Here is a 143,260-nt window from a genome sequence, read left to right as displayed (position 1 = left end):
GCGTCAGTTGTATGACGGCCCAGGATCGTCATGTAACTGACGTTTAAGGGGACCCTAAAAAGGCGGATGTTGACGTATGTTCAAAAGACGTCCCAAGATGTCAGTTATATGACTTCTTGGGATGAGACTGTGTTACCAGGAGCATTCACAGCCAATGAGACCGACATTCTTGTCAGGGCAGTAAAAGACAGAGAAGTGACGTTGTATGGGGATGGGAGAAACTAACACAGTCTCATCCCAAAAAGTCATATAACTGACGTTTTGGGACGTCTTTTGACCATACGTCAATATCCGCCTTTTTAGGGCCCCCTTAAACGTCGGTAGATGGCGATCCCGGGCCGTCATACAACTGACGCTTTACCTTTAACGTCAGTTAGGTTTAGGGTTAGGTTTAGGGTTAGGTTTAGGGTTAGGTTTAGGTATGGGGTAGAGTTAGGATCCCATAACCTCATCTACCGACGTTTAAGGGGGCCCGTAAAAGGTGAATATTGACGTATGGTCAAAAGACGTCCCAAAATGTCAGTTATATGACGTCTTGGGATGAGACCGGGTTGGAGAAACCCTCGCACATCAGCGTCGGTTAAACATTATATACGTATGTTTCTTGCCACTATTGGGCAAACAGGTCTGATCCTTTAGTACTACAATTAGCCTTAAAAAATGGGTAATAAGGTTTTTTCATCTTCATGTAAAGCACAATGATTCCCTCATGTTTTAATATTTTTCCTTGTTGATTTGCAAAAATAAAAACTGCTGCATCTGTGTTGATGAGAGAATCAAAGTGTATACGCGCTGTGCACCCGCTACATTATGGCCAAGCATGCACGCTTAAAATAGCATTATGAACAACGCGCAACGCGCCACTGACTTTAGACCAGGTTTTTTCTGGTCAGTGGCGCAATTGTTTTCTGGAAGTGTAAAATAGCACCAGGGAATGTTTGCGCCGAAACACGCCTCCTTTTTGCGGCGATCCGCCCAGGGAGCGCAAGTTCATTTCCTAGTTTACTGACGTGCGTCTGTGGAGGGAAAAATCCCGCTTTGCTCGCGTGCAAAATAGGAATGATAGATGCGTTTGTGTATAAAGTCATTTGCGCCGGGTGCAAGATAGAGCCCGGAGAGTTTTACATAAATTTGTATTCAGGTTTTTTTGTTTTTAAAGTTAGCTGTTGACACTGAAAGTCATTTTGCTGATAAGTTTACAATTTATAATATTTTTTAAAACCATATGGCTCCGCTGAATATCGCTGTGCCTGACATATGTCAGGGGAATTAATAGGGGGTTTGAGAACAACAAAAATACCAAAGATAGACACACCAATCACTGCATCCATTCCCTTTTAACCACAGTCTCAGGAGAAAGTTGTATCGGTACACGAGTCCCACTGTTCTGTTATACAATCACATATCAAAGACAGCATTTGTTCCACTCAGGTATCCAGTAATCTCTTCATTCTTCCTGCATATTGCCACATTTGATCAGCTCCTCATGGAGTGCTTTACCTCACAAATGAAGCTATCTGCCATGCTGCCAAAGTCGTCTCCCCTAAAAATGACCTACATCTACCCATCCTTCCACAAATAACACCCCATGCACTAGTTTCTTGTTGTTGTTGTTGTTTTTTTGGACAACCCTTCATTTCTGAGCACATTTGGCAATTTTCTTTGCTAAATTGGCAGGTCTGAATGGCTCAAGGAGCAGCGTGAGGTGGACAGGTCTACAGGAGGGGGTTGTCTTCCTCACAAACATTATTGTCATCCTTTTCATTTTTCTTTCAGCACACCATTGTCAGAAAGCAAAATAGATATCTTTCTTCACCGACCTCCTGACGTGTGACCGCAGAAATAAAGCAAGAAACAATGATTTGACAGGCATGCGAGGACCTAATCTTAACGTATGGCATTGTTTCTTGTTTCTTTGAGTCATATAACTCCCGGCCCACCTGCTCCATGCGTTCGGACCACCTCTGTTGCTCATGGCAGTGAACGCTGACTGACAAAGCATGTTGTCAGAAGATAACTACATTACCCAAACTTTCATTTCCCTCACGCCAGGAGTTCCATCATACACAGATGTTTTTCCACCTTACACACTGCGCAGTGGTCATTTGGTATTCCATATCCATACCACCTCCGACACTGCCAACAGAAATAAGCAAAAAAGACAACAACAAAACCTGACATCTTTAGCAGGGAATCTAGATTACCACCCTCTGAAGATCTCATTCACCTTAACGTAGTTCTCATGAGGTAACTTCGGTCCACGAGGCCATCTGTTCTCCATTATGGGCATATTTTTATACCGGACATAAACTTCCAGCATCAATGGGTCAATGCGAGATGAGACTGTCACCCTGTCACAACATAAAAGCAATTCAAAGGCGTCTGAAACAACAGGAGTCGTAAACTTGTGGCAAGTTTAAATAAGCCAATCGATTGTAAATTGAACAACAGCTCCAGAATGGTGCTTAAATCCATGCGTTTTCCTCAGCTGCGGCAATTATAAAGAAAGCGATCCAATTTAGTTTCCTGGTGGTAATAAATAGATCGTAAAGAACGTGATTTAGGCTGACTGGGTGCTGTGGTGTGGTTTAAATGCTTCAATAGCAGGGTCGCTTCTAGATTGAGTACAGGGACTGACACAGAGAATCTCCTTCATTCTCCTTCTCTTTTGGTCTGACATGAATACACCCACTACATAATAGGGTCACGATGCCTGAAGGTTCATGTTGACGACCTGTCAGAATCAGTAAGAATGCATCATCTAGACGGACAAGGCTGGCATGCCAAGTTGTTCAGTTGAACAATTTGAGTCATTAAATTTACAGCAATAAAGCACCTTTGATGAAACTCTAGAAGGACTGAGAGAAAAATTATTTTCGCTTCCAATAATGACAAGGAAGTGTGATTGAAATCAGATTGAACCTTTATGCTCATCTTTTCATTAAATAAATCTGTACAGCGAAGCTGAATAGCGAGCGAGAGGCACGTCATAATAAATCTCAGCTGTGGAACGTCAACTCTTGCATGCCTTTCTTTCGGATCCGTCTGCGTTCTGCGAATTAGGAGCATCAAGGATCATTCAGTCTGAGGCTGTGTCATATTACGGGCCTCTTTCATGGACTATTGCCATTCTGATATAATCTAGGCACTGGCCCAATGTATTCAGGTCAGCTTGTGGGAAAACAAAGCCTAGTACATAAATGGAGAGCAGCTCCAGAGCCCCTATTTAACCAGTGCTCTGTTGGACGGGTGAATAGGTAATTTCCAATTTCCCCAATATGAGAGCTGCTGAGGAGCCGTTCTGTAGGACCCATCTGTTCTGTACATGTTCAGCCACCATGAGCCCAAATGAGCTGGGTGACAATTAATATCAAGGAGGTTAAAGTGTGTGTGTGTGAAGTATCCAATCAGGCTTCGTGTTTGATGATGGCACTGAGGAATCATTGGAAGTTTAGCAGGAAGTTCCAAAATGGGGTGAAGATACTCTCTACAGTCCCATTAATAGCTAAAATCTAAAGTGGTTTAATGGCCCTAAACATATTGAGAAAATACCGACCATTAAAAGCAGTCCAGGCACGAGCTGGTTTTATACCAGAAATCCAAAAAAATGGATTTACCATTTTTGTAAAGAGGCTAAACAGACACCATTTTATATTCCTTAAAGGCTCTTAAAAGGTAGATCTAATCCAGCTGGAACAAATGACTAACTTGTGCGCAGCAAATGCTCTTCAGACAGATAATTCCGATTCCCGGCACCATGTGCAAAGGAGCCCCACTTATCTGTCAGATGACCCATTCTCTTTATCTGTCAGCGTGCGTCCCGCAAGGCAGACACATACACACTTGCAGATGGACACGAACGCACCATTCACACACCCATCCAGAAGTCATCTCTCTAACTCAACCGCATGTGTTACGTCAGAACTGACCCTGCTCATTACTTCAGAACAAGCATCGTTAGCGAAAGCGCGCACACGCATTAATCAGAAAGCCTCACCTCAGCTTGTTAAGCATATTAAATGTCCAGCAGCAAGGGCTCAATTAGTCCTCTCTGGGGTGCAGCGGCAATCAGAGAGATTTCTCCGTAAAACCCGCGCACAGATCTATGGTCCATTTAACCGGGCCGGGCACAAGGTGGGTGAAAACGATGGATTGCTGAGGTCACGGATTGGAAGTTCTCTGCACTGTGCTCCTTCATGTTGATGAGCTGCCCTGTAGAAAGCACATCTGTCTCTCCAGCAGTAGTGCACTGACTCTGGGCCAAAGAGGAAAGCGACATCATCCTTCTGTCCAGCCAAGGAGCTCATTTGCCATGGCCTTTCTAATTCATGTTCAGTAAGAGTGGGCGAAGTTGCTATTATGTATCACAAATTTTCAGGCAGGATCACCTTCTTATAATGATTCTTTTTCATGTTTGTTTTTACCAAGGCTGCGGGATATTGAACTGACATTGTGATATTTTGTTCCGATATATATTGTGACAATAACATTTCATCCGGTGACAAATAGCTCTATTTGGAAGGAATTTTGAGGATATTCTCCAAGATGGCATTTGGTACTCAGTGTGCACAGAAAACTAATCTGAGTTCTCTTTCACATCTTCTTGGTCTTGAATGCTTTAAAGGGTTAGTTCACCCAAAAATGAAAATTCTGTCAGTATTTACTCACCCTCATGTTGTTCCAACCCCGTAAGACCTTTGTTCATCTTCGGAACACAAATTAAGATATTTAAGATATTAAGATCGCTCCTGCATACAGTCCATAGGCTTCTTGAGGGACTGGCTCTTGCTGTCCCCGAAAAGTCATTAAAGACATCGTTAAAATAGTCCAAGTGACTACAGGGGCTCAATCTTAAGTTTATCAAACGACGAGAACACTTTTGTGCGCAAAAAAACAACAAAAATAACGACTTTATTTCAACTATTCACTTCCTTCTCCATGAGCCTGTAAGTCAGTTAACGTAGTGTGATTGCGTAGAGCTACGTCACACGTAGGCTCACTATTGGCCGACGCTGGTCATGTGTGTGTGATGCGTGTGACGTACAATAACAGAAGCTTACGCTATTAAACTAGTTACCTGACTCGAGGCAGAGGGAGAAATAAACGAATAGTTGAAATAAAGTCGTTATTTTTGTTGTTTTTTTGCGCACAAAAGTGTTCTCGTCGTTTAATAAACTTAAGATTGAGCCCCTGTAGTCACTTGGACTATTTTAACGATGTCTTTAATGACTTTTCGAGGACAGCAAGAGCCAGTCCCTCAAGAAGCCTATGGACTGTATGCAGGAGCGATCTTAATATCTTAAATATCTTAATTTGAGTTCCGAAGATGAACGAAGGTCTTAAGGGGTTGGAACAACATGAGGGTGAGTAAATACTGACAGAATTTTCATTTTTGGGTGAACTAACCCTTTAAACTCACTTAAATGTTTAAACTGACAGGACTTGAACATGTAAAAATGATACACTTTTACTCTATGATGGTTAAACTTTGCATTGAATTTGTGACTTGTATGCGCTCTGAACCATGGAGCCTGGTCTGTCTCTGTACGGATTATGGATAAATTATGATCCCTACTTGACATCGCACATCCTGTGACTATCATGGATATGCACATCACAATGTCAATGCTGAAACAATATTTCATGCAGCACTAGTCAATAATCAAATGCATCCTTGACATCCATCCACAAAACAACATCCATGCCAATTATATTTTAGTTAAGATTATGGAGTTAGGGTAAGGGTTATGGTTATCCAAGTTTAACATAAAAACTGCAAGATGCTTTGGATAAAACTGCCTGGCAATGTGGAAAAGTTGGGTTCGTAAATCAAGTTAGTTTGACAGAATAGTTGTTCTGGGATTAAACAAAAGACAACCTAGGAATGTCCAACCAACCTACAGACACCCAGTTGGAAAAGCCACAGAACACAGCTACAGGGCTTTTTTCTTGCATCAAGGAACCTTAAAATGCACCTACTACAGCAGCTAATTGAGACTTGCTGTAAAAATTTAGATGGTTCATTAAAACAAAGCACAGGCAAGAAACCGGTCCACCACTGATTCATCAAACAGGACCAACCAATCATGGAGGGGGAAGATTAATTCAATAAAATTTTCTTATCCTGTGTTTTTCCAGAGCTTGCTTGGAGCCTGAGCTGAACGGTGGCCTTGCCAAGCATATGCTGGCTGAAGGGAAGGGAAATAAAGTTGCAACAGAGCGATGGACATCAGCTGCTAATTACGGAGCATGGAATTCTGGCAAAGGTAAACACACCCCAGGCACAGTTTGATTTAAATCCAAGCACTTGAACCCACAATCCAATTATTTAAGTACCAGTTCTGTCAAGGATGAATAATTTTGTTGTTTTTGTTTGTTTGTTAAGACAGCAGACGCTGAAAACCCTATGAACATTCCGTATACTTAAGTATGTAGTAGATGAAATGGTGCAGCTCATTAATACAGTAACGAGCAGAACAAGCCGATTATATATTTATAATCTTATACTACACTCACCTAAAGGATAAGGAACAACGGTCTAATCAACCAATCACATGGCAGTTGCTTCAATGCATTCAGGGGTGTGGTCCTGGTCAAGACAATCTCCTGAACTCCAAACTGAATGTCAGAATGGGAAAGAAATGTGATTTAAGCAATTTTGAGAGTGGCATGGTTGATGGTGCCAGATGGGCCGGTCTGAGTATTTCACAATCTGCTCAGTTACTGGGGTTTTCATGCACAACCAATTCTAGGGTTTATAAAGAATGGGGTGAAAAGGGAAAAACATCCAGTATGTGGCAGTCCTGTGGGCGAAAATGCCTTGTTGATGCTAGAGGTCAGAGGAAAATTGGCCGACTGATTCAAGCTGATAGAAGAGCCACTTTGACTGAAATAACCACTCGTTACAACCGAGGTATGCAGAAAAGGATTTGTGAAGCCTCATTATGCACAACGTTGAGGCGGATGGGCTACAACAGCAGAAGACCCCACCGGGTACCACTCATCTCCACTACAAATAGGAAAAAGAGGCTACAGTTTGTAAGCGCTCACCAAAACTGGACAGTTAAAGACTGGATAAATGTTGCCTGGTCTGATGAGTCTCGTTTTCTGTTGAGATGTCAACAGAAATCGAGACTCATCCCTTTACCACCATGTACCCATCCTCTGATGGCTTCTTCCAGCAGGATAATGCATCATGTCACAAAGCTCAAATCATTTCAAATTGGTTTCTTGAACATGACAATGATTTCACTGTACTAAAATGGCCCCCAGAGTCACCAGATCTCAACCCAATAGGGCATCTTTGGGATGTGGTGGAACTTACAACCAGAGTTAGGTGCTTCTACATCAGTGTGATTCACCCATCATTTCCCTGATTTTTAGAGATAAGTTATGGGTAGGGTTAGATTTAAAGGTAGGGATAGGACTACATTTTCACACAGGAATTTTGTTTCAGGATAAACAAAATGTGTTGATTCCCAGGAACATCTTACTTGGCAAAAAATATGGTGACCTAAATGGATCATCTCTTCTGCTTTACTACAGTTATAGCATGAAATAAACATGAATGAACATCAGAAGGTATGTTAAAAGATTCAGTAAAACTTACCAAAAATCCATATCATGTCTCATTGAAACACTTTGTTCCATTCAATGCACAAACTCATTTGTCAGCTAGTAAAATTAACTTTAGAGAGGAGCATTATGCTAAATATATGCACTGTATATTCATTTTTTCTTTTACTGTTCTTCAATATTGAATGTATGTTTGAATACATTAATATATCAAAGCTTGTGAAAGGAAATTTAATTGAATTATGTCATTTATGTTAACGCCCAGGCCAATTTACATTAAAACAATTTTATTTATCAGGAAAATATTGTACTTGTGTTAAATGATAAAATATAGTAAACTAGATTTAAAAAAAAATATATATATGAATACGTAAAAAGGGGTATTGTCATATGACTGATCACATTTGTTTGCATTTCATGCCATGTCAATGTAACCAATATATCATTTAATGATTTATCCAGATAAAATTGTCACACATGGGAAAAAAGTGGCCTGATTCAACACCAACAATCCCAAAACATCCTGTTTGATATGGCTATGCACCATTTCAATCAAGATAGGCCTTGAGGCATGTTGAGGTCACAGGAATTTGCGTATCAATATATATATAAACAATGAGCCAACAGTGGCCCTCCACTTTAACGGTAATTGTGTCGAATGCCCTGCATAGCTTCATCATTACCTAACAGACGGCACATCATTTACAGCCCATTTAGTCTTGCGCTACCCGCCACTGTGTTTGCCACAGAGAGAGAAAAGCTCTATGTCAGACAAGGATGCTGAAGCTCCAAGATAGAAAAAGGCACAGTTTACAGATGTCATTTACACAAATAACCCTGCATGGTGTGAATGCCTGATTAGCCAGTCTGTATACACATTAAACATATCACAAGACAGTTCAGAACGCTGAAGCCCAATTTGCTGTCAGTGGTTCATCTCTGGATCAATAACACATATTTACTCATCAATATCAGTACAAAGGCCTTGTTTGAGTCAGCACAGACGGCAAGTGGGGATTTGGGAGAGTTTGTGAAATGATCACAAGGTCAATTTTACTTTTTATTGAAGAGGCATTGAGAGAACTGAATCAAAGTAGATGCTCTATTTCAATATTAATATGTGAGAGCAAACAGCTTTCATATACAGAAATAGACCCGCACAGAGCCACTGAATGTTCTTTCCTTTTATACAGACCAAATAGGGCTGAAAAAAAAAAACAGAGAGTTAACATTTGATGGATCCTTTAATTATTGAAGATGGTTATTGAATCAACATCAAGTTTTTATTAGTTTCAGTGATGGATTTAATAAATTACAATATTTTAATAAACTAAATTGACAGTGTTGGCTGAGAGACAATTTCATATGCAAGAAAAATTGACAACTGAAATGGGAACAAATGAATCTAATTGAAGGCTTGTAAATAGTATTCACTAGCAAAAGCTTGTGAATTTAGAAATCTGTATCAATCTTTAGCCCTTTTATAAATGGATTTTGCCAAGTTCAGTATACCTGACAGGGAATGTGCTGCTTTGTGTCTGATTAAATTACATATTTTTTATTAGGTCTACAAAAGCAAAGGAGAAAGTTATTTTATGTAACCAATGTGCAGATTAACAGTCATCCAAGCGAATGTTAGGCTTTTTGTTTGTTTCCCAGACATCAATTCTGTAAACTGATGCTGACGTACCAGGGGGCTTGTATCATACCGAAAAGAAAATTTTGATTTCGATCCAACCCCATCAGAGAGTCATTTTAACAAGGAATCGAAAACATTTGCTTGGACTCAATCACCAGCATCCCAGACTTGCTCATTTGACTCATCTTGGGAAAGTTATTGCAAAACAAATCCTTTGTAATGGTGGGAGTTTGTTCAATAAAGCTGATTTACGCCTGGCCTGTTAATTTATCTCCTCTCATTAACCCAAGCCGGTGCTGGCTGCACTTCCTGCACTAATCAGCTGCTGCTCCCACAGGCGGTTTCCACACAATCCCCAACATCCAGCTCTTAGGAGCCCAGCTCAGACGTGCCCTTACAATGCAACATCCACAGACTGCTTGTGTTCCTCACACTCCAATTAACCAGACAGAATATTCCACAATTACAGCTGCACAGCAAACAAAACAATGAAGATTAGATCATAAAACCTCAGTAAATTGCTCCATTGTTCTATTACAGAGAAGCAGAAGTCTACATTTTTATGTGCAGGTACAATTCAACACATTGCCCTGTGTTATATATAAATGTAACTGAATGAACATACGCAGATAAGGGTGTGTGTGTTTATGAAGGTCACTGTGCCCCACTCTGGTCTCTTGTCTGGTAGATTATGAGGGTAATTAGGCAGGTAATGTGCTTAATTATTGGTCTGTTTCATCGTGACCCCTCTCATGTGAACCTTCCATTTTATCCAAACAGATTAATACATTTTGCTTCATTAGTCTCACATAGCCAGGGTCCACATTTTAGCTCAGGAACCTCCCATTTAACCAAGTACCAACCAAAGATCACTGTAGTTGTACGTGTTAAGGGCATGTCTATCAAAAAGTATACGAGAATAGACCAGAAATGGTAAAAAGTGGAATTTTCTGCAAAACATTTTCTGCAATCATTGGACATCAGTGGGAACAAATATCATGAGATAACACTAACCTGCAAAACGTGAAGACATCCAGTGATCTGTTAATTCTCAAAAGCACCGGTCCCTTGTAAACACATGAAACAATACAAATCTGCTTTGACTCTAAAAATTGTGTAAAGTCAGTCAAACTGATTAGTTTGTCAGCTTAAGAAAGCGTTTCCCAGCGTGAAAAAAAAATGAATCATGTCAGATGGTCAATGAACAGATTGTAACGTAAAACTATAGTCACATAAGATCAAATGTAGCAGCTGTGTATAAAAGGCTCAATGTCTGACAAAGTGTGAGAAACAAAAGTAGTAACGAATGAAAGAAAGACTTGTGAAGAGGAAAGTCACGTCTCGATTGAGCTCAAAGTAAGGGCATGTCCCTGATGCCACAGTGCCAGGCCATGAAGGATTACTTCTGCTGGCGGGCCATAGAAATTGAGTCTTTTGATCCTATGTTTTAAATTAAAATTCTAATTTGGACAATAAAAATTTAATCACCATTTTCAGACTCTCAAAGTGAATAGCTATAAGTATTTCCATGCAGGAAGTGCATTAATGTTAAGCGGATATAGCTGGTCTACCATGACACCCTTTTTTTCTGCTGCTTGAGTGAGTGGCTGTCGTTGATTCAGCTCTGACCTTCTCCTCAAAGTCAAATTCTTTTGTGCCACATGCACAAAGTGTCTCCATTCCCTATGTGAATCAGCAAACAAGCTCTGTTTTAACCACGACTCTGAGGATGGAACATTTACAGCTCCAAAATAAAGATACAAGAAAACAACTCGCATAGTCTTGTATACAAATTTAGCATTGGCATGTTCATAAAAGGGTTGACATTTCGTAAGATCTAAGAGAAACTCAAGTAACGCCTGACTTTAAACGATAACTTGAACACAGATTCGAGCTGCTCGATTAATCGTCAAAATATTGTGATATCGATACCTTTTACAGAATCCCAACTGAACATTCAAATATGCGTTTGCATGGCCATTGAGCCGGATATAGCAGTTACTATTTAGGTATAGTTATGAAACAGCTTCACAAACGCACAGTATCATCACACCTGTGTTACGAATAATAAAATTATCACAGAAGTACTGGGATAAAGGTTGATAGTTAGAATACAAAAACTATTTACGGTACCGATTAAAGTAAATCAAATCACTTTTACAAATGAACTTGGCACCAGTGCTGTATACTCGAGACTCGGACTCGGACTCTGTCTCGAGAACATATTTCAATGGTCTCGGTCTTGTCATGGACTCGTGCATTTTGACTCGGAATTGACTCATACTTGAACATATTAGGACTCGGAATTATTCCAAGTCATAATTATAATAAAATTACCTTTACACCACTATGTGGCCTTTTTACCATTACAGTGTACAGGATTCCATGGTATATTTGATTTACTGTTTGATTATGGTGGCAATTTTATTGTTACCACCAAATATTTCTAATTCTTTGGTCTCGGTCTCGAGCCTCTATGGTCTCGGCCTCGACGGTCTTTGGTCTCGGTCTCGACTGTCTTTGGTCTCGGTTTCGACTCGGACTCGACTGTCTTTGGTCTCGGTCTTGACTCGGACTCGACTGTCTTTGGTCTCGGTTTCGACTCGGACTCGACTGTCTTTGGTCTCGGTCTCGACTCGGATTCGACTGTCTTTGGTCTTGGTCTCGACTCGGACTCGACTGTCTTTGGTCTCGGTCTCGACTCGGACTCGACTGTCTTTGGTCTCGGTCTCGACTCGGACTCGACCCTCTATTGTCTCGGCCTCGACTCGGACTCGACTCTCTATTGTCTCGGCCTCGACTCGGACTCGACTGTCTTTGGTCTCGGTCTCGACTCGGACTTGACCCTCTATTGTTTCGGTCTTGACTCAGACTCGACTGTCTTTGGTCTCGGTCTCGACTCGGACTCGACCCTCTATGGTCTTGGTCTCGACTCGGACTCGAGTGAGCTGGTCTCGACTATTGGCACATCAAATAACGATTGTATTGATTACATCATTATGCCACAAAGTGACTTTTGAATCATATGACTCACTGAATCATAAATTCAAGGGATTCGTTCAAAAATGCTGATGAACCAGCATTGAAACAGCATTATTTAAGATCATTGCCCTGGTGTAGGGCAATTTTTTAATGCATTTTATGAATTGTGAAGTTAGGGATGTGATGGTGGGCAAGTGATGAAACCAGTGTTGTGGCTAAACACCGGAAACACAGTCAACACTGACTACCACAGCAAGAATAATCTGAATGCAAGTTTGCAATAAATAACCGATGACAATTTTGTCCCAGTAATTAGGACAAGTTTTGAGCCTCTCCCTGCTGAGAAATCAAGACGGTCCTGAGATATGAAGGCTGAACACCAAGTACAGAATCTCAATGTTCTTTACAACATTTTACTGTAAAACATTATTTTGCATTATTTATGCAACCTTTATTAGATTACATGTCTGCATTAACTACTGGTTTATTACATTTATAACTTAATGATAGTTACTAAAAGTTGACTTAAAAATAGACTACATTAGAAAACATCCCCTCTTTGTCTTCTGCGGAAGATTCAGTGAACAGGAGGTCATAGCACAAATGCACAGCACATTTGACTTCCTCAGAGACCTTCAGGATTGGATGAGAGCTGCCTAATGATTTGGAATGATTTGGAATGTCAACCAGAGTGTAAACAGCTGGCAGGGGTCCTGGGGTGATGACATAGAGAAACTGAGTGCCCTTGGACACCAGGGACAGCTGTAAGATGGTACACTCCCTCCACATAAAATTGTACCATACACACCACCCATTTCTCCCCCCTCCTCTCTCCATTTCACCTAAAATGCATGTTTAGTGAGGAAGAGACTAGCTGACAAAAGTGTATCATGCAACCATTCAAATCATAGCAGCTGACAAACTTGTTGCACTACAGCTTTGTTTGTTATGCATCCATACCTTCCACAGCTGACTTTAAAGGAATAGTTCAACCCAAAATGAAAGTAATAAATTACTTACTTACCCTTGAGTCATTCCTAACCCGTAAGAATTTCATTCATCTTCGGAACACAAATGAAGATATTTTTAATAAAATCCCTCCCCTCCCTCCATTGACAGCTATGGAACTATCACTTTGACTCTTCAAAAAGTTCATAAAACTAACCCATTTGAATTGAGCGGTTTAAGGCTAATTCACACTGCACTGACAGTCACCAACTCACATCGGTTATGACAAAAATGAACCAATGTATGCAGCACATTTGAGCTTCAGCAAGAACCAATGAGACGTGCAGCAGGTTGAGTCAAGCAGGTTCGGTTGAGCTTCTCTTTATGTTCGCTGTTTCTGATCAATGTTTATATGTGAATAAAAGCCTCAATTTAATCTGTTTATCTCTTTGGAAAATTTGGACTAAACCACTTAATTCATGTGGATTCGTTTTACAATCTCTTTGTGAACTTTTTGAAGCGTCAAAGTGGTAGTTGCATGGCGGTCAATGGAGAGTACAGAACTGGCTCAGATTTTATTCAAAATATCTTAATTTGTCTTCCGAAGATAAGCGAAAGTCTTGCGTGTTTAAAACACAAGGCTTTGAGTGAGTGAATGACAGAATTTTCATTTTTGACAGAACTAACCCTGTAAGGAACTGCTCCAGACACATGCGGATATGTTCATGAGGACAGCTTCTGAGGACGAGACTGCTCCCCTCTTCATTCTGGAACTAAGACCGTCCTCTTCTCTCCGTAATGAGTTTGGTTCAGTTCCAGGGCCCAGCACGAGCTTTACTGTATAATGTGTCTTCAATGGTCTGCTGGTGACAAGCTCACTAATTCACTCCACATGATTGCTGAACTATTCCCATTAAATGCTCAGGAAGAACTGCTGATGAGACAGTTGGATGGAATGGCAGATGAAAAACAGAGAAGAATCCCCCAATGTCTGCATAGCTCAGCATGCCTTTTCTCTTCTTTATTCACTTCTCTCTTTTGTCATGAGTGCAATAATAAAATAATGCATTACTTTCTTCATAAAGAAAAAAATCACTTTACAGACTTTTTTGCCACTTTTTTTGCCTTGGTAATCTGCAGTCATTGTTTCTGGGAACTTCATAAAGCCTCCTTAATCTTTTGATGTCTTCATGTTGTTCGGCTGGATTTTTCATGAGAAATTCATGTGTGATCTTTCATTGCCACATTTTATATGACTTTTATAACATAGTTTTGACACATTGATCATGTCCATTTGCATTCTGTATTCAATTGTGCGGCGTAAAAACAATCACACAAGCTTATGTAATTCACACGGTTCTGTAATATAAGCATGTTTTGGCATATTGTTTTTGTCCTTACTTATATTATATACTCATATTCATACAACATCCAAACATAACATGATTAAATATCTTCAGAGATGATATTTAAAACCATGCCACATTTTGATAGTGCACTAATAAACAGAAATGCAGTTCCCTTTCAGTCGAGAACGTCAGACATAGTCGATATCGACTAAATGGGGATCACGCAAGGGAACCAATTGTCTTCGACTTCTATTGAACGGATCAATGGAATTGGCTTGCATGATTTGCATCATACACTCCGCCCCATGGCGTGGGTATAAATATGGAGGTGGATGCATGCACTAGTTGCCTTTCGCTTTGGAGCCGATCGTTTGATGTTTGATGCGAGTGTGTCGTGGAAGACTCTCCCAGTGCTGGTGATTTCTACAGCGCGAGTGCAGCAGTGATCGTGAGCTTTGAGCTCTCAACTGCTGTTTTAACAACAAATTTCGAAATATGTGTGTGTGTTGACGGCTGGTCAGAGGGCGGAAAAGTGAATGCTTCACTGTTTCAGTTGAGTTCCCTTTTAACTGAACCCGGTTGAGTTCCTCTGCACCCCTCCGACAACGGACGTGGCGGAACATTCGTTGTGAGGCTAACACAGTCTCATCCCAAGAAGTCATATAACTTAAGTCTTGGGACGTCTTTTGACCATACGTCAACATCCACCTTTTTGGGGTACCCTTAAACATCGGTTACATGACGATCCCGGGCCGTCATACAACTGACGCTTTACCTTTAACGTCGGTTAGGTGACGGGGTAGGTTTAGGTCTGGGGTAGGATCCAATGACATCATCTAACCGACGTTTAAGGGTACCCTAAAAAGGCGGATGTTGACGTATGGTCAAAAGACATCCCAAGATGTCAGTTATATGACGTCTTGGGATGAGACTGCGCTGGTGAGGCCTACTACTTGTAGGTAGTGTGGAAACGGTGTTGGTCTGGACCCATATGTTGCGATCCCTACAGTGATCCCATATGTATATTCTTCCACGGTACAGCTCCCTACGGCGAGCCTGTGTCTTCCATTGGCAGAGCTTCCATCTACCATCACTGTCCGGTTGATTCTCCGCCATGTGGGGGAATCAGGAGGCTTTTGTCTAGGCACTGTAAGGTGACAGCTTTAGTGGCGTCTTCAATGGTTGATCGTTCAGTCGACAAACTACGTCTGACATTCTCTACTGAAAGAAAATTCCTGGTTGCACATACAACCCACAGTTCCCTGAAGGAGGGAACAGAGGATGTAGTCACCTTGCTACTACTGCTGGATCACCCGAGTTACGTTCGGCTACTCAACGAAAAAGGAAGTAGTGCATGCATCCACTTCCATAGTTATACCTTCTCCGAAGGGACGGAGTGCGTGATGCAAAAAAACGCACGCCAATTCTATTGGCTTGTTCAATAGTTCTCGAAGACAATTTGCTACTTGACGTGCATCCCCATTCAGACGACATCGACTACATCCTCAGTTCGCATCCAAATTAAAAGCGTGTTTACATAATATATTTGGCATTGATTCAACAAGGTGCTGAAAGCATTCTTTAGAAATATTGGCCCATATTGATAAGATAGCATCTTGCAGTTGACGGAGATTTGTGGGATGGACATCCAGGGCACGAAGCTCCCGTTCCACCACATCCCAAAGATGCTCTATTGGGTTGAGATCAGGTGACTTTGGGGGTCATTTTTAGTACAGAGTGAATTCATTGTCATGTTCAAGAAACCAAATTGAAATGATTCAAGCTTTGTGACGTGGTGCATTATCCTGCTGAAAGTAGCCATCAGAGGATGGGTGGTGGCCATAAAGGGATGGACAAGTATTTAAGTATTTACTTTAATAAATTAATTTATTTCAAAATGATTTATTAATCTTTGTTAATCTAAGTTAATAAAAATCCTGCTGTTCATGTTTGTTCATGTTAGTTCACAGTGCATTAACTAATGTGAACAAATACAACCTTTGATTTTAATAGCATGTTAGTAAATGTTGAAATAAATATTAACTAAGATTAAAACATGCTGTAAAAGTATTGTTTATTCTTAGTTCATGTTAACTAGGTAGTAAAATAAACTAATTAACCTAATTGTAAAGTGTTCCCAATGTAAGTTCTAATGATCGGAGGATGCTAACAAACGGCTGTCAGACATCAAACATCTTTCCTTAACTCAACTTTGACACTTATAAGTTGATAATTAATTTGAATTTAGCCAATTAACGTGTCACATCACCTAAATAATGCAGTTTTCCTTAGAAAATCTACTTATTGTCTCCTCCTGACTAGGCCGCTTAATATTTCTGGCAGTTGCAATATTTAGGAGAATAATTAATTTCTTTCTCCAACACAATTGGTTCATTAAAATGGGACATTGCCTCTTGTCATTTCCCCAAAGGTGTTCAATAATTTCCTATTCTACTGCTGGCCTATAAACAGGGTCCTTTTAAAAGAGACAATCAAGAGCTATTCAATTATCAAACTGGACGAGCTCCCTAATGCTGAGAGTTCACTAACCTTACAACATTTAATAGAGTGAAGAATAATTTCTCTTTCAAAAACTAATCTATTTAACAAAGCCAACAATAATTATAGCTGGCTTCAGTGGTTGAAAAAGGCTGAGAATGGCAAGAGATTTGTAATATTTGAAAAATCTGTCTGTCTAATCTAAAGTCCCGTTCACACTAACAATAACTATAAAGGTAAGGATAACTGTATAGTTAAAAAAAAACAAAAAAAAAAAACCTTCTCAATGTTCACAAATAGCAGAGTTCACACCACATCTATTGTGATACCGGCACAGAGAAACTCAATGGAATCACTTTCAGACGATTTTATCCAGCTGATGAACGGTAAAAACATTGACAGCCAATCAGAATCCATCCTGCGGTAACGAGCTAGAGCACTTTAAGCGTCAGACAAGTCCGCACTTAGCATAAACGGAACGATATCGTCCGCAGCTGTGGACACTAATATAGTAGTATAATATTATTCTTGGTGTGAATGGTCTTCAATTCAGCATTCATATCATCATGTACATAAGCAGCAAAGGCGCAATTTGCAGGACGGGTGCAACATGTCCCCACCACTTTTTGCCAGGGTCCGTATTGTCCCCACCACTTTTGAAACATCTCACGGCACAGATGTAACTAATACAAATACATAAAACACCTCTAGTTAACAAGCAGAGCATTCATTTCGTTCATTAGTTAAATAAGAGGCGATCAGCGCTGAAATGTGGTGTTTTTGAAATCAAGCAATCAAAGTGCTCATTTTCGCTGCGATCAGAGTGTATACAGTGTTCTCTTCACTCGGATGCGCGCTTCAATCCATTGCAGAGACTCTATTCATTCTGGTGAAATCACAAAGTAAAATGCACACAAACGTGTCCCTGTTTTATATCCAACCACTGATAAACATAATCGATTTTGATGAGAAAAAAAATATATATATGAGTGCGGATTAGAACCCAGAACCTCTGACACGCTCGTCAAAAAGTTCTGCCAGTGGACCATCAAAGTACATGCATGCAATTGTCGGATCTATGTATTTCACGTGAAAATTCTCAGCACCAACACATATTAGGTCTCATTAAATGACAAATTAAACACATGGTATTATTTAAATTGATTGCTGGACATTAAGGTGTACATCTGATTTATGATTTAGCATTGTATTAGCCACCTCCCACCTCCTCCCAACCTGTCCCACCCACTTTGTAAAGCAAAGTTACGCCACTAAGCATTACCACAAAATGTAATCAGCCAGTTGGTACCCCCAAAAAAGATAGCACTGTTTGAGATGGCTCTCTAAAGCCATCCTACATGGGTGCCGCACCACAGATTGTAAGAGAAACCCCAATCTCAATACAGAGACCATGCAGCAACATAAATATCGATCTTCTTGCTATATCTCATTGGAGAAGTCATTGCAGGTCCATATAGCCTATGCCTATCTATTTGTGTGGGACTGTTTGCAAGGCTGGGCAGACTGCAGTCAATACACTAAAGTCCTTTCAACATACAAATACATCAGGGTACTGTTTAAGCAAGCCAAATGGGCACTGAGTGCTGCTGCAGTGTCATACTGCCACCCACTGCTGAAAACTGTGCATCATTACCACTCAAGATCAAAGCTTAGTTGCTTTGCCTCCCAAGTGATGATAGTGTTTAGATATTAAATGAAAAGGAGGGTGTGCCAAATGAGGTCAAACTATTCAATTAGATATAATTGTTTAATGATTCTTTGGGGTGATCATTGTTGGGCTTCATTCGACAGGCTTTTTAAAAGATCATTATGGATATCCTCATGTTTCTTTTTTTTTTAGCACACATAAACAGTTTATATAATATGTGCTTGTTGACATCTTAAGGGATAATAAAGCTAATCTTAAAGTATTTAATATTTAAAACCTCTCATTAGGTACAACACCAGGCCTTAGGTAATGAGATTCCTGAAAATTGAACCAATATCCAGCGTGATACAATTACTGATATCTGCCATTTCTTCATTCACTCTTGGTGATATTCTATTCTTTTACTTTAACATTTACAGGGAATAATAGGAAGAAGGTGGACTATTACGGACTTAAAACAGCACATTTATATGACATTCTAAGTCAATCTCCTGTCGGGGGAACGCTGTCTCTGTGCAAGTGGTGATTGGGCCTTTTCTCGACGGGTCAGGTGGAAGCAGTGTTTTAGAGCGGAGATTGGCTCTGGGAGCAGTGAGACGGTTGGTCCTGCTCTTTTCTCAGAGATAATGAATCAGACTAGGTTGTGTTTATGGTCGTTCAGAGGTGCAAAGCGGGACGTGGGGAATTCATATTCACATAACAGCCTGTGACACACAAAAATGCCAGGGAGGAGCCTGAAAGCAGTGCGTCTGGTGACTCGCACCTAAACTCGGGGGTAGAGGAGGATCAGGGATAGCAAATCGATTCAGCTCTCGCCATCCCCTGACCACCAAAGTCATTTTGGCTGCAGTAAAGGGAAATTCTATTACCAGTGACAAGTTTGTTTCATTTGCTCCATTGCTTTCATAGCTCAGACATTGACAATGTTGATGGTTTTTCAAATAAAATCATTTTATGTCAAGGCCATGGTGCTATATTATGTCCAGACCTGTCTAAATTGCTGTCTTCTTCTTATAGAGGTTTTGACACTAAAAATGCCACGGTCTGATTGATATCTCCCAGGATCTCTCCCAGTGGAGTTATAACCTCCAGACTAATAAATATCTGACCCCACGTGACCAGAAGCAGAGAACAGATTAGAAGTCGATGTACACCTGCAGTCCAAAATTTAGACATATCAAAATCATTCGTCGTTAAATCTCTAAATGATAGTAAAATATTACATTATTTAAAGGGATGGTTCACTTTGAAATTAATTTTTGATATGTTTTAGCTTACCTCAAGGGCATCCAAAATGTTGGTGTCTTTGTTTCCGCAGTATTTTCAATTTTGAGTCAAACCGTTGTTGTCTATTAGTCATTCACTGGAAGCTAAGGGGATCCACCAAAAAGCATGCACAAAGAAGTCAAAATTAAACATGATTTAATGACTCGTAAATGTAAGTACACATTGATGGTCTAGGACACGAAACGAGCGGTTTTTGTGAGAAAACTAACAGTATTTATATAGTTTTTACCTCGTGTAATCACAGTGACGTCCAAGTGATCTGAATCAGTTGTGCAATGTCCAACTGAACCGAACTGAATCAGTTCAATGTTACGCCAGAAGTGATCGCTTGCATGTGAAGTCACTCAATATTTACACGGAGATTTCGGAAGTTTTACCTTTTACTAAACATATTTGGATATACCGAAATCGTCTTCCATTGCGGTTTCCCGTATATCTTAGTGAAAGGTAAAACTTCCGAAATCTCTGTATAAACAAAGAGTGACGTAGGCGCGCAAGCGATCACTTCCAGCGCATGCGCTGACCGAAAGCGCCCGTGCCGTAAGATCATTTTGTCATGGCTATGATTACAAGAGGTAAAAACGATATAAATACCGTTCGTTTTCTCACACAAACCGCTCGTTTCGTGTCTTAGGCCATCAATGTGTACTTACATTTACAAGTCATTAAATCATGTTTAATTTTGACTTCTCTGTGCATGCTTTTTGGTGGACCCCCTTAGCCTCCAGTGTATGACTGATAGACAACAACGGTTTGACTGAAAAATGAAAATACTGCGGAAACAAAGAAACCTACATCTTGGATGCCCTTGAGGTAAGCTATAAACATATCAAAAATTAATTTCAAAGTGAACTATCCCATTAAAACCATTACATGTTCTCAACTTCATGAAATGGGAACCTCATGTATAATAATAATTAATAAAAGTCCAAACTTTTAACTCATAGTGCATGAGAAAAGGGAAAAGTCATATAATTCAACTTATAAGTATATTAAAAATAAGGTTTAAATATCTAAACATATAATCTTGTTTGAAGAGTTAGTGAAATTCACTTTTCATAGCATTTACGGCTTGGTTAAAAAAAATATCCGTTTGTCACGTTTTGGTTTGTTAATGTGATTCCCTGTTTGTCATGTGATCCTGCCATGTGTCTTGTCATTAATCCGTGTATTTAAGCCTTCATGTTTCCCTTGTGTCTTTGTCAAGTTTTGTTCCACCACGGTTTGGTAAGCTTTATGTCCATGTTTATGTTTTGCTTTAAGTTCATGCCACGCCACATATGATTTTGTTTTGAGTTCATGCCGCACGATTTTTTGTTTTTGTTTTGTTTGTAAATTAATAAACTGTGCTTGAGTTCTATACAACTTGCCTCCAGTGATCACCTCTCGTCCGCTATCATCGGGGATAAAAGCTGCACTTGAACACACCGAGAGAACTACAGGCGACTATCAGCTAGAATGTGTTCTGCGCCTGCGTCTAATGAGCCAACTGTCTATTTCTGCAGATATATTAGTCTATATTCGTCATTCAAAAAGGAAAACCGGCACCACCGGCTGCAGATACAAATACGCTTTCTTTATTCCACTCCGCTCATGTTAATATTGAAATATTCGCCAAGGAACACTCGGGTAAGATGACGTAACATGAGAACAGCCTTCTATCTTTACCGTTTAGAATTCTTTGCTCGCTGTTTTGCTTTTATTCTTGTGCACTGACTCTTTCACTAAGCTGAACAGCCAATCAGAGTTCTCTCTTTCCCCGACGGCCCGACGCCGATTCAACATGTCGAAACAAAGCCGACGAGGACTATTTTCAGCCGACGGCACAGAACCGTGTGGAACACACAGAGGAAACTTAGTTGGCCGATGCACAAAAACTTGCCCGATGGCCGACCGTCGCCTTGGTGTGTTCCGGCCTTAACACACCAAGTCGACGATCGGTCGTCTGGTGCATCGGCTGACTAAGTTTCCTCTGCGTCATCTTTCCTGAGTGTTCCTTGGCTAAAATTTCAATATTAACATAAGCGGAGTGGAATAAAGAAAGCGTTTAGCAGGACTGATATTCAAAACAGAAAGCACGCGCTGCTTTGTTTATGGTGTGTATCTGCAACCGGCAGTGTCGGTTTTCCTTTCTGAATGACGAATATAGACTAATATATCTGCAGAAATAGACAGTTGGGTCATTACACGCAGGAACAGAACGCACATTCTAGCTTTATACCCTGACGAGAGGCGACAACACAGTCAGCTTTCATCAGTGCTAGTTCGTCGGCGTCGGCTTGGTGTGTTCCGGGCTTTACGGGCTTTTACTTTTTTTTTTTAACTATGCTACCAGGTAGATTTTAATGACGTGGCTTTAAAGGATATTTTTAGGTTTGGACTTGACGAACGCATGCATGATGAACGACCTGGGAGGGAATTTTTTTCACTAGAGGAATATATTGAATATGCCCTTTTATTAAGTGGCTCAACTTTTACTGTGGGTTTTGCGGATGAGGAACACCGCAAACCCACAGTATCCTCTCAGCCTGGGTCTGTCCACATCATGCGTGCCGAGCCTAAGCCACCTCACGTCATGCCTGCCCAGCCTGAGTCTCTTCAAGTCATGCCCGCGGTGCCTGTGCTTCGGTCATTCCAGAGTCAGGTCTGGAATATGCAGTGCTGATCATGGCTATTTTGTGTGTGTGTGCAGCATACAAATCAGCTACAACCTGTGAACCCACTGTTAAGATGGTCTCCACCATGCCAGTCACGTCCCAAGATGGGCACCTCTGTTCCGGCCCATGACCCCATAGCTGCTCCCAAGACAATTTTGAAGGTTTGGGGTAGGTCCCTTCATAGGACCATGCCACGCCGCCCTGGCTTTCTAGACTGACGGCACTGCCCTGGCTTCCTGCATGGCCCTGGTCCACCCACGCCATGCCACTGCCCATATCCTGTCCCCCTGCATGGCCCTGGCCCACCATCCCTCCTCTACTCTAGCTTTTAGAATATTTATGTTGTAATACATTAATGACAATTGTTATGTATGTGTGTATATATATATATATATATATATATATATATAAGCACGGTATATATACATAACAATTGTCATTATTACAACATAACTGTTATAAAAGCTTCCTTTTCTAAATGTAAGAAGCCTACAAATCAGTTAATTAACTGAATTGTTATCTCACTCTCTCTCTCTATCTATCTATAATAAAAAAAAATTAATATACATAACAATTGTCATTAATGTATTACAACATAACTATTTATAAAAGCTTCCTTGTCTAAATTTAAGAAGCCTAGAAATTAAAATTAATATAAATGAACAAGATCCCTATACATTTTATTATTATTGTGATGTACCATTTGGGGTTCCTTGTATAGTTTGGAGCATTAGTTTAATATTTTTTGGAGTAAATTTGCCATACCTAAGAAGCCACAATTAAATCGATACTGCAATCAAAATGCAAGCTTCAAATAATGAAATTTGTGTCAATGCCCAGCCCTACACTGTCTCTTTGGCTCCAAGCCCTAGAAACTCATTATGAAGACCAAGATGCCTTCTGTATACGGTGTAAAACGTATTTGTCTGCTGTTAAAGCCAAAGAAGAACACACAAAGAGAGGACAGACAAAATAAGCCTGGGCAAACAGACATCCAGAATTGAGAATGCTGGGTACAGAGGCATGATCCGGCTCTGATCCATCACCTCAGACCGACATGATCCCCAGTAATGACAAATCACTCATTGAGGGGCTGCAGCTTTCACACACGCACATGTCTTTAAACAAAACCATGTTTCAGCACCCCAAGCTGCATAGACAAATAAACACTGCGTGACAGTCAACCTTGCAGGAGCACACCGAGATCTCTTACACCTGAATGTGCAACACAGCATAATACAGCCATGCGAGAGATGTAGGAGAATATTGCTACAGACCTTTATGTCTATGGTTTAGTGCTTTTATATTGCAGTTATAATGCATAATTGAAGCAGTATTACACAAATGAGTGTGGGACAATCCACAGATCTGCAGAATAAACACTATATATAGGAAGGTAATTTTAATATTGTGCATGGACCAGGTATTATCATTAAAAGAAATGCAATTGTAACAGGTCGGGTAGCTTTTGAAAATAAGACTTTGACACGTCTCACTCATTAGCAGTGTGTAAAGTACTTTAAACAATCTCATAAAAAGGCTGTATTTTGTCTCAGGAGACAATTTTCACAAAGATACAAGTTTTTGCATGATATTTACGCCGTGTGGTAAAAAGCAAAATTTGGTGAGACATATTAATTGCACCAATGACCATCAGGCAAGATCTACTCCTGCTTCATATTTATAGTTGTGTCCACTTTTCATTATGGTGTTCATTACTGGGCATAAATAATGTGCGTAAATGTGCCTGCACCCTTCGACACACTCCATAATATTGCCAAGCGATATCCATCTTGTCTGTGGTTAACAGACATTACCTTACTGAATTATGTCTATTAGTTGCTTCCCAGCTTGCTTTGCCATCAGCCTCTTTCCGCAGCCATGACAGCATTAACTTTTAGCTTTATTGCATCTTCTTTACCCAACATACAGCATTAATCTGCTTAATGACTGTCATGACCCCTTTCATCCAATTTCATAAAATAAAACATTAATAAAATGCATTAAAGCTCCCATTGTACAGGATCTTCTAATAAATCAAAGAGCACTTTTCAAGGGAAATGGCTGCACATAACTGGTGGCCACTGGTTGCCTTATTTATTTAACGTTAAGAGGGTTTTGTGCGTTTGCACACAAAGATTAAATTAGAGGATATTAGATGTTTTTAAAAATAAAAGGAATTGCTACAAAAATTGACAGAAGCCTTTTGACTGAAAATTACCCTCCAAAAAAAGCATTTTGTAAATGCTGTCATGTTTCATCAGGACAAACAAATCTTGTTGGAGAAATTCACATTTGCTACCAGTCAGAAGTTTGAAGACATAAATTGTGCAATCCTACAAGCAAGTAACAAACCAGGTGCTCAATTTGCCACAACATGATAAAATGTGAAGAGTTTGGTTCCAAAATGCGATAAACGCCATTTTAAAAAAAATGAGTCACTGCAAAAATCTGACTTTTCAATACCGACCAGATACAAAACAATGTTCCATATTAGTTAATAGTATTAAGTTCGGTGTTAATGCAGTACTACCTATTACTTCCTGCATAGCTACTTACGGACCATTATTTTAAAGTGTTACCAAAATATCTTCTTATTAAACGGCCTGTACACTTACAAAGTTCTCAATGCTTCGCTTTGCATGCAGGGGCCCTGATTATGCTACCGCATTAGTGCTGGGCTATTTTGAGCGTTGTTGGTGGTATTAACTAGCGATTTTTATTTTCATTACTCTATGCCACATATACAGCATTATAAGCTAAACAGTTTTTAGAGATAAAACTCTTTACATTCAATAATCATGTAAACAAATCTCAGAGAACGATTGACTATGTACCAATGTGTAATTAGACCAAAGGTACGTTTTGCGCCCGAGTTCTCCTTTAACCTTTAGTGTTAGGAGTGGGACTGCTCCATCCTCGAGAACTAAACGATTAGCAAATCCGGCTTCGAACTGGGCCTTGTTTATAAAACAATCATCCTCGAAAATGCATGGAACAAACAAGAACACTTGCACAACTGTGTTCTGTAAAAACAAACTCCATCCACTTTGTCCCTTAACACTTGATTGTTTGGGAATCTGTGCAGTGTTGTCTTGCCTTGGCAACCAAAAACACACTTCTTTGGTGACATATTGCAGCGCAGCCGATGCACAGCGCTTTGATGGGCATAGGTCATGGCTATCGCTCAACAGCTGCGCGCGCACCCTTCCGAGAGAAGTGCCCTTAGGACCGGACCGTATCATTCCGGACATTCCGGCGCATCTGACGTCATACGCGCCCATACTCGGGAAAAAAAAAAAAAAAAAAAACTTTCCGAAACTTGTGACAAGCAGGAACGATTATTTTGAGCACAGAAATACTCAATGAAACGTACAACTTATTTTTTGAAACTTTGTCCATGTTTAGCATGGGAATCCAACTGTTTAACATTGTAAAAAAACCTCACTATGCATGAAATAGCATTTCACCCCCCCACCCTCCCCCCCTTTAATGTTTTCTTTTAGTTAAAAATATTAAAATAAATGTGTAAAAAAAAATTCCAAGCATTTAAGCTCCAGCAGCACCAAAGGGAAAAAAGGTAATAAAGCATACTGAGCCAATTATCAAACAGTTAACGTGTATTATTTCACGTTCATGTTGAGAAAACGACACGCTCTGGTCGAAAACTCCGCTGACAGACCTTGCAGAGACACAAAGATAACGGTGTGCCAAGCGAAGTTTCTAACTGCTCTTTGTGTTTTCTGTTCTTAAACCTGTCTCCATGCATATGTCTCGAGATCATTTTGCTATCAGATAAGTTATCTTCTCGGCTACAGCTGAGTTTACCTGCAGTCCTGAATACTGTGATGGACAGCGGTCTTTCCTCATCCGACTGGTGTTTGCGATTGCTCATTGTGATGGTGGTTTTATGATAACTCAAAATTAATAATTCATTTGATCAAAATGAATTCCATTTTGTAAAATCACATTCATCTAAGTAAAACCAAACTTATGGTCAACCTAACCTGGGGATTTGATGTAAAATCTCTATTGCAGTAACTGTAGTTCTGTTAGCAGGTGGGCGAGGCATGTGACAGGTGTGCTTTGCCTCTCATCTATTATGGCCGGGTAATGAGATCTGGAGCACTGCTCTTGATGGCGAAGAGGCTTTGATATTAAAATCAACACCAGCTAATGTGCCTGGAACTGGATGCAATGCATAACGATTTAATTCCTCTGATCACTGTGAAATGCAAAAAAGTACTCGGCCCTCTAGAAGAGTGGGTGTACAGTTTTGAATATGCATGATTTTGTGCTATATAGGTGTTTTGTTTTTTCACCCAAGCTCTACTTAAATCTGAGTATTTCACTGATTAAATAAGAGTGCGTGCATGGTTAAAGGAGCATTTCACCCATTTCAACATTAATCTTTATTGAAAGTGGATCATATATGTAGTCGAAATGTAAAAGAATTTTTGAATTTGGTGCCCTCTTGACCGAGAAAAGACAATAACCGAAGGGTGCATTTGTATAAAAGACTACACCACCCACAATGCACCACATTGCAGAGCTCCGCAAGCCACACCCACTAATCTGAAACTGCACGCACGTGAGAGCGGCGCAAGAGGACGGCACGAGGCAGGTGGCGTGAGTGATAATGAAAGACAAGAGACGCATCGACCGGTCTCGTATCTCTCTCAGAGGAGCGGGAGCATAAACGACAGATCGAGAGAGAAACAGGCCTGATTTTATGTCGTGTGTGGACATCGGTCGTCAATTAGGGGTTGTTGGCTTATACTTTTGTTTTGTATTTGTTCATTTTACTATTAAAATTTTTAAATGTTCGCCGATTCCCGCCTCCTTCCCACAACAAACCCTGTTAACGTTACATTGGCAAACTCATTAGTGAATTACTCCTCTTTTGTATTTCCTTCTAAATATGGTGTATTACTGCAAGATACCTGGATGTTCAGTCAGTTCAACTAGGATGGTTCATATCACAACACAAACGTCCATGTGCTCATCTGATTCAGAGATTTTGTCCAGGAGAAATGCCATAGTTGAAATCGACCGCGACAGGCAGCCGCCTCTTGTTCCTCCATCAGCCTCAGATGATATTCACTATACTGTGACTCGTAAAGATAGCCACGAACATCGGATTCGAGCAGCAGACTTTCAAAATCCTCTTCTTCCATATCATGTTTAGTTTCTTCCGCCATTGCCATAACTTCCTATCTCTACAGCGCTTGTTAGTTTAGCTTCCAAAAACAGGATGGCGGATATTGATTTCAGTATCTGCAAGTGAAGTCCCACCCACTGATCTGTAATAGGCCTGTAGGGTGAGTGGGTCCCACACCCTGGAATAATAATGAGCTTCTGTTTGTAGTCTCTGCACATTTCAATGAAATGTGACTTCCTGCTTATTATGACGCAAAATTACGATTTTTACGTCATAATAAGCAGGAAGTAAAACACTTAAATCCATACACTCTAAAAAAGGCTGGGTTGTTTTAACCCAATTTTGGGTAAAATATGGACAAACCCAGCTATTGGGTTACATTTTTAAATTAAATTTTTAACCCAATGGCTGGGTTTGTCCATATTTTACCCAAAACAGGGTTAAAATAACCCAGCATTTTTTAGAGTGTATTTCTCCCATCTCAGGGAAAAATAAGGGAATAAACCATGACCATTCAAAAATATGACTGGGTTTCTAAAGATACAAAGCTTAATGCAAATGGGAGAAGTATCCCTTTAAATATTCTGTAAATACTTCAGATTTGTCTTAAAAAAAAAATAATTGCTGCACTGTCATTGAAAACGTCAGCTTTGTTAATGCATGGTGTGATGTTCGTTCGATTTTTGTCTTTGCCCAGTGCTTTGGACCTTAGGATGAATTATGACGATGTGTCAGGCAGGCCCTGATCAAAGAGATTAGTCTTTCCAGTCAGCCGCTGATTTCAAAGGGCTTAGACCCAGGGCAGCGAACACCATAACTCCTGATCTCGGCACTTGCCAGGTTTGCTGAGCATAAAGTGTATTTTAAAGCATGCATATGTCAGGTTTCAGTTCTCTCATGTTCTTATTAATCGGATCACATTATTATGCATGCAGCAAGGCCAAGGAACCCTCTGGGACAGTGGATCAGAGAGGAGATTCTTAAGCGGGGGCTTGTCACCTATTCTAAATGGGTTACAAAAACAGTAGAATTTTATTTATTTATTTTTTGTATTTTGCAGAAGGTACTTAATCATGCAGGTAAAATGAAGGACATTCTACATATCGATTGATCTTAATGTCAAAGGCTGAGCATCCAATTAAAATGTACTATAATATTTTAGCACAAATTTAGGTAACACTTTTTAACGTAGTTGCACCTTACATGTAGTTACAATAATAATCAAACCCTAAAATAATAAAAAGCAAACCCTAATCTTAACTTATAGTAAGTACCTGTAGTTCATTAATATTACTAAGTACTGAAGTAAAATAACACTAATATGGACACCTTAAAATAAAGTGCAACACAATTGTATGTAGACACCAATGGAGATTATGTGTAACATGATATCAACCATTGAAAACAAGGTAAAAGGTAATATGTACCTACCTGTTACGTCACAGTAGAGAAGGAGGAAGCATGATCCAAATGCAAGCACTTTGATTACATAAACAAACAAGTAATCCAAGGCAAATGAACAGAACAAGAATTCAGGACACAAACTCAAAGAAGGGGGTGTGGCTAATCAGAAACACCTGGGGAGACTAATCAATAAAAACGGGGAACAGCTAACATGAAAAGACAGGGGAACACATGACAGAAAAGAACAAGGTGCAAAACCCACACGTGGCACTACCGTTGCTTTCATTTTCTTGTTTTGCATTTTACAATTAAAGTTACGATTAGGATAACCTGAACTTGTACTTAGTTACAGTTACATTTGATTACTTAAAATCAAATTATTTTATTTCATTCTAATGAAACAACCACAAGTGTTGAATTACTACTCATACAGGTCACTTTATTATTAGGCAGCTAATTAAAACTGTTGGGATATGCGGCAATTGTTTACTTGATCAAAACAATCATCCTAAAAATACATTGTTGAAAGTCATGTTAACGTTACTGTGTGTTCGCTCTGTGGCTAATATGAGGCAATTGTTGCACATTGCAGTAAGCTAGATTGATATTACAATATCATGTTAAAGGGATACTCCACTTCTTTTTTTTTTTTTTTTTGAAAATAGGCTCATTTTACAACTCCCCCAGAGTTAAACAATTGGGTTCTTAGCATTTTTGAATCCATTCAGCCGATTTTCTGATATTTAGAAGAACATCAGTCACCATACAGTTTCTGGTCTCATTGACTCCCATAGTATATTTTTTTCCTACTATGGAAGTCAATGAGACCAGAAACTATCTGGTTACTGACATTCTTCTAAATATCAGAAAATAGGCTAAATGGATTCGAAAACGGTAAAACTCAAGTTTAACTTTGGGGGAGTTGTAAAATGAGCCTATTTCCAAGAAAAGTGGAGTATCCCTTTAATAAAATCTGGATGACTTGTGTTGCTAAATGGCATGCAATTGGTACACTGTTGCTACAAATAAAGCTCTTTCTTGTTGAGCTATAACAATGATTAGTTTTCTGCCAATAAAGGTTTCCAACGGACGTCACCAACAGACATCGCGGGTAGACCTAAAACCAATCAGAGCGATGAAGGAGAAGATGTCTGTAGAGCGGTGGAGAAACATCTAAGAGTGTTGTTTTTGCTCGGTTTTTAGCAAAAAGGAAACGTTCAAATTGCTTAAAACAGACCCGATAGCGGATCCGAACGAGTGATGTTCCATCTTTGTAATGTAGGCTACAAAATCTGCTTCAAAATCCCAGCACTGTCGTCATCGTGTAAACCCCACCCCAACGTTTCTGATTGGTGCCGCGATTTAGACGGATTGGAAATGCGCTTGATTGAGCTTTTGCCGGACTAACTTTCAGAGCAAATCTAAATTTGCCGGAAGTTGTCTGGGTTTTCCCAGGCTACCTGTTTCCAGCATTCCTATTTTCAATTTCCTATAATAAAACACACACCAAAACTTGAGTTATCCGAAGAAACAAGTGGAGTTATCCAAAGAAAAGCCATCCTGATTTTGATCATCGTCTGAGGTCAGGATAAACAGTCCTTCTTAATGAATGCAACTGTTCTTTTGATGTTACATATATGACTAACACCAGGGGCTCATTTTTCAATGTGTCACAATTTGCCATGGACTAGTAATGTTTTTGAGACATGTGGTCACTGCTGATGAGAGGGAGGCAGATTAAGCCTCTTAAAACAATTAACATAAAAAGCAAATGACATTAAAAGCGAAAGACATTCCGGCTCTCCTTTACCCTTGACATTCACTCAGTCGGTCGCAAGATGAGTTGAAAAAGGATTTAATATGAGAAATTACATAACAGCAGGACTCAGTAGCCCCACAGGTATCGCAGACTGAATCACTCCCTTACCAATTTAAAACATAGACGTTAGAAAAAGAGGGCGTGAGGCTTGGAGGGATAATTCAGTCTTGCACTACGCCTACAATGGGATTTGGTTCACAGATCTATTTGGCCTCCTGCGGAGGGGTTTCGAATGGAAGGACACCGCGATGTGCCTTTGCAAAAAAACAGAGTCTTATTTCACACAAGGATCAGCCCTCATCACCACATCAAAGACTCCTTAATGCATTAGCATTCAACTGAAGTGAGCTCGAGCTTCTGCTACACTACACGTCCACAAATGATTGCCAGTTAATGGCCCCAGCTAGACATCCAAACACATGAAACCGTGCCGAAAAGCCTCAAGCCAATAGTTCATAAAACTCGGGATGTTCTGATATAAATCTGGCAATTAGGCAGAATCTCAGACCTTACTGACAACAATTCAAAGTAACCATTTCAGCCCACACAGCCTCAAAGAACAATCTTTCCATCATGTATTGGTGGCTGACATTTTATTTAAAAGGAAGTGCACTATTTATAGAGATACACCAGCCAATCAATCGACAGTTTTTTACACATGATTTTATGTTTCATGGTGGCCTCTGATCTCTGATCCGGCCATGCACACAAACTTCATTGCTATCACTTCTTAAAATTATGTTTGTGTGGAAAATCTCAAAGTCTGTAAACAAGACGTTAACACAGGCCAGAGACGGGACAGGCAGAAGAAGAAAGCTCACTGTTTGCGATGCTCGAAATATTGGAAGAAAAATATAAAAAATGAACTGGGGGTGGCAGTTTATAGAACTGTCTCTCTAAAGGGAACTGACTGTCTTCAGAAAAGTTTCATTGGGATTTTCTTTTCCTCCTACTTTTCGTCACTTATATGACGCCAAAGGATGAGAATGTGTTGGAACTTCACCTGCCGTTAACGTTCCATTGACTCCTATTCATTTTGGCACCACTTTGTCTTGTTACGTTGCTAATAGAGCTCAAGTAACGTGATCGTTATATAGGTGTTTGAACAACAAAACACGTCCAATTGCACATATATGAATATCAGAACAGAAGATCAGATACATCCTGCTGTAGCTAAAATTTGTGACATTTGTGAAATTCTGAATAAAAAGGAAATAAAAGCAGATCATCAGTCATTCAGCTTTTGTGGCTGCGGTGTGACGAACAATGACGCGTCTCCATAGAAATCATAACGTGATACTACGATCAATAACGGTCGTCTTGAAAAACGTTTAAACTTACGTGTGAAAAGGTTAAGTAAGGCTTACATTTAAATGTCTTGGTTTCGTTTTGGGTGTATGATCAATAAATAAAGGAATTAAAAAGATGGGTACAAAACCTGTTTGACGCATCCCACTTGTCATGTCTCCATTCCCCAACAGTGAATCTTGGAGCACGAGTACCATCCATACGGCAGACCCCCCGGAGGGCCAAGTGTATCGATTAACCCGTGTGGTGGATGCAGAGGAGACGGTTAACCTCTGTCGTTTTACAGTCTGCTTCCCTGCATTGCCAAACGCAACACCCCCGGCCCCCTGTCATCCGTCTCCATTTGCACTGCGATAATACCAAAATCCTGCTGTCTGCCCCACTCCTCAACGCTGAACCCAGAAAATTACCCCATCTTTCCAGCACAGGTTGATCAATACACTGCATATCTCACCCTGCCGACTCCAGCACATCTTCATTCTGCAGAGGCCTGACAAAACTTTTCAATTCTGAACCGCGCCGCAAAACACATCTCCTGGTAAGGGTTCATAGAGGGCCAGTGGTGAAAAGACTGCAAATAGGTTATCATGCTCAGAATAAAGCTCACTGCTGGGTATGTTTGGCAGAGAATGCTCCTGAAAATATTCCTTAATGGCAAAAAAGAATCATAGTTGAATAGCTTATAGGAGGAGGAATGTTGAAAGCAATCTCCAGAGAGAAAATATGCCCACTAACACCGGCATCGATCACATTGAAGATGACACAGCAGTAAGAAAATGAGACAAAACTCAATTCCAACAGTTCATATTCCATTTTTCTCCCTTGCAGCTGAGGACTAAAAGGGCAATTACCAAGCACTTCAGAAATGCCTCTTTCTTTACAAAGAGATAAAGAGAGACGTACCTCGGGCTTGTTGTTTTATTCTTTGGGGATTTGTCATATCTGAGACATTTAGCCATTTTCTCAACTGTCAACTCATCTTCTCACTCAGCTCCATCATTCTGTGGCAACATTCATCATTTCCCGATATAAGCAGGACAGTATGTGTGTGCGGCCTGAAAGAAAGAGAAGGAAAAAAAAAACACACTCAATTTGATAGGCTATTTTGGTGCGGATTTCGGCTTCGCTGTAGATCTCTCAGCTCGTATTCCACCGTAAATCTGCAGAAAAAGGACAGTGAAAGTGCAAACGCCAGTCTGGCATGTTTTAGAGTGGGAGTGGAATGGTAGGTCACGGCAGAGGTTAGTGCTGAATTACGGACTGTCACTGCTTGGACAGGGAGAGCAGACGTCAGGAGAGCCTGTCATTGTTTCAGGCTGACAGACTCAGTGTCCCGACGAAGAGCACGTTCTTTCTATAAAACAGAGTCGGACTTTGGCTTTCCTCCTGTCAGTGCGTATGACACGAGACAGCTTTAAATAAAATGTACTTGTTATGGTTTAGTGAGAGCATATTTCGACTACTTCCTCTTCCTTTGAGACAGGGACAGGATTCAGGCCATCATGTCGGGGGTGTTTTTGTTTCTACCAACGTGAACACTATATGAATGCTTTCTATGCCAATTTTGAATTGATTCATTACAATGGTCTAATGAGGCTTGTTAAATCTGCTTGAGTTATCTGTAATAACAATTATTCGATTTTAATAATATGAAATTTGAAAAATAAAATATATTCATTATTAATAAATGTTTAGGAAAATGGAAAAGTCTGTACCTTTCATTTGAAGCGTCACATGCAGTATATTGGCCATTACATAAATTATTTATTTACTATTACAATACATTATATGAGTTTATATATTATATAACTAGTTTATAACATTATTATTATATTATTAGACAGCCATAGTCTTTCATTTTATTTTGAACAGTCATTCTCTTTCATTTGCAGCATATATTTCATAATATTGGACATAACAAAATATAATACCTAAAATAAGAATTTATACAAATAATATCCTTATAAATTATTGTTTTTTTTTTATTAATGGTATAATATCTTTATTAAATATTACATATTAAATATTACTAATAACAATGTTTATTTAGAATAATAGGTGCCTTTCATTTAGGATTTTTAGAATATTATTGTGTATTATTCACCATAATATAAAAATATAATATAGGCTAATTATAATACTATAATAAAAACAATTGACATGGATCTGGAGAAATACGAAGTGATTTCTAAAATATTCCTCTTCAAGGTGACCTGCTTTCATGCTGTTAATATGGTAATTCATTAAAAGTCTGATTAAAGCTCTATTCACCGCCCCATGATAATGGCCTCATAACACACAGTTGAAGGGAGAAGTGAAAGACGGCATTGAATTACCTCAGGGGGTCCCATTAGACCGGTCATCTGAGGGTCCCTTGGTGTTAACATTTGAAGAAACTTAAAAGGTGAAGATGCTGATGCTCTTCAACTGCAGCTTCACACTTTTTTTTTCAGTGGGCCTTGTGCTCCTTCAGACACCTCTGGAATCCACATGCTTTCAAAATACTCACTTTTATCCTTGACACTCACAACACTTCTGAGAACTATTTCCTGCTATCATTTGTCCACAAGGACCTGCATCCTGTTGGATTGTTTAGTTAAACAACCCAGCAAGAAAAACAAAAAAAGATAGCATACCTAACTAAAATACACTCATGACCTGTACACTCTGTACATTTTAATCTGATCGTAATAAAGCCCATTACAGTAATACTTATTAGCAAGATGACAAGGAGTCATGCTATGACATGGGACTTTTGTTTTTCCGCTGATGCCATCAAGAGCGAGGGCCTGCCAATGGGAAGCTATTTAAGCAGCACATTTCCATCCATCCAGACCACTCTTGATTGACTGTGCTCACTCAGGAAAGGTAAGTGGGAATCCAAATGTATTTACGTTTGTAGGAGTTAACTATTAAATTAAAAATAGAAAGCAGGCTGCTCTTCGTTCATATAGGCTACACATTCATTCCAGGCAGTAAAAGTCCAGCTTCTGCCCATCATGGTGTTGCTACAGGCCGCAACAATAATTCTGCTGTTGGCCTCCCTGTCTGGATCCCTCTCTACTCCATCACAGCATCTGTGTGGCTCCAACTTGGTGGATGCACTTTACCATGTGTGTGGGGCTAAAGGATTCTTTCACTCCAACAGAGGCAGGAGGGACCTGGATAACTTGCTGGGTGAGGACTCTACCGTCTACTAGAATTGGCTACTTTTTTGTTACAGGTTTTACATGATCAGTAACGCTCTGCTTACTATGAACAAAGACAATAGAATTACACAAGACGCGTTTTACTCGTATTGTTTTGAATGGGAAAGTCGCCATTCGCTTGGCGGTGTGCACGGATTGGAATTTGAATCTCCGTAAGACAGTCAGACAGACGCGCGCTTCCACTGCGCATGCGCATTAGCTTGATCCAGCCTGAAAAAGCCATTCTATGTCATGATTCGAGCGTTAAGAAACAAAATTTAAAAGATAGATGTCATATTTCATTGATTATTTCCGATATGAAATTTAATCGTAAGCTTGGCAAACATTTTTGGAGAATGTTATGTTTCCCCATTTAAAAAATAGGAGCATCACGTCCATGCCCGAGAGGCGTTTCACATAGCCTATGAAATATCTCTCACCCCTTTTTTGGCCATTCAATTAATTATTTTAATGTTGAATAGTGTGACGTGTAGGTTCTTCTAAGAAAACTCAAATACTACATTTAAATAAGTTCAGAAAGAGAATGTTGTGCTTTGTATCTTTTCGGACCTTTTTCTTGCTCAAACAGCAACACTCAAAGAAGAACTATTATGCTTTTGTGTAAAAATTTAGTTAAAGAATTAATAGCATCCACTTCTTCTCCCAGTCTTGCTCTCAAATTTGGCAGATTATGAGGTCGCTCCATTAAAAGAGAAGGTGATGAAGAGGAAGAGAGGAATTGTGGAACGGTGCTGCCACAGGCCCTGCACCATCTACCACCTTGAAGACTACTGCAGCTGAACAAGCAAAAGTAATGTCAAGGTTGAAGAGGTTAATAAATGATCATTATATACAAAAACAACATGCTTGATAGCTTGTCATTTTAAATGGAAGCTTAAAGAACAAAGGCTCTTCCAAAAAGCAGCATTAAATGCATAGAAACATGTAGGCTACTGGTTTGCCTTGTGTTCTAGTGCCCTCTACTGGAACATCCATGATTTTAAGCTCTCAAACTGATGAGAAATGCATGATCGTGTAATACAATGTCCTTCTAGAGTAAAAATTATGGCATACATGTATCACAATGACAGAGCAAGGACAGAGAAAAGCAAGTATTTTATTAAATCTAAAAGTGTTCACTGACATAGCTCTATAGTTTTGACATTAAGCTTAGTGGCAGAAATAATTAAATAAAATGATAAAATAATATTTTAAGAACTAAAATTTAACAAGACTCGCTGGACACTTAAAGAGTGTGCAAACATTGAACTTTTTAAAGATAATAGCACACCCGGTGATGAACAAAATCAGATAACATAAAATCCTAAGTGAGCAAATCCATATCAACATTTTCACCATTGTAGTCAAATTAGTCAAGAGCAACATCTAAAAAAGGGGGGTTGTCAATTATATATAGATATTGAGTGACAGTAACAATGTAAATGCCACTGTATTAAATTCACACACAAACAAAACGAACATAAATAAGATCTACATTGTCAGACTCCGAAGAAGCAGTGCTGAACTATCCTTGTTCAGTGTCCATGTTGAGCAGTCATCCATAGTCCAGGGATATTCCTCAAAAGTCCTTTAGTGATAGTTTAACGAAATTTGTTCCCTGGAAAGAGCAAATTAGATTTTAATTGTGTAATAAAAAGAACATACAAGTTAGTCTACAGTCATGATATTGACATTTCCAGTCTTTCTGATTTCAGAATCAGTGTTTCTGCTCTTGCCTGGTTTATTTCTCATCTCACTGATAGAAAGTACTAGATCACCATGCAGAGTAGAAGTCCAGCACAATTCCACTGACACAGGGTGTCCCACAGGGCTCAGTTCACGGTCCGTTACTTTATCATCTACATGCAGCCACTTGGTGATCCGCAAGTATGGACTTCATTTTCATTGTTATGCTGATGGCGTCCAAATCCATCTTACCACCTCCTCTGATATTTCATCTCTGACTGACTCACTGCATGTATTAGAGCTATCAAACACTGGATGTTTTTGAATTTTCTTAAACTAAATGACAACAAAAAATGAAATAGTGCTGATCAGCTCCACTGTACCTGTAAATAGAATGGACCTGTCTTGACATACATGGGGTTTTTGTTAAATCCTCCTTCCCTGTATGTGATCTTGACATTTTATTTGATTCCTCTTTTCTTTGTTTCTCATATTGCTTCAGTTGTTAAACTATTTCCATCACCTGCGTTATATTGCACATCTCCAGTCCACAATCTGGCTGATGCATAAACCCAATTTATGCACTTCTCATTTGGACTACTGCAACAGTAAAAAAAAAAAAAAAAACTACAAGGCTATAGTATGTAAAATTACAGCTGTGAGAGTGCTTACCTGGGGTGTGCTTCCTAAAAGCATCGTATGCCAAAGTTGATCGTAGAGACCATTGGTGGCAATTGTTCTTAGACCAATTTAAGCTTTCGATGCTTTAAACAGTGCTCACAACTCCCCACCTCCATGATCTTTACTGATTACCTGTTACATCACGTATTCGTTGTAAGGTAGTCCTAACCTTTAAGGCTGGGTCTTGCACCTCTATATCTATCAGACCTCCACCCATACCTGCCCACCCAGTCTCTTAGGTCATCTGAACTTGGCCTATTGTCAATTCCTAGATTCCAAATGTTTAGTGGTTTTATTAGTATAGTACACTATAATATAGTACTATACTATAGTAAAAATGTTCTTTCCACATCAGAATGGGTATCTTTTTTACTGGTCTGCCAGTTTACACAATAGTATTCCGCCACCACAGGTTGCCAGAAAACGGTGTATTGCAGCCATAGAAGCCAGCAAACAAACTGGACAAGAGATCGCAGAATCAACCTTAACTACAGCAGTAAACATTTGAAGTGGATCAAAAAACAAAACAAAATAAAAAAACCACAACAACGTTGTCCTACGAGTTCAACGTTGTCCTAAGACAAGAACGGGTATTGTTGAAAATTCATGTATAACTTTGATGAAAGGTTTTGATCCACTTCAAATGTTGACTACAGTGAAAAGAACAAAGAAATTCATGTTGAAGAATTGATTAAAAAGAAGGGGGGGGGGGGGGGGGCTCCTCTGTCGTATGGTTTGGGTTCAAAACCTCCGACATCGACCAACAAACAATACTATGCAAGTTGTGTCACTGTGTTGTTGCAGCCAAAGCAGCAATCTCTTTAATCATTTGTAAACGATGCATGTTCGCAAATGAGGAATACACCTAAATGCGAGCAACATTTTACCAGTTACGGAGCACACCCGAAGACAGCTCCCACTCAGAAATGAATAAAGTTAACCCCGCTGCCGGTACTCATGACATGAGCAAAAAGTGGAAAGACATAAGTGCATTTAGGCCTACCTCAAATTGTACGTTTGCACTTTTTGAGAAAAACAATGGCACAATAAAAAATATTTTTCAGGTCTACGTCCAATGAAAATTGATTAAATGTAATTAAACTAAGGTGTACTAAAATGTTATTCCAATGTTTCCCCCCTTCATATCGCAATATAATATATCAATATCATCCGGACAGTGAAAAATATTGTGATATCAAATTTTCGCTCATATCACCCACCCCAGTTGCTAGTATGGACTTTGTTCCAATCCAAGTAAGAAATTACGAATAACTGGTCAAACTCAATCCAGGTCTTTTTCATAATTCACCTTGTGTAAGAGCTGAGGTGGGCTGCTGGTTTTCTTTGAGCTCATGTTTAAAAGCCTTGCTGGGGTCGAACCTCCGTGGCACCTGGCTGGACTTGAGTCGATCCAGCTCTTGCTTTTGTTTCCCCACTTGTGCCCTTAACTTAGACACTTCCTACAGAACACATGGACACAGTCAGCTACGCACCAAAAGCTTCAAATCAAACAATGACAACTGCCTTATGAATAATGCCTTACTTGTTTGAGCTCCAAGTTCTCCTCTTTGAGTTTGACCATGTGTTTAATCTTCTGTCGCTGGTTTTGATGGCCCATCAGATTTGCATAGGCATCGGCTAACTTGTTTAACTCAGCCTGCGTGGATCCTTTCTCATTCAACAAAGCATTCCTCTCCGCTGCATAGTTGTCCAGTTGTTCCTGAGGACCAGAATAAGCAGAATAAGAGGACAAATGAGAGAATTCATGTCTGAAAAAAGTTATATGTATATATGTATATACATACAAACAAAAATTTGCTTACCTGAAATGGTTTAACTTTAGCATAGAGCTCTTCATACAAATTTCTCCAGTGTTGCATCTCAGAATCACACGTGCTGAGGTGAACAAATGACAATACAGGGAATAAACAACCAAAAACAACGAAATGCACACAGAGAATGACTAAATGAGGACACTATGATGTACTTGAGACCTGTTGAGCGCATTCTAACTTTGTCACCTCTGCAGCTGAGCCTCAGCGAGTTGTTTGTGAAAGTCTTGTCTCTCCTCCTCCATCTGTCTGCATAGCTGTCGTCTCTCCTGCTGCCACTCCACAGCGTGACGTAGAAAAGAGTCTTTTTCCTCCAGCACCTGCCCGCGCAGCTCAGAAACCCGGTTTTCCAGCTCGTCCACGAGTCCCCGCAGCCTGCAGGCTTCTGCAGAACGTCCTTCCACTGACTGCCTCCTCTTCTGTTCCCTGTCGAGCAGAGTCTGGGCACGCGCTCTCTCCTGCTCCACTTCCACCTGCAGGAGTCTCAGCTCCTCACTCCGAGTCTCTGCAGCCTGCTTCAACTCTTTCTCTGTCTGAGCCAGCTTTGTCTGAACTTCTAAAAGCATCCTGTAACACAGTAGTCTACATTTACTTTTCAACAGCTAAAGTATGATATTTACAGACCACTGATGGCGTGAGAACAGTGTATACAACCTAAACTTGATGCCATTATTAGCGATGGGAAAAATAACGTGTTGGGTTATAGATTAATATTTGCCATTTAACCCGGTGTAAATAACGCAGTAAATTAAAATGCAAAGTTTATATAATGAGGGAGTGTATCATGAATCAATCTTCCAAACTGTTAATCTTCTTCTGAACAGCTACAAAATGCCTATAGTAAGCGTTGATATTCAGACTATTTTAGACCGAGCGGGACCTGTGTGACTCGTCATATACATAAAGTAGCACCGTTAATACAAATATAAAAAAAAAAAAAAAAAAAAAAACTGTTTTAATGCCGTTTCCACATTAATGTGGTAATTAAACTTGTATTTTTTTGTACAAACTAGCCTTCATCAACTATCTGATATTTTGAGTCACAAATATGTATAAGTGCATGCGTTTTGTCATTTAAAAACCTTTAAAATGTATCATACAAGTTGATCTATAATGCGTGGTTAACCACACTGTTAGTTTTGCACCGCAATTCAGAGTATCTGAATGTCAGATTTGCAACACGTAAATTCACCCACTTCTCCCAAAGTGCACGAAAGTAAGTGGCTGGGTTGTTGTTTAGCTAGTACTTATGTGTAGTATGTGTATTTAAATGTCAGAAACCTAAAATAAACATCATGTGATTAAACACTGAATAGTTGTGATGCGTCACCGCACTGAGCATGCCTGTCTCTGTCTCAGCTCTAACCAACACACAAAAGCACATTTGAATTTAGCAGGTGATCACTAAACGCTCTTATCACACCGGTGTGATTGTATGCATTAAAGGGTTAAATATATTGACCGCCCGAATCAATATACTTAACAAAACTGATATGGTGTACTGCCACTTTAATCTACAGCTATAAAGGAATACATTTTAAAAAGTTTCCTTTAAATTTATGGTAATGATTTCTTTTTAAATAAAAAAAACTGTTAATAGTGATCCATTAAATGGTTTGGTGTTTGGAGAGCGATATTAGCTTAAAAAAAATAAAAATAATAATAATTGTGATGCATGACAAGTGCTGAGCGTGGCAGTCTCTTGCTCGGCTCCAGCCAACTCGTGAAAGCACATTTGAATTTAGCAGTAGATCACGTGATGCACTGTACACCTGTGTGATCGTACGTGTCAAAGGGTTAAATAATAACAACACTATTAAATATAATTGATAATGACATTAGTTCTTGGACCACGTCATCAATTATGTGGGAGTTGCACATACGCATATGGGAAGTGTAACGGATAATTACTGCTGATCTGGCGGCATACTGACCTGGCATACTCCTCTCGCTCTTTACCCTGCATTTCCTGGTAGCTTATGAGTTTCTGCTGGTCCTGCTGCAACTGTTGTTTTAGTTGGTTCATCTCTTCCTGCAGCTGATGGGTTTGAGCCTCTGCCTTGGTCTTCTGCTCAGCCAGAGACTGTCTTGTGCTTAAAGAATTACACACAAAAAAATTTCAAACACATTTTCGGGCAGACTCATCACGGAGACTCACTAGTAGCCTAGACTTGCTGTTTAACTACTGGTAGGCATGGCCTCCTAGGGCAGCGAAGCAAGTGCGTTATGAGAGTTGTCTTTCATCCCCATAAGCCAAATATAAATTAATCTTGCTTTTCTCAGTCTAGAAAGCAACAAATTAAAAAATAATTCAACATTTCTTCTACAAAAATTACCCATTTTAAATACACATTTACTTTTTCCAGAGGTGAAGTATCACTTTAAATAACATAAGAATAGTTCATTTTGGTATTTAAAGTAATACCTCTCATAGTCAGTAGTAACATCTCCCAGCTTGGCAAGACAGGTGCTGTGATCCTCTTCTAGTTTTTTAAATGCATTCACATGACCCTCTTCTAAAGCCTGCATCTCGGCACACTTCCTGTCAAAGGAGACAACAGAACTTGTTAGTTTTTTACCAGAGATAAGATTCATCTCAAACTCCATTAGCAGTAGTTCTCACTTTTCTAACTCAGCACAATTGTTCTTCAGCTCCTGCTCCAGCGTCTGGATCTTCTGTGTGAGATCCTGGATGGCCTTCCCACTGCATTCCTCCTGCTTCTCCAGCTCTGACAGCTCCTCGAGCGCGTCCTCCAGCTCCTCGCCGAGCTGCCTCCTCTCAGCCTCAGTCTCATTTCTCAGTTGCTCAAGCATGCTAGCCAGGGAGCCGCTGTGAGTCTGTAGCAACACAAATTAGAGCTTGAGAGACCTTAGCCTAATCCACAAAGACGATCAAGGAGACTTTGACAACTTAGTTAACTCTTAAGTTGCACTCTTCACTTGATTGTCAACATCATGCTGGTATAAATCAAATCACACTTTTATTCACAATTGATTTTTACTCTCGAAGTACCACAATAAAAAAAATAAAAATCACATAATGGCATGTTAGTAAACAATTTTTCTAGTCATGGCCCAAGACACGTACTCAAGCTAATGAAATGAATAGGAGAAAAAGAAAGATATTCAGCAGCAAAGGTCCAAACAATAAATTTACAGCAGTGAATTGACCCTTCGCTAAGCCCCGCCTTCCCTACTGTTACTACGCCTGTCAAGGTTTCGCGGCTGGCACATCTATTATAGTGTGGATATATATACCAATATCATGCAGACCTAACACAAAGCTCATCAAAAGTGGTAAACAGAAGCTCAACTGAACAACGCTTGATGTGTAAGAATGAACCTCCTTGGTTCTCACGCTTCATTTAACATATCTGATAAAGGCTTAACTTAAGGTATGTGCCCTGATCAGTCTTATGGGTTTGACTGATTAGAGGATGAGTAAATGACAATTTTCAGTTTTGGAAGCTTTCATTTTAAGAACGATTAGTCACACGACATTTAAAAGCTCAAAAATGGGAATTGACTCAAACCAGAATCCAGAACCAAATACCCATGAGCAAAGATTTTAAATCACGCACTTCCTATGCCAATCAAGCAACTGCCATTGAAATGAATGGTAAAAGAAAGCTAACACCGGCGTAAACCACCTATACATTCTCTTAATTACCTTCTCCTCCTCCAGTTGTTTGGTAAGTGCAGAGTGCTCCTCCTTCAGTTTTTCATAAGCCTCTGTCTCTTTCTGCCTGCTCTCCTCTAATGTGTTAATCTCTGCCTTGAGCTCTTGAACCCGTCGCAGACCCTCCTCCTGTGTCCTGGCTGCACACAATCACAAACAAATAATCAAATTCATCCCACAATGTGCTTATATATAATGCGCTTTTTCTAAATACTCATGCTTAATTTTAAAGCTCATTCACCTCTTTCATCCTCCAGCACCAAGCATCTCTCGCCCATGAGTGCCACACGCTGATCCAGCTCTACCTCGGTCCTCCTCAAGATCTCCTTCACTCGGGCCAGTTCCTGCTCCTGCTGGCGAATCACGCTCCGGGACTCCTCAAGATCCTGAACTCCTCTCTGCATCTGCTCCTCTAGCTCTTTCAGAGAGGTCTGCGAGGCCTGTAGATCCTCCAAGTGCCGCTCCAGCTCACTTTCCTTCTCTTCTAGAGCCTTCTGGGAGTCCTGCAGCCCCTGCTGAGAAATCAGCAGCTCCTCTTCCTTAACTTTCAGCACCTCCTGACAGTCCTGCAGCTCACCGGTACATTTCTCCAACTTCTGTTCCACTTCACTGGACAGGACGCAGAGATGAATGAAGAAATGAACACTGATACCATAACAACAGCAACAATATGAAAATGCACAGAGTTCTAACCTGAGGTTGTCTTGAGCATCAGAGACACGGCGCTCCATGGTGGATTTGTCCTGGAGCTTAATCCGCAAATCCTTTGACATTGGAGAGTGAGACAGACACCTTATCTCAAACCAAGCAGGATTTCAAAGACTGATGATTCAACCTTAGCGGTGAGTAAATGTCAACTGGCTTAAGAGTCAAACTCTGTTGACCAAAACCAATACCTGAATCTCTTCATTTGCCGAGTCCAAGTAACTCTGCAGGGCTTTTATCTCCTCCCTCAGCTCCTGGATTATGTCTTCATTTGAAGATAAAAAAAAAAAAAAAGTCAGATGTAGCCAACCCAAATGACATCATAAAACAAACTTTTTTTCTTAGCATGCAAACTCACTGTGCAATTTATCCATTTCATTCTCAATCTGCTCATTCTGGGCTCTTGTCTCCTGATGAAGATCCTCTAAAACACAATGTTTAATAAGAAGCAATAATGTTAGCTTGTAGTCACTTGTGATATCTGATTTGCAACCAAACTTTAATGAGTCATTTGAACCAATAAATAGTTTCTAAAATGCCAGTGTATGGTTCCAACATGCCTGACTGTACCATTTTACTTCTAAACAAATGTTAAAGTTTGGGGTCAGTAAAATGTTTAATATTTTTTCAAAGGTGTTGTGGTGCTTAATATTTTTGTGAAAACAGTGATACATTCCTCCCTCCTAGGCCCATGTCAGGAATGCAGTAACAGGGCTTTCTCATTTAGCCCAGCTTCCAGAAATTAAATATGGACTTGTTTTGTGTTTGAGGAAGGTCTTCTTTAACATGTGTCCTCTCATTGAGAGAAAGAACATGTTGTCTTGATGTTTTGAGAAGACTCCTGTTTATAGTTAAAGCCTGGCCAATGCAACCTTGAAGAAGCTGTGTGTCTGTGTGTTTTAGTCTTCTTGGTTACAGGTTAAGGAAAAACTAGCATTATTGGAGATTGACTGACTTGTTCAGAACAGGCTGGTGAGTAGCAAAACAAATCTGAGACCTGGAAGTTCACGACGTGCCTAACTTCAGGTTCAGAGTGTCAGCTGCCTAATCGATGGAGATACGCTTCAGTCTATCAGTCCATGTGGAAATTTACAACATTTATCCATCTTAGCCAATAACAACTATTCAACCTGAAGCAAGGACGTAGCTTAGACCTTGGTGAAGGGTATAATTGCTGTGATCTATGTAACTGTAAGCAGGGCGGCCAACAAACTCCTTGTTAGTCTTAAAGTTGAGTTCTGTCTGATGAAACAGCAAACTATCTTCAGTAAAAAAAAAAAAAAAAAAAAAAAAAAAAGACTGCACTTCTTACTCCGGGTCTTAATTAATCATATCTGGTCCCTGGGTCTTTAACTGTAAATTCCCTAACACTTCCATCAGCACTGTGATTGATGAAACATAAATAATATTAACTATGAACTTTTACGATCTTCAACTCTTTAAAATGTTGACATTTTTACATGGAATTCCCTGTAGTCATTTAGCTTGATTTTAATTAAGATAACTTAATACCACTCGCTAATTTAAAAAAAAGCAATGTGATGAGGTCATATGCATGCAGTGGAACCACTGAAATAATATTGTTTCACTTTATTTGAATAGTAGATAATGTTAGTATTCTGTTTTGAACATGGTCTGACTTCTGCTTAGATGCACTGAACATCAGCCAGGGGCTGTTTATGCCTGGACACTTCATGTGTTCTCAGATCGGATTGCTATCTGGTTTATCAAAACGATTCCATTAACACCTGGTCACATAAATGTGTTTTTGCAAAACGGATATAACTACGATCTTCAATTCCCGCAGCATATTTAATGGAGTGCACGTCACCGAAAGCAACAGATATTCCTGCATTTTATTAATCAGCTAACATCAAAATCGGACAGCAATAAGAGAGAGCGTTAACAGAACTGGTAAGATGATTGTTTCTTGACTTTTAATGAAGATGATTGTGTGTTAAGAGTCTGCGACTTTCACTTTGATTTGTGATAATTTATCACATTGGCTTGATGAATAGACTCTCAGATTCTCATCTGAGGTGATGAGTGTTGCAGTAGCGTCGTCATTTCTGACTACATGACATTTAGCCTATAACATGCTCTCACAGGTTTATTTTAGCATTTTTGAGAGGAGTAAAATTTACATACGTGGTTTTAACAACCAGATGCACTTGTCCAGTTTCGTCTGGAACGTGGCCCAGACCACCTCCTGAAGTGGTTTGAGCGGTCGAATTCAAATCCATCTCGAATGCGTTTCAGAGGGCATTTACACCTGGTCTTTTCACGATCAGATAGCCATCCAATGACAAAACACATGAAGGGGCCAGGTGTAAACAGCCCCTCAGATGGATTCTATAAAATGGGACTATCTAAAAATATCCATGATCAAATCTCACCAAGATCCTGGTTCCTTTCCTGAAGAACTCTAAAAGTTGTTCTGGCAGTCTCCAGATCCGTTTCCAAGACCTTTACTTTCCCCTCTGAGCTGATCTGTAGGAAGCTCAGCTCCTGTTCAAAAAGCACAAACTCACAATTACACTGAGCAACTTGAAGTTACACAAACCTCTCCATAAAGTGACTTGAGGGAACTTACCTTGTCTTTGGCATCCAGTTTATTTTTGGCCTCAATGAGCTCCATGGAAAGAGCATTGATCTTCTTCTTGGTGGTATCCGCAGAGACCTGCGACAAAGTGCCAAGACATTCCTCAGTAAACTTGAAGCAGTCTACAAAACACTTAAGAAACAGAGGTTCCAAAACACCCTGGTACAAAAAGACTAATCACCTTGGTTTTCAGGAACTCATTAACTTTCTTTAACTCTGCAAGCTGCCTCTCGAGAGAAGCCACATTAGCAGCAAGGCCAGTCTTCTCCCTGACAGCCACGAGCAATTTAGACTCCAACTTCTTCAGCTCTTCCTCCAGGTTCAGCAGCCTGCGGTCCTGCTCTCCTCTCTGCTGCACCAAAGATCGGATCTATACCCCAGCATTAGAAGTGACAGTCAGGGTTAGGAGAAGAGGCCAGAGAAAGTGATCAGGCCTCAAAGCAACAAATGGCCATCCAGAAAATGTTGAATAATTTTGAAATTTACCTCTTTCTCCAGAAGTCTCTGATGTTTCATCTCAAGTGTGAAACTATTTTTGTCCTTTTTGGAACTTAATGCATCAGCCTATATGAGGAAAAAGGGCAAATAGCAAAACAGCACAGCAAATACTATTGATTGATATACAGGTCAGATTCAATTTAATGAAAAATTGTATGTACACTTTGGTGGGAACTAATCCTATTAGCTCACCCAAATCAAAGTTTTACACTTTTAAGATATTTAAAGTCTTCAAATAATGTGGCAGCCTTAAGTTGTTCCAAACCTGTATGAATTTTCTTCTTCTGCTGAACACAAAAGATGATACTTTGAAGAATGTGGATAACCAGACAGTTGATGGGCGCCACTGAAAAAAATACTATGGAAGTCAATGAGACCCATCAATTGTTTGTTTACCGACATTCATCAAAATATGTTTTGTGTTCAGCAGAGGAAAGAAATTCATACAGGTTTGGAACAACTTGAGGGTGAGTAAATTATTATTATTTTTTAATTAATTATCTAATCTAAACATGTCAAAACGTTTTATGTTTTGTTGTTTAAAATGAGTAAGGGTTTGTTTTGCGATTGCGATAATGACCAACATTATCGTGCAAATACATAATTATTTTTACCTCCATTATAATACTAGCCTTTTCCAAAGTACAAAACAATAAGTATAATAAGACAACCATAGGAACAAAAGGTTGCATTACAACACAGTAATTTTAAAAAGGATTTCAGTCCAAAAAAAGATGTCTTCATTAACTAGTTTCAAATCTATATTATTTCTTAACCTGTGTGACTTTCTTTTTCTTTTGTGAAACAAATCATATTTTGATAAATCAGTATATTTGTCCATGCAATGAATGTCAAGTGTGCGACTTTCATTATATGGATAAAATCCTTTTTGTTCTATACATTAAAAAAAAAAAGAGCATGGAATAGAAATTGTACATCTTTATTAAAGTTGCAGTCTGGCCTTTTTCCTCTTTGTCGCCATCGCTGTTCGAAATCTGCAATTGCAGTCATTCGCGGAATTATGAACTTTATGCAAGTTGTTCTTCGATGCCCTCGACACGGCACAGCGTGGATGAACACAATGTTTGAGGAGAATGAGGCTGTCAGTCACTGCGCCAGTGTGGATACTGGCATTAAGAATCACAGATTATTATTTTTGGAAGTATGACCAACCACATATTTTTTTACCGGAAAAGGTCATCTGAACTAGTAAGAAACATCCTTTGTACTGGTTCTGACATTACAGTAAATCACACTGATTAAATCTAACAATCGCTTATAAGTTATACCATGCATAACCGTGCATTTGTTCTCAAATTGTTAATGTTAACAACGTAAGCAAGCATTGCGTGATGTAATGTCCTTCCGATATGTGGCCTTGTTTTCGCAAGGGTCCGGTTGCAGTCTCTTTTTTCTGTAGCCACTCCGAAGTCCGAACAAAGTCTTTTGCATTTTACAGCGGGTGAATCTCTAGTTGTGACTGGTGATTTTTTTAACCTTTCTGGATCCACCATCAAATTGATAAGTTTAACTATATCAAATGTTGTGAGAAAAGGCTATAAATCTCCACCTCAAACATCCTCACACTCAATATAGCTTACACTAGCCATGACTCCTCCTTTATGTGTACAGATGTGGCGTAATGACGCAAAGACATGCTTGAATCTCCTGCGGAAATCCACCAGTACCACTGGAATTAAAAACATTATTACAAGCTTGCTGCTTTGAACCGAGGTGAGGCAAGCAGATAGTTTTGTGAGCACTGGCTGGTTATGCATTTTCTCAAATATGTATTTTGGATAATTTTTAACCCCCCCCCCCAAAAAAAATCTACGGACTGCAGCTTTAAAGTAATACTTCAGTATGACCACTAGCAAATAATTACAAGATCAGATCTTACCAAACCATCAACAGACATGGTCCTCCGAACTGGAGACATGGGTACTTCTTTTGAAGGGGATGGCAGGGGTGCCTCTGCTGATCAGCATAAAATATATTTAAAAAAAAATATTAAAGTTTTAAGTTCCTAAAATATTCTTATTATTGAAGGAATAGTTCACCCAAAATCGAAAATTCTGTCATTAAATACTCTGACACATTTTCACTTTCGATCATCTTTGGAACACAAATTGAGATCTTTGAAATATGAGAGATTTCTGTTCCTCCTTTGACAGCAACGCAACTACCACTTTGATTTGATGCTTCAAAAAGTTCATAAAGATGTCGAAAAATGTATCTATATAAATTAAGCGGTTTAGTGCAAATTATCTGAAGAGACTCGATCGCATTATATGATGATCAGATTTAATTTAGGCTTTTTACAAACATTGACCAGTAAAAATAAAAATCTCAATCAAACCTGCTTGACGCGCAAGAACAAACCTCTTGAGGAAGCTCAAGCGTGCTGCGTCACGAGAATGAACCTCATTGATTCTTGCACGTCAAACATGCTTGAGGTTCCGTTTACCACAACTAATGTGTTGAGTTAATGAAAGTTTATGTGATGATATTTATGTGATAGAAGTCTAAATTCAACCTTTTAGTCACATAAAGCGATCATGTATCTTAGTTTTACCAGATATCTTTATGAACTGTTTGAAGCATCAAAGTGATAGTTGTATAGGCCTAGTTGTCTATTGAGAGACAGAAAGATCTCATCAAAAATACCTTAATTTGTGTTCCAAAGATCAAATCTTACAAGTTTGAAATGACATGAGGGGTGAGTAAATGATTACAGAATTTTCCTTTTGGTTCAGAACGGAAAATATTATCTTAAATGTTGTTTCAAGAAAAACTTCTCTCACTTCTGGAAGCTGTTCTGAAGCGCTCTGCTTTATGAAATGAAACAGCTCCCTTCATTTCACCAGACTTCACGTCATATGTACCAGGTGGAGGAGCACAGCCTATACAAACACAAAACACCGATGTTCAACAATCAAAGTCTGTGAATATAAACTTTTCATAATCAATGAGGTAACGTCAGCTGACATGCAACTTAAGTTTGGCTATTCCAAACAGCTGAACAAACATTCAGCATTAATTTCTTATTTCATTGTAAGTCTTCATTTTGATATGTTTATTTTTGTAGCTTAGAAATAATGCACTGCCTCATAAGTCATGACGTAACGTTACTGTTGTTTATTTAATAATAAATAAACTTTGTTGACAGTCTGGCAAAACAGATTGATCACAGCTGCAAGAAAACAGACGCTTAACAAAGAAAACGGTATTAAATTATACAACTAACGTTAAGCATGAAAGTGAGAACTAACGAGGTACTTATTAAAATTAACTTACATGTAACGTTATGAAAAATTCAACTGTTTAAAGCACATATGTTAACTGCATACAACTTCATTCACATCGTAGAATAATGGAACAGAATGAAACTTACCAACATTCTCGTTAAATCTCTTTAATGGAGCTCTTGAGAAAGACATGACCGATAGGAGAGGTCGAACGCCCAAAGCCTATTTAAAAACGTACTTAAATTGTTTAACTGTTTAAACTTAAGCGATGAAATTTCAATTTCATGGAGCGTCCGTCAACAACTCGTTTAACGCGTTGCGTTTGCGTTACACCCGCTGAAATTTTGAAATGGTAACCCCGCCCAAAAGATCCTACCAAACGACATTACCCAATGAAATTGAAGAACATGCGACGAACAGAAATGTCAACCAATCAGCAACGATATCGTGCTTTACGTCACATCTGCTAACGCAACGTTGTCAGAGAATGTAGACGGGCCTTGCAAAAAAAAAAAAAAAAAAAAAAAAAAAAGAGAATGTAGACGGGCTCTGACGTTGTCCAGAAATTCAAACAAATTATTTGTTTTACCTTTCTGCAATAAAAAAAAGAAATTCAAACAAATTCAAAAGCTGTCTTTTGTAAGATATGAATTTGTATTTGCCGTCGTAAATGTCTCTCATTTATTTATTATTTTTCTTTTATTTAATCATCTTTGGAGTTTATGTTACTCATGCCTGTTTTTTTCTCTGTAACTTAGTTAAGTTACACTTCTTTTCAGACACCCCTTCTTTCTTTCTTTTCCATTCTTCTGCATTTAGTTACTCTCTAGCTGTTTTTGTTTTGAGCTATGGTGTTGAAATGTTTTCTTTAACTATTCTTTATATTTCTGTAATTTTGGAATACTTGTGTTATTGTTCTTCACGGTAAAATGAATGTTCAAAAAAACGTGAAAAAAAAAACCAAACAAACAAAAACTGCACATTCGTGAGATTCAGAGTCAGATACTTGAATACAGCTAAATTATCTATGACGTGTGACTGGGCTCATCATATTTGTGTCTCCTCCTGATGGCTAATTTTTTTATTGGATTAACAGCTGTAGTAACTGGCAAATATTCATTGATGCACTGATCAACTTCTGTATATAAGTGTCTTTCTTGACTTCTAAATATCTACTTTTATTTATTTATTTATTTTTAAATACTTAATGAATTTCAAAATATACTGCGTGTGACTTCCCTCATTTGTAAGTGAGTGAGTAAAAACATTGGGCAAAAAAAAAAAAAAAAAAAGAGTCACACAAATACACAAGAAAGATTTGTTTACTTTTATTCAAAAACTTACTGTCTCCAGACAGATACAAATCAGAAACATTACAGTGGATAACAGAGGACAGGGAAACGGTTATGTATGAGTTTATATCTCTGAACAGGGAAAAGTGATAATAATATGTTTAAAAGGTTAACAGAAAAAAAAAATCACTAGAAAATTAAGCTTTACGTTTAAATGCATGTATATTTACACAATCTATTCAGCAGTTCAATGAATGTAGTGGTGAGGAACAGAAGACAGTTTAAGCCGAAGGGCATTTACTTTCATAAATCCAAAATCTGTCTGCACACCTTTTAAATAATTACACTCATGCCATTTCAGAAATGCACCGATCCTTTTCTGATACGAAAGGAATCCAATGTACCTCACATAAAAGTTTCAACATGGAAGATTTATGTTTGACAACCACCTTCTTTTCCTTTTTAAAACAAGGACATTTTAAGGCCAAGGCATGGAATGATTAAAAAGTATACCCCAGACAATATGCACATGTCTGCAATACAAGTTCATGTATTAATGTATTAGTTAAGCTGTGTAGAGCTGCCAAACGCAATGCTGTAACATTTAGGATCTCATAGGACGTTATTGTTGCATTTCAAATATTTCATGTGGGGAAAAACAAAATCAGAGCTGAATAAAATAGTTCTGTCCATGAATTGCAACCAAACTAATTTACAATTAGGAAAAAAGGTGAAACCTAAAAAACATCTTAAGACTGAACAAAAAATAAAAAATAAAATAAATTCACACACACAAAGGAGGAAAAAATAAAATCTCAAACCTTTACTTGCTGCATGGCTACACACTTTCATGTTTCGACCTGTTCTTATACATTTCAAAACCTTTTAACTCTAAGTTGGAATTTTAAAAATAAAAAAAAGCACAATTATAAAATCAGCACCAATTTATATATTTATATATAACTTTTATTTAAATGTAGATGTCTACATAGCTCTAATCAGGGAGAAGAATATCTCCACCAGACATACTACACTAAGTTCAGTTTTATTAGAGACAACACAATGGCACTACTGGAGAGATTTCCTCTTCCTTGCTTGATTTTAGAGGGACATGCGAGCAGATCTGATCTTTGGATAAGCCTTGTGACTCTGCGGAAGAATTACAGTCCTTTCTGTGCATCTTCACTGCGATTCTAATTGCCTGATTTACTAGAGCAGTTGGCACATAAAAACAGTTATGTCGGGGCAAAGAGAGCAACAGGCCCACTGGTGTATGTATGTTGAATACCACCTCAACCAGTCACTGATCATGTCACTGAAATTGCCCCAAACTTCACGCATGCACCAAAGGCCGTAATAAATCAGCTCAAGTGTGTTTTGATTTAGGGTTTGGGTTATGTCATGATTTTTGAAGGTGGAATAAAAGGAAACTAAATTCTAGATATAAAGACCTGGAGGTTTTTCCTCCATTTCACATATTAGATAAGAAGAATAAAATATATCAATACTCACTATGATGAGCAAAAACCTGCTTATAAATTACTACTTTACACCAGATTACTCACTATTACAAAAGGGCTATACATAACAAAGTTGTCTTTAAGTTAAAAAAGATGCATTCACCCCTGGCTTCAAGAAATACCACAACTCTAAGAGATCTCACATACGTTTCTTTAAACATGATGACGTTCAACTGTGAAATATTTTTTTATATATATATTTTTATTTATATATATATATTTATATCTCATATACTCATGTATGGCTAAGGACAGTCCGAGATTCCATGCCGTTCAGTATCTATCTACTACGGTCACGGTTTTGCAGGATCATGGAAAGCCCACACAATGATTGCAAAGACTTTGAATTGCTCCTTTATCCTTTCTGTGTTTTAGTAAGTGTCAATGGTACAAGCTGATTTGGATGCCAATCACGCCATTGAATTTAATTCTCTTTAGAGAATCAATGCGAATTCACACAAAATGTCTCTTCTCTTCACACTCCTCCAATTATAATCTTAAAACATGGGCACTCCCAGGACCTACAAGAGAAAATGTTTAAATTCAGTTCAGTGTTTAGAGTTACCAAACAAACGTTTCATTCAATCACCAGTCCAGATGGGTCTGATTAGTTTTTATAATAGCGAGATGCTCTCCCCCTCTCTGTCTTTTTGCACAAGGGCAATTCAAACTATCTGAAATCACTCCTGCTAGTGCCATCTAGTGGTGATCTCTCTTTCACGTCCTTAGTGTCGGAGTGAACGAGTCCCCCATTACCGCTGAAAAGCATCATAACCCAGGAAATGAGTGCTTCTTACAGACTCATCCATGATGGAGGCGGGGTCGAAAAAGTCGGGCTTCAGTTCCGATCGCTCTCGTCGATTCTTCGACGGGGGCTGCAAGATACGAAAGTGCAGACAATAAGGATAAGAAGTGCAAAAAGAAGTGGCATTATAGTTATTTAATGTGTATTAAATCTATGACATACTGTACATATAAACAACAAGTTCAAAAGTTTGGGCTCAGTAACAATTTTTTTTTTTTTTGTTGAAAGAAATTAATACTTTTTTCAGCCAAGATGCATTCAATTGACCACAAGTGACATTAAAAGACATTTATAATCAATCTCTTACAAATGATTTCTAATTCAAATAAATGCTGTTCTTTTGAAAAAAAAAAAAAAAAGATTAAGAATTGTGACTAAAGAGAAACATTAAGCAGCACGACTGTTTTCGATAATTATAAGAATTGTTTCTTGAGCACCTGATTAGCATATTAGAATGATTCAAGGTTTATTTTTTCAAAACCTTTAAGACCAAGTAAAGAAAATTGGTAGCACTATGATAAGGGTAACATGAATTATCATGATTTCGTGAATAAATTCATGCATGAATTATGCATTCATTTATGCATCATATATCTCATGAATCATAAGGAACTAACACAGGTTCAACGTTTTTTGTTTTTTTTTTCATTCATGACTTCATGGATTGACAAAACATTAATTAAAACACAACTTTAGTTGAGGGGCCACACAGAGGATGAAGTCATTGACAGATATGCTTGGTTAATGATGCTACTGTATTGGACAGACACCATAATAGACCAATCACAGCTCATAGCACACAAATTCTGTTAATCAAATACAGAAGTCATCATTAACTAAGCATTATCTATCAATGACTTCATCATGCATGTGTCCCCTTAACTAAAGTGGTGACTTGGTCCTTTGAAACACTGATGAACAATGTCCCATTAATAACAAAGAAAACAATGATCATGCGTAATAGATCATAATTCATGATGATGTACTCATCTTAGTTACTGTTTTAATTAAGGTGTTGTTCATCCATGAAGTCATGAATGAAAAACGTTGAACTCGAGTTAGTTCCTGATGATTCATGAGATATTAATGCAATTCATGCATGAATTTATACATGAATTCATGATAACCTGAATTCATGTACCTTTACTGTGTACCCTTACCTTAATACCTCCAAGAGACCAAAATCATAAATACAATTGGATTTTAGCTTAAGCGTATTACCAGATCAATGTCCATGGTGTCAAAGTCCATGCCTTCATTGAGATCCTCAATCCGGCCTTCTGATGACATCATCACATCTTCCACAATGGGTTCCTCATCATCCTCCATCAGGCCAGTTCCTCGACGACTGCAAGCATTTGCAAACCAACAACACAATATTTTTGTGTGCATTTAAATGGCATTTGACAGCTGGACTTTTTGAGAGTGATTTATCTTACATGGCGTGCTGAAGGTTGCTCCTTAATTTGGCGTAGTTCATAGCTCTCTCCTGCTGCTGTCTGGCCACCTCCTCTTGCTGCTGTCTCTGTGCTAGCATCCAGGTGACTTGTGTGCTGTAAAACAGTATCATCACACCTTCACTATATCCATTCAATCCCAAACTAGACACTGTGCAGCACACACATTTCATGACTAAAAATAGCTGTATTGAGTGTCATGACAGACCCATGATGCCATGTCATGATGCTCTTACTTGTAGTCCATGGGTGATTGGTGGTGCTGTGGCTGAGGGGTCTGAGGGTGTGTGTGCTGCTGTTGCTGATCGGGGGTCATGGAGTACACCCCCATGTAGCTCTCCTCAGGACGCAAGCGTTTGGGTTCTCTCATGACGGTGGAGGTGAGGTGGGGTGACGGCATCATGACGGGCATCTGCATGCTCTGCTCTCGGTTCATCCACACCTCACTGCTGCTGCTGCTTTCCTCTGCACACAGACAGCAATTCAATTTAATTGTACAGCGCTTTTCACAATACATTTTCACAATACAATACCATTACAATACCATTTCACCAGTCCACATTACAATCTAAAGTGATCTGTTATGAGAGGTTAGTGTCCAAGTTGTGTATTTCAGAAATGTACATATCCAAAAATCAGAGTTACATAAAAACGTAATAATGAATACTTGTTTGTTAACAATTGATTATGACATTTAAATGGGTGGTGATGGCACAGTGGATAAGACACATGCATTTGGTGTGATACACGGGTTTGAACCAACTGTGAGACACCAATGTGTCCCTGAGCAAGACACTCAACCCCTAGATGCTCCAGAGGTGTGCGACCTCTGGCATATATAGCACTTGTAAGTCGCTTTGGATAAAAGCGTCAGCTAAATGTAAATAAAATGTAGCATGGGTGAATATTGATTCAAAGTTTGTGTCATCTGAAGTCTTCGCAGCAGGACAATCATTAAAGTTGTGATGAAACACAAGGTGTTTTCTTCCGTATCGTTACATATATCAGTGTGTAATGGATTATAGAAAAAGAAAAGAATTAGGCTGGGGACTAATGATGCATTCAAGTCATCCTGGGAAGTTCGTATTTTCGAGTTGGGAAGTTGTGTTTACAACATCAGGTGTGTTAAAGTTTCCTTCCCTTAACTAACTACATAAAAATTGGTGCACATTTCTCACCAACACGCCCCAAATCGTAAACATTGGGGCTTAAATAAAACACTCCCCACTCGTATTTCGCACTCGTGTTCAACTCCCGAATACGATCTTTTAGACATGATTTGAACGCACCGTTATTTCTGTTGATTGGATATTGAGTTCTAAAAATGGAGGCAGATGAACATAAGCTTGCAGGGGTGGGTTAATTTGAATTAAATGATTGGTTGTCCTGCATACGATTATTAAATCACATTAAATACATTAGTTGTCTGATTTCTTGAATTCAAACTGTTTTACCTTCCGGTAATTTCCTCTTGCCGGTGGCAGGCTTAGCTTTTTTACTCCTGACGGAGGAGCCTCGGCTACTGATGCCACTGACCACAGACATAGTGTCATCGTCACCCCCTGCCTGCAGTGAGTTTCTGTAAGAGATGAGGGGCAGCCAGCAGTCTTCTCTCTGCAGGGCCATCTGAAATGTCATGAAGCGCTCCAAATACATGTGCCTTTTGCGGAAAAGAGAGAGAGACAGGGCCAACATTAGCTTCAACAGCTAAAAAAAAAGTCCAGTTATGCACCTACACATATGCTGAGGTCGGTCAATAAACGGTTGCTTACACAGTCCGCTTGTCCTGACGCATGAGTTTGGATGAGAACTCGCTGAGAATGTCCAGAAAAGCCAGGTTGAGGGGAGGATGTCCCTCACCCTGAGGATTGGACTCTTTGAAGGCAAACTCAATACCGTCCCTTTAGACAGAGAGCAACATAAACATGTGATGTAACTCCACACAAAAAGTTCTTCTCACCCAAGAGGAACTGAATTGAATCTTACTTGTGTAACATGGCGATAGCCTCTCTAGTCTTGACCTGATCTAGACCAAAAGTCAGAGAGAAGCGCCGAGCAAGCTCTTTAATGCCACAGAAAGATGAGGATGAACGGTCGAAGCTGGGTCCCAGTTCTGACAGCATCTCATTGAAGAGCTGCACAAAGCAGAAGGAAAAAGACGTGAACAACCGGCAAACAAAATCCAGTTTGATGGAAGATACAAAACATTGCCACTGACCTGCTGTAAGCTCAGAATGAGCGTCTTTGCACATTGGATTTTGTCAATCTGTCTCGTCTTGCTCATGGTTTCCTTGATGATGTCACCATAGTCATTATAATACTAAACAGGAAAAAAAAAATGTTTTAGTGAGCGTCAAAGTTGAACGAACTGAAAATACATATTTAACAAACAAAAAGACTCACCCTCATGTATTGCTTAAAAATATCCGCACCCGTGTTTATCTCAACTACATTGTAGATAATGAGTTTGCAGTATGCAGCCAGCAGGTTCCGCCTCTTGTGCAAAGCTTCGATTTTTCCAGCTTCATCATCCTGCTGCCCATCTGAGCAAAAATAAAGACAGACTTTCAAATAATGCTCATGAATGAGACTATGAGCAGCTTCAAATACAGGGAACACCGCTGCCCTCTAGTGGTCACTTTAAAACCTGACAACAAAAAAGGAAAGCAAGTTGATGTGTCCAAACAACTCTCATTTTAAACTAGTCATTCTACTTCAGCTAAAGCTCAGTGCACAGCAGGATTAAGTGTTGCTAGAGTCTCTAATCTTTAAATCAATTAAACGCTGCTAAAGCCAATTTCCTTTGTGTTGTCTTAGTGTTAAGCATTTAACATTAAACAGCCAGGGGCGCTCAATCCATTCAGCGAAGCCTGTTAGCTCTAACTGAAAGTCGTTACGCTATTAGCAGTGATAGACCTGTGCTGTTGCTGTCATCATCCTGGTCTATGAAGACATGGTCCAGGATGAAATTGAGAAGATCTGACTGCAGGGACATCTCAGACGTGTATACTAGGGGCTCAAGAGCTTCCCTCCCCCCAGAGATGATCTGATGGCTGAAGATCAGCAGCAGGTCACAGAGGATGGTGAAGGTCTGAGGGAGAACATACAGTCAGGTACAGCCTGGTTGTGGCATGAGGGATAATGCTTCTAGTGACCTTTCATACAGACCTGCTCTTTGACGGCAGTGTTGACGCTGGTTAGGTAACGCTGGCACATTAGACAAAACGCCCTCATCTGCTTCCTCAGAGTCAACATGTCCTCCTACAGAGAACAAATGCATTGTTGACTTCCAACAAACCACAGTACACAGGTGGGAAGAATGAATGCATACACATCATATGAACAGGAGCTACCTTTTTGGAAGTGCCCTCAGAGACCTTGGCTAAGCTCCAAAGAATGACGTAATGTGTGCACTGCAGTGCGTGAATGACAATCTGAGAAGTCCAGAGAGACAATAATGAGACATAAGCAAAGGTTCAACTGAATTCAAGGTGGTATTTCTTTTTTTTTTTTTTTCTGCCAAAATTCTTTAAAATATCTTATTTTGTGATCAACAGAAGAAAGAAACTAAAACAGGTTTGGAACAACTTGAAGGCGAGTAAATGATGACACAAGTGTCAACTACCCCTTTAAGTTTAGCCCAGTCAGGCACAAGTTATTCATTCACCCTATATGCAGCCTTAAAATGAATACCTGCTCAGGCATGTCTCCATTTTCAATACCAGTGTTCAGTAACTTGTAGTTGCTGGTGAAGAGGTCCCATTTTGAGAGATCATGAGCACTATAACATACATAGAGTTGAAAGGGGATTAGAAAAGTAAATAAATGACAGCCTTTTTTTTCCATTGAGCAGATGTTTTCAAACCTGTCCTGCAGCACCCCCAGCACTGCACATTTTGTATGTCTCCCTTATCTGGCACTTCAGGTCTTGCAGTTTGCTCCAGGACAGGTTTGAAAATCCTTGCCATAAGTGATAATCTGATAAAGAGAAAAGCTATATGATGATACAGGAAAGCCTTACTTATGGAAAGCTGTGATCCTCTTCAGTGTGGACAGAACTTGGTAGGCATCATCTTCATCTGGGTCTTCACCCTGTGAACGAAACAAGCTGCTCATGAGACGGACTGCAGCTTTCTTAGCTTCTGCATTTAAAGGAAAATAGTTTGGACGGAAACCTAGGGATGTGTAAATTATACGTTTCCATAAACTGACTAGTTCATTGCTCCGTCTTAAGGAAGCCCTGAAGGCTATTTTATGTCACATGCACCAAACTCTGATCAGCTACATTTCTTAAGCCCCTTTCACACAGAGATTCCAGAAAATACACGGATAATGTGACCCAGCATTTGTCCCGGAATTGTTTGATTTCGGTTCATTCACACTGCCAGTGATTTGCCGGGATCTGTGAGTGCGTTCACACACAACCCGTAAAAATCCCGGGAAGACACATGACGTCAGGAAGAGACGTATAACGGACGTGTCGAAAACATGTAAAAGCGCATACCGTACACGCGCTGGTGAGCGATCTCAGCTTCAGTACGGATAGTGAGGAGCTCCTGGTCTCTGCTTCGCTCCAGTTTGCAGGTATTTGTTCGTCCTTTCTTTGTTGATGACGAACACAAACTATCTTCTAAGAGCAACAGAGTCGCGCGATGGCACGAGCGTCATCACTATGACACACCCTTTACGGCACTGGTCCTGGCTTTTGTTTACACAGCGCAAGTTCCGGGACTGATTCCGGCAATGTTACTAGGTCCCCAACCTGGAATCAATCCCAGGTCGTGTTTGCGTTCACACAGAAGGCGTTCTGGCAATTTGCCAGCAATTTCCCGGGATCAACTCGCTGTGTGAAAGGGGCTTTAGGGTTGAGTGAGCTCCAAAAAATAGGTAAAAAAAATTCCAGCTGAATATAGATATTTTTATAAATTGAATTTGAAATATTTTAACATTGTGTATTCAGTACACACACACATATATACAACACAGTGAAAATGTATATGTGCTAAAAGTATTCTTAGCCTGTAACTCAATCAATGGTGAGTAAAATCTAACAATTATATAGATTTTACTAACTATTACTCAGACATTGAGATGCAACACATATTACACCACTTTAGAGCACGAATGCTAAAAATATTAACAATTAGTGCACAAAAAAAATCTAAAACTAGTGGACCTCACTAATTAAATTGTCATGATGGAAATGGAGGCCAGACCATCCCCAAAGAGACCTCCAGAAAAACAGGCAACACAGTGTTGCAGTAGAAGCAGAGCACAAATACTCTTTCCACACTTTTGTTCCTTTAAAAACATCAAAGTGCTCCTGAATCTCCACCCTGAGCCGCCCGCTGTCCTCACCTCCTGCAGGAAGTCCTCCAGAAGCTTGTTAAACTTGTCCACTTGCTCATCCAATAGCTGGCTACGGGCGATATCCACCCGGTTAAAGATGGTGAACTCCTCGTTGCACAGGGAGTGGTAGGTTTTGGAGCAAGCCTCAAGCACATCTGTGTCCGTGTGCTTCTCTACAATCTCTCTGATTTGTCTTAACAATGAATCCAAATGCTGTGAGGGAAAAAAAAAAACAGCTTTCATTCAAATTCTACAACAATCAGTGTGCATTTATTGTTTGAACGACATGCGGTTCAGACCTTTTCCAAACGCCCTGTGGTATAGATTTCCAGATCAAAAAACTGGGCCAGCTGCAGCAGATTTGTCACTTTCTCTGCATCTACGGAGTACTGTGAGAAAGAAAAAAAAATCTGTATGTTGAGCAGTTGAACGTCTTTAAATACCATTTCGTGTTGCCTTTGACTTTTAATGGACTTTAACCTTTGCAAGTAATGCTGGCAGTGCTATAGCGAAGAGCTCCGTCATTCTCGTCCGGTCATCAAGCTGAGTCTTCTTCTCCTTCGCTGTCAGAACCTGAAATCAGGCCAAGTGAGAATTGAGAACAGCGTGTAACAGGTAACGTGTTAAAGCAGGGATCTGTCTTCAAGGGCTGGTGGATGCGTGTGGCAATAGGTCTTACCCTCTTGCCTGTGCCTCTGCCCACAGGCGGATGGCACTCTGAAGCCTGACGGATGGTGCACAGCATGATCTCTATCAGAGCTGTCTCCTGTCTGTCCGACAGAGCTGGAAAACACACCAAGGTAATTAATCTCCCACTCCCTTTGGAGCAAAGTAAAAAGTTCTGCTGGTGTGTCACCGAGTCAGACCTTCCTCTCCAGGCAGTGGCTCATCCAGCAGCAGACTGATCATGCATTCCCAGTCCTTCAGGATCTCTGCTGAACAGTCCCACATACTGTCCACTAGGTAGGCTGCATGCTCGTGAAGCTAAGGATCAGAACATAACATGCTATAAAATCTCAGTTTATGTGTGCAATTAGAATATTACATAGTGCTGCCATACTAGACTCATAAGAAAGACTATCATGCTTCATTACTGAATTGTATTTAATTGTAATATGATGTATAAAGAGCGTGTTTGAGAAACTCATTTAGAATAAAATCATAATTTTTGCAATTCTGTCTGGTGAGATTAGTCGCACAGAAATAGCACCCTTTATCAGAACTAGTCACATCATTTACAATGATGTTGTTGATGTTACCTCACCTCACTCTCCAGGAAGAAAAAGACAGCGGTTTTGATGAGGTTGGCATTTATGCTCTGTCTGCCTCGTCTCTTGGGCATGCTGTCATCTTCAGGGTCTCGATGACTGAACAGTCTGCAAACAAAATTGAAAATGTTCTAGGGCTTTACTCAACCAAAAAAAAAAAAATCTTGGTCAACTGAAGTCCTGAAATTTGAATACAAATCGACTAAAAATGACATTAAAAAAAATAAATAAATAAATAAATTAGGTGTGCACAGTGCACAGTACTTAGTAGCCTTGTTGTCCACCCAAATGAATGATAAATACACATAAAAAACTAGTAGGTTATTTGTAGTATTTTAAATCGTTTTTTGACCTAATTATTTTGCACTGAAATAAGTCTGACACACAAGGCTGTCGGCTCTGACGGCGTTGCGTGCACCTGCACAATATCAAAGCCTATGATTTCCGAAAATAGTACTATGTTGTCAACTAGTGATATCATCATAAGAACTGTTGAGGAATATGCCACATAATTTAGACAATTCTATTTATCATATGTTATACTAATAAGTTGGTTAGACACTATTATTTCAGCCGCTCTGTGCATGTCCTCGCACTGAGCGATGCTGAACATGCGGCTGAGACACGAATAGACTATTAAAGCTTTTAAAGCTTTTACTCTTTATAAAGACAAAAGGCACGTCCAATTTAATTAAAAAAAGATATTTATTGAACAAACCAAGAGCAGTGCATAACTGATATACCAATTCTGATATGTTCATATAGCCTAACGTTACAAAAAAAGACAGGGCAACCTAACACAGACAAGTTAGGTTATCACTTTTAGATGATATGTCATTTGCTGTCGAGCTGTGGAAGGCAAAACTGTTGCTTGCAAACTTTGCATTCGACCTTTTTCCCATTATCAATTTTTCCCATTTAACAAAATGCTGCTACACTGTCGATGGTTTTGTAGACTATTAAATGCTCTCACAATGAAATAAATAATATTCAGCATCAAACCTTCTTTAGCTTACTTATCTGTCTCTCTTCTCAAATGGGTTGGGTTAATCCCAAAAAAAAGTGAAAATAATGGGTATTCTGAAGACAGACTGTTACCTATGAAACAGGAGTACACTGAAAACACCCCCATTAGCATTAGGTGCTTTCCACCTGATGAAATGAATGCGGCAAAAAAAAAAAAAAAAAAAAAAAAAATTGACCAATCAGAATTTTGGTCGAACCAGAACCCATCAACCTATTAATAGTCTAATTGACTGGGACAGTACAGCCCTAAAATCTTCACCTCAATATAATATTGTCTAACCACCACTTCAATTCATTCATTCTTGTCTTTTCTCTAGATATAGTTTTGTCATATGACATTCAGCTGGTCAAAGACTAGGTTTACTACATGTACAACTTCATGAAATATAAAGAACCATGAATAAAACTCACTTTTTAAAGAGGAACTCTCCTGCTGCCACGGCGACGGGGCGGTGGGCTGAATACACAAGGTGGTACACACTCTCACAGTCTTCTGCAGTCAGAACCTCATCGCTGCTACTGCAATACCAAACAACAACAGCGTATGAGCACAGCTAATTCTGCCAACAGTTTCAGGAGATCAGTCAAATGTTGGTTTAATAACCACTCGTTTTTTGCCCCCTAAAATATAATTTATTCCTGTGATGGCAAAGCTCATCACTGAAGGATCATGTGACACTGAAGAACATTTTAATATGCTGATCTCCTTTTTAATCAATGTTGAAGAAAGTTGTGCCGTTTAATTATTGATGCATTTTTTTTAGGATTCATTGATGAATAGAAAGTTCAAAACAGATAGAAATAGAAGTAGAAATCTTTTGTAATGTTACAAAAAATAAAAGACTTAAGTATTAATTTCTTTCAAATTCTTTCAAATTCAGTTCCTAATTCAAATCACCAACTTAAATCAAAAGAAACTCAGCTAACCATCTTATTTTTCAGGTAAGAGTGGCCGTGGACAGTTGTAAATTTTAATGTGTCTGGCTTCCGATGTCATTCGCTTCCATTTATTTTTAACGGTACAAAACAGTTTGATATGCTGCTTGATATTGCAAACAGGTATTTCTTATCATATTACTTTAATGTAGTGTCTTAATTATAAACGCACTGGTTTGAAGCGCAAACTGTTTTACAGTTCTCTACACTGATATATTCTTCTCGTTACTTATAGCCACCAATACATCGGATGTCTCACATATTCACAAAAAAACACCTTACTTCCGTGTTGAAAAATAAGGTGGACAGTAGAAAGTGTATTCAGGGTTTTCTACGTACTGTAACACCAGCGTGAGCAGTTTTATAGCTTGCACTGCCACATCATACTCCTTGTCCAGTGTCATAGATACGATGCGGTCCTGATGAAGACAAACAGATAACCCCGTCATACTGACTTCAAACATTCAGCAGTGAAAAAAAGCACATCGTTTTATTTTCAATATTTAAAAAGACACATAAAAAAGATTCGTTTAAAATCTCACAGAGGAGTATTTTCCTTTCTGTGTTTGCTCTAGTTTGGATGAAGCTTCCCCAGATGGTTCTCTCACCTTGAAGCGGCTGGTGAAGAGCTCCAGTTTGGCGTTGAGCTCGCGGTTATAGTACAGCCCCTGCAGAGCTGTGAGACACTTCAGACGCACCTCACCTTGCTGAGAGAGAGAGAGAGAGAGAGAGAGAGAGAGAGAGAGAGAGAGAGAGAGAGAGAGAGAGAGAGAGAGAGAGAGAGAGAGAGAGATACAATTTTGTTCCAACTCTAGGAATGTGTCGTGACTAACTCCATCTGACAGGGATTAAAAGAAAAGGCAGAGAAAAATGATTGAATTCCCACCTTGTCGTGCATGGTCCAGCCCACATACTTAAGATAGCTGTCGTTAAGAAATGCATCACTGTACATTTTCATCCACACGCCGATCTCCTCGATGCAGATTGCCCGGATCTCAGCTATTGCATCACTGAGGAGGAATAACAGAAGCACTTAAGCCCACAGACACCCACAGGAACATATCAGCGAATTACTGAGTTGTAATTGATGGTAAGAGTTTGAGCTAGAAGAAAATCAACGCTTATGAATGTGCATACCGATATCGGTGAACAAAGACTCCCTTGAAAATGGCATTCATCATGTTTTCAATTTCATCTTGATTTTCTTGTAACTGTAAAGAAAAAAAAAAGCTCATTATTCAACCGTTGCTGCAGGCAGTAACCTGCATTACTAGTCAAAGGTCTGTGTGTACGTATGTGAAATTAATAGTATTTTAATATTTGAGCTTCTCTAACATCACAGTCCGTTCTCGACTCCCTCTTGGATTTTCTTTTTATCACAGTCTCTGCAATTTGGAATAACGCTGAAACACAGGGCCTCAAGGTGGAATTAAAATATTTACAAATAAGACAAAACAACTAAACGTGAATTTCATATTTTAATTAAAGGACAAGTTCGGTATTTTTCACTAAAATCCCTGTTTTAAGACTGTTTCTGATGATATAGAATGGTTAAGATTAAGGTTAAGCAATTTGGCCAGAGAATTTTCGGTTTCTGTGGTTGCACATCTCCCCCCACCCCTCCACAATGGTTGCATAGGTGCACTGTTTTGTGTGTGTCCATGTGGTTTAACACAATACTATCAAGACATCAATAAAACCTCACACTCACAAACGCAGATGGCATAACAGCAGGGGCTGTTATTACATAACCCAGTTAATTTACAGCACCAGTTAAACACAGCTTTAATAGCTCATGGCCATTCAGGAGAGTTGCAGTTAACCTGACAGCCCACAATAACAGTTCTCATTAGAATAGTATCCTTTTTTATTACATTATCCATGTTTACTCAGCTTTAAAGTAGAGGGAAAGAGTATGGATGAAATGTGCTGAGTATTTGGTTGGTCGTGTGTTTTTGAGGCTGTTGGCCAACAGAGGCGTAGGTGTTGGGAAGGAAAGCAGCAAACACTGCAGTGACCTGGCAGCCTCACCCAAAGGGAAGTGAGTCTCCACAGGGAAGAGTGCTCTACTGTGTCTCAGAAGGCTTCATTTACTCACTCTGGCACTTTCACTTTCAGCTTATATGGTCGCTCTAAGGCAATGACAACATGCTGAATTTATTTAGACGAGTGCAGCATCCCTGTCCCGGCTCTGGAGGACACTCACCTCCTTGCGTTTCTGAAGCAGAAGTTCTAGCCTGTCATTGGCCCTCTTGCCAATCATCTTGTTCCTCTCTGCTTCGTATTGACGCTGAGTGTTGTCCATGTTAATGCTGAGGTTCAGTGCTACATTCACAAGGGCCGTCATCAGCTTCATAGCTATGGGGAAAAGAAAAAAAAAAACATAGCATCTTGATACTAATTTGAACCAATCATAACAAAAGGTTCAGATTTATAAAGTAGCAGAGATACTGACCTGCCAGTGTGCTGGTGTGTCTGAAAGCACGGACTTGAGAGTCTGAGAGGCCAGTAAGCAGCGAGATGACCGTGTCCATCATGTATTCATCATAGATAATGCTGTACTGACACTGCCGAACCAATACACCGATAAACTCGCAGAAACTAGATTTGAACTTCTTCCACTGTGGCCCAGCCATTGTGAGCGGGTAATCGCCGCTGTCCTGCAATAACATCAACTCTCAATGGTTAGTGTGGGCACAAAATAATTCATAAAAGACAGTATGTAATGGGTAAGGAAACAAGTTTTTGATAAGTCATGTTCAGGGTTGGAGACTAAATTTACCTCATCGAACTCTTCTGTCATCTTTCTAATGATCTCAGAGTTTTGCATGTTGCGGAACATCTCACCAGTGACAACGCCTGCGAAACAGTTTAAATTTATATGAGCTTAAATTTAAACTTGGCTCAGGTCAGGACTGAAAGTTGTACTAAGTTTTAATGAGGAAAAATGCAGAAAAAAGTACTGCTAAAAGAAAAGTTCACTATTAATTTCTTATTTAGCATAATGTCCACACTTCTTTTTTCCACATAATGAAACTCAAGGCTGTTCAGACACCAAAACCCAGTTTCACAGAAAGAGCGTAGGCCCCGTCCACACTACTGCGTTTTCGTTTAAAAACTGAGACCTTTTGCTACGTTTGCGCCTCCCGTCCAGACTAAAACGTGAAAAACGAAGACCTAAAACGGAGAAGTTTAGAAACGCTGCAGCTCCGTTTTGCGTTTTGAATCTCCAGAGGGTGTTTTAGTGTGGACGAGACAAAATGTATGACTTCAGAAACGCTGACGCAGGGGCTGACGCTTGGCTCCATGATTGGGTGTTATCAGTCATGACGTATCCTTCCCTGATTCGTCACTCACTGTTTACACAGGCACGCGCATGCCCAGTGTTGGTGAACGGTCACGTGATCCGCGTTTTCAGTCGTTTTAATGTGGACGGAGATCATTTCTAATACGCAGATAAAACGCTGGTGTGGACAGAGATCGTATTCGTTTTAATTCTCCGTTTTTTAACGAAAATGCTGTGTGGACGGGGCCTTAGAAGCCAGGATTAGGCCTTAGTTCAATTAGGACATGCAAGTAACTTTTATAAATATGCCTTAGAAATAAATCATTACTACACACTGTTTATCCACGCTTTTTGCCACTGTCTACACTCTTATTTGTGTTTATAATCAATAATTATTTATTTGTTTTTAACATTACTGATGTGCATCTTGAAAAAACACTGGCACTGACATATTTAAAATTTCTCTGTGCAAGTTGCTTTGCATTTTATTCTGGGACTGGGCTTAAGCCTTGTCTGTGAACCCGGCGGCAAGTCTATGCTAACTATGCTAACTATATTCACATCCATTCCAAGCGAATGCTGCAGTTTTGTTGTCTGCTGCTTGAAATGATTCTGATAGGATGTCAATCATTTTATTGTTTACTAAAAAATCATTCTAATATCATTCCTCTTTGTCATGGTTATAGATGTGGAGTGGACTTACATTTTCATAGAATTAGAACAGTTATTAAAACCGTATAGTTGTGGTTAATGTTATAGATATATGGCCTTTATAACTGCCCATAACAGTCAAACACAATTTTCATGGAAATTACATTTTTTTTTATGACAAAGGCTTAATTTGTTGTCTTTCCCTCATACAAGTCTTAATCATGCGGTTTAATACAGATTGGAATACCGTAATAGAACAACTTTTATGATTGTTTATGTCCTTTTTGGAGCTTAGCCCCTGTCCCTATTCACTTTCATTATATGGAAGAGAGCAGCGTGGACATTCTGTTCCATGACTGAACCTTCATTTCCCTTTAACTATGACGATTCTGCTGTCACACAACATTTAGCATCTCCGAGCTCAAACCAGATCACATGAGAAATGACATTCAAACCTTTGCAGCCAGAGCACTGGATGAAGAAATTGATCAAGTCCAAAAGTGCAACGTCTCTGTCATGCTTATAGGACTCAATCCAGTCATCAACGACCGACTGCAAAAAAGAAGAGCAGAAATCCCACAAAGGTCAAAATCTGCTCGATTACACAGTGGTACATCTGTCTGCATATTCTCCTGCCAACACTCAAATCTCTCCAGAAGCTACAAACCCACATGAGGGAATTTAAGATGTGAATGCCAGAGCGTGACAGAGGGCAGTGTGAAATCCAGTAATATGCTCACTGACCTGCATGGCACTCTTCCCCTGCCTGACCACTTCAAAAAGCATGACATTTTCCATGCCGTTTTCCTGGTGGTGACCGTTCATGCGTCCAGCTCCTTTCCCCGCTCCTTTCCCCTTCTCTCCAGGGCCCTTCTTTCCTTTTTTCGCCTGAAGCAGAGTGACATTACAGGTCAACAGTAAAGAACTGGATCAAACTTTACACAGCGGCTGGAGGCCTGGATGACATCCACAGCAAATACAGTCCCTAAATTGCATATATGTCCGAATTGTTTGTGATGAATTTTATACATTTAAATAATTTGACTGATGAATTACAAACAGCTAGTTCTTGTATAAAGAGCGTAAAAAAAGTGCTTAATTCAATTATTACAGCTGCAGTCTTTTCCTCTTTGCCGCCATCTCTGTTCGAAATCTGCAATTGCAGTCATTCGCGGAATTACTTGCACGTGCTACAAGGGCATTAGATTTTTTTAATATACAGTTGAAATATAATACTACTGTGTCACGAAATGTAGTTTTAAGAGTTTTTCAGGCGAGATTGAAATGATAATTTGACTGAGATCCATTCTAAACAATCACCGGACGCTTGACGCTCGCGCACCCCGGCTGGAGCAGCCTTTCCTTGGCTAGTCGTTCTGATGTTTGCCGCTGACTCTGACGTTTCTGTAGTGGTTAAACATGAGATATTTTTCTTGTATAGACCAAACAGGTGATCTTTGGTCTCGTGAATCTATAATTTGTTCCCTGGCCAATAGTTTTGGCAGAAGACTAAGTAAAGTTTCATATATTTGAGCACTGAATTTGTATATTTGACTGAATTGTTTGCTTATGTTATTAAGCTTTACTGTTGAGCTTTTTGTACCTTTTACTTATACTTTTATAATGGCTATTATTGATAAAACTGAAATCTAACAAAAAGAGGTAGGGTTGAGTTTTGTCATTTATTTTATTAAAAGATTATCTGTAATATTGTTTATTGCAACATTTGTACCAATGCACATATTGCCTGGAATGTGTTTAATATTTTTCAATTTAAACAAAAAGAGAGAGGGTTGTGTTTTATATTTAGTTTTGTTATAAATAAAAAAATATACAGACATTTTAAAAATAAATAAAAAAGTTTAAGTTTTATAAGCGCAAATGCTCGCCTTGCTCTTGCTCCATTCCGTTCGTGACTCTCCTGATCAAACTCGTTCATCAAAATGAAAAAATCTTTTTTCGAGTCATGACTCGAAGGGTCCTAGATAAGACCCTTATTCATTGTCTGGTGTCCTTGTAAAATCTTGTAAAGATTCTTGATAATCAAAAATGTCAGGGTCCACATACCTTGCCTTTCCCGATGATGACATTCCTTCCATCAGGATCATCGAAATCAGTGTCTGATGAGAATCGGGTGTCAGTGTCCCTGTTCACACAAACAGATCAATGTCATCATAGTGAGGGAGAATATGTCAGCGCATGCATACACATAGCATGTATTCATTACTCGTGTGTTTGTGTACTCACTGAGCGAAATGAAACTCGGTGTGTAATTCCGGTGCGGCTATCATTTCTTTAACATCTTCTGGTCCACTTCAACTAGTCAAGGGCTTTGTCTTTATACACACAGGGCAACAGTGGGTACTCTTGTCTCATAAACCTAAAACAAACAAAATGAGAAAAAACAAGCATTAGTAGTGGTAATAATATGTTTTGAATGCCATGTCAGCATTTGAAGCTGCAAAAAAGAGTTGCAAAACCATACACATACCATCCTGTGGCATGTTCTCAACCCACAGGAGCCACATTTGTTAATTAATTCCAATCATTTGTAAATAGGATGCCTGTGCATTGCTCATTCACAATTAGCATAAACCCCACCCATGAGTTACAACAACATAAATGATGTGTCCAAAGATGCTGTGGACTTTTCTGGACTTCCTTCTCTGGTTTGGCTCCAGTATTTTGCTTAAACGAGCACGAATTGGCCATATGCCAAACAAAATATTAAATTAAAGTGTTTCCACCAAATTGCCAGGCGCTCTTCTGAAAACACCCAGCTGGGGGCGCTTCAGACTGCAGCATTAATTTTCCAGAATTCCAGCTGAAATTATTTTGTTGTTATGATATGGAATATCTGCGAAAGTAATGTGTCACCAGTATCTGCTTTTGCAGACAGTTTGGTTTATCAGCAATTACTAAACATAAAAACGCAACCAACAATATTAACTTCTCCACTGTTGTTAAGGCATTGTAAAATTAGGATAAGACGATTGGTTGTGTGGTATTTGTCCCGCCCCACCTCCACTGTGATTTGACAGCTAAGTAAAAAGTGAAGTAACGAGAGCTGCGTTTTCCCAAGTGGGGTAACCCACCAGCCGGAAACTGAAGTCTGCCTAGGGGACGCAATTGGCTTACCAAGCCTTAACCTGCTGTTAGCATCCCATTGACTCCCATTCATTTTGACATCACTTTGACAGCCAATCACTTTACATCTGAGGCATTTAAAGACGCCATGTGTCCATTATTGATTTCTAAAGAAACACGAAAATGTATAAAATGCTCCATTACCTTGTATCTTACATTATGGCTCCATAGTAGCAGTTTTTGTAAAATAGGCTAACATAACACGCGACTCTCTGTCGCACAGTAGATAAATTACCATATAGATAGGAGGAGAAGCTCACAGAGAATAGGAGGGACGTGGCGGCATAAAGTCAAGGGAGAAGGACATAGAATGTCATAAAGTTGCCCCTGCTGCTAACTCATGGACAGCTCATACTCAAGGATCTCCGGCTCTGCAAGATTCGGAAGGGAATGATTCAGATTTCTCTTGGCACAGCTACTAGAAGACTTACAACTGTCAGACAGGTTGCTCACGTCACATCTATGTCGTCAAGCTCAGTGTGACCCTGCGCAATGCTCTTGGCAATCAGGAAGTGAGTGCTTCTAATTGACTTCACTATTCTCCGTTGAAGTCTATGGGGTCGCTGTGTCCATTTCTTTTACTGCATATGGTTTTACCCATTATTGAACATTTTTCAACTCTTCAGAGCTAGAGTTGAAGCAACTTCCTCAAGCCCCTCCACTGCAGACAGACAGCAAGCCAAAATTACATTTAAGCTCAATAGTAAAATATTACCTATACAGGCAAACTAACTTGAAGCATTATCAAAAATTAAGTCATCAGTTTGCCTAAAAGAACAGGCAAAATGTTCAGATGCATCATTTAAACATGGAACGAAGCAGCAGAATCAAATGTTTTTCGTACCAACTAACAAATTGTATTCACATTCATGTATCCAGCCATTTACGCGAGTTGCATTACAAACGATTTACACAAAAATTAGTTCTGCTCGTTTCATGAATAAGGTCCATTGTTTTCATGATCAGTGAATCTTGCTGTCACTTCTGAGTATTCGTGCTCATCCTTATTTTCCAGAAACTGTAACTAACAATCATCACAAAAGTTTCAGTGCAGCAGTAAATGTGGATTACTAAGATTAAAATGGCTCCAAAAACACTCATAACAATTACAGTTTGGTCCATTTACAATGTGTACATCTTCAGTATGTCACTACAGTTATAGGCAGAATAAATGCAGTTGTAGCCACAAGGGGGTAGTGCAGCATCAAATGTGACTCCTGAGCTGATCGCTCAGACAGACTCTCAGTCAGTGTGAAGAACCCGACTGAGCGAAAGCTGCAGGACAGGCCGCTGTGCGCCTCTTTAACAAGAAATATAACATTGTAATAATAATTATAGAAATATATAAAGCAGCATATGTTCCCTTTCATTATTTTTCTCAACATCATAACTTTCATAAGTTTGTAATTTTTAAAATCATGCTTTCACTAAAAGCTATATGTTTCCCACATAAAGGATTCAGACCAGCACATGACAGAGAAACCTTTTCTGACAATGGTTTTACAGTGACAAATTTTAATTCTTCCATTTACTCTCCCTTATGTCATTTCAACAAACCTGTATGGCTTACTTCATTCTGTGGAAAATAAGAGAAGATTCTTCTAAATATTTTTCTCTCGAGTGTTTTTTTGTTCATTCAACGGAAGTCAATGGACTCAAACTGCTTGGTAACTGACATACTTTAAAATGTCTTTTGTTCCACAAAACAGTCACTGTTTTGAAACGACATTGCTAAAACCAGTTAGTTATCACATAAAATAAGAAGCTCTTAAACATCTGCAGCAGAGAAAAATCAGAGCAATGTGACATTATCGGCCCATGAGGGCATCACAGCTCTGTAGTGAAACATGCTTGTAAAAACCACCTGTTCTTACACAACACACTGTAATAAGCCATAAACAAGAAAGACCACCATAATTAGCCATTTCTTGAGGTCTTTTAAGGATGTTTCCTACTGAAACAGGACATTGGGCCAAAACATAATGAACAGCAAAATTGTAAATAGAGATGTTCCAGGTATCGGATCAGTACTCGTGTTGGCTGATACCCTTAGTGCAGCTATCGGGAAGGGAAAAGGGTATCAGCCGATACCGAGTACTGATTCGATACCTGGTTGTGTACAGTATCTGTACAGCTGCAATTGACCTATGGCTAAGCCACGCCCCCAAACACGATGAGCCAATCACAGTGCGCATTATAGCTAACCCAATACACTCGGACATTCTTTGCTTCCACGTTTATTGGAATGCATTGTAGTTAGTCAGTTTTCTTTAGTTTTTACATGTTTTTCTTGTCATTTTAAGTTTAAAATGGTCAAGCTGTGTGCATGGGGTACACGCAACTCCGACACTAGGTATCCCGAGAGGCTGGGCGAAGGTGTGGATTTTTTTACTCTTTCCCAAGCCACATCTCAACCGGGATAAGTGTCTGCTCTGGATTAAGTAATGCGATTAAGCAGTAGACCACAACACCAACACAACACAAACAAGGATGTCTACATCTGTTGTAAGCTAAGTGAACAACGTATTTGATTGTTATCTTTAACATCCCTAATGTAACGTTAGGCTAACGTTAGCCTAACATTAGAAAACGTTAGCGTTAGCTTTTAGCTGCATTGTACAGGTCACTTAGCTTCATTAACATATCTGTAAATAACTGAGATAACAAATGTTAACAATGTTGTGCTGAATGAATCATGTAAATACTGTAGCACCAAACGGTGATTGCAGATATGCGGTTTATCACGTTTACACTGTGACCTGTAAATTCTTGCCTGGAGCTGAAGCTTTTCATCGACCTTCTCAACAATAAAATTAATATTGGCCTACAATGCACAGTTAAGGCCCTTTAGGTGACTTCAAGATGATATATAATCTTTCTGTCTCCAAAAATCGTCAGTGAAATGTCTCCTATGTGACAGCTGTCATAGTCCGCCTGTCTCCGAATGTTGACTGTTTGTCCGTGTGAGTGGAGGAGGGGGCGTGGCTTAGCCATAGGTCAACTTATAGCCCTGTATGAATTATTTTATGATGTGCTTCAGACTGATCCCTTAATAAAACATGAACAAATAGATGAAGTGAACTAGAGTATTTTTTTTATTATCGGAGTCGGTTTATTTTAATCTATTTATTTTTCTTCATTGAAAAAGAACTTAAAATGCAGCCACACATCTAATACTAAACTGAAAAAGGTATTTTAGATTTACAAATACAACTGTATATAAAAGTGCAAAAAATAAATCTAGGAATCAAAAAAATTATATATGAAAAAGATAAGAAAATAACCTCTTTATAACTTCAAGTCCTGAAATAATTTTGTTAAATACACAGCATTTCAGTTTTGACCATAAACTCGATAATTTTGTCGTATGTATTTATCGCTCGTTGGCTGTCTTTTGAAAACATTTCTCTTCGTTTAAATGAAGCTTCCAGAGATCGTTGATTCTGGCGCGGCTCTTCCTTCTCTGCCCTTGCCATCGTCTTCTGCGAGGTGACGCGTCTTCAAATGCTTTATTAAGTGTTGAAGCTGCTAAACTTGTGCTAACCGTATGTAAATATGAAATTGCAGTATGACATATGAGACATGTCGCTGTTTTACTGGCTGGTTGGTCCAGTCTTAAATACTGTCAAACAGCAGACATACTACTAGCGCGCGCTTTCTTCTTCGCTGCTCTAAACAATGGTTGCTTGTGGCAACAGCACGACTTCATGTGTTGCCACAAGCAGCGAAGAAGAATTGATCTCCGATTTGCAGCATTAAGCAAAGCTAACGTGCATAACTAGTTATTATTTAAGAAAATGGTATCGGATCGGTACATGGGTAGAAGTACTGGCTGATACCAATGCCAGAATTTTCATTGGTATCGACGGCATTTCCGATACTAGTATCGGTATCGGATCAACTCTAATTGTAAATAGATAACAGCCTTTGGTTTACTTTACAGCCAAGAACAAGATTTGCTATTGATAGTCAAAGGCAGATGGTATTAGAGAAAGGGTCATGAGATCATTTCAATGAACAGAAATCATCAGCACAGAATGAGCTCCCGTTTCCCACTCACTCCTGTTCATCCGCCACAGCTGAAACAAAGTTACTGTACTTTATTAACTTCCAGGGCAACTAAACCTTTATACAGCTTAAATATATTTGCTTCTTAAGCTGGGATAGGAGACATCCCACACATTCCAACTTTAAATTGAACCTTTAAGAAAGCATAAAATGAACAGTCAATAGAAAGGAGCACATGAACATTTTATGATTTATTAAATGAACCATTTGCCTTGGGGTATGATGTGTTAGGGTCAGCTTATAGTTAGATTAACTTTTACCTCCAACTGAAGTAAATACTAATAGAGAGCCTAACTCCCACCCCTTCGGTCGGCCACCATGGGATTTAATTTCGGAAAAATATTATATGGTAGTCAATGGCGAGAGACAACAAATATTTTGATCTCGTTTGAATTGTGCCCTAAATTACACATATGACATTTGTCAATTTAAAAGATACATTTTAGATACTCAAGAAAGTCATACTCAAGAAAGATACTCAAGAAAGTCACATATTGATGTAAAACTGTTGAGGTGTAAGACTGTGAAAATATGTAATTACAAAGACTACAAACCCCAAAGGTGCACATTTTCACTCAATGAATGAAGCTAACTTTACTAAAGCTATAACGTCATTTTTTCTAGTCTTGTGTGTTATAATCATAACATTACACATGCCTAAGTGTTTTGTACAAGACTGCACACATACGAGCAACGGATCTTGCTCGTTGTTTTGCTTCCAAGGAGATGTAGTTCACAGAGCGATTTTCATATAAACCTAAATGTTACTCTTCTGTTTAATGACAATCCGCGACTTTCTTGACTTTCAGAATTATCTTTTAAATTGACAAACATCATATGTGTAATTCAGGGCAAAGTTCAGACGTAATAAAAAGACAAGTTATCTCTCGCCATTGACTACTACCATACATATTTTTTCCGAAATAAGGTTCCATGAGCCGGATGTGGAGGGGCGGGACTTAGGCTCTATGAATTCTTCTAAATAGAGTGCAACAGTTCCCGCCCAATTTTTCAGTAGCATTGTTTCTGGAATAGGGATGTTAATTTACCCAATCTCTTTAAATTAACAATCAATTAATCGTTAGCCTTAACCTCTTAAATCCAAAGTTATAATGTTACTTGCTTAACTAACACAAAATAGGTGTCGTTTTAAAGCTTAGAAGCTTGGCTTTACAGTGAATATGTATACAGCGAATATGATCACTTAATGCTTTTAAAATATCTGAACTATTAGAAGTGCTCTATTTTCTTAGTGTGAAAAAAATAACTGCTTTACATGAAAATGTGATCTGTAAATGAATTCATAGTACATTATAATAGCGGTGGGACAAAATATCGATAGGGAAATATATCATTGTCCTTCTCCGTGCAATACGAGAATTGATACACTGGCGACAAATTTCCATATTTTAATTAATAAAATAAGCAGTTCTAAAATAGATTCCCCTGCTCCCAGCATTGCAACTTCATGGCTCCTTAAGTGGTGCTCAACACATGAATGAGGGAAACGTAAACTTAAGTTAACTAGCCTAAGAGAGAAAGAGGTTTTTAACAGGATTGCTGACAGTAGTGCAAGTAAATTAACAGATGCTCAAACCACGTTTAAGTCCAAAGTCTGGAAGCACTTCGGCTTTTACACCATTTATGGGGACAAACAATGTAAATAGAGCGTTTGAAAGCAGATGTCTATCAGCAGATCCCTAATATATCCACCGATAGACACCTGCTTTCAAACGACCTCATGAGTACCTGTGTAAGCGCTCGGTGAAGCAGAAATCATTGCCAATCACAGACATATATGTTGAACGCATGAGCATGGCCAATCAGAGGCGTTTAAGAATCCGTAAACACAGATGTTCCCAGGTTTAAATAAAAGAGGTTGGTACATTTTAAAAAGAACCAGGTTTATAAAAAACAAGCTGATAGGCCTAAATCTTTCAGTTTAAGCTTCTCTTAAAGCTTTAATGTAATGTTTAATGCATATTAAACATTTATTTTGCGCTTATACAATTCAAATGTTACATTTAATTTACAGAGAGATTTTTTAGCAGTTTGAACTCAGCCTTTTCACAGCCATTTTTTTTTCAGTTAAGCTAGCTAAGACGTGATGCATCATCATCACAGGATTGTCTAGCAATAGATTATCTGAGAATTGCTGTATTGTGATATTATCATATTGTGAGAATGTATCATGTATCGTAGTGATTCCCACCCCTAGTTTATTACAAATAGACTTGAGTCATGTATTATTCAAAGTTCTCAACAAACAAAATACAAGCATGTTTTTTTCAGTTAGAAACCAAACTATACAAAGAATTTGATTGAAAAGCACCACCGACACATGTACACATTATACACATGATGCTTTTACACACCTCTTCGGTTTGTAACTTTGCAAAACATTAGTAAACCAGCAAGAATCAGCCGATTTCCACATGCTTGCCCCGGATAGGTGACGGTCAGTCTCACGTCTTTCCGTTTGCAAACTGATTCATTTTGTTGCCAGCGGCAGAGGCAATTATGTCAGCTGAACGTTCTTACTCTCATCTCCCCGCGCGAAGTGACACACACCCACGTCCTCTCACTTGCTCCGGTTCAATAGTGCTTATTGCAAATAATTTTACTAATTCCCACAAGTTACACACCCACAAGAAAAATGTGAACCACTGATCTATATAAGTGGCGCACACATAAAGCCTCCTCTCAAACAGCTTGTGATTTGCAAATACCAAAATGAGTGGCTTACTGGCATTATAAATCATATACAAAAACGTAATTCAAAATGCCTGCCTTGGCGAGAATTAAGTTAAAACACTCAGTTTTGGAAAGTAAATAGTTGAGAAAGATAATGCAAGTTGTTTAACAATATATTGGATTCGTGCATAAACTCTTAAAGTGACAGCAGCCTAATATTCCTGTCATGTTAATAAAATAAAATCTCTCTCTGCATTTGACTGAATAACTTTTGAAACTTTAATTGTAAGCCTTAATCTATATTTATTTATTTTTTATAACGAAGAATATCCAGTGTTATTTTATATATGATTACTAATTTCTGTAGGTTTTTTTTTTTTACCGGAATACCAACCTACTGTTAAACCAACCATAAAAACTTAAAGCCGAGTTTATTTCATCTCTCTCTTTATTTTATTGTATGTATGTGTGCTGTTGTTTGCTATTTGTTCATTTGTTATTTTATTACTGAATTTTTACCTGTTTTTTTTTTTTAAATGAAAATAAAAGTAGACGTTTATTTAAGCTGTCAATTATATTCTTTACCATCACTCATTACCATCACACAATTACCACCACTCATCAACCAGGATGTTATTGTTTATTCTATGCATTTTGTTTACACAAGTAATTCAGCAAAATGCTTGCTTTAAGCTTTTTTTGGGGCCCTTGGTTGTGTTTAGAAAAAAACCTACCTAATCAATTGCATGGCTTGAAGACATGAATATATATAATTTTTAATTATGATTTTTGTTTTTGGAGTGTTTAGCTTTTATATTCTCTGATCGGTGGATTTTCTGAACATCATCATTGATAATGTAGTTTTATTTACCCCAAAATACGTTGCTAAACAAGAGTATTTTAAGTTGAAATAACGCAGTCTAAAACCTTTAACAAGCAAATACCATTTATTAACAACCTCGTAGCTCACAGTATTGTTGTCTTTAAAGGGGACATATCATGCAAAATCCACTTTTTTAGCCCTTAAATGCATTTTGTTGTATATTTGGAGTGTTTATAAGTACAGAAAAGATGAAATTATTCTCTTCTGGTGCTTCGTTTATATCTTTATATTCTGTTTGTCATATTTTTCAACCTGTTCAGATTTTTCTGTTGTCTATGACGTTTTTTGTGCAAGTGCGTCACCGTATTTGCAGCGGAACTGCCAAATAAGGACATTGACTACCGGTCCAAAACTTCCAGCAATCCGCCATTATTATTTCTCGCTCCGATTTTGTAGTCCGAGCTCAATGATGCAGAAGTTACGAGAGGGCAAGTCAAAATGTTCGGTTTTTGGATGTACGTTAGTGATCTGAAGCACTTCAAGGATTCCCACTTCAACAACCTCCGCCAGTATAAAGAAGGGTTTGCCAATTGACAATTGACTGAATGAGAGGTAAATTCCTTCCATCTTTGGAGACAACGAACAGAGCATTTCGATAAGCTGTAAATATCGTTAATAAAAATAAAGTACTTTACTTTCTTAAAACACATGGTAGTCATGGTTTAGCAGTACCTTTGTCTTACTTTGTTTTTGTTTTGAAGTAACGTTACACATCTGCAGTATTATTGTTCTTGAGTTTCATCAATGGTCATTTAGCTGCGTTGTTTTCTGATGCTTTTCTAAATGTATCATATTGTCAATACAGATTTTTTTTTGTGGTAAGATTAGACCGTAGTCATTTATCTTGTCAGTGTGCTTGTTTTAACAAGAGAAATAGTCGACTTTCAGTAATAACACAAAACAGTTAACTCACATTGTTTTGCAGGTTCGTCGTAGTCTTTATCAACTCGCTCGCTCTGGCTCGAATATGTAAAGCTTGAAGGACAAGTCTTCTGTTGTTGACATTTTATTAAAGTGTGAATAAAAATGTTCTTTGAAGGTATCGTATATAATCGTATATATATCTCTAATCAAACTACAACAATAATGGGCGAACGTGAGGAGTTGAACCGACCGTGAACTCATTGACCTCATTGAGCGGGCGGAGTATGACGCATCTCCTTTTTATTTAAAGGGGACGCATTGAAACGGGTCGCTCAAAGATGCACATCAGAAAAGGGGCCTGTGGAGCTATAATAATGAGGAATTCAGACCCAAGCATTGCAGTTATGTTTTACATAGACCACAACGGTATTATTTAGATGTAAAAATGAATGATTTAAAAGCATGATATGTACCCTTTAAAGGTTTATAGGTTATTAAAACATATATTTAATGGAAAAACTGAATTGAGTTTTTATTTCCCGGAACCCAACTATTGCACTCTTTACTATTACTGTTTTTGTTTGTTTGTTTGTTTCATCTAAATATTCTGAATATAAAATCCTTTCTTGGTTCCTTTAAGAAATGACATGAATAATATTTAAAATATTACAGGATGATTTGTTTCACATCTGGTAGCAGATATCCTAAAATATAGTTAGGAGTATAGTTATATAATAATATAGTTGCACCTATCATTTCTCCTTGCTCAGCATGTCAGCTTACACCTAACAAAATTTCATACCACAAGTTAAGAAAAGTATTGCGTTAGAGATATTGCTGAGTACTTAACGGCATCTCTTCTGTGAAGAGCAGTTGTCACACAACAAAAGTCTTTTCATTAAAGATTCAGCAGGTTTGGCCTTAACTAGAGGCATTAAATTCTTCAGACAACAGTGTTAAAAGAAAAGAAAAGGGACATGAGGAAAATGACCAGTACACCAAAACAATAGAAAAGCTAAGTATCAAGAATTACATTGCCATGAAAGTGATTCATCTGAGCTGAGCGCTAAAGTTGTGCCCGCGGGCTCAGAATGAAAACAAGAAGGCGTGGCTCGCCGAGTCTGTCATATCGCGCTGCTTGCTGATTGGCTATCCAGATTCCATCGTTTCCAGGAAACATCTCTGTGAGCCTAGAGCTTCATTCTACCTCTGTGCACATATAAGGAAATAACACGTCCGCCCTCCTTTTCACAGCATCCAATCAAAGGTCGACAGTAACATTTGTGGACGTAAACATGAACATGGAGAGAAGGAACCCAGTCACCGCTGAAAAATGACGCATTTCCCGACACTGCCCATTATTTCAAACGGATCATTTTGTTTGTTTAATGCATGTTCAACTAATATTCTGAAAGTACAGCAAGTATACTTTAAACATTGCACGGCCGCAGAAACACTTTGATTTCGGCCGTATTTGTACATAATAAAGTCACCCCGACTTTTTAGTACTCCAATGTGTAAGAATTATATAAGCTTTAAATAGCACAATAACAGAGTACATTATCACAGAAAAGTGGCCAATAAGACGTTCCTCTCTGTACCAAATGCAGGGCAAAGCGTGTGCCTGCCGAGGACGTAAAATAACTGTTATGTAATACCCTGCAAGTAACAAAATAAGCAGCATTTAAACGCGTATTACAATGATCGTCGAAAAGGCGGGAATACAAAGGAGATAGCACATCATCAACAATGCTTTTGAAGGAAAAGTGGCGCCAAACGACGTTTCCATCCACATCCACAGCCATTGTGCTTATACACACACACGGATGATGACAGTGACAGCTCAGCCCAAAACTAATACTGCACCATTATTTCATGCCATGCTTTCCGGTTCCTGGTCGCTACCAATATGTGGACGGATCAGCAGCGTATTATAATATCTCAAATAAACAACTGTAAAGTTGGGCCCAATGTAGTACAAAAATGTAGTCTAGACATGCCCCCCGCCTTTCTTTTTAGCATACCGAGCATAGATCAACTAAAACAACTGGCTTTCATACAAGACACCAAGCCAATTTAGGAAACCATCCTTAAAATCAAACATCCGAATGTATATAGCAAAAAACCGCACAAACCCTGCACGCAAACAACAATGCATATGTTTGTGTCAGTTTTTCTATTAATAACGCATGTTGCTTATAGTGTATTAGCCATTTTACCGAGTGACAGATGAATTTGCGCCAAAATACCGTAAAGTTTGATTGGACACACGACCTCTGACGTCAACAACAAAAGATATGGGAAGTGTCTTTCCCATTTTTAAAAAAGTTGAACTAATTTATTTTGGTGTCGGACATAAGCGCTATTAGATTATTTTGCTTGATAGCCTACCACCCCATCAAAACAGAAGAAAGAACAGTTTTTGGTCACGACCCACTGGTTTACAAAAGTCAGATATATAATATGATCTTGTCTGGAGCTAGTATGTGAAGTTGAGTGCTGACTGCTGAGATCAGGCGGACGCTCGCAAACTCCTCCTCAACGTACTTCTTACCACGATATACTTAATTACTCGCTGAGTTTTACGCACAACGCCACAATTTTCAACGTTAAATGACGAGCTTGTTAGCCCAAATGCAGCCTACAGTCGAGAAATCGAACAATAATATCACGGAACGACTAAAAACACGAGCAGAAAGGGGGAAATCTCCATCTTGAAGTCGATCCAGCACAGCTGTTTTCGGGATTCTCCATTTTGGCTCCGCTCGTGCCCAGTCATTATGTACGCGCATCTACCACACGCGAACATAAAACGCGTAAAAATTGACAGTGAGTGCTTTTAATATTGACAACGTGATAAAATTAGCATATTAGCTGCGACATCAGCTTTTTTTATCTCGGAAAGAGGGGGGAAAACATCGCGTCCTCGTCCTCCATCTTGCCTCTCAATTTGTGTTCCTGACTGTGCAGGGTAAGGTTAGCCCGCTAGCTAACTGTTTACCAATGAAAGGGCACACTCTATGTAACGTATATTCATTCGTGGAGCCAAGTACGCTAGTTTAAATTCCCAAGCAGCCGTGCGAGGTGTTTTTTATTAATTAAATACGGCAACGGAAGCACGGCGGCTCGTTTCGGATCCTGTCCCTCGCTTATCAGGCTAGCGCGGCTAACACATCATCCAAATAACCCTAAAGCCACTAATTTCTATAAATCTCTCCGCCATTTTAGCACTTACCCGATCCTCAGGGTCGATTCCGGGTTGTTTATAAGGACTTCTTGAAGAGCTAGATGGACTCCAGTGTCTTTAAAGTGCGTGTTCGCGGCTATTTCATGGATGTAGTTTGAAAGTGGCGGTCAGAGGCGGTTTTGGACACGCTCTTACCCCGCTTGCTCCGTTCGGTTTGTTGTTCCGATCACTCAGAGAGACACTGCTGGTATAGAGCTGCCACCTGGTGCTCAATGGAGAGATTGCAGTGAGCTCGAGTCCCTTTAGTGGTCGAGGCCCTTAGGTGCAAATCCTCAGTACAGTAGACGCTAGTGTCAGAAATTAAAGGGACAGTTCATCCAAAAACGAAAATTCTGTCATCTTTTACTCACCTTCCTCATGTTATTCTAAACCTGTATAAATTTCTTTGTTCTGTTGAACATAAACATATTTTAAAGACTGTTGGTAAGCAGACAGCACCCATTGACCTCCATAGTATTTTTTTCCTACTATGGAAGTCAGTCAGTCGGTGCCGTCAAACTTTTTTATTGTCATAGGACAATATTTACCAACTAGAATTGATTTTCATTGGAATTTTAAAATTACACTTTGTCCTATTCATATATTTATATTTCTGTAGGTTTGTCAAAAACATAATTATAGGAATAAAATTAACTAATTAAATAAAACAAACCTGACAGCTACAGACCACTAGTGTTTAGAAGCACTTAACCTATATAATATATAGCAGCGCATAAATGTATCATAATAATTATATTAATTGTCAAGTACACTGAAATGATGATCCCTATGGAAATTACATTTTGATATCTAATCAAGTAAATTGAGTTCTACTGCTGTGAGCATAAAAGCTTTTAGCCACACATTTACAGTTTATCAATTTTAAGTGACAGATGAAACAGAAAAAAAGTTCTGTTGTGAATTTTTCTTTATTATCATTTCCAAGCATAATAAAATTATTATTAAAAGAATTATGATCACAGAAAGGTATCAGAAGAAAAACAAGTTTGGACTGGTAAAGTTTAATCAACCTTGAACATGATTAAAATTCTAAAGCAATCATTATTTCATAATAAATAAAAGAGCAAAGATAAGCTACATTATTTCTTATTACATGATTATGCCAAATTAATAACCGGAAATAAATAGTTGATTAAAAAGTAGTCTACATAAAGGCACTATGATCTGAGTTTGTGTATTTGAGGGAAGCAGCTATACGGGGATACATAATAAAGATGTCTTTCCCTGCAATATATTACAATATATTATATGTTAAATAATGTAGTGTCCCTGCCTCGATCAAAAGAAAACATGAAATGTGCAGCGTGTTCTTTTCAGGTCTTAATGAAAAAATAAAACAATATTTTACCAGAGTTTAGTACATCTACAGATATATACACACACACAGCTTAAATCAAATTTTACATCTATGTGCATTTTTAGGAATGATTATATTCTGCCACTTTCAATGCACAACCCTGTTTCAATTGGAGTGCTGGTTTCTTTGTTTTTTTAAGCATTGTAGGTCTTGATCTTCTGCATGATGGTGGCACAGCAGATGGGACACTTGTCCAGGGATTCTGAACATTTTTGACAAGTGACCAGGTGTCCACAGGGAATAAAGACTATGCTAATGTCACTGTCCATGCAGACTTTACATAGTTTCTCCCTCTGGAGTTTCTCAAGTTTCATCATGGGGTCCTCTGCAGAAAATATGTAAGAAACAAACACAATGGTAAAACAACAGTAATAGAGTGGAGGAATAAAAAATAAATCATTAATAATAACAACAACAATTAATGGTTCTCTGCTTAGGTTATTAAGTTATTATTTTTAAGACTAGGATTAAACAATTTGTGTCGACTCGTATACGCAGGTTAAAGACTGTTATGCAAGAACATGACGCACATATCTCACTACTTGTCCCTTGCATACAAAACAAAGCACTTGCCAACTTTCTTAGGCACGTCACTGGCGCTCTCCTGTGCATGGATGTCTTGAATAAGAGCCTCCACTGAAGCATAGCCCTCATTGTTCTGACGTAACTTCTGGAGAACGCTCTCCACTTTGATGGGGTCAAAACCCATATCTACAGCCTTCTGTGCAATCTCTGACTGCAGGACTTTCTGTGCTGCTGCATACAAAGTGCAAATCAAATACACGTCTGGTGAAGACAGCATGTTCCCAAGCAGTTATAAAAACAGAGGTTATTCATTGGATTTGTACGTAAATTGAGCTCAAAACCTTGCCCTTACCTTGCTCGTGACTCGAAAAGCCATTCTGACTTGACCTCTGTAAGTCCAAATAATAAATATGTAAGGCTACATGGTTACAGTTAATTTGGTAACAATTTATTTTACAGCGTTCGTTTCATATTTACTATAGTAAGTACATGTAGTTAATTAATATTACTCTGTTCTTAAATGTATAATTATACTATGTAATGTAATAATGACATTTAATAATACAGTGTAACCTTTTTTTATAGTTTGTGTACTTACAATGTACTTAGTTACCCAAGGAAGCACTTATAATACTAGGTAACTACATGGGTTAAGGTTAGATTCAGGGTTAGTACCTAGTTAGAACCGAGTTATTGTAATTGATACAATGAGTACACGTGGAACAGGACTGTAAAATAAAATGCAAACTATTTACAGCAGGATCAAAGGGTATTTTCAAAGAACAATCAATAGGAATTCTATCAATTCAACTGAAGTACAAGTGGTTGTGTAAAAGATAGGAAATTACTCACTGAATGGACTCCATTCGGATATCTCAGTTGTATATTGCTGACATACTCTCCTCCTTTTTCTGCCCGAAGGAAACTGCAGCTGAGGGTCGATTATAATAATTTTACATTTAGAAAACACATTCTTCAATGTTTACCTCACATGATCTTTATCTAAAATACGCAGATAAATATTACATATTTTTTCAAATGTGTTTTTAGATTTAAATATCAGAAAAGATGGTAACATTTACAATAAGGTCATATTAGTTAAAGCATTAATGCATTAACGAACATTTAAAAAAAAGATCAATACATAAATGTAACAAATATATTGTTAGCGCACATTAAAGGGTTAGTTCACCCAACAATGAAAATTCTGTCAGTATTTACTCACCCTCATGTTGTTCCAACCCCGTAAGACCTTCGTTCATCTTCGTAACACAAATTAAGATATTTTTGATTAAATCTGAGAGCTGCATTACTCCTGCATACTAGTCCATAGGCTTCTTGAGGGATTGAAAATTGCCGGCCTCGAAAAGTTATTAAAGACATTGTTAAAATAGTCCAAGTGACTACAGTGGCTCAATCTTAACTTAATCAAACGATGAGAACACTTTTTGTGTGCAAAAAAAAAAAAAAAAAACTTTATTTCAACTACCCTAAGGGATTGAAACTTAACGGCCCTTTTCTTCCTTCTGAGTTCAAGAGATTTCCACAACGAATGCGCGTGAATTGCACAAGAAGTAGTAGAAAATGAACGCAATTCTCGAGCATGCGTTGTGGAAATCTCTTGAACTCTCGTCTCAGGCCCAGAAGGAAGAAAAGGAGTAGTCGAATAAAGTCGTTATTTATTTATTTTATTTTTTTCCGCACAAAAAGTATTCTCATCACTTGATAAACTTATAGTTGAGCCGCTGTAGTCACATGGAATATTTAAACATTTTCTTCAACGACTTTCTGGGCCGTCAAATTTCAATCCTTTAGGAGCATATGTAGCAGTGATCCACCTCTCAAATTTAATCAAAAATATCTTCATTTGTGTTCCGAAGATGAACGAAGGTCTTACGGGGTTAGTACAGCATGGAGTGATTATTTAATGACTTAATTTTCATTTTTTGGGCAAACTAACCCTTTAAATACACTTATGCATTAGCCATCATATAATGCACACTAAAAGTTAATTTAAACAATTTCATAATACTGTTAAAATGTAAAGCTAATCTCAAAAACAATATCCATTTTCATACTGCACATTATAATGTTGTGACACCTAAAATTGCATTTAAATGATTGATTGAATATTTTAATGGTTTTCCATTACCAAAAATCAATCAAATATATTTTTAAAAAGTATAGAATTAGTATATGCATTCGGCCATATGACAATTTTCAGTCAATTTTTTAACATTGGTGCATTCCAACTTTTTTGGTTGCTCTTGGAGCTTGACAGAACCAATTATTAATATTAACTTTAATTTTGTGCAAAAGAGCAACCAAGACATTAAGTTAAATACCTCTTTTTGCATTTTTGCAAACGTACCTCAGAGTCTCAAAATATGAAAAAGCAATTCACCCTGGATAGTGCTTGGCATGCTCCTCCCAAGGGTCTTCCTCAGGTATCCAGTCCTTCACTCCTCCTCCACATCTAAAGCAGATCACACGGTCTTGCACTCCTATATCACAAAAACAGGACAGTTTGTTCATTGGGTTCAAATAGAGGTCTGCAGAGATGACACATTTTTGTAGCCATTTCGCACTTCCATTGTTGCAAAGTAAATGGGTTAATTGAAAAGGTTTTTGGTTAAACGCCTGAAATAAGGTCTATTTAACACAAGCTCAAGAAGGGAGCCAGGGTGATACTATTGATTTTGGCCTTCAAAAATACATCATCCCTCCAGCACTCCATTCTCCAAGTATATCAAACAGACTATATAAGAGATTGAATTAATAAATGAACTGAATATGCATTTCTACATGGAGAAACTTAACACTAAGTTACCTGTGCTGTAGAAACCAGCTCTGGCCAGCCTCTCAGGATCTATGGGGTGTTGTCTGCCTCTGAAGCTTTCAAGACGCCCCTCATAAGTCTCCATGGAGGCCATACGGCCATTCAGCCTGGGTCGAGGTGTTGTCAGTGGCACATTGCCCGCATCATGTCCCAAGATGAAGAAGCAGTTTGGGTAGTGCTTTGCATGTTCATCCCAAGCATCGTCACCTTGCTCCCATCCTTCCAGAATCCCCCCACAACAGAAGCACTGCACTTTGTCATTTGTCCCATAGTAATACATCCCTGCACCCGCCAGGTCTTCGGCCTGAACCGGAGCGTCTGCAGGCCAGTCACTGAAAGTGTTCAGCCGAGCTTCCTCACTCTTCATGTGCGGCGCAGTGGGATAAATGGTCTGATCCACCACCCCTCCCGTGCGGAGGAGGAAATCTCTGGCTTCGGCCACTTCGTCGTAAGCAGGGCTGTGGATGAGGTTGGAGCTTCTCAAGCCGTGAGCACAGCTAAGGAACTTGCAGCCGGGAGATGCTTGCTGATGTCTCTTCAATGGGGTATCCCCTCTGTTCCAGTCCTCCACCGTCGCATGGCAGCTAAAACAGCACACCTTGTCCGCCTCGCCTGTGAAATAAAAGCCTGCACGGGCCAGTCGCTCCGCTGAAATTTCTTCAGAATGAGGGAAATGCTGGAAGGAATTCAGACGATGATCAATGGAGGACCATCCAACTTCACCATCAGCTACATAGTCGCCATCTTCACTCGAGTGTGCCATAGTAGCAGTAACAAAAGATCTGTCAAAATAAAAATAAAAAATGAAATATATATATATATATATATATATATATATACACTTAGCAGTCAACAGTTTAGAATAATAGAGTTGTTTAATGTTTTTGAAAGAAGTTTTTTATTCTCAGCAAGGCTACATTTATTTGATAAAATATATAGTAAAACCAGTACAATTGTAAATATTATGAAAAATTATTTGATGAATAGAAAGTTCAATTAACAGCATTTATTTGAAATGTTTTGGGGTTTTTTTACATTATAATTGCTTAAATTTGTCAATTTAATGAGTTTTTGTTGAATAAAACAACTTTTGAATTGTAGTGTAGCCTGGTTTGCACAAAAATATTAAGTTTATATAAGCAGCGCAACTGTTTTTCAACATAGAAAATAATGTTTCTTGAGCAGCAAATCATCATATTATAATGATTTCTGAAGGATCATGAGACACTGAAGACTGGAGTTATCCTAATAAATAAATGGTTTGTTTTTACATATTTAATCAGATAATTGGTGAGACTTCATCCAAAAACATAAAAAAAAGTTGAATTATTCCAAACCAGTAGTGTGTAAGTATATCATGAGCACAAGAAGGTAGAAGAAAAAAAAGAACAGTTAAGTATTGAACACTGCTAAATAAATATGTGTTTGCTCAGGTCAATAAGGCAAGTTTGAGCAAAAAGTGTTTCAGGAACACTTATCTGTTGCCATTTTGCCAAAGAGAAAGAGTTCATGTGTCATTTCCATGACAACTGTACATATCAAACTGAGTCACTGGAACAGTGTGAACATGGTGGGCTAAGCAGAACATTCCTTAGCTTGCATGAAACCGCCTGCATGTTGCATCTACCGGTACATTGTTTGTGCATGATTCATATCCACTAGTTCACTGACAGAACCTCAACGGATGTCTACGGATGACCTATTGGAGTACTAGGAATGCAAAAAGTAAGCTAAAGTTATTATTATTTTTTTAAATAATTCAAATTCATAACCATTGGGAGTTATTCAGAGATGCTGTCACTTTAAGAGCCAGAGGCGTTGTCAGTCACATGTGCACCGCACCTCTAGCATGTGTAGGGAAACAGAACACTTCTCACTTCTTCCTCAACCCACACTACACTGACTGGCATGGACATTACGTGCTCAAGATCATTACATCATTTGTACATTATGATTCAAACATCTTATGTAACCTTTTTTTAAAAACAAGGGGAATGCTGTATCTAATAATCACCCCTTGGTATGTGTATGACAATTAGCAACATTATCACACCTTCCTTCCTATGCATCATAACATACATCCTAGAGTCAAAAGACTTCAATGGCTAAAATTACACTTAAAAAGAATTTAAATAACATCTGTAAATCTAATGTAAAAGATAAGAAGTTATGCACTGTAATACACTATAGTATAACAAAATATTACAAATGCAATCGCCATAATGAAATTATAGAGAACACTATTCACACAGCTTAACCTGTCCAGTTAATTTCACACACACACACACACACACACACACACACACACACACACACACACACACAAACACATTTATAAATAGACCTTTATAATGTATAACATAACTCTCGCTCACACACACACCTGTGAGTGACCACCATATTAGACATATAGACGTATATAATGTAGGCTATTAACACACACACACTTATATATATATGGTCACTCAAAACTATGTGGCATTATTGACTCCATACACTCATACCATTCCAAAAGCCAGCAAGACCACCATTAACTGGTATGACCAGTCCCTTGGTCAAGATAGTCTACCAACTTGCACCAGCAAATGAGCAGCAACAAACTGTTCCCAAAACACAACAACAGTCTTAAACCTCAACACAATCACCCTATAAAACGAGACCCCATAACATAATGCCATGCGTTGTACTATACATCTTACACGGTTTCGGTTTGACAGTTCGTGATTCTCGGTAAATTTTGTCTTTAATTTGTCTCTTTTAGCGATCAACAGCAGCATCCCGATCAAGGTAGACTAGACAAAACATTCAAAAGGAGGGCGGATCACAGAGGGAGAGAGAGAGAGAGAGCACAGTGGGACTTTGACCTTAAAATGACAATCAGGCTGTTGAGATAAAGTACAATAAACTAGCGTTAGCATTAGCTAACATTCTGTTGTGCCATACACCTCGGCGTCTGCTTACCTTCGCTCTGGAAACACGTTATTCAGGGGTCATCAACTTCAGTACTTTAAAAACTGCAAGCTGCACTCCGTTCTGCCCTTAGACGAAGCAGTTAAAATATTAGGAAAAGGATACGCAGCAGAGGGTGGAATTTGTCAATGGTGACCACACGAAGATCTATCTCATGAATATTAATTTGGTAATATGACGTTCGTATAGCTTATTGGCTGTAAAGGGTAGCTTGACGTCCAATGATTAAGTTAATATTCATGAGCTAGACTTAATGAAAGTAGACAGTGACAAAGATCAGAAATTTGGAAATTTAGAGGTTATCTTTTTTGATTTCGCTCTCTACACCAACTTCCTGGGACTTTTGCACCGTGTTACGAGAAAACCAACCACGACGTTTTTCACTTTGCCCGTAAACTTAACTATTTCAGAGTTATAGAGAAATTGTTTTTATTGTAGGGAAAATCTGAATTGTAGTAAAAATGACCATACACCATATATTAGCTACTTTATGCATGGCACAATGTTCATTAAAATCTGAAATGAAGGCTACAGGCTAGCTATGAGACCACATTTTTGTCGTGTCTTTCACATAGTTTTGTGGAATCCGTTCTGTTTCAGTTATGTAACTGTAAATTTGCACTCAACAACCTATACATTCCCACATTCAAAAATGTTAATATTATCTTGATTATTATCTCTTTACCAGTGCAACCTGTAGGCTACTGTTAGAAAACCAAGAGATATGAATAATCCTCTAATAATCTTCACTCTCTGCTGCCCCTGAACAGCTGCCCTTTATGTAGCGATAAGCAGAACTCCACAAACAGAGACAGTGTATAAAAAGTCTTTAAAATGTAAAGACAGTAGCCTAAGTGACATACATCTTATAAACAAACAAATGAGGAAACATGAAGCAAAAAGAATTAGGTTTTTTTTTTTAATGTTTTTTCTTGAAAAACAGAATTTCTTGAATAGTTTATTATCTGGGTTACATCTGTGAAGTGTCTTCACACAAGTCAAGTGTGAGAAGAAGCATTTCTATGGAAGAAATATGAATGACATTCTTGAATTCCGTTACAGCCAGTGAAAATTGTTTATCAATGAAACTGTGACGGACATAGAGATGGAATATAGATTGAAGGGTGGGAATCAGTTTTTGTATGTTGGTATGAGGATATGGTCCCACGGTCAGCTGTGCATGCCAACACTTTCAGTAAAAAAAAAAAAAAAAAAACAGCAACATTTTAGGTTTTCTGGGAATGAACTTAAATTTACAGTACAAAATTATATATTTCATTAAATGATATGTTAATATTCCATTAAGTAACAAAACCTATTTATGTATGGATAATACAGGTGGTGAAAGAGACACAATGAATTAGAGTCCATCACAAGTAGCTTTTTCACAAGCTAATGTCAATTAGGTTCCCAAACTCAACTACAATACATCACCATGGTAAAACACATGACACTTAAATTAATGTACATAATAACAACAATTATTTAAACAAAATACCATCAAATGGAAAATGTCACGCAGGTGGGGATATCAGTTTACATTTTTTTTACATAAGAATATGTAGATTTAAAAGAATTCTGTAGCCTATTATTGTGCAAAATGTCCCAACAGATCTATTAGGTCATAATGTTTTTCACAAAACACAATATATATATATACACTCTAAAAAATGCTGGGTTGTTTTAACCCAACTTTGGGTCAAATATGGACTAACCCAGCCGTTGGGTTAAATTTTTACATTACATTTTTAACCCAACATTTCGGGTTTGTCCATATTTGACCCAACATTGGGTTAAAACGACCCAGCATTTTTTAGAGTGTATATATATATATATATATATATATATATATATATATATATATATATATAAATGAATATAAATGACCCCATAATAATGTTGTATATGAATCAAAATGGCCATCCCCTAAAATGTAAGAAGAGCAGTGGATTGATAGAAATCTTTTTACTACTGACATATTGCAATGGGGAATTATGCCAAACACAAGGTTCCTGTCTGTGTAAGACATCTTTACCACTACCCTATTTACCCAGTCAAGCTGACAAGTTGGTGGTTGTAGCGCTGCACGTCATGCATTCATAAAATCCATGTGTGGTCAGTTCCTTTTAGTAACTTATAATGTTTAACAGCAGCTAATGTGGTAAGAGGAAGTCTGTCTGAATACATCTCTATATTGAAGTCCAATGAAGATGAAGATGAAAAGTGAATATTTATTATATAAAACAAGCACAAATAATACCGGACGCTGAACTGAGTGACTACATTACATTTGGTGAATGAACTCAATGACAATGAACTTTAAAATGAGCCAGGCCCGTTTGTTATAGGCCTACTGTTGCTGTTGAATTTTCCTGTATAATAAATTAAATGAATGAATGAATGAATGAATGACAAACATGTGACAACTATAATTCATCTATAGCCATGGTAACAAATGATGAGTGGAAAAGGGAACTGAACTGAAGAGAAACAAACTTAAACTCCCTGAAAATTAAACTTAAAGGGATACTCCATTTTTAGTTTCTTGATTATTACGCAGGAATTAGAGTATAATTCCTAGTCATATCAGCCTAGAAAATCGCAACTTTACATTTTCCGTCTGTCTTAGTGCACGATGTAACTACAGAAGTGTCAAGTTTTGAATAGGAAAAATAACAAAACACTTTGGTCATTTTTTTAATGAGAAATGCTAATGGTCTTGTGCACTTCAATGATGTATGCCAAGCTAAAGTGGTACAGCCAGAACCGGAGATCGGCTGAATGGATTCAAAAAGGGTAAAACTCAACAGTTTAGGGGAGTTGTAAAATGAGCGTATTTCCAAAAAAGTGGAGTATCCCTTTAAGGTAAAGATCCATCAGTGGACAAGTATTTCACCCGGCCTTAACACTATGGGCACCTGTGAGGGATTTTATAGAGACATGGCACTCAAAGATGTCATCCTCCTGGAGTTTAACAAAATATATATAAGAATTAATCATGAACTTGTACACTCAATGTCAAGAAGGGTCAGAACAGTAGTCATGGAGTACTTATGTACTACTATAGTACATATTTTAACACATTTGTATGGAAGAAATGTGACTGAAACTGACATTCTTGAATTTCATTTTAGCTGCATTGTCTCTGTTGTTCTTACTGTCTCTTTTTTGTTTTTTCCTCTTTCTCTCCTTTAGGATCGGTGGTAACGAGGTGCTGTTGACGCTTAGACCAAAGAAGAGATTCAGACTAAATTTCCCAGAATTCCTCTGGAGGCATAGCTCTCTCTGTCACTTTGATTGCTCTAGATTGTTGTGCTCTTCGAAGAAATGGTTCTATTTAGAACCAGAAATGGTTCCATCTCCCGCTTCATATATGGAACTCCAAAATGGTTCTATGTAGAACCATTTTTTTGTGGTAAAGGGTTCTATTGGCCGAAGTATGGAACCCCAGGGTTCTAGATAGAACCCAGGGGAACCCTTTTTTTAAGAGTGTATAGAACCTTTTAGGGGTTCCAAATACGTATCGCTGATAGAACCTTTTCTTCTAAGAGTGTGTGTGTTAGGCCTGTGATTTTTGTGATCTCGCTGGTGGTGTTTAACAGAGTGCCGTTAATTGCTTTTGCTACAGTTTGATCTTTTGATAACATCAGTGGTCCCTATTGGTCCTATCTGTATCACATCTTCATTATTTAAGAAGCTGTAGGGAGTTTTGCTCCCATTTATTTTGTAGGCCAAAAGGCCTCCACCTTTTCTCCTGTTTATTGGTTAGGAGGTAGGAGTATGTCATTGAATGTTTTGTTTCTTTTATTTTAATTCAGAGAAGTTCGTTTTCTTGTGGGGAAGTTAGTTTATGATTGTTTATTGTTTTAAGCATTAGCTCACCCCTGACTTTTTTTTTCAGCCCAGATAACAAGAATAAAATGGGTAAATATGAATCATTTGTTTGTCATTTATGTTCCACCATGACCTAAACCATGGGTCCGTAACAATACCAGAGAAAGTTGTGTAACAATACCAGAGAAAGTTGTGTATCAATGAAACTAGTGATAGTCACATATGTGACATACAGTAATTCAGATGGAATGTAAAGAATGGACAGTTGGATTCTTAACCAGTTCATGTATTTGTTGGTATGGGAGATATGTTCCAACGGTCAGCTGTGGTTTCAACACTTTAGATAGAAAAAAAACGTTTTATGGGACTGAACTTAAATTTACAGGACAAAATTATATATTCCATCAAATTATATAATGCTAACATTCAATAAAGTAATAAAACCATTTTGAACTTACAATCAAGGAACCGCTGGATTTTTACTATTGCTCATTTTTAGATCATGTTAGTTAATACATTAACAAATGTTAACAAATGAGACCTTATTGTAAATTGTTACCGTTTTGTCCCTGTTATTTTGAACGTTCAGCATCATTAGTGTAATTTTATACAATTCCTACAAGCTGTAACAGAATGTTTGGTCAGAAATCCAGTTCGGTAATGGTCAGAAATCCAGCGGGAGCAGGATTACAGAAACAATTCCCATGCAGGGCTCAGGACAGCAGGAACCTGGGATCAGTTAAACTTCACGGAGCACATTGCTAGAACTGCCTGGTCCTGTGGGTCTGCCTTATACAACATTATAGGAAGATCAAGCCATTACTAGCATGCTACACAACCCCTTGCTCAAGCTCTTGTTGGCAAGACTGTAATGCTCTCTTGTCAGGCCTTCCATCATGTCAAACCTCTGAAGAGGGAACCTCACATAAACTTGCACTGTCTGGTTTTCAATCTGGTTTTAGGAAACAACATCGTACAACTACGGCAGCTTTAAAAGCACAAAATGGCTTCATAGAATCTGTGGACAAAAGCAAACACTGTGCAGCCTTAAGCCCCATTCACACGGGATAAGTATGACCTGGTGAGCTCTATAGTCAATTGTAATAATTGCGGAGGTGACCCTAATCCCGTGCGAAACGGCCATATTACTTTACAAATTACAGGCATGAGCCCTATTTGCATGGGATTAGTATTACCTGGTGACCTATACTATAGTAATTTGTAATAATTGTCGAGTTTGTCTGTGGCAAATCGGCCATGTCTGTAATTTGTACAGTAAAAATTCCCCCGCAAATTATGTCTAAAAAATGCTGGGTTGTTTTAACCCAATTTTGGGTAAAATATGGACAAATCCAGCCATTGGGTTAAAAATGTAATTTATAAATGTAACCCAATGGCTGGGGTTGTCCATATTTTACCCAAAATTGGTAACAACTCAGCATTTTTTAGAGTGACACTCGCCGAACGAGGTCCTGATAATATTAGTCCCATGCGAATTGGCATCTCTGTGTTTTGGCCGGATCGTATGTCAATTTTTAAAGGTTTTTGTTTCATGTGCGCCTTTTTATCCATCTTTCGTAAAGAATGGAGGCTGGTTTGGAGTGTGTGGATAGTATTGTTGGTGCTGGGTCATATATCACAACTAGGTGATTATATAATTAACTAGGTGATTATATTGCTCTAAATTCATTAGTTTGCAAGCTTAAGCTCAAAGTATTTTTAAACATTTTAATGAAATTAAATATTTAATTCATTGTTTTGTCAACTGTGTTACAGACAAAAGTGGTGTCATAAAAGACATGAAGGACCACACATATGATAAAAACAATTGCTCGAAAGTTCTTGAGTCTATTCACCAGGGGTTTTGAGGTTGCCTGTCTGATTTAAAATATGGATTTTAAACTGAATAACATAATTCAACATAATTCTCCATTACACTGAATTTAGAGTTATTAAATGTCTTTATGTAATACTGTTCATTCAAGATATGTCCTTTTTATCATTTGTATTACATTTTAGCCTACATTTAAATATTTATGACACAAAAATCACCTTGAACATGTCCCCTTGAACATTACCTTGATCAACTTGTGTTTTTTTTTTTTTTTTTTTTTTTTTTTTTACATTTTCTCTACATTTTTGTAGATATAGTATCTTAAGTAAGTACACAAGACTATGTGGTAACACTTTAGAATACGGTTCCTTCGTTAATGAATAACTACACAAGAACCAATAAGTAACACAATATTAATAATCTAGTAACTATTATTAACTAACAAGAAACTCTGATTAACAATTAAGTAATAGCACACAGATGAAAGTGGTAGTTCACTATTAACTAATCAATAAGTACTATTTTTCGAATGCTTCCAGGGAACTACTGAAGGTTTATTAACAATCTAGTAACTACTATTAACTAAAATATACTCTCAATAATGAATTAAGTAATAGCTCACAGATGAAAGTGGTACTTCATATTTCTATTGGAATTACTAATTATTTGGATCTATATTCTAAAGTGAAGATAATGGGAACTAACTAGTAACGACTCAAGTGTTACGACATACAAGTACTAAAGTTCACCAAAAATCTCAAATGCTTGAATGACTTTTGTGTTTGGTTGCACAAATCATGAATAGATCATGTAGTAACACTTGAGTCATATTTTGTGGTATACATCTTCATGTAACTTTTGATTCATTTAATTTATCCTTGCTGAATAAATATATTTTTGTCTTTAAAAAAAGTTTTGAATGGTAGTGTACAAAATCAAATCAAGATGAACATGTCTATGTAATCATTTGTGTGCCCTTTTACAGTTTTTCTCAGTTGCTTTGGTGCATTTCTCACATCACTATTTACAATTGTTGCATGCAACAGTTAGTTTAACATACACAACATTTAGTCATTTGTACACATCATAGTAGCAGTTCCTCAATCCTTACAACAAATTGCAAATGCTTTCGGACATGCCTCAATTGCTCTCATACAACTCGCTTCTGTTTTATAACATTATCATTTGCTGTCATGTCATTCAAAATTAACTATACTTTTGAATGCTGAATAGTCATTCCATATAAAACTAATAGTCCTGATTACATTGTTTGAGTCATCACAAAAATGAACTAGTTGTCAAAATCTGTCAAACACACTTTGCACCAGTCTGGGAAGAGTGAATCTACAATATAAGCAGCTTGGTGTGAAAAAGATCAACTGTGGGAGCAATAGTAAGAAAATGGAAGACATACAAGACCACTGATAATCTCCCTCGATCTGGGGCAACACGCAAGATCTCATCCCGTGGTCAAAATGATCATGAGAACGATGATCAAAAATTCCAGAACTACACGGAGGGACCCGATGAATGACCGGCAGAGAGCTGGGACCAAAGTAACAAGGCTACAATAAGTAACACACTACACCGAGAGGGACTCTAATCCAGGCCTGTCTAAAGTTTGCCAGAGAGCATATGGATGATCCAGAAGAGGATTGGGAGAATATCATGTGGTCAGATGAAACCAAAATAGAACTTTTTGGTAAAAACTCAACTTGTAGTGTTTGGAGGAAGAAGAATGCAGATTTGCATCCCAAGAACACAGAAACAGCACTTCTCTAGTGGAGATCAGCATGGAGGAATGGGCCAAAATACCAGCTAGTGAAGACTTACAGGAAACATTTGACCTTTGTCATTGCCAACAAAGGTTATGTTACAAAGTATTGAGTTGAACTTTTGTTATTGACCAAATACTCATTTTCGACCATAATTTACAAATAAATTCTTTCAAAATGTGATTTTCTGGATTTTTTTAATTTTTTTTTTAAATTTTGTCTCTCATAGTTAAAGTGTATCTACAATGAAAATAACAGACCTCTCTCATCATGATGTTTTATTAACCAAGTTCGGGAGAAGCACGTTCAGATAATTAACACGAGTGGACAGCAATCAGCAATCAATGATAAGAGGGTACATATAGACTCAGCAGTCTTACCTCAATCCATTGACAGTTTGCAGCATCCCTCCTTCACACTCCTAGTTCTCCACACTCCTCTTTCTAAAAGTCACTTACATACGGGGGGAGTACTCTGGGTTCAGACAGAATTCCGAGCTCGGGGCTCTCCCTCCGGACAGCACGCCAAATACGCATTGAATCTTACTCACTCAAAATTATATGCAAGTGTGAACTCGTGAAATTCTAAGAAGGAGAACTTGCACAATCAGTGGCTGACAAAATACTTTTTGGCCCCACTGATATGATTTTTTTGCATTGGAAAATATTTACAGAGTAAAGCGTCATAATGAACACACGACAAAGCCATTTATTTGGCTATCTTTTTCATAAACAATGGTGTCAGGACTTTTCATCTTGACACTGACACTTTCATTGGCATGAATACTTGCTTTTGAAGAATCCATTTTGACCAAGTGACACGCTTTTGCAGGTTATCAATAGGTTTTGCAGTTTGTACTATTGTTTTGAGAATTGCACCATGACATCATGACTGATCTCATGAAGTAGCGCATGTATGACACGGCAATTCGTATTTCCATTTTTGGCGTGCTATCAACACACATAATCGCTTTTCAGCGTGTTTATAAACGCCGTTGACTTAACGTTACTACTACTGTATATATAAATATATGACTTACCTCAATCCCGTCCCTAAACCTAACCGTCACTGGGGTTAATGGCATTAATGACCATCCTAGGAAAAACAAAGGTCACTCCCCAGATGTAGATCTACATTTTGCTTCGTTTCGCTCGGACATTTGACGGCGTGTACAGACACGCGGAATCACTCGGACGTTAATGGCGTAGACATACACGCATACACACGGATAGCTCAAAATGCGTCGAGATAATACGCCACTTGACTCGAAATTGGAAATGTAAATAGTGATGAGAAATGCACCAAAGCGACTGAGACAAACTGTAATACAATACCCAGATATGACTGCACCAATCACCTGTATTCAATTACAATTTATTTCCCATATATAAAAAAAAAAAAAGAGCATCGAGATGGAAGAACACATTATGGTCGCGTGACATTCGCACACGGACACAAAACTAGAAATTACATTAAGTGACTAATCAATGAAAATATCAACTTTAGGTTTAACAGAAATAAAGCATTCATGGCTGAACTAGATAAAAAATAAATCAGAATGTTATGTGTAAGCCTGAAACTCATGTACCAAATAAAAAGTATGAAAATTGACTGACAAAACAAGTCATGAGCTTTTTAACTACCATAAAGAGAATGCTGATCATAATGTTGTTCTTCAGCAGACATCTTTAAAAGCATTTTTTCTACTGTGTTTCTTTTAAATACCCTTACAAACAAGTATTCATCATACTTGAACAGCAGCTTAAAGGACAAGTTTGGTATTTTAGTGTAGGCTTTAAGTGTAAAATACTGAACTTGTCCTTTAAAAGCTGCGTGGCTCTGTTTCCACTCGGGATCCTTCAGCCCTCTACTATCCGTTTTAACATAGATCCCAAGCCACCTTTAGCCACTTGTAGAGGCGTCATCTTTTCCTTGTTCTCAATGTAGATGCTGGCACCATGTTCAACAAGGAGTTTAGCAGCCTCTGCTCGGCCCTCATCACATGCAAGATGACTGAAAAAAAAAAAAACAATGAAAATAGTTCACATAAAACAGGTCTGAGGAGGTCTCTATACATAATTATAAGCAATAGAGGAATAATAACACTAGGGGTTCTGCACTACTTACAGTGGCGTGTTTCCTTCTGAGTCTTGAATGTTGGTAGAAGCGCTCTCGTTCAAAAGAAGCTGAATGAGTCGGTAGTTGCCTTTAGAAGACGCTCTGTGCAGAGGTGTGGATTGCAGTTTATCTGTTGCATTAGGATCTGCACCATTTTCCAGCAGAATCTGGGCTATCTGTTAAAAAGTAATATTATTAATATAAAACGTTTAACAATCTTCAGAAAGATTTTATAAAATAATCTAATATAACTTTGAGACAAAAAAAAGAGTTGGCAATAAATGAATTTAAAATTAATATATATTTTTTTTTTCACAATTTTCAGAAAAATGTTATGTAGTCATTTACTGTAACTCTTTCATTAAAAAGAGCTGGCAATATATTAATAAAAAAATAATTTTAATACAAAATGTTTGAAGATTTTCAGAAAACAAATCATGTAATAATAATATAACTTTGATAAAGAACTGTAAATAAATTAATAAGTACAATATAATATTAACAATTTTCAGAAAGATTTTATGTAATAATTTAATATAACAGATTCAAAAGACCTGGCAAAATACTAATATAAAAATGCATATAAGATAACAATATAAAACATTTAACAATTTCCTGAAAAAAAAAAAGATGTAATTATTGAATAAAATAAAAAGAGTTGGCAATATATTAATATAAGATAATAATATTCAAATGTTTAAAAATGTTCACAACAATTATGTGTAATAAATGAATAGAACTTAAAAAAATAGCTGGCAATTTACCAATATAAAATAAATAGAAGTTAATGTAATTTAAATGTTTTTACAATTTTCAGAAAAACAAATGTGTAATATTTTAATATAACTGATAAAAAAATGACCAGGCAATATTAATATAAAACAAAAGATCAAAATTAATTAATTCACAATGTTAAGAAAAAGTAATTATTTAATAGAACTAAATTTAATATAATGCATGTGTCATAATACCAGTGCCAAAGACAAAATTCTGCTCTGTGACAAAGTTAAACCAAGTTAAAGCTAAAGCATAAACTATACTCTGAAAAAAAAAAAAAAAAATCTGGCAACATTCATATGAATATATAAAATAAATATGAGATCAAATTAATAATATACAAGTTTCACAATTTTAAGAAAGAGCTTATGTAATAATTGAACCCTCTGATGAAGATAAAGAGCTGCTCTTTTACAAACGTCAAATCTACCTCATATCGATCTTTAGATGCAGCGTAGTGCAGTGGCGTACAACCATTCTGGTTCACAGAGTTCAACTGAGCTCCTTTGGATATTAAGGATCTGACTATTTTTTCTCTCCCAGCAGAAGCTGCTATATGAAGAGGTGTCCAACATGCCTGGAATTATATAACATGGTAAAGATCTCCACCAAGAGGATATGCAGTGAATGACAAAGTATCTATTATCAAGACATTTAACTACATAATATTGATGTCATGCATTAACTTATAAATGCATTGAGCAGTAATAATAATGATGAGGGGTATAAAACCAATAACATTCACTGACACAGTATATAAGGCTTTTGGAATGTCCCATCATGAAACAATGCTGACTCACATCATCTTCGATATTCACGTCAACTCCAAGCTCCAGCAGAAACTGCACGATATCCGCATGTCCAGCTGAACAAGCCCAGTGCAGAGCAGTCCTGTTGTCCTGTATGAAGCAGCAACACAGCATATTATTACTTAAATATCTTAGACTCAATGGAAAAACTTCAATATAGCATCATGCTAACTGTGCAACAGCACCAACACTTTCTCACTTACCTGGTCTGTTTTCGTCGCTAGTGCGCTGTCAGATAAAACAAAACCTTTAAGTTCTTCAAACTTTCCAGTGTACGCTAAATTACAGATTTCAACATTAGATACGCTTCCCTCCATCTCATCTCAGACTTTGGGGAGCACCAGTGTGACAATTGACTTACTGGTCCCGCCCAAAACATACAAGCTGCAATGTCATTGGATAAAACAACTTACTTAGGTGCCGCAGAATGGTGCCTGATTAAAACAAATGAACAAAAGCCGAGTTGCTCAGTCGTTTGTTGGTTACATAATAGCTGTATGATTTTCTTTAGCCAATATAGCCATGTTCTTTATATTTAGGACTTTACAGGGTTGTAGATGACTTTTTTTTTGTTGAAAGATATATGTTGTTAATTATCCTGAAAATACTGTACATTTGTTTAGGCTTTGCGTTTTGCATGTTGGTGTAAAATGTAAAAACGTAAAATGTAAAACTATGAAATCCCCACAGGCTTACTGTTGTGGGAAAATGTAACGTTAATGTGAACCTTTTTTTTTTACTAATTTACATAGCATGCATAGCGCTAGACAATTTGCCATGTTGAGGAAAACTATTGTAGTGAAATGAATAATACGAAATAAACATATTCTACCTTTATGCATTTTTCACCCTTTCGTCGTCTTGTGTATATTTTGTTCCCCGTGGAGTTTTCTATTGATTGGAAGAACCTATGGGAAGAACTATGGTGGGAACTTAGAATGACGGTGTAGTTTTCCAGCGGAACATTCATTGTGAACACAAACACATTTGAGCACATTTTTTTCTCTCCGCTGTTGGATTTGTTTTTCGAAAATAGTAAGATAACATAATTCTGATAGTTTGCACGCAATATATCTTTCAACGTGGGCACGATTTCACTTTATTTTCTAAATTACCTTAAATTTACACCGTTGCTTTGTATTCATTTGGCTTGATACGTTAACTGTTACATGTCTTTTAAATCGCACTAGCCATTTTATGTTTTATCAGTTGGTCGGATTTCAAACACCTTAAGTCGACTGAACATCGCAAAGATCGGTGTAGTGTAACGTTACGTTTTGTACCATAACCATGGCTGTTGCGCCAACAGTGGTAAGTTCATTGATATCAACATCCATTAGTTAAAGGGGATAGTTCAAAATGAAAAAAACCTTTTCTACTAAACAAAATATATCTTGAAGAATGTTGTGGGGCCACATTGAGCTTCTTTAATATCCAGGGAGATAAAGAATTGAATTGTATTCGATTTAAAAATGTTCAAGTTTTTTGGTTACAACATTCTTCAAAATATCTTCTTTTATGTTCCACATAACAATGAAATCCATACAATTTTGTAATAACTTGAGGGTTACTATATGACCACACACACACACATATATATATATATATATATATATATATATATCTCACACACACACACACACATATGAATCTTTTAAGGAACCATCCCTTCAATCAGAAATCTTAAGTAACGATACGTATATAACTTATAACTTTGTACTCACCATCACCAATTCTGTTCATATTGATCAGGATTTCAGGGTTCAAGTTGATCAGTCATGCAGATACTCGGAGGAATTCATCAACATCTATTATGACTGTATGGATAAGAAAAGAAGGGTATGCTCAAGTTTAACTTCACTTCATGTATGCTGATTTATTATGTTAATTAACTGCACTTGAAGCCTTCATCGTGATAATGAATGATTGCTTTCAGACTCTGACGAGGCTGTATCTGGACAAAGCAACACTGGTGTGGAATGGCAATGCTGTCACTGGACAAGATGCTCTCGCCGAGTTCTTCGAGTCTCTTCCCTCCAGCGAGTTTACAGTGCACACCCTCGACTGCCAGCCTGTGCATGGTATGCAAAATAAGACTACATTTGTTATGCTTTTTCATATTTTAAATTTAATTTTATATTTAGAAAATATACACGTGAATTAAATGTTTATAATCATTCAATCTAATACTATTTTTTTTAACAGAACAAGCAACTCAGGGCCAAACTACTTTGTTAGTGGTTACAGCTGGTTCAGTGAAGTTTGAAGGAAACAAACAGAGATACTTCAACCAGAATTTCTTATTAACGGCCCAAGCCTCTCCAAACAGTGACCAGCCAGTATGGAAGATTGCAAGTGATTGTTTTCGCTTTCAAGACTGGGCAAATTGAATTGTTGTCTCAATTTTTTTGTAAAGCTCTTGTTTTTTTCTCTTGTTTTTTTTGTAAACTTGTTGTAATTGAAGTATGTACTGTAAATAAAAAGACAGTTGACGTGTTTCTAAAATGGAATACCACACAATGAGTAGAAAACAATTTTACTTGTCCCCAGTGAATATTACATACAGTGACAAATAATAAATAAGCATCATAAAACATTCTACAAGCAAATTTACAATTTCTCAATGCAAATACTTGACTGCTGTATAGTTTTGTTTATGGTGGTGATAGGAACCATGAAGGCCGTGGAGGAAAGATCATTTCAGAAGGGTAGTAGTAACTGCTGGACTTTTTTTGATTAATGGCTATTAATTTAACAATGGCTAAAACTCCCTGACAAAAAGAACAGTGCAAATGACAAAATGATTATAATTAAAATACACCTCCTTGAATAAAACAAGCAAAGATTACAATACCAGTACAGATCATACTTTCAAAATAAAACAAAAATAAATTAACAAGGGTGAAAATGAAATGTACAATTTGAACCAAATAAATTAATATACAGAACACAATATTATTGGCAAGATTCATATTCTGGCGCATAATTAAAAAACTTTATGCGTTAAGTATTGACAAGTGGTTTAATGACATTACCAAATATAGTAAAAGCCTGCAGAAGCAGAATTTGAAAGAGACAAGAGTTTGTGACAATCAGACACTGTTAGCATAAAAAATGAGTGGTTTAAAAAAATGACACAGATGCAATACAAACTTGACACTGTGGCATTAGAGGGGAACATTATTCCTAAAAAAAAAAAAAATCCCTTCCTTTAAATTCAGCCCAAATAAGAAACACAACCACTTCCTGGTCATTTCAACCTGACCTGAGTCATTCCATAAGCAAATATGTGAATAACAACAACATGTCTCACTAGTAAATAGCAAAGAACATGGTTTGTAACCATTATGAAGACAATAATGCATTGCATGGATGGAACACGCAGAATAGAATTAAAATTTACAGCCAATAAAAAGTAAACGCTTAAAATAGTGACCCATCAGAAGGCACAGAAACATCACTATACTTGTTGCCTCTAAAAGGAGGCTCAATTCTGCAGTGCAATTACTTCACCTCAGCTAGCGGTTTTACTATCAAACCAAGGAAAATTAACATTTTGTTTTCACAAAGAAAAAGAAATTTCACACATATTGGAAAAAAAAAGCACGAGGTGATGGCAGTATATCGCTGTTGTATGGTTGAAATCCTCTTTACAAGAGACTCCTTTTGTATACTAAAATGATAAATTAGTGGATACTTCAAGCTGGATAAGATGAATATCGTCCTTTGTCCAACAGTTCTCAATCTACTCATCTACAACTCTAATTGTAAACTATTTCACAGCAGAGACAACAGAGCTCTGAACGAAATCCCACAAAGCTCAAGAATAAAAATTCGGACCAACGGCTTGTCAACATTGTTCATCCTTGTGTGCATCACTAAACAACGGGCAGTGGTGAAAGCTGTGGCAAAATGTGTGTTTTTTAACATTTATTGATATACAGCAATGTTGCACGGTGAGGAACTGATGATGTCTTTGGCTGTGATAAAGGTCCTACTTGTGGCCATACATTCTTTCGATATCATTGAGATAGTGGTTCTTCAGTTCCTTCCTCTTCAGTTTGAATGCGTCCGTCACCAGGCCCGTTTCAGGGGTCCAAGGCTCTGGACTCAGATGGACCATGACTGGTATTTCAAAGCGCTGGAGTTTAACTAGAATTATGGAAAGATTATTAGAAGACAATCTCTGAGATGAAAACTTTTTTTTTTACAATTCCATTATGTACACATTAAGGTTCGTAAGATTTTTTAATGTTTTTGTCTTTTAAAGTCTTTTATGGTCACCAAAGCTGCTAGGCTTTTATATTGTGAAATACTTTTACAATACCTTTAATAGTTAGATTTTAATATTTTTAATAAATGTAATTCATTCCTGTGCTGTGAATTTTCAGCATCATTACTCCAGTCTTAAATGTCACATGATCCTCAAGAAATTATTCTAATCTGCTGATTTACTGCTCAAGAAACATTTCTTTCTTTGTTGGGAAACTGATACATTTGTCTCAGGATACATTTTTTTTTTTTTTTCAAAAGAACATTTATTTGAAATATAAATATTTTGTAATAGTATAAATGTTTGTTGTCTAAAAGTAAAAGTAATTAAAAAGTATTTAAATTAAAATAATAAAAGTATTAATTTCTTTTTAAAAATGTTACTTAACCAAACATTTTCAATGGTAATAGTGTATTTTAAGTAGAGTCGAGTTAAGGTCAAGTGTGCACAAAGTCTGATGAACTAAACGACAATATAAATTACATATTAAAAAGGTACTATTTTTTGCACCAAAATTTATTTAAAACATATTTAATGCTAACAATTAAAAATCAAAAAATTTTGAACTTTGACACCATGTACCTTGCTGCTATAAAACCTGAAAGTAACACTCACTTGAAGTTGCGACTTCTTTAATTTCTCTCAGAACTTCCCTTTCCATAACCGGGTGGTTGCAAATCTCTTCCCATGTGCCTTCAATGCCCTTCTGATTGGCAAAAGCTGTCAGCTTCTTCTGATTAGGGACTATGAAGCTGATAACATAGTTCTGGTCACTGGTGGGCAGAGAGAGAGAGAAAAAAAGAGGTCTGTATACAGTACGTCTGCTGTTCTAAAGAGAGGACCTTTTGTTAGTGTCAGTAACATCCCATATGCGTCACACAAAGCCGAGTGTACAAACCTGTTTGCGTAAGCGCAGATGTTGTCGATGAGAGAGCAGTTTTTCAAAGCTGACTCAACTTTACCTAAAGAGACGTAATCCCCAGCTTGAAGTTTTACAAGGTCCTTCTTGCGATCTAGGCGTTACAAAATAATACGATAGATTAAAAGAAATGTGTGATTTTGACTCAACCAGGAAAGAAGACTTGTGATGCTGAATCTAGACATACCAACAATCTGAAGACAGCCGTCAGGGTGCATCTCTCCTACATCACCAGTGCAGAACCACCGCTGTCCGTTCTGATCCACATAGAAGTCGTCGTTATTACAGCTCTCACTCCTGTAATAGCCCATGGTTACATTAGGACCTCCGATGAGGATCTCACCACGTGGATGAGGCTTGTCGTGCTTTGTATAGCCACCTGAAAAAAAGGAAATGATTAGAATTACGACCGCTGTAACAAGAACTAAAAGATAAAGGAACAGTTCACCTGAAAAAAAAGATCATTTTTACCCGCATGTCATTTCAAATCTGTATGACGTTATTTAGTTTCTTCCATTGAACACAAAAGCAGACCATTTTTGCCCAGCTCATCATGCAACAACACTTCATAGAGAAACAAATTGTAAATCAAGTCACTTACCAGCAGTGTTATTTTACCAGTATTTATATACTATTATAATCATCTTTTATTTTTATATTTTCAGTTTTCATTTTAAATTTCAGCAATTTTGCAACTTAAACATTTTTAGTTAGTTATTTTAGTCCAAGTTTTCCATGTAAATTACGTATTTTATTTCTGTTTTACTTAAAATAATTTGTAATAGTTTTTGTTAACAATCACAACACTGCTTAGCTGAAGCTCACATGACACCAAAAACAATAACTTTGGCATTTTTTGGTCTAGATGTTATCAGATTAATTATTATTAGATGACACACGATAGATCAGCCCCCATATCGGTATTGGCCGATATATGTCCATTTTTAATGTTATCAGCCCGATAAAAAAAAAATATTTCTGACACATTAAAGCCGATTAATAATGGATTATTTCCTTCAGCTGAGACACTTCAGATGTGCACTGTTCACCACCATGATTTTTTTTTTAATTGCTTGAAATGATTAAAATACAGTTCAGTAAAACATGCAGCGCAAGTTTGTCAAATAGGCTACATAAAATTAAAATGAGAACATCATTGTAACTGTGTGTTTGGGACATGGCTTTTAAATGGTGAAACTTTTGTTTTTGCAATCAGGCTCTCAAAAAATATTTTAAAACTTGAATTTAAATTTATCAGCCAACATATTGGTTATCGGCTATCAGATATGAATAATTATCTGTTATCGGTATTGGCCAATTTTTTCATATCGGTGCATCCCTACTTATTATGCAATATTACATTTATGCATTTGGTAGATCCTTCTATTCTAGTGGCTGGCATTGCATTAATGTACACATTATATCATTAACAGTTCATGCATTCCCAAGGAATTGAACCCATTTGGAATTGCGAACGTTTTCGCCATGTTCTACTGTTTGAGCTACAGTAATGCTATAAATAGTTTTTGTTTAATTTGTGCTCTGCAAAAAAAAAAAAAAGACAACAGCATACAGGTTTGGAGCAACATATAAGTGAGTATATATCATTTTTAGTGGACTATTTCTAAGATTTTAACAAGTAGCTAAATGGAATAGGGTACATTGACCAACCTTCAGCCCAGTCTTTGAGTTTGAGCTCACAGCAGATCAGAGGAGAACCTACTCGTCCTGTGCTGTAGTCTGCAACTGCAAAACAAAGAAAACAGATACTTCCACGGTCACAGCTTGAAGCATTAGGACAAATACCTCTGAAGATATTCCAAAACCGGAGTATCTATTTACACGAAGTACAAATAGCCGCCTTGTTGACAGAGGCTATTGACATTAACTCCGCACACTAATGTCTGGTTGAGCCAAACAAAATTACTGAAGAAGCCGAATTGTCAACACTAGAAATACATAGTGTAGGGGTGAGGAGTTTAGCAGAGAATTGTTATGCAAATCAACCCAAGTTCATATCCGCCTTTTGCCAAACTTGCCCAATTCTCTTTTCCATTTATTTTCAATAAAAATTAAGAAAATAATTGAAAAGTAGAAATAAAGTGTATTTAATAACAGTGTTTATCAGTTAGGGTAAGGAGTAGGTGTAGGGAGGGCTTTTTTGTCCCAATAAGGCAGCATCTATTTAATAATTAATAAATATAATAATTTACATTTACATGTAATTATTGTAGACCGTTTATTGTACAACCACACTGAGGTTCAAATAGTACCCTATCTCTGCCACTATTTATAACCATAAATAGCATCCATCTACTAACTTATTGTAAATACTGCTATTTTCACATAGTGTAAATAGAATCTAACGCTATTTGCACATAGCACTGCCTTTCTAAATATGTTTTTACAAGTAATGAACAGGGATAGGTTGGAAAAGATGTTGCACTTTACATTTTGCCTCACATTCACCCACTCATTCATTCATAGATCGACGGCATGAACTATGTTCAGATGCATCAGGACTACTTGCCTTCAGTTATAGTGCCTGCTCCACAGGTCTCAGTAAGACCGTATCCCTGACCAACAGGACAGCAGAAACAGATGTTCATGAAGCGCTGAGTGGCGGTAGACAGAGGAGCTCCTCCAGACAGCATCATACGCACATTCCCACCCAGCAAAGACCTGACTTTCTTAAAGAAACTGAACACATTGAGGAACAAAGACGATTAAAACTCCAGACTCATTAACAAGAGCAATGTGATTAAATGAAGGCCTATTTTCATCTCATCTTACATATTGCACAGGGGCGCATCGAAACCCTTCTTGATCTGCTCGAGCTTGTAGTCATAAGCCAGTTTGAACAGGGTTCTCTGAACCCAGGTCATCTCCTGCACCTTACTCATCACGTTCTTATTGATCCGGTCCATTATTTCCTGACAGAAGAAACGAAAGTGTCAGATTCTAACATGATTTAAGCGAACAAAGCAAGATGATCATTTTAGAAGAGTCCGACTTACAGGTACGGCTGCCATTAGAGTAGGTTTCAGCACACTGCAGTCACCTTTACTTCCCTTCTTAATTTTGGTTGACTACAAAGCAGAAACAAGCAATTCAATCATCTGAGATTAACACATTTTGTAAAAACCTCACAAATCTGTGTAAATGTGTGACTATATTTATCTAATCCAGTAACAAATTGGAGTGCTGTACCTGATCAGACAGCGTTTGTGGTGTGGAATAGCCGATCCTGCAGCCGTATGTCACACATGAGATCTCAGCCGTCATTTCCAGGACATGAGCAAGAGGAAGATATGCAATATACGTATCCTTTGGTCTGTGGAAGCATACAGACATTTTAATGTCAGGCACTTTTGCATTGCAATAGTTGTGTTCTGGAAGTAAAAAAAAAAAATCCATTCATTTTGTCTATTGAGGAATTGATTTTTAACTGTAACTTATAAAATGTTAAATAGATTGTAAGCTACGGTATAAGGTTGTTAATCAATTTTTGAAGTGCAGTGCATTTATTTTTATTTATTTATTTGACATGGACATTGCAATTAAACAGAGTACAAAACAAGTCTGTAAAAGATGCTATGCAAAAAAAATGTATAGCTATTGCTAATTTTTAACTCCAGTCCATAGCATTATTTCAATCTATTTTTTTAAATAAATCATGTTTAACAGCAGAATTATTGTATAAAAATTACATTACCCACAAATCTGCAACTAAAATTTACACCTGAAAGCTGAAACCAGCAAATCAAGACTACAGCATACACTCACTACTGAGAAGCACTGCCAATAAAGAGCCATTACATACACAATCTTGTAACCGATTTTCAAATACTTTTTTTAATTCAAATAAATTCACCGCGATGGATAAAATGAATGGGAAAAGTAATCCCAGAACCAAGACCACTGAAAAAGTAAGCGGCCTCATCATTATACACACCCCAATCCAGGTATCTTTTCACACTGGCCTGCCATTCCAGCAATCAGGTTACTGTGGATGATCATCACCCCTTTAGGTCTCCCGGTGGAGCCGCTGGTGTACATAATAACAGCGAGGTCTGATGGGACGGGCTTCACTATTGGTCTGTTCACTAGAAACACAAAGCACACATTATTTTCTTCTCTCGTGATGGAAATCGCTAATCAATCGTGGGTGAACGGACGGTAAACTACAGGCAATCCGTGAAAAGGTTAATTAGCATATAAATAAAATGTCAACTGTAAAGTCTATGCTATTAATAAGATGTATCAAAGCGTTCTTACAGTTTTCTGGCTTGGCTCCCAGCTCTTGCACAGAGTCCATGCTGTGGATCTGGATGCCTTGTGGATATCCTGCTGTGTTGATGCCCTTCTTGTCCACATAGATGATGTGCTTCAGATTAGGCATTTGGGGAAGAACACTCTGTATGGGAATAAAAAACGTGAGGAAAACATTTTCATTAAATGTTTCCAGAATGTAAATACTAAGGCTGAATAAAAAAAAAATATTGATTTCTCGATATTAATCAATTCTCATTTTTACTAACCAATATCGATTCTTAAACCTCAATAATCGATTAGTCATCCTGTTTTCATTTGATGAATGAATGGAACATTGTAGCGTGTAGCCTATCCAATAAATCGTAATAATCTTTGTGCTTTGTTACTATTATTATGAAATAAAGTCTCAAATTTCGAATTAGGTCCATTTTCTTACGAAATTCAAAAATATAAATAGCGTTTTGGCGCTGTGGCGAGAGATAGCTCTGGCTCAGCTCTTCTCTTCCGCCTTAATATCAGTTACTCCGCTTTAATACCAGTTACAGTGATTAATAAACATGAATGAGCATCTGAAAGTGTGTTAAAAGATAGAGTACAACTCATCGAAATCCGTATCGTCATATGGAATCGCTCAATCAGTGTCAGCCACCATTTAAATGTTTATATTTCATATAACTTTCTTATTATAGAAAAAAATGAGTAATTTAAGTGTTTGTATAGCTGCAAATCAGTTCATTTTTATCTTCAATATCATAGTAGTAGTAGTAATATCATAATGAAGCCTATAGGCTACCGACTCCCATAGTTTACAGCATTAGTTAAGAGATTTGTTTTCCTTGAGAAAATTTGCAATGTATTGTACCTGATATCCAAAATAATCAATATTGAATCGAATCGTAATCGAAATCGAATCGAATTGTGAAATCTGTATCAATACCCAGCCCTAGTAAATCAATTCAAGTGGCAGGGTAAGTAAAGCTGGCACCGGATGTCAACTCCAACTTTGGACAGATGATGAACTTTGCTTAATACCAACAAAATGTCAACATGTGCTGTTGTCAGACTCAGCGCAATACCAAATTGTCCTGACATTGATATTTGGTTAAATATAGGTTCCGATGTCAGGCGACCAAAATTCGATGTCTTACGATGATGTTGGCCCGCTCGGAAATTTTAAATGACAATAGGGCCAGGACGGGGCATTACTGTTAAACCATGTGGTGTTTCTAACAGAACTTTTCTTATTGGGTCATACATAAAAAGTTGAGATTCAGTCGGTGAATCGAACCTTCTGACAGATTCAGTGTATTCATTCAGTGAAGATTTCATTACTGATTCAAACTGACAACTCATTGGTTCATGAGTATATTTTTGCAACCGTTTATAAGCACAAGCTCACAAGAGTCACTTGTTTGATGGTTGTTTGACAAAACTGGATTTGAGTGGAGCAAGCAAAGACGATGCAATTGAAAACAAGCGTTAATTCATTCACTGCAAGTTCATGACTCATCTAATAATTGTTATTTTGCCTTGGATCTGTAATATAGTTGTTGTTTTTTCTTGTGAAAAAAATAAGAACTTAAAATTAGAAGCCGATGGGAAACATGCTGGTACCGAAGACATTGCACTGGGTCTAGTCTCCCTCCATAACATACACACAAGAGTATTACAAACGCGAGCATGCCAAGAATGGAGGTTGGATCTGTAATATAGTTAAGTACTGGATTGTTAGCAACATGTTATTGGCCTTTGAATAGCAAACTTACCTTCAGTTTGGTTTCCAGCAGTTCTATACTGGTGACCAGGTGTGTAACTCCACACTCATTCAATCCGAAAGTCACTGCCTCTTCTCCTAGAGTCGCATAGAAGGTGACCACTACAAAACCCCCCATGAAACACAGGTTAAAAAAAGATAAAGATTGAGATAAAGATAAAAGATAAAGAGATGTCACAGAACATCTGAGTCATCACGAGAAAATATTTTTATCTTTCCTTACATGGGAAATTGCGTCTGAAGCAGGCCTGAGCTGTGATCATCCACTCTGGCCGCGTCTCACAGAAAATTGCGATGGTGTGTTTTGGCTGTTGGCCTAGCGCTGTCAGTCCACTCCCAAACTGACTGACCACAGTGTCCATCTCCTCATAGGACAGCCATTTATAATCACCCAGAATTAACTGCCAAAACAAAACCATCAAACACCTTCATACCAACAAATGTATTATTCAACACACGTATTGACATTTGAATGAGGAACCTTTTTTTTTAATTAAAAAAAAAAATGTTTTAGGATGAACAGCAAAAAGCACACAAATACACAGACATTTTCTATATATTTTTCTACGTTTAATTGACATGTGTAATGTCTGTCAATTTAACCCAATTTCTTTGTTGTGAAAATAAATGATGTTGAAAATTTCACTATGACAGTGTACTACAACTAGATAATGCCAATACAAGCTGTTAAAATGTTATTCTATCTTCATTTAATAAAATATGATTTATAACATATATAATTGCATGCATATCCATAAATATAATAATAATGTACAAGTTAATATTCAAAGGAATATACACTATCTCTTCATTTGAATTGGAAAACATCCATTTCAAATAATCTTTTTTTTTTTTTACTTTCTATTCATCAAACAATCTTGAAAAAAGTATTATGGTTTCCACAATATTATTAAACAGCAGAAAATAAGCAAATTAGATTTCTGATTAGATATTGGTCTCTGAATGATCATCATGCGACACTGAAGACTGGGATAATAATGCTGAAAATGCAGCTTAGCATTACATTACATTTTACAACGTATTTTAATAGAATAAATTCACACAATCTTATTCCAAAGTGTTATGGTTTTGACTGTATTTTTGATCAAATAAATGTAGCCTGGGCAAGCAAAAGAGGCTTCTTTTAAAAACATTAAAAAAGCTTTTGAACGGTTGTGTACAATTATAAATGATACGCATTTATGATGTTATGATGAACAAACGTTATGTAACAGGCCTGTTTAGGAGAGTCGCTTGTCTAGACTAGACCAGCGTCTGACATAAGCCAAATTGAAAAGGTCATGAGAAAATGTAAATCAGCAGAAAATTAAATAGGCACTTTGGCTTGCAGTGTGATCACAAAATATGTACCTTTTTGAAAACTTTCCCATTCGGTTGAGGCTCATTTTCTTCACTCAGAACTTCTCGGGTTCCCAGGCAGTCCGCTTTACCGAAGCGCTGCACGGCATAGTCAAACAGCTTATCAAGAGTGTCTTTTCCAGGAAAGTCCACAGTTACCAGGGAGTCGAAGTGATCCACCGAACGATACGGTCCATCCGCCTGACCGGTCGTCGACTTGGATTTGAGCCTCTTTGCCAGGACTTTCTTTTGCTGGGCTCCAGTCAGGAAGTACCATGGCAGAAAGCTTAAGATGGAGTACAACCACACCACTGTGTGTACGGGGAACAAGAGAACTGTACTCAGGTCCATGCTGAGAAGCTGAAGGGGACTGAAAGATGAAGGGATCAGGCCAAGCCTGAGGTAGAGTAAGTTTGTTGTTCTGTGCTCAACTGAGGATCGGAGGACTTCAGAAAGACTGGGGAAGTGTCCAATATGTGGTTCCAAAATGTGCAACCTGGTGAGAATGACAGTCAGAAATTTATTATAATTCAAGTGTACTCAACCAAAGCACAGTAGCCTACTTTGGCTTGCTTAGTTTAGGTTTAAAAGATACTTAATATTCAGTAATATAATCGAATTGACACTATTGGATGAAAACAAAATTTGAAATGAATCGACATTAAAGCTGAATAAAGACACCGTCATCTTCTGTGGAGAGGCTCATTATAGAATAATGTTGTTTCCGCCATTGAATAAAAAAATAAATAAACGTAACTGACTTTTTAATTGAACAAATCTGAATCTTTTTTCTCACAACTGCAAAATTATCTCACAAATTGGACTTCAAAATTCACAATTGCATGTTTATATCTCATAATTCAGAGAAAAGGAATATAGAAGTCAAAATTTTTTGCCTCGCAATTGCAAGCAAGTTTATATCCTGTAATTCTGACTTCATTTTTTTGCAATTTAATTCAGGGTTTATTCTTTTTTTCCTCAGAATTGTGAGATTCGGAATTCTGAGGGAAAAAAAAGTCAAACTCGCAATTAAAATAGGTAACTGTAACTTTTTATCCGGCAATTCTGAATTTTATCTCAGAATTCTGAAATGTAAACTTGTAATTGTGATGAATTATAAAGTCAGAATTGTGAGATCAAAAAGCTGCAATTTTGTTACTTTTTATTCTGTGGCGGAAACAAGTTTCCATAGCTTATAGCCGAATTCAACTCATTTCATAATTGATGAACAACACTGAATCAACACTGAACTGAATAATGACACTCGTATCTTTTATATAGATGCTTCACAGAAGAATGAATTTCTCTCATTTCAAAAAGTTTAATGTTCATTACTTCCTGTTCATCACTGTGAAGCTGCTTTTAAACATTCAGTATTATATATCCCTTTAATGACAAGTTCAGACATGTGTTTAGCTTCTTAAAAAAGCAAGGAACAAGACCGCATTGCACTATTGCAATGCACTATGAACGGAGTACAGTTAAGTCTCTATTAAACTCTCTTCTTGTCTTTAATAGTTACCATAACATTACAGAATTCATTAATGTACTGTTGAGGTCAATATAGACTAAAAACTGTAATATTATCCTACTCATTTCCTGATTCCTCAGCTTCATGGAATGTCCCCCACCAATCTCAAAACCAAACCCAACCAAGGTAACGACACTTCCATGAGAAGAGCAAGTTTGAGGCTTCAAGTGGAACAGCATTCATCCGGACACTGAGAAAAGTAAGGCTTATTAGAGGACAGTCACATGTGTTGTGGAAAAGACACATTCCAGAGCAGTGAACATTGTCTCTTTGGTCCTCATTTAATTTAATTACACTAGTATGTATGAAGTCATAAGAAATACCATGCGATGGCCGCCCTAGCCTAAAGACAGGGCGGACTCTATTGAGCAAACAACAGTGTGACAATAAGGCACACGTTTCTTACCACATATCTATCATTAGGAGATGAATGTTTGTAAAAAGCTTGATACACTCATATCTAGTGTTCCTGTTTCTGGTACAGTCATGGATTAGTCTAGATTACAAGGAAACACCCAAAATGATCAAACAAACCCATAAACAAATCAGTTTTCTTTGAGTTATCTCTGTTATTAGCCACTTGAACTCTGGCTTGTGACTTCATCACAGGCAGATAAGGTCATCTCTTGATCAAATGACTATTGTCAGATTAAGGAAGTAAAAATGAGTTACTCATAGAAATGACTTCAACCTAACAATAATGCTACAACCTGTATACAAAGAACTAAGTAAATTTGCATAGTTTTGCATAGTACTGTTGCTGCGCTAACAAACTGTGCATTGTCTATGAAATTAGATCCTTCATGTCTTTGCTGACAGTGAAGACAAGTGTGACCAGCTGCAGGAGCTGTTAAAAAAGTATCAACCAATGGCACAAGGTTAATATAGGACATAGTCCCCTGACTCAGATAACCAAACCTATCTTGCTATTATGGCAGTTGGCAATCTCTCTCTGTTTGTTTAGGCTGACAACATTTTGGCGTCCAGACACCAAATCATGACCAATCCTGGTGAAACGGCATGTGACGTTGACACAACCAACAGCCTGCTGATTTACAGTTCAGGGCTAGGAATAAACTCATTTCTGCTATTCCAGTGAATAAAAGACAACAAACTAGTGGTCAGATAGTGTTTTTTAGTGGCTGATTTCTAGAGATTATTTAGGCTACATGTTCATTATTTTTATTTTACAACCTTAAACTGATAAATGTAGATTTATCATTTATCAATGTAGATTTACAGTTTTTTAAAAGGCTAATGAGTGTTCAATGACAGAAAAGGTAATCTAATTATAAAATTTAATATACTACATTATTAAAACACTCACATAACTTCACACTAGGGCTGCACGTTATATCAAAATATCGATAATGTACATATCCCAATAGCTTGAGATATCTGCATGATCTTAATACGCAATACTTCAATAAGTTAAGCTTTAGGTTGAAAAGTCCGTTTTAGTTTGACGCTTAAATAGACTGTTAACGCGACTGTTACTTGTATGTGACTTGCTTGACTTTAAAAAGAGCTGCGGAAAACAACTCTTTGCGATACTGTCAGACATACACCCGAAGTGCGCACGCAGAAAGGGGCCTCGGACAGCATGCAATCCCAAATTCAGTTCTCTTTCGCGGCTTATTGCACTCAAATGGTTAAATAAACACAAAGGTATATGTCAAAATACCTGTCATGTTGAGTATCCATGTAAACAGTCAGTTATGCCTCAACTTAAGTGAACGTCAACAATTAGAAATTAAATCGGATGTGTCAAAAGGATCCATAAATTAGGTCTTAAAGTGACAGCAGCCCAATACAGTAAATCTGCGACTGTATGTCAAATCGCTCACTGCTCTTGACTGAATAACTTTTGTAGATTTATTATGGATCAATGTATATTAGAATTTGTATTGATGCTTTCTTTTTATATGGGTTATAGAATTTTCAGTTTAAGAAAATGTTTAATTTAATTTACATTGATTTTTAACACTTAAAGCAATATCACATCACATATGAATTTCGCATACGTGCAGCTCTACTTCTTACCTGGGGCATAGGCCTATTAATTACAGCTATGTCCTTGCTAATGCACAGTTAATTGCATTAACCAGCAACAAATTAACTTATAAAGAAACAAACATTAATGCTGACTGGATTTTTTTTTTTTATCTGCCCTGACGAGTTGAACCCCGTACAAAGGTTATACTCAATCTGAAGTCTTAAATCCTGGTGGTGAGAGTGGTCAGTGAGCTGGACAGCCAATAATATGCATCCGAGCAGCTCACCCCACTCACGGACCAGATCTTCAGCAGGTGGACAGACAAGACACACAGCAGACAGGAATAGAATGATTGGATCCTGGATCTGATCCCATTATCTTTGTATCTTTTACAAACTGACCTCTGTTTACTTGACCTGAATGCACACTTTTAAAGTTTACATCAATACTACAACAGACTGTGAGTGGTTGTGACAAGGATTCCTTTACAAATATTTTAGCATAAGCCATTGATGAGGTTGACATGTCATCAATACCTCAAGTCCAACTTTCTGTTGTCGTGTACTTATAAAGGATTCAAAAGGTCAGATAAAGTAAGTGATATAAAGATAATAAAAGCTATATAAAACCTACCACCATTCATATATTTGCACTAATTTTGCTACGATCAATTCAGGCTCAAAATGCCGTCTCTAGGCACGACGCAGCTCTGATATGACACACAACAACACGTGTTCCGTCCGTTACCGTTGGAAACGTCTGTTTAATAAATAAAACGTTTAATTTCACCCAGATCGCTTTGATTACCCGAATCCTGAATTTTAAGCTTGTCTATATCGCTAAGTCTGATCATTTGAATGTGATGACGATGATGGTGGAGCTCTTTGTCGGATGCGAATTGCGAACGTCAAACACAGCATCATAGTCATCGTCATCATCATGAGAGGATGCCAAGACATGCTTTTCCATCACCTATCTTCCGATCAATTAATTCTGTATTAATAGTTGATTTACATACTTTAATTATCATTCAGACACAGCAATGACGTATAATATTCAGATTTGATGAAGCACCCTGTGTTAGCCAGTAGCACACCCTTTATCTTTCATTCATCTATAAAGTCGCAGTAAACAAGAAAAAAAAAATGTAAATCCTCTCGTAAAGAAGCTCTGAGGTATTAAGATTATAGTAGTGTACGAGTAGCTGATTAGAAAATGATGCTCGTTAAATCTTACCGGCGTTTAGTCTCTTCCCTCCACAGCCGGATCGACTGCCGAGTTTCTGCTGCTTGCCAAGCGCAATGACCGAGAGTTACCTCCAGCGCGTGCTGCTACACCCGGAAATATTGCGTCATCTGACTCCATATTTTTCAGCCAATCGTCGTCCAGATAACGAAGGAACGGCGCATCATTCACTTCCCGTTGCTGTTGGTGCACTTCAGGTCATAGCTACAATGGTTCTAGTGATAATGTTAGTTATAATAAAATAAAATGTCCGTTCAGTTCAAATATTTTCTCTGTGAAAAATGGTAAAATCCACATCATATTCTACACAGTAAAGTAAGAGTTGGTGGTGTTTTGAGAGAATTGAACTCAGGAAGTAATATTAAAATAATATTCTTGAACTGTAGTAAAAAAAACAACAAAAAAACTGTAGCACTTTACAATGAGGTCTCATTTGTTAAAATTAGTGAATGTATCAACTAAAAATTAATCTTAGTTAACGTTAGTTAATATAGTTCATTGTTTTCATGTTAGTTCACAGTGCATTAAATTTTAAATCAAATTTTGATTTTATTAATGCATTAGTAAATGTCGAAATTAACATCAACTAAGATTAATAAATGCTGTAGAAGTATAGTTCATGTTAACTAATGATCTCTTATTGTAAAGTGTTACCAAATAAACTATTGTAATATATGGAAAGCATCAGAATTCAAAGCAACAGAAGGCTCACTGGAAATTTGTTACAACCAAAGTTGTGGGGAAAAGAGACAAATGAACCAAAACCAATTTGCTCGGTAAGATGCATTTTTATTAGCTCCTATTTACATGGTAATATAAAATAAACCCAAAGTTCCATGACTGAACAATGCATTGTTGCTTTGTTGTAAATGCAGTGTTGTAAATTGTACCACAACATCAAGTTGTTCAGTCCTTTAAAGCGGGATCACTTTTTGCCTTCAACCATGATGATGTGGTAACCAAACTTTGTTTTCACGGGAGGATCTGTGTATACGGGTTTGTCCATAGTGCTGACAGCTAGAGCAAATGCTGCATCCTGAAACGGTCCCACCATTGATCCTCTTGTCATCCAGCCAAGGTCACCCTGTCATATGCAAACCAAAACTTTAATCTATACAAGCCGTCATTAAGACATTTATGCAGTCTTGATAAAAAGCAGAATTCAAATGACAAATTACTAAGTACATACTTTGATCATAACTGTAAAACAAAAGGTATTAAAGATCTGAAGGTACTAGGCAACAGATTCTTCCAGGTATGTTTTTTTTAGTTTTAGGAAAGGGTGGATAGAATAAAATGTGAAATATTATGAGAAATTCAATAGAATAATATGGGTTCAATGTTTAATGCAAATTACATGTTGAGGAATTTTAAAAATGTCTTACTCCTTGTCTGGCTTTGTCTTCACTGTATTGTGCTGCCACTTCACTGAAGCGCATACCAGATTTGAGTTTCTCCATTGCTTCCATACACTTGCCATGCTTTTCACACAGAATATGCCGAACCTAGCAGAAAATAGACCAACAAAAAAAGGTGTCAATTTGACCAACAAAAATGTAACAAAAACCTTGGCAAATTTGCAAACAAGTTTGCATATTGTACTATATTAAAACAGCACAGCAGAAAAACAAAACAAAAACAATGGATAATATCATTGCAGATACAAACAGTTAAAATAATTGTAATTTCATATAATAATACAATAAGAATATTAACATTTAATAAACAATTAACAAGCAATAAACATTTATGAACAACATTTTATAAATGTATTCACAGGAATTCAAATATTCATAGGAACTTAGAATCAGTGTAATTTATTAATTTATATATATAGGGTCCATCAACTGTCTAGGCACAGACATTCTTCAAAATATCTTCCTTTCTGTTCAGCAGAAGAAAGAAATGTAAACAGGTTCGAAACAACTCGAGGGTGAAAATATTATGTTATATATATATATATATATATATATATATATATGTATGTATATGTGTGTGTGTGTGTGTTTTATAAACCATCAAAATATTTTTGTACCGTGCACTGCACTTCAAAATAAAAGAAATGTTAACTGAAATAAAATATATATTTTAGCTAGTTGGCAAGGCAACATTTCTCTTATTTTAGTTTAACTTAAAAATAAATTCACTCATATATATTTTTCATTTTAATGATCTCAATATTTGAAGGCAACCAGTTTACATTTTAAAATGAAACCAACAATAATTTATTCAGTGCGACGAGTATGTGTACAGATGTTTACCTTTACTGCAGTACCTCCTTTCTGAGCCTTCTCCTTCTTCTCACTGTCTCCACTGCCTGAAGCAGCAGCCCCTGCACAGATACAACAAGAAACGTACAAGGCAATTTAAACAATACTAATCCATTTGTATGTATATTTTAAAATTGCCATTGAATCGGACATCTACACATTCTTCACGCACACATTTATACTTGCACATTTAATACAATGGCCAATACAATACAGAATGGCCTGAAATGTTTCATTAATAACACTAGTTGTTGGTCTTTTATAAAACAAGGCAACATCAGCTGAAATAGTATACCATTGTTTACAATCAGTTAACCACAAACACTAAGCTAACTAGCATGTCAGTAAATAGTGCAACACTTGTGCTCAAATGTGCTATAAAATGATGTTTGTTCAGTTTTGTTCGTTCAGCACCATATTTGTAGTTTACCTTTAGCACCTTTGCCACCCTTTCCTTTTGGTGGCATTTTCTTTATCCTCGTGGTGGATGGATGTGTTTCCAATCTATGGTTTCCACTGAACCCTTTGCTAGCACAGGACCTAGTAACTCACTGTTTCCCACGCGGTAAAGCTGAAAATTACGCGGAAGCTTTTTTCCGCGTACAGTTTTACAGTATACTTTTGTCAGTCTATACTGTGCAGTGAACAACATGTGCAAATCCAACAACTGAAATGTATTTTTGCATTTTATGTTTAAACCAGATTATAATAGTAAGGTTTAGACAATCACGTTGATCTGCAAATGTGTCCAAGCCATAGAATCCTGGGAACAAATTTCGCGTCCCGCTCGACATGTCGTCGCGTCCGCCATCTTGGAACAGTCAGCGTGTCGTCACTCACTGTAATAATCAATGATGCCTCAACATTGCGGATCTTCTGTTTCCGGTTCCATAAACCATCTGATTGTGAAATCGCCCAGATTTAAATAAATTCGATAACTTTTCACAGGTGTGATTCCGTTCGTTGTTTTAATATGTTTTATATCTATTCTATATGGATTTAAAAAAAACACTTTTTTACTGTGGTAACTTTTAGTGTTGTACAGCTGGCGCTTTCGTCTTATTGTATTGTGTTAGCAAAATCATCTGCTGCGGTGCGGTCTATTGCTGATATACAGTATTCGTCTGCGATTGCAGACGCTCAGTCAACCTGCTCTCCGTGTTCACGAACCTGCTTTGACCGGCCCAATATGGCGGAAAGCGGCCCATATAAACAGCCACTAATGTGGTCTATGTATATATTTCTAATGTCCAATCCAAACGAACAACCGAACACGACAGCGCCTCATGGTGACGTCCTTACTCCTTATAATACATGTGTGAAAGGTATTTTTTTTGCAGAAACAAATCATTAAAATGTTCAATTTGATTAGTTACGCTTTCGTCATTTTAATTTTATTTAAGCAACGTATTCGCTTTTAAGTACCGCAGCTAAAGTTTGGAACGAATCAGATTCCCTTTTGTTGAGGAGGAGCTGTCATGGTAACACGAAGACAACACAGTTATTCTCCCGACACGACGCATTATCTAAAATAAATAAAAATATTAGATAAATTAGTTTTTATACCAGTAAGGCATGAGGACCCAAAGGTAATAAAGATTTTAAGTATGTTTGTTTTCTAAAAAGTTTGTTTCACCTGTTACTTTGGCTATAGTTGGCAGAACGAACCTGTTTATTAATTGAAGGATCAAATGACGGTTTGCCAGCCTGTCTGGTGATTCATTTGTCAATAATCATATCCAGTAGCCACAAACGAGACAAAATAACTGTTTCTGCAACAAGTAAAAGGGCATAAAGAAGATGTTTCGTGAATGAATAGGTTCCAGAAATGGAGAAATATGATAATGTACTGAATCTTGGCAGAGGAGGAGCGGGCGTTGTAATGTTGATGAAACATGTTGATACAAAGAAATTATATGCAGTCAAGAGAATTCATGTGGACAGTTCCCGAAAAACAAAGTCCAAAGATGTTGTGTTGCAAGAGGCAGACATTCTCAGAAGCTTGAAGCATCCTCATATTATAACATGGATTGACACATTTTTTGACCCAACTAATGATTATATTTACATTGTGATGGATTATTGTGACGGTGGAACGTTGGATGACCACATTAAAGAACAGAAGAGTGGGGAATACTTTGAAGAAAGCAAAATTATGAACTGGTTTGTGCAAGTTGTCATGGCCGTCAGTTATATCCACTGCGAAAAGATCCTTCACAGAGATATCAAGCCATCCAATGTGCTGTTAACCAAGAGAGGTGTGATTAAACTTGGGGATTTTGGAATATCAAAGATTATGAACCACACGCTGGATATGGCCTCCACCTGTGTGGGAACCCCCAGTTATCTGAGCCCCGAACTCTGTCAGGATGTCCCATACAGCATCAAATCTGACATATGGGCTGTTGGCTGCCTACTATATGAGCTTTGTGCCCTCAGACCAGCTTTTGAAGCTAAAAATCTCCTAAATCTGTTTTACAAGATCATAAAAGCGGAGTACATCAAGGTCCCCGAGAGGTATTCAGAGGACATCCATACATTAATCGGGAAAATGCTGTGCGCGGTTCCTGAAAACAGACCGAGTGCGAGCGGCATACTTAGTATGACATACGTGCAGGTACATCTGGGAAACTTCATCGAACACCAGGAGAAAGAACTTGCAAAGGGGAATGCTGAATGCAGACCTCAAACAAAAGAAGACTCTAACATAGAAAACACATCTATGGAAAGCAGAACAGATAGTGCCTCGGCTGTCTCTGACAAGACACTGCAAATCGAGACGTCACTCACTGCTGAGGATGAAGTGGCCCATGAGGGAACAGAGTCTGATTATTCAGAGGACTTTGATGAACATGATAGCTATGTGTCCTCCGAGGATGTTTCGAGAGAAGATGTCTCCTCCAGCCTTCCCAATGTGGTTGAAGAGGCATTTGAGGAATCTAACGGTAAGGGTGTCATGTATTAATAATGTGTTCCATTGTTTTATTATTATTGTTATGAGGCAATATCCAAAGGCATCAGACGTAGGCTGATAATGATCTAAGAAGGATTTCTGGCTGGCTTTTTTTAACATCTTTGAGTATTCTCTGCATATCTTTTATGACAGTTGTGCCTGATGATGAGGACATCTCTGACTATCCAGATGACTTTGAAGAAGCTGAGGATGATGACCTGGCTGAGGTAGTCTGCTACGCCAGAGATGCCATGAGCTGTGTTTCAGAGATTGATGTGGAACTGGAGCTCAAAGATGCAGGCGGTTTCTCTGTCACAATGAAACTGTTAAAAGAGAAATATATGGGTAAACATGCACATATCAAATTGGCAGTACTTTATTTCGATGGTCCGTTTTTGTCATTCTACTAACTATAAGTAACTTTACAATTACATGTAAGCTAACATTCATTAGAGTATTAGTACATTGTCTGCTTAATCTCTGCTGACACTTTATTTTGATGCTCCTTAACAGACATTCCACTGACTCTATGGAAGCCCCCTTTTTCTGCATATAAAGTCTTAGCTATAAGTAACTTGCAATTGCATGTTGAACTTATTATACTAACCCTAACACCTAACCATGGCCTAACAGTCTACTACATTCTTCTTATAGTCTAATTAGAGTTAGTTGACATGCAGTTGCAAAGTTATATTTTATAGTTAGTAGAATGTCTAAATCGAAATAAAGTGTAGTTGGTTATTTTTTCTTTATTCACTTGATTTTTCTTGTTTTTTTTTTTTCCTTGGTCTGTCTTAATTATAATTTACTTCAGTGATTAATTTAACACTCTGCTTAACATTTTGTTTTAACAGTTAAAATAATAGTTTCATTCATATCATTTAGTCAGCCTTAAAGGAGTACTTCACTTAAAAAAAAAACAAAAAAAAAAACTTTTGCTGATAATTTACTTGTCATTTACTATGTCATCCAAGATGTCCATGTAATTCTTTCTTCAGTCAAAAAGAAATTAAGGTTTTTGATGAAAACATTCCAGCATTTTTCTCCATATATAATGGACTTCAATGGGAACCAAACAGTTCAAGGTCCAAATGAGAGTTTCAGTGCTGTTCAAAGGGCTTTAAACGATTCCAGACGATGAATAAGGGTCTCATCAAGTGAAACGATCGCTCATTTTAAAAAAAAAAATAACAAAGTATAAGTTTTATAAGCTCAAATGGTCGCCTTGCTCTGTTCTGTGATGCACGTTTGTGACTCTCCTATTCAAAATCGTTCATCAAAATTAACAAATCTTTTCCCGAGTCAACTCGTTAATTTTGTTCGTTGAATGAACCAAATGACACGAAAAAAGATTTGTTCATTTTGATGAACGAGTTCGAACAGGAGAGTCACGAACGTGCATTACAGAACAGAGCAAGGTGACCATTTAAGCTAATAAAACTTTTTTTTCTTTATTTTAAATGAGAGATCGTTTCGCTTGATAATACCCTTATGAACAGTTTGAACAGTTTGTACTGAAACTGTCTTTTGGATCTTGAACCATTTGGTTCCCATTGAAGTCCATTATATGGAGAAAAATCCTGGAATGTTTATCAAAAACCTTAAATTCTTTTCGACTGAAGAAAGAATGACATGGATATTTTGGATGACAAGGGGGTGAGTAAATTATCATAAAAAGTTTTTTTAAAAGTGAACTACTCCTTTAAGTTGTTCCAACCCTTCATTCTTTCTTCTGTTGAAAACAAAATAACATATTTTGAAGAATGTTGGTAACCAGACAATTGACGGTAGCCATTGACTTCTATAGTATTTTTTTCCTACAATGGAAGTCAATGGGTGGATCTGATTGGAGACCAACGTTCTTCAAAATATCTTTTTGTGTTCAACAGGAGCAAGAAACTCATACAGTTTTGGAACAACATGAGGGTGAGTACAGAGTGTCTCTGTATAAGTAAGTAAATGCTGCTCTGCTTTCTGGAGTTATAGAGGATGTCGGAGCCTCAGTCTATGAGGAAATCAGTGAGCACTTTCTGAATGGCCTCACGCCAGGAGATCTGCAGCCACAGTTCCAGCACATGATTGGAACAGACCATCTGGAGACCTGCTACCTCATTTTCAACCTTGACCAAGAAACAACATGCTGAATCATGCCTGTCCTATTAGGGAAATTCATTTTTCTTGTTTTAACAGTCAGTGCTGACATAATGATGAACTTAAGCAAATGCTGAAATTCTATTAAATACAGAATTTTGTAATATATGTAATGAATTCTAACTAATATTATAAAATACTGTGATTTTATAGATATTTGTCATCAAGATTTTTTTAAACCAAGCATTCAATGCTCTTTTGAAAGTGTTACCTAGTATAACCAGTAGGTGGCACTCTATAGTAAGAAAATATGTGGTGTTACATACCAATCCAGAAAATGAACGCATAATAGTTTCTCATCTTGGCATTATCAGTCACTTCACAGGACTGAAGGAATTCATTATATCAAGGGCACCCAGCCGACTACTTTTTGAAAGATTTAAAACATTTCATAATTCTTATTTATAAAAAATGATCTCTCAACATGTCCATTAAACAATGGTTGTAAATGTAAAAGCAGTGGAGACATGTGAACATTTCCTCCTGTTCTTTCACTCCACTACTGAAATGTAACAGAGACTCTGATTCTGTAAATTTATGGGTCACAGCTGCAGTTGTTTTCCATTTAGGCGTTTTCCCTTAAACTTGTCCAGATTCTTCCAGCAGGGAATAGTCAGTGCGATAGAGAAACTGCCATGTCTAACTGTATAAATGGCCCAGTATTATATGTTATTTAATAATGTTCACAATCTGCCTCCAGAGGAAAGTGTGTTATCAATAGGAGATACATCTCCTCACAGAATGTTTCTTTTATTTTAATTTGTCTGTGTTTATATCTTTAAACATGAAAGAAGAAGAAAAATGATTTTAATCAAAAAGTCCTAGCCAGGAAGGGCTGTGTGTGTGTGTGTGTGTGTCATGAGAATCCTCGTTCTTCAAAAAACCAAGTTCATGTTGATGTTAAAGCTAGTGTGCACTTTTATAGATTGAGTGGAGAAAATAACACTAGCTTAAAAAACTGTTTTTCACTTAGACTTAAGTAATCCACTGTAAAGAAAACAATTTTGAACATTAAAAATGTAAAGTCATTCTCACAAAATGCATTTATTTTTTACTATGCAATGTTCTGAAAGATGTCTGAGGAGTCATTCAGGATATACCTTTGAAAATGTTCCATAAGCCTGATGGATTGTCATGTTTCTTTATTTATCCATCTATGCATTTAGAAGAGTGCATGAGAGACCAGAATAGATGAAAACAGGTCAAGACTACTTGTAGCAATCACCTCAATGCCTTGCCACTTTAAAACCGGTCAATATTTCAGCCATAGTTACACGTTGAGCTTGGGCTTTGTACAAAGTTTGATACATTATTGATTGATTTCTGCACTAGTGCTCCACCCTTTAGCTCAGCTTGAATTTTTTTGTTTGCATATTTAAAAAATATATATATATATATACCATAGGGATCACTGATCTATATAATGACACTTCTATAGATCAGTGCATGGGATCCTAATTTGTTTGTTTTGACTTGCATTTCTTAAAGTTTCTTAAATTATAATTCGATTTTTCCTTTATTATCTTGTGTAGTTTACCTTATATTTTTACTTCATGAATTGGTGAATTGAACAACCTGCTTTCAATTATGACAACCTTTGGTGTAGTTTTTACATGTTATTGAATATGGCAATATAAATTAATTTGGTATTGGTGGACTAGATCTGCTAGGCCCCTGTTGCTGTTGATTATTGCTGCAAGTATGTACTTGCTTCTGCTTAAACACAGACATGATTTGAGCATGAAGACATGCAAATAGCAGATCTAGTGAGGTGGAACTGGGGGAGGTGGAGCGTTTCAGAGGAAACAGACCATTTAAATAAAACAACAGAAGCAGAGAGTGCTACATGGGTGTCTTTACAGCCACCATGATGCACATTGGCTTTTTACTTCACCACGTGAGTGCCTTGAGTATTACTATTTAAATGTTGAACAAGCGATCTCATTGGCTGCAGGATCAGCAGGGGCCAGATTGCATGTAAAGGACCAACGCGTTCTCATCCTAGGGCGTCATATAGTGATGCTTTTGGAATTTCGTCTAAATCCAATGGCACACTTAAGCGTCAATATAACATGCACGGAGCTTTTGTTTGGTTATGGTAGGTTTAGTTCTGGGGTAAGGTTAGTTTTAGACCACTAGGAGGCACCTTCTGGTCCATATAAATCTGCGTCTCATATACCCCCTTTCCACTAAAAAAAGAACTGGTTCGGAACTGGTACTGGTTCAAAGTTGGTTTGGAGTTGGTTCAACTGACCAACTTTGTTTTTCCACTGACTAGAGCGCCCAGAGAACGACGTCGTTACGTCACTGTGTAAGCCGCCATACGTCTTAGCTAGAAACGCTTGCAAGTACAACATTACTTTGGGATTATGTGTACCAAGAACGCTTTAAAAACAATTGAAATATGTAAGTCTTTTAATCTTTTCCTTTGATATGTTATCTTTTCTGATTAGTTGTGTACCCCTGTCTTGTGTCTTTTTTCTTTCCATTTATTTGTTCTATATTGTGACTCTTTTCTTCTTTGTTTATAATGTTTTCAATAAAAAAAAAAGAAAAGAAAAGAAATGCTTGCGCCAACTTCAAGCATAACAATTACAAAGGCGGACTCCATCGTGTTTCTGCAAATGTTTCTCCTGGCTTTGCGATTCTATATTATGGTCAGAAAAGCTGTTTAGAGCACATCTAAAGCCGCCTCAGCCCCCGACATGAGCATGATGTGGTAAAAGAACGGTTCTAGTCCAGCAAAGAGTTGGTGCCGCTTTGGAAACAGTTTTCCTGGCCGAGAAACGATTCTTTGGCTGTCGAAACACAAAGAACTGGTTCGTGCGCAGGAACCGGCTCTCAAAATGCTTTGGTGGAAAAGCGGCTATATTGACGCTAAAGGGTGCCATTTTAAAATGCAAACTGATTAAAAACATTTGTTGTATAGCAATGAGCTTTGTTTCCTTATTATTGCAAAAAACTTTTTGTTATGGTCCTTTTCTGGCAAACAGCCTCAGTATCATTGGCTTTCCAGACTTGTTCAGGAAAGTCCTAACGGTCATAAAATTCAAGAGAAAGGAAGTTCTGCAGGGAAAATGGAAGGAAACTCAGGCAAACATGTTTCCCTTGACCTTTAATAGACAGCACATGTCTGGCCTACATTGGTGTGAGATTTCTCTGATATATATTTTATACTGCTCCTCACACATGTGTTTAATTGAAAGCTGGATGTTTAAATTCCTTGTTTGCTTATCAGAACATATTTTTATGTAAAATGAATTGGTTCCAGCAGTACTCTAAATCTCTAACCCAATTGGCTATATTCATTCAAGACCACGGGAAGAAAGTAAAGAAAAACATCAAAAACTATGCATAAGTGTCAAGCTCACAGCACAAGTTGTGTCCCTCTTCCAAGCAGAGGAATACTTCAAATCTCCATGCTGACTACCGTATGTCACCGCTCTAAAATATTGATGTGCCATTGTTTCCGGTGAAACAGCCTCACTGGAGACCAGTGAGTATTAGAGAAGTGAGGTGGAAGATGGTAGCCTGCAGTCGCTTCACGACACATATCAACCACATTGCGGTGAAAATCTGCCCTATTCTAACCCAAGAACAGATCGGACTAAAAGCAGCACTGACAATTACATCAAACTTATCAGCTACGACTGTGTAGAAAGCAAATTGTTTTATCCAGTGGAGGAGTAAAAGCCCCATAGAAAGGTTGATGGCACTTTAATCTCACCATCTTGTGCTGCTATGATAAAAATACCTACAACAACAGCTGTCTAAACGGCTTATATCAGGACTCTATAACATAAATCTAACTATGAAACTGAACAGCACAGATTCATACAGTTCAGCTGTTTGATATATTGGCTTAGGTGTTATACTTTCGATTAACCATTATGCTCCAATGTAATATTACTCAGTCGTTTAGAAAATGTGAGCTGTATATTTTATAGGTAAGCCTGTTTACGCCTCATAAAAGAAATGAAAAAGTAATTTGCGATGATGTGACTCTATATCTTGCCATATTGTTTCTCATAATTGTTTTATAATGTTCAAAGTGATTTTGTTGAAATGCGACAATTTTATTTTCCACAATGTGACTCTAAAGCTTGCAATTGTGAGTTTGTTGAGTTGAGATGACTTTATATCTCTCAATATTGATTTTATCTCACAATTTGCCTTTAAATCTTGCAGTTACAATGTTTGTTTTTTCTCACAATTGCAATTTTATAACTTGCGATTTATATGCCGTTCTCAAAATGACTTTATATCTCACAGTACAACATGAAATACCACAATTGCGACTTTAAATCTCACAAAATCCAAATTGTGATTTTATATCCTGCAATGACTGTATATTGCAATGTTTCTCATAAGTTACTCACAATACGACTTATGTATTTTCAATGCGATTTCAAAATCTCACAATTGTGACATTGTTTCTCAACACCCATAATGTGAAACTTTAAATAATGCTCCCATTTCACGTTAACAGAGAAAATGTAAAGTTTTAAGTTTACAAAGTGGCCCTACTGTAAAGAGTGACTAGACAACAGTGTTCACATTCCTCCTGACACGTTAATCACAAATGATGAGAGCAGTTCAAAGCAATTACATGTCAGAAAGCTGTGTCATGGCACATAATTTCACTTTATTACCTGACATGAAGGGGACCTTGAGGTGTAAGTCTCGGTTCGATCTCCATCCAGTCTTCGAGGTTTGCGGTGGGGCAGTTTAATAAGAGCTATTGCAAATGTCCTTGTAAATAATCGATGTCAACAGAGTGCACTTTATGGAGTTTGTAGTGTACTCCCGAGAGGATAATCCATGACGAGAGGTGAAAGGGTCTTTACGCCTTTCAGACATAAGCTGAAACTGGCAGAATGTAATTTCCAACTTTATATAATTGATTTCAGAGTGTAAAACTCTGACACCCCAAACACATGAGGGATTTCGTGAATATTATCATTGAATAGGTATTGTAAGTCATGTATGGACAGACAGTTCTCTGGTCCTTCAGTGTCCTTCAGTGACAGTTGTATCATGGAGACACTGTTTAAAGACCCTCGATAGAGATTAACAGGGAGCAAGATCGATTTTTCTCCTCAGATCCTTTAATCCCAGTTTATTGGAAGTCCAATAACACTCAGCACAATATTGTGATATTAAAGGCGATTGGTCCCATTCTACTATTGTGGTTGCTGCTCCATAATCTTCCTGTGAAGGTTTCTCACAGGAGACTCCTCAAAAGTGGAGTGTTTGATCTATTGAAACAGTCCTCATGCATCTCTTCAACATTCGGATGGTTTATTGTTGATCATCTAGATTTCATTCATAGGCCCTTCCGAAATCTAAAAATGGGACACCCTACAGTTTTGTGGACTTCCAAGATCACTTGGCAGCCGTTGCAACATTGCTTATGTGTTGACAACTTCACTGCCTTCGCAATCGGCAAAGGAACTTTCGATATTTGGTCTAAAATGTATGTTTTCAGCTCTAACTTATTGTTTATTGAACTGTTTTATAAAAGCAGCATCACACTTGCAATCGTAAACTGTTCCAAACTGGATTTAGATCCAGCATACATAAGGCCAGTAGAGCGTACAATGATAACAGTCATGAATCAATAAGATTAAAAGTTGTGAGGATACAAGAGCTTTGTTTCAACTGAAGCTTAATCAGAAGTGATTTAATATTGGACAAAGACAAGTAGAACTAAGCTCCACAGTGAGCTTTCACTTGGTCCTAAACCATATTTCTCCAAAGACCACTTCACATCTCATTTTGCAGCGGTATAAAAACCCACGTTTTTCTCAGTGGGTGGTAGCGGTTTTGTAAGGGCTTTGAAAGCGTTCTCACTGGGGGAATCCCATGTGTTGAAAACGGGATGGATTTTGAAGATAAGTCTTGTCTAAATGGAAGATCTGTCGAGGGAATTTGATAGACAACTATGCTTTCCTTTCCAAGATTGCAAAGAATGTGCTATGCTTTCACCTTTCACTGTAAGATGTGAGCAGAACTTCTTTTTGCATGTGTGAACTTTTGCATGAATGCCATTTCAGTACAGTTAAAAGCCAAATAAATGTCTAGAAGGCAAATAAAGTTCATAACTTCAAATTTAATTTGCCATTATCAAAAAACACTGGGTGATGGCAGGCATCTTCAATGTGTCAGGGAGTGAATGCTCATAACCTTTTCAGGCTTTTCTTGCATAATTATGATTAGAGGGGAAGGCAGACAGACACGTTTAATAACCTTTTTCACGGTCATCCAATCATCTTTATGCTTTTTAATCTCAACATCCCCCTTTAAAAGCCATTTCAGCTGACTTCAGATGCTCTCAGTATGGCTGTGGGGTTTACTGTGGGATGCGATCTGTGGTGCAAATGATCTAATTAGTCAAATATCTTGATTACTTGGATCCGAGGTGGAAACTTGTCAATTAGAGAGTTGTTTGCTTTAGCTAATTGTAAATGCGTGTATAATTATTGTCCTTTTAGGGAGTGCAGAGGCCGCTAACAGGAGGCTGGGATATAAACCGCCTTCATTTGGTAGAGAGAACAGGTCACCTTCTGGGCATGAGGTCAAGTCATCCTCTTTTCACCACTCTTTCTCCTTCAAAAGCTCTTTTATCTTATTGCCACAGGAAGGAGATGAATCACAATGGGTGAAGGGATTTCAAATGGTGGTTTCAGAATGCTGGGGTGCGTTTCCCGTACAACGACGTAGTTCACTGCTTCACTACCAGTACAATGCATCGTTGGAGAAATCAACTAGATAGTCACAACTGTTTCCCGAAACAACTGTTTTCAACCACGTTGGTTTAGCATGTGGTGGAACAATAACTGCTTTTAATGAAACTGTTTGAGATCCAATTAACACTAGATTTTTTAACATAAATTACAGACTGAGGACTATGTCTAATTGTTCTCAGTTATTTTGCTTTATTACCAGACTCAATATTTGGCTCGTTCTTGCATAGTAGAGCACGTTCGCACATGCCCACTCTTCAAACACGGTACAAATGTTTTGACAAACTAAAAGACGTAAATTACATTTGTATGTATTCTAAATAAAAGGCACAGTTGTACTGAATGTCAGCTTGCTTATTTTGCTCAAGATAAGGATTTATTACCTCCAAATGTCATGAAATATAGAAACGATGCCTCTAACCACAGGCCGAGAGCTGTCGTTCAAACCACACAACTTTGCGATGCTGTTTGCGAATGTTCTTTGGAACGATGGTTTCGGGAAACACCGACTCGTTGAACTACGCTGATAACGAAAGAACTTGCAATCATAGTTGGCTAACGATGCTTTCGGGAAAGGCACCCCTGGTTTGGTATGGCGGGGGTGGTTCGAATCCACTGTGAGACACCAATTAACCCCTAGTTGCTCCAAAGGCTTGCAACCTCTGACAAATATAGCAATGGACTTTATGCACAGCTGCACTACTTCCTGAACTTAAGCCAGCTCCTTGTTTCCTGTCTGCCATTATTGGCCAAATTGATTAATCCAGGTGTGTCTGACCTCAGTAGTCACGGCAACAATAATCAGACACACCTGAATTAATCAAGTTCGGCCAATAATGGCAGACAGGAAATAAGGAGCTGGCTTAAGTTCAGGAAGTAGTGCAGCTGTGCATAAGGTCAATTGTAAGTCGCTTTGGATAAAACCGTCAGCTAAATGAATAAATGCAAAATGTAAATAGTATAACCTGCCACTAATGGAGGTGCAAAATATTATTATTATTATTTTTATTTTTTTTGTGAATATAAGGTAGTAGGCCTATGCATTATGGAAACACTAACTGGGGTGATGGAGCATTTGTTCTGCAAACATATTTAGTGTGGATCTTTTCAGGGGACGGGGGAAATGGATTCAACTGATCCAATCAAATTGCAATCAGAGTCAGAGATTAGAGACTAAAGATTTAAGTGCTGATAATTCAACAAACTACTGATAATCCACAGTGAAAAAACAGAGGCAACTGAGACCAGAAACAAACAGCATGGTTTTCCTGTAAGTGCTTTTCAAAGGAATATTGAGCATTTGTATATAACTAAACAGTTGCATAGTTTTGAAATGAATACAATTCACAAATGAGTTTTATTAAACATTATTACAATTTAAAATTATTATTTTCTATTTTAATATATTTGAAATTGTAATTTATTCCTGTGCTGTGTTTTCTCTCCTGTGCATCATTACTCTAGTCTGCAGCATCTCACGATCCTTCAGAAATCATTCTAATATGATGTATTAATATCATATATAAAACATGTAATAATATGATTAATAAAACATGTAATAATATGATTCTAATAATTCTGATTATTATTAATGTTGAATTTTTTTTTGAGCAAACAGTAATACCTTTTCATTCATGATTATAAGAGGAATAGAAAGTTTAAAAGAACAGAATTCATTTAAAATAGAAGTGAAGTCTTTACTATCACTTTTGATTAAATTAATGCATCCGTGCTAAAAGTATTAAAACTATTAATTTTTTGAACGAAACCTTAAAAAAAATGTACTGACGCCAAATTTGTGAACGTTAGTGTATGTACTCTACAATAAATAAATAAAACCATGATTAATATTCATAACATTTTCTAACCTCTACGGGTTTGTAACAAGAGGCTCATACGATGCAGGAACTTCAGATGCATTGAGAAGAATAAAATCAGTTTAGACATAACAGTCAATGTATCATATGTGGATTATTCCCAGGTCACTAGGCATATCTAATCTTAGCCCTATTTCTTTTTATTTCATACAGACACAAATAACGGTACATTCAACGTGACATATCCTCAGGAGCAGTTGCAGGGAACTTCATAAGCTATTTGCCTCAAGAAAAAAAAAAATCTCTTGTATGAGTGAAAAATAAAATAAATGGATATTAATAGGTAAATAGTTTCAAGAGTAATTCAAGACTGGTATCTGTCTCTCCAAGTTATCTCTGAGTCGTGATCTCCTTTACAAGTAGTGGAATATACTCAGAACATATATATATATATATATATATATATATATATATATATATATGCACGCACTATATGCACGCATAAGTTCCGCATTTGACGCAAGGATGCTCGTCCATTTCCGGTTGTGGAGATTAAAGCCGAGGAAAACCGAGGAAAACGGGATTATGGCAGAGTCTTCAAAATTTACTGTCCACCCATCTTTGAAACGAAATGTACATATGTTTAGATGTAATTGTACATCTAGTTATGTTTATTTAATATAATTTAAAAAAGAACCATAAACACAACGAGGGGTGTCTGTTTTATCTGTTTTTGTGACTAATGTTTCTTTAGTATAACCATAGAGTATAAAATTCAACATAAATTCTCGGTATTACATTGGACTCTACGATCGGCGGAAGTTATCGAGCATCCTTACGCCGCCTTCACACTGGCAGTTGAAATCAGCTCCGATGCGGCTGCGAAACGACCGGAAGTCGTTCATTTCCTATGGAGATTCGCAGACCGCATGCGAATGGGTCCGAAACGGGTCCGACCGAGTGCGGTGCGAAGAAAATCGTGTCCGTTGGTCATCCGGATGCGTTCAAAAATTTGAACTCTTGCGAAAAGCTACGGACGGTTCCTATCCGACAATTCCAGCGGAAGTTGACCGTTGCTATGGTACTGATAAACAAACCTGAATTATTAACTTTTAATAAAATAAATATTGATTTTATAACGATAAGTTGTGATGTCATTTTTTATTTTCATGACTTTCTAACGTTTATAAGGGCAGTTAATACAATTAAATTGAAGGTAGACATTGAACTATTGACCACTATATCACATTTTTTAGCCGACCTGACATGTCAACGTCCTGAGCAACTTTCCTCACGCAGCATAACCCTAATCAGAGAGATCATACAGAACTGAAAGAATCAAACTTTAATCTCTCCGCCATTTTTGTTCTACCCGCGTCCGACGCTTTTCACTGTGTAGTACGACGTCCGTTGGGAACGTATTGCGTATTACGGAGCTGATTTCAACTGCCAGTGTGAAGGCGGCGTTACACCTTCACTGGAAATACCGCCGTGCATAGAGCCCATAACCCCACCCTCACCATCGACGGCACCACTGTCTCCCCAGGCTCGCAACCTCACCGTGATTTTTGATTCAACCCTCTCCCTTGAGCCCCACATCCATCATTTTATTAAAACTTCCATTAAAACAAAATCAGACCCTCACTCACACCCTCTTCTGCTGAAAGACTCATTCAGGCTTTCATCTCCTCACAAATGGACTACTGCAACTCACTACTCCTTGGCATCAGCTTAACCTACATCAAACGACACCAACTGGTCCAGAACGACTCATCACCTGCTCCAAATCCTGGCACCACATCACTCCATTCTTAAAACAACTACATTGGCTTCCCATTTCCCATCGGATCACATACAACATCCTGGCCCTTACCTACAAAGCCATCCACCATCTGGCCTCATCATATCTCAGTGACCTGCTCTCCCCCTACCAACCCTCACGGCCCCTCAGATTCACCTCATCCACAAGTCCAAGCTCCGCAGTTTTGTGGACAGAGCCTTCTCCAAGCTAGCTCCCAGGCTCTGGAAGTCCCTCCCCCATGAGTCCCTCACCATCTTCCAGTCCTGCCTCAAGACCCATCTCTTCACCTCTGCCTATCCGTAGCTCCACGCTCCTTCCATTTTGTATTTGTGTCTGAATCTCTATATTTACCTGCCCTGTAAAGCGACTTTGAGTTTATTTTAACGGCTTGCAATGCAATCACAACATAAGAATCATAACAAGGTGTGTAAACATTAATATGGTACAGTATGGAGAGAAAAAGCCTAACACACGCACACAAATATATAATTTAGAAGTCAATTCCTTTTTGTGTTTTATCTGTTTCGTCTAGCTCAGGAAAAATGGCCCATCACTCAATGTTAGGTGCCATTCTAAGAGCTGTCAGTCAGAAAGAAATGCACAAAAATAAACCCAATGTCATACTTCTCCAGGACAAGTGTTAGTTATGAAGGGTTGTTTGGTGCAAACTGTTGAGGCATTATTTGACATAATATACTTGCAATGCTAACAGTAACGGAGGACGTTGTGATGCAAGTGTGAGATAACAGGCAGTAATGCATGGGAAACAGGCATATTAAAGCCCTATTCGGATAGATGGTGTAATGTTATTTTACCACAGGAGAGGACTTCTGCAATATTAATGGTCAATTCGAATAGGACAAGAGATCTTGGAAGGGGTAACTCGATTTACGAACCGCCATCACCTCCCTGTCGTCATGTGCGTATTATGTTGCTTCCTGATATCACGTGCGCAAACATAAAATCTATATAAAACAGTTTATTAAAGGGATACTCCACCATATATATATATATTGGTAACACTTTATTTTGATAGTCCACTTTAGACATTAAACTAACTATAAGTAACTTTGCCGCTACATGTCAACTAACTATCATTAGAGTATTAGTAGACTGTCAATATCTGCTAACACTTTATTTCGTTGGTCCCCCAACAGACATTCAACTGACTATAAGTAACTTAGCAACTACAACTCAACTTGTTCTCCTAACCAGAACCCTAAAACCCAACCCTAACCTAACAGTCTACTGACAGTCTACTATAATATACTAATACTCTTATGACACTTAGTTGACATAGTTGAAAAGTTACTTATAGTTAGAAGAAAGTGACTATCGAAATAAAGTGTAACCTATATATTAAACTATGTTATTCCCTTAACTAAGATGAGTTGATGCATACCTCTGTCGTCTCAATGCGTGCACTTTGATAGCACTTAAATAGGCCAGTTCATTCAATATGGGCCAAGCAGAGAAGCGACCAAACACCGTCGCTACACTAGTGTACAACAGTAGTGTAACTCGACCTAGGATGGTGACACAAAATAAAACGCTGCGCTTTTCTAAGTGTGTAAAATGGATAACTATATTGTTTGGCGGAATATCTCAGCAAGTGCTTGGGAGCACTTTGACTCAGCACATATTTATCTGAAGCCCTTTGAACAGTTTGTAGTTTGCACTGAAACTGTCTTTTGGACCTTGAACCATTTGTTTCCCACTGAAGTGCATTATACGGAGAAAAATCCTGGAATATCTTGGATGACATGGGCGTGAGTAAATTATCAGCAAAAGTTTTCTTAAAAGTGAACTACTCATAACATAGTTTAAAATGAAAAAAAAATGATTAAGTATCCCTTTTATTAAATTAATTCACTTCTGATAGGGTTATGTTGGTCATACCTAAAGCAAAAATAAGTTTTGTGCTTCTAACAAGTACTTTCAACCTTTTTGATCTGATTGGTTTGCAGAAAATCAAAAAGGTAATTCACAGACAACTTAAAATAAACCCAACTTGGACTCATGCTAACATAAACATCAGTGTTTAGGACAAACACTGAGTGAAGGTGAGGAACTTACATACACACGGTGATGAACTAAATGACAAACAGCTGCAATGATGAATAATGTCCATGGAAACTGATGAGTGGCAAGAAATTTAAACAAAGGAAGACATGTGACTAATGAAAACAAATTAAAAGTCCATGAAACTAAGAATGAACAGAACTGAATAAGTGTCATATCTATGTTAAAATAATTTAAAGGGAGTGTGTTTTGAATGATAACAAAATATCATGGTGTTCCTTTCCAGTACCATCACTTTACCATAGTATTTCCAAAATACATTTGTAAATGCGTCTATGCATCTATGATAGTCTTGTTCTGGTCAAAATTTGTGTTATTTCCTCATACAAGAGTTAGATGAATCCCACCGAGGTGTGGCATTTCATGTGCAGTACTCACTGAAGGGCATCAAAATACCACAAACGTTCCCCCTGTTGAATCTGCAGTAAACTCTTACCCAGAATGATGTGAAGCTCTTCTGAGACAATGGTCACGGTTGACTCCAGAGAGAACGACAGACTGGTGCAGAGCCACTGAAGCCTGAGGAAGACGACAACATCCTTCTCATCTGTCCTCTGAGGAGAGGACACGTGCACTGGAGTCTCACAGGAAGGACAGCAACAGCCTCCAGCTGTGTGTGGGCATTAGCACACCCACAAGTACCAACGCTTGATCAATGACTCAATGTTTTAACTCATCTCTTCTATAGAACTCAGGGATAATGTGGCTAGACATGCACAGAGGGCAAACACCTGGCAGAACTCAGCACTGCTGGCTACTACACCAGTAAATTGTGTTTACAGAGCAGGGGCAGATTTACACATTTAGTACAAGGTGATCTACATTTATAGCACACAATCAATATTGTGTGCTCTTTATTAGCAAGCACTGCTAATTGGCTTGGGTATCGAATGGGAGATGTGGGTGTTATATAGCCCACCAGATGTTACAAGTTATCAGTGTTCTTTGTTTGATTTTTCACATCTATACATTTTTACATGCATTGATTAATTATTATGTTCAGCTGTGTCTTGTTTCTTTGATTAGTTCACTGTGTATTTAAAGGGATACTCCACTTTTTTTTGGAAATAGGCTCATTTTACCACTCCCCCCAGAGTTAAACTGTTGGGTTTTACAAATGTATTCAGCCAATTTTCTGATATTTATACGAATATCAGTAAACAGTTTCTGGTCTCATTGACTTCCATAGTATATTTTTTTCCTATGGAAGTCAATGAGAGTAAGTTTATATACGGTTCACTTTCAGATATAAATCTTTGCAGGATATTTTCATTCCCTTAGAGCTATATTCCACACCATATGAACAGTCATTTTCAAAAATCCATGATAGGGGCTCTTTAAGTAGTCTACATCTTTAGAGAGTACATAATTGTTTCTTGCACTCAACAATAAACACAGTGTGCCTTTGATGTTTTATTCACAAACAAATAGCTTTTATTTACCAGTTCTTTTTTGTGAGTCAACCATAAAGATTCATAAACCTGAATGTAAGTTTGCAGTTTGAATAGTTCCCAATTGACTCCCTCACTAAACCTCCAATCTATGATTCGCAATGAACCATTACTCTGATATATTCCAGTAGCGACTACATACAGACTAGTGGCTCAAATAATGCTGTGTAATTTAAGGTAAATTACCCCCAAAAACTGTGTACCTAAAAGAACCTTTAAAATTTCATGACAATGACTTTTGCCTGGACAAGCACACCAATAATTTACATTTCATTGCCTTTTTCCTGAAGAAATCCATCATGTGTTGTGGGCACATTCAGGATTGTCTTACCCAACCAAAGCTCTTGAAATACGCACTAATCAGAGATGAACAACTGTAAACACTCATGTCTAATTGACCTGGAAAATGAGGCATGGTGGTAATAATCCTCAAGCCACTCAAGCTGCTTCTTACAGAATAGTGTAACGGGCTAACGGCTTTCGAAGAGGAACCATACGAGTCAAGGTTGTTCATCCAGTTTATTATGAGCGCCTGAACTAATTAGGCAAACACTGTGCCCTGAATAAATCTGTAGTTAATCTTTCTTTATCCACATGAAAGACTGATTCGATTACATATCAAAGGGTTAGACAAAACTAGCGAAGACACAGGAAAATCATTCCCAGAAGGACAAAGTGGTATATTTGGAGAGGTGTTTACGCAGAACATGCGATCTGAGATCAAAGAGCTCAGGTGCTGTATTTCATTCATTAATCGACTAACATTCAAATTACCCCAAGAGATCACGTCTCAAAGGCTTATGCTATCTGCATCCATCTCTACAACATGTATTTCCTCCCACCACTTTCAGGAATTGTTTTTGGATAATTCAGTTAAACAGTGCTGTCTACATTGACATTATAATCATAATAACTGATAAGGATGCTGTAGCACTCTGATGGTGAGTTTTAGTCATGTCGAAACTTCTTCAAGTCATTTAAAATTAGATTTTTGTCTGGCAAAACTATGTACAAATAAGTAAACAATAAAAATAAATCAAGTTTTAGACTCTTAGGAGTGCATTATTTTCCAGTCTGTAACTTACTTCTCCCATTCTGTATTTAGTGTTTTTTCATCTAGTAGTACAAGAGTTTCACTGTGGGTATGTGGGTAACACAGTTACACTGTATTTTGTCTGAATTTCTTGGTGGAAATTGATATATATATATATATATATATATATCATACACACTGTATATACACTCACCTAAAGGATTATTAGGAACACTATACTAATACTGTGTTTGACCCGCTTTCACCTTCAGAATTGTCTTAATTCTACATGCCATTGATTCAACAAGGTGCTGAAAGCATTTTTTAGAAATGTTGGCCCATATTGATGGGATAGCATGGAGATTTGTGGAATGCACATCCAGGGAACAAAGCTCCCATTCCACCACATCTCAGAGATGCTCTATTGTGTTGATATCTGGTGACTGTGGGTGTCTTAGTACAGTGAACGCATTTTCATGTTAAAGAAACCAGTTTGAAATGATTCAAGCTTTGTGACATGGTGCATTATCCAGGTGGAAGTAGCCATCAGAAGATGGGTACATGGTGACCATAAAGGGATGGACATAGTCAGAAACAATGCTCAGGTAGGCTGTGGCATTTAAATGATGCCCAATTGGCACTAAGGGGCCTAAAGTGTGCCAAGAAAACATTCCACACAACATTACACCACCACCACCAGCCTGCACAGTGGTAACAAGGCATGATGGATCCATGTTCTTCTTCTGTTCACAACAAATTCTGACTCTACCATCTGAATTTCCCAACAAAAATCGAAACTCATCAGACCAGGCAACATTTATCCAGTCTTCAACTGTCCAATTTTGGTGAGCTCTTGCAAATTGTAGCCTCTTTTTCCTATTTGTAGTGGAGATGAGTGGTACCCGGTGGGGTCTTCTGCTATTGTAGCCCATCCACCTCAAGGTTGTGCGTGTTGTGGCTTCACAAAAGCTTTGCTCCATACCTGGTTATTATTTCAGTCAAAGTTGGTCTTCTATCAGCTTGAATCAGTCGGCCCATTCTCCTCTGACCTCTAGCATCAACAAGGCATTTTCGCCCACAGGACTGCCGCATACTGGATGTGTTTCCCTTTTTACACCATTCTTTGTAAATCCTAGAATTGGTTGTGCATGAACTGAGCAGATTGTGAAATACTCAGACCGGCCCATCTGGCACCAACAACCATGCCACTCTCAAAATTGCTTAAATCACCTTTCTTTACCATTCTGAAATTCAGTTTGGAGTTCAGGAGATTGTCTTGACCAGGACCACACACGTAAATGCATTTAAGCAACTGCTATGTGATTGGTTGATTAGATAATTGCATTAATGAGAAATTGAACAGGTGTTCCTAATAATCCTTTATGTGAGTGTATATATACAGTGAACTGCATCTAAACAACCATCCATATTACGCGATTCTGTAATTTTCTACAAAATAACCTTTGCAATTGCATGGCAATTGATTTTGCCTGGGCAAGCACACCAATAACATAAATCTCATTTGCAACCAATAATATATTTTTCAACACCAATAATATACATTTCAATAACAACACCAATCTCAACGTAACCTGAGTGTTAAGTGAGTTTCTGTCTCTACATTTCCTTGTGATTGAGATTCTGCGGTTAAAAGACAGAGAGCACTGTAAGAACACACAGATCCCAGAATAACAGAAAGTGCAGATCCCCCTGGGACTGGAATTTAGAACACGACCGTTACCAACTCTTTTTGTTTTTAAGTGAAAGTCAGTTGTGGGTCTGACAACACAGGGAGCAACTTCTGTTCTCAGCTGGATCTGACTGGTCGATACAAACA

At 37.9% G+C, this 143,260-nt stretch overlaps 9 protein-coding genes and 2 long non-coding RNA genes across 18 annotated transcripts in view; 4 read left to right on the top strand and 7 right to left on the bottom strand.

Annotated features, from left to right (window-relative positions):
• LOC148977546 (uncharacterized) overlaps window positions 1–29,297 on the bottom strand; it is a 209,934-nt gene extending 180,637 nt beyond the window's left edge. The window contains exon 1 of the long non-coding RNA XR_016169792.1: window positions 29,198–29,297. This is a non-coding gene — a long non-coding RNA (uncharacterized LOC148977546). The remainder of the gene's footprint in view (window positions 1–29,197) is intronic.
• Window positions 29,298–35,296: 5,999 nt separating this feature from the next.
• Window positions 35,297–36,286, top strand: insb (preproinsulin b). Its single transcript, XM_039648419.2, has 2 exons — window positions 35,297–35,474; window positions 36,153–36,286. The coding sequence occupies exons 1-2, from the start codon at window positions 35,297–35,299 to the stop codon at window positions 36,284–36,286; spliced, it is 312 nt and encodes a 103-aa protein (XP_039504353.1).
• A 296-nt stretch (window positions 36,287–36,582) lies between these two features.
• On the bottom strand, window positions 36,583–50,777 carry hmmr (hyaluronan-mediated motility receptor (RHAMM)). Of its 2 annotated transcripts, none has more exons than XM_039649223.2 (20): window positions 50,563–50,777; window positions 49,973–50,071; window positions 49,069–49,145; window positions 47,157–47,234; window positions 46,852–47,040; window positions 46,662–46,748; window positions 46,465–46,576; window positions 44,427–44,492; window positions 44,260–44,333; window positions 44,057–44,127; window positions 43,605–43,972; window positions 43,355–43,503; window positions 42,308–42,522; window positions 42,110–42,226; window positions 41,619–41,777; window positions 39,874–40,251; window positions 39,676–39,748; window positions 39,396–39,572; window positions 39,162–39,312; window positions 36,583–37,103 (listed from the first exon to the last, which is right to left on the bottom strand). In XM_039649223.2, the coding sequence occupies exons 1-20, from the start codon at window positions 50,606–50,608 to the stop codon at window positions 37,087–37,089; spliced, it is 2,703 nt and encodes a 900-aa protein (XP_039505157.2). In that variant the 5' UTR covers window positions 50,609–50,777; the 3' UTR covers window positions 36,583–37,086. The 2 variants fall into 2 exon arrangements, with proteins under 2 accessions (XP_039505157.2, XP_039505158.2); XM_039649224.2 differs by having other exon boundaries at window positions 49,069–49,142.
• A 2,660-nt stretch (window positions 50,778–53,437) lies between these two features.
• On the bottom strand, window positions 53,438–83,048 carry stag2b (STAG2 cohesin complex component b). Of its 2 annotated transcripts, XM_039648689.2 has the most exons (34): window positions 82,898–83,048; window positions 70,254–70,386; window positions 70,074–70,152; window positions 68,751–68,894; window positions 68,462–68,558; window positions 66,852–66,928; window positions 66,525–66,729; window positions 66,276–66,427; window positions 65,207–65,280; window positions 64,956–65,079; window positions 64,678–64,776; window positions 64,409–64,488; window positions 63,545–63,652; window positions 62,104–62,215; window positions 61,706–61,823; window positions 61,519–61,622; window positions 61,320–61,412; window positions 61,139–61,228; window positions 60,849–61,052; window positions 59,512–59,582; window positions 59,184–59,271; window positions 58,844–58,924; window positions 58,659–58,751; window positions 58,407–58,581; window positions 57,894–58,033; window positions 57,709–57,810; window positions 57,477–57,625; window positions 57,263–57,391; window positions 56,945–57,150; window positions 55,727–55,955; window positions 55,473–55,586; window positions 55,255–55,381; window positions 54,026–54,103; window positions 53,438–53,749 (listed from the first exon to the last, which is right to left on the bottom strand). In XM_039648689.2, exons 2-34 carry the CDS (start codon window positions 70,295–70,297, stop codon window positions 53,726–53,728), a joined length of 3,810 nt encoding a protein of 1,269 aa, XP_039504623.2. In that variant the 5' UTR covers window positions 70,298–70,386; window positions 82,898–83,048; the 3' UTR covers window positions 53,438–53,725. The 2 variants fall into 2 exon arrangements, with proteins under 2 accessions (XP_039504623.2, XP_039504622.2); XM_039648688.2 differs by lacking the exon at window positions 53,438–53,749 and having other exon boundaries at window positions 53,891–54,103.
• Window positions 83,049–83,798: 750 nt separating this feature from the next.
• On the bottom strand, window positions 83,799–90,766 carry xiap (X-linked inhibitor of apoptosis). Of its 3 annotated transcripts, none has more exons than XM_039648473.2 (7): window positions 90,592–90,765; window positions 87,622–88,412; window positions 87,196–87,295; window positions 85,644–85,722; window positions 85,144–85,180; window positions 84,840–85,022; window positions 83,799–84,591 (listed from the first exon to the last, which is right to left on the bottom strand). In XM_039648473.2, the coding sequence occupies exons 2-7, from the start codon at window positions 88,391–88,393 to the stop codon at window positions 84,401–84,403; spliced, it is 1,362 nt and encodes a 453-aa protein (XP_039504407.2). In that variant the 5' UTR covers window positions 88,394–88,412; window positions 90,592–90,765; the 3' UTR covers window positions 83,799–84,400. The 3 variants fall into 3 exon arrangements, with proteins under 3 accessions (XP_039504407.2, XP_039504409.2, XP_088990954.1); XM_039648475.2 differs by having other exon boundaries at window positions 84,840–85,019; XM_089134828.1 differs by having other exon boundaries at window positions 84,492–84,591; window positions 84,797–85,022; window positions 90,592–90,766.
• An 8,618-nt stretch (window positions 90,767–99,384) lies between these two features.
• psmd10 (proteasome 26S subunit, non-ATPase 10) lies at window positions 99,385–102,117 on the bottom strand. Its single transcript, XM_039648450.2, has 5 exons — window positions 101,951–102,117; window positions 101,739–101,837; window positions 101,369–101,515; window positions 100,171–100,337; window positions 99,385–100,056 (listed from the first exon to the last, which is right to left on the bottom strand). The coding sequence occupies exons 1-5, from the start codon at window positions 102,062–102,064 to the stop codon at window positions 99,903–99,905; spliced, it is 681 nt and encodes a 226-aa protein (XP_039504384.2). The 5' UTR covers window positions 102,065–102,117; the 3' UTR covers window positions 99,385–99,902.
• Window positions 102,118–102,692: 575 nt separating this feature from the next.
• Window positions 102,693–104,343, top strand: nxt2 (nuclear transport factor 2-like export factor 2). Its single transcript, XM_039648821.2, has 4 exons — window positions 102,693–103,058; window positions 103,500–103,586; window positions 103,684–103,828; window positions 103,953–104,343. The coding sequence occupies exons 1-4, from the start codon at window positions 103,038–103,040 to the stop codon at window positions 104,135–104,137; spliced, it is 438 nt and encodes a 145-aa protein (XP_039504755.1). The 5' UTR covers window positions 102,693–103,037; the 3' UTR covers window positions 104,138–104,343.
• Window positions 104,268–119,267, bottom strand: acsl4a (acyl-CoA synthetase long chain family member 4a). 2 transcript variants are annotated; one of them, XM_039648820.2, is made up of 15 exons: window positions 119,111–119,267; window positions 114,360–114,843; window positions 113,212–113,389; window positions 112,981–113,090; window positions 111,218–111,356; window positions 110,895–111,045; window positions 110,150–110,273; window positions 109,957–110,028; window positions 109,733–109,872; window positions 109,470–109,639; window positions 108,611–108,685; window positions 107,127–107,318; window positions 106,919–107,033; window positions 106,636–106,793; window positions 104,268–105,899 (listed from the first exon to the last, which is right to left on the bottom strand). In XM_039648820.2, the coding sequence occupies exons 2-15, from the start codon at window positions 114,696–114,698 to the stop codon at window positions 105,742–105,744; spliced, it is 2,121 nt and encodes a 706-aa protein (XP_039504754.2). In that variant the 5' UTR covers window positions 114,699–114,843; window positions 119,111–119,267; the 3' UTR covers window positions 104,268–105,741. The 2 variants fall into 2 exon arrangements, with proteins under 2 accessions (XP_039504754.2, XP_088990952.1); XM_089134826.1 differs by lacking the exon at window positions 119,111–119,267 and adding an exon at window positions 115,940–115,961.
• Window positions 115,780–116,734, top strand: LOC120460849 (uncharacterized). Its single transcript, XR_005618037.2, has 3 exons — window positions 115,780–115,827; window positions 115,959–116,077; window positions 116,675–116,734. It is a non-coding gene; the product is annotated as an uncharacterized LOC120460849 (long non-coding RNA).
• A 620-nt stretch (window positions 119,268–119,887) lies between the features above and the next one.
• Window positions 119,888–122,249, bottom strand: pin4 (protein (peptidylprolyl cis/trans isomerase) NIMA-interacting, 4 (parvulin)). Of its 2 annotated transcripts, XM_089134825.1 has the most exons (5): window positions 122,120–122,249; window positions 121,820–121,960; window positions 121,381–121,451; window positions 120,505–120,624; window positions 119,888–120,203 (listed from the first exon to the last, which is right to left on the bottom strand). In XM_089134825.1, exons 2-5 carry the CDS (start codon window positions 121,854–121,856, stop codon window positions 120,045–120,047), a joined length of 387 nt encoding a protein of 128 aa, XP_088990951.1. In that variant the 5' UTR covers window positions 121,857–121,960; window positions 122,120–122,249; the 3' UTR covers window positions 119,888–120,044. The 2 variants fall into 2 exon arrangements, with proteins under 2 accessions (XP_088990951.1, XP_039505255.1); XM_039649321.2 differs by having other exon boundaries at window positions 121,820–122,204.
• Window positions 122,250–123,217: 968 nt separating this feature from the next.
• On the top strand, window positions 123,218–126,645 carry nek12 (NIMA-related kinase 12). 2 transcript variants are annotated; one of them, XM_039649318.2, is made up of 3 exons: window positions 123,218–124,334; window positions 124,496–124,687; window positions 126,329–126,645. In XM_039649318.2, the coding sequence occupies exons 1-3, from the start codon at window positions 123,218–123,220 to the stop codon at window positions 126,484–126,486; spliced, it is 1,467 nt and encodes a 488-aa protein (XP_039505252.2). In that variant the 3' UTR covers window positions 126,487–126,645. The 2 variants fall into 2 exon arrangements, with proteins under 2 accessions (XP_039505252.2, XP_039505251.2); XM_039649317.2 differs by having other exon boundaries at window positions 126,323–126,645.
• The last annotated feature ends 16,615 nt before the right edge of the window (window positions 126,646–143,260 follow it).

This window comes from Pimephales promelas, chromosome 9, assembly GCF_988280905.1.
Source record: "Pimephales promelas chromosome 9, fPimPro1.hap1.1, whole genome shotgun sequence".
In the NCBI taxonomy this organism is placed as follows: Eukaryota; Metazoa; Chordata; class Actinopteri; order Cypriniformes; family Leuciscidae; genus Pimephales; species Pimephales promelas.
Note: the sequence above shows the minus strand (reverse complement) of the source record. Positions and strands in the feature narration are given on the sequence as shown.

What these genes read in the sequence shown, in the direction of transcription:
- stag2b (XM_039648688.2), bottom strand. Translation starts at nt 70,297, where the DNA reads ATGATAGCCGCACCGGAATTACACACCGAGTTTCATTTCGCTCA. An exon ending in AGGGGAAGAGTGCCATGCAG is followed by an intron (nt 68,559 to 68,750) that starts GTCAGTGAGCAT and finishes TCTTTTTTGCAG; the next exon opens with TCGGTCGTTGATGACTGGAT. An exon ending in ATGGAGACATGCCTGAGCAG is followed by an intron (nt 58,925 to 59,183) that starts GTATTCATTTTA and finishes TGGACTTCTCAG; the next exon opens with ATTGTCATTCACGCACTGCA.
- acsl4a (XM_039648820.2), bottom strand. Translation starts at nt 114,698, where the DNA reads ATGGACCTGAGTACAGTTCTCTTGTTCCCCGTACACACAGTGGTGTGG. An exon ending in GAAAAGATACCTGGATTGGG is followed by an intron (nt 110,274 to 110,894) that starts GTGTGTATAATG and finishes ATGCTTCCACAG; the next exon opens with ACCAAAGGATACGTATATTG. An exon ending in AGCAGGCACTATAACTGAAG is followed by an intron (nt 108,686 to 109,469) that starts GCAAGTAGTCCT and finishes TTTGTTTTGCAG; the next exon opens with TTGCAGACTACAGCACAGGA.
- nxt2 (XM_039648821.2), top strand. Translation starts at nt 103,038, where the DNA reads ATGGCTGTTGCGCCAACAGTG. An exon ending in TGGCTGTTGCGCCAACAGTG is followed by an intron (nt 103,059 to 103,499) that starts GTAAGTTCATTG and finishes CATATTGATCAG; the next exon opens with GATTTCAGGGTTCAAGTTGA. An exon ending in CGACTGCCAGCCTGTGCATG is followed by an intron (nt 103,829 to 103,952) that starts GTATGCAAAATA and finishes TTTTTTTAACAG; the next exon opens with AACAAGCAACTCAGGGCCAA.
- psmd10 (XM_039648450.2), bottom strand. Translation starts at nt 102,064, where the DNA reads ATGGAGGGAAGCGTATCTAATGTTGAAATCTGTAATTTAGCGTACACT. An exon ending in CATCTAAAGATCGATATGAG is followed by an intron (nt 100,338 to 101,368) that starts GTAGATTTGACG and finishes ACTTTTTAACAG; the next exon opens with ATAGCCCAGATTCTGCTGGA. An exon ending in TCAGAAGGAAACACGCCACT is followed by an intron (nt 100,057 to 100,170) that starts GTAAGTAGTGCA and finishes TTTTTTTTTCAG; the next exon opens with TCATCTTGCATGTGATGAGG.
- hmmr (XM_039649223.2), bottom strand. Translation starts at nt 50,608, where the DNA reads ATGTCTTTCTCAAGAGCTCCATTAAAGAGATTTAACGAGAATGTTG. An exon ending in ATGAGTTCCTGAAAACCAAG is followed by an intron (nt 46,749 to 46,851) that starts GTGATTAGTCTT and finishes ACTTTGTCGCAG; the next exon opens with GTCTCTGCGGATACCACCAA. An exon ending in GTTACTACTGACTATGAGAG is followed by an intron (nt 41,778 to 42,109) that starts GTATTACTTTAA and finishes TAATTCTTTAAG; the next exon opens with CACAAGACAGTCTCTGGCTG.
- insb (XM_039648419.2), top strand. Translation starts at nt 35,297, where the DNA reads ATGGTGTTGCTACAGGCCGCAACAATAATTCTGCTGTTGGCCTCCCTG. An exon ending in GGACCTGGATAACTTGCTGG is followed by an intron (nt 35,475 to 36,152) that starts GTGAGGACTCTA and finishes TTCTTCTCCCAG; the next exon opens with TCTTGCTCTCAAATTTGGCA.
- pin4 (XM_089134825.1), bottom strand. Translation starts at nt 121,856, where the DNA reads ATGCCACCAAAAGGAAAGGGTGGCAAAGGTGCTAAAG. An exon ending in GGGTGGCAAAGGTGCTAAAG is followed by an intron (nt 121,452 to 121,819) that starts GTAAACTACAAA and finishes GTATCTGTGCAG; the next exon opens with GGGCTGCTGCTTCAGGCAGT. An exon ending in AAGACAAAGCCAGACAAGGA is followed by an intron (nt 120,204 to 120,504) that starts GTAAGACATTTT and finishes TGCATATGACAG; the next exon opens with GGTGACCTTGGCTGGATGAC.
- xiap (XM_039648473.2), bottom strand. Translation starts at nt 88,393, where the DNA reads ATGGCACACTCGAGTGAAGATGGCGACTATGTAGCTGATGGTGAAGTT. An exon ending in AGCTGGTTTCTACAGCACAG is followed by an intron (nt 87,296 to 87,621) that starts GTAACTTAGTGT and finishes TTTGTGATATAG; the next exon opens with GAGTGCAAGACCGTGTGATC. An exon ending in CATGCCAAGCACTATCCAGG is followed by an intron (nt 85,723 to 87,195) that starts GTGAATTGCTTT and finishes ATCGACCCTCAG; the next exon opens with CTGCAGTTTCCTTCGGGCAG.
- nek12 (XM_039649317.2), top strand. Translation starts at nt 123,218, where the DNA reads ATGGAGAAATATGATAATGTACTGAATCTTGGCAGAGGAGGAGCGGGC. An exon ending in GGCATTTGAGGAATCTAACG is followed by an intron (nt 124,335 to 124,495) that starts GTAAGGGTGTCA and finishes CTTTTATGACAG; the next exon opens with TTGTGCCTGATGATGAGGAC. An exon ending in GTTAAAAGAGAAATATATGG is followed by an intron (nt 124,688 to 126,322) that starts GTAAACATGCAC and finishes TGCTTTCTGGAG; the next exon opens with TTATAGAGGATGTCGGAGCC.